Source organism: Monodon monoceros, unplaced genomic scaffold (assembly GCF_005190385.1).
Source record: "Monodon monoceros isolate NGI ecotype Baffin Bay Population unplaced genomic scaffold, NGI_Narwhal_1 Super_Scaffold_1, whole genome shotgun sequence".
NCBI classification, from domain to species: Eukaryota; Metazoa; Chordata; class Mammalia; order Artiodactyla; family Monodontidae; genus Monodon; species Monodon monoceros.
The window spans coordinates 79618730-79740625 of record NW_021703765.1 but is presented as its reverse complement, the minus strand read 5'-3'; the positions used below and the strand labels follow the sequence as shown (position 1 = coordinate 79740625).

The following is a 121896-nucleotide window of genomic DNA, read 5'->3' as shown; positions in this document are numbered from 1 at the left end:
TTTGTACAAGTACCCCTGGACTCTGTCCACCTGGGAAACGCCTGGAGCACCTGGCCCTGGTGAGTTCACGGGCAGAATCTGTCCTGTCGGGCCTTTCGGCGGAGGCCTCTCTTTAGGACTGCAGTCTTCTAGAGCCACCTCCGGAGCCCCACTGCCTCAGGCCCGTCTCCTCACTCCCAGCCCCTCGGCTCCAGGCTGCACCCACTTCCCCCAAGGCTAGCACGAGTGAGTCAGGTGTGAGCATCCCTCAGCTCTGATCTCAGTAACATCTCTTCCACTGCTCAACAGGGTAGCAAAGACCACACAGCACAGGCTTTTCAAAAAAATACGGCTTTTTATTGTCTTGGATGCAAATATAGTTTTTGAACTGCATTGTAGTGTTGAATACAGCTGGTGGAAACTCGCTTTTCAACAGTGGAGCATAAAGGGCCGTCTCTGGATGGCGCAGGCCTGAGGGAGCCTCCGATTCACAAAACTCTTCTTGGGTTTTGTTTTTCTGCCCACAAGGGGTGACTGTCTCCTACCGGAGGCCTGACACAGTCACCAGAGCTCACAACAGAAAAAATGAACCATTTATACAATGAACTGAAACCCAAAAAAGGAAAAGAACGTGCTGTTTCAGCTGTGGCGTTACAAAACAAGCAAAACAAGCCGTGTGAACAGATTCAGTTAAAGCAGCAGCAGGGCACCTCGGGCTGAGGCCGCGGTCCAGCTCCCTCGCAAGAAACACGGCCTGGGCTTCGTGTCTCCCTGGTTGAGCCCTTCCTACCTTTTAACTGCGGGATGTAAACTCTACGGAAATGCATCAGACTTCAGTTTCTCCCAACCCTCTCCACAACCTCAACTCTTGACAGTGGCGCATCTCCATTCAGAAACCCAGGAGAGAATTATTCAAATTAGTGACGCCCAGGGTTGACTCTGGAACCAAAAGTTGGACTGGGAGATGGAGCTGAATTTTGCTACATAATTATAAAAGAATTTCACAAAAATAAAATTCCATTAAGTAAACACCCACAAACACACACGCAGGGCAAGCGCACACGTGCGCGCACACACACATACACACACACGCATAGTGAAAGCCAACATTCAACAGGAAAAGTTCCCTTTTCTTTATCAAAGGCTTATTTTCACAAGCCTCGACAGGAAACAGCCCTGTGTGGTGAGCTGGGAAAGCCAAGGCGTCAGAAGGAAAAGAAAACAGGGCAGGTGATCTGTGTGGAGGCACCCGGGGGGTCCTGAGGCTTCTCTCTGCTCCTGGAGCCCCTCCGATCCCCACACCTGCCTGCTGAGCGGGTCAAGGATACGCGACCACTGAAATGTACGTGTTGAAGGTCCAAGCTCCTCCACCCTCCACCCTCGCTGTCCTGTCCTGTCATTGGGTTCAGACATGGTGACAATCCTCTTTCATGTACGAGGCACCAGGGGCATGGAGCCAAAGACCCCCGCCCACTGCTGCCCTTGAGCCCACATTGGGGCGCCCCAGCTCCCTTCCTTAGCAGGCCTGCCACCAAGGAAGCCAAGCTGCTCTGACACGCGGTGTTCCAAGCCTACCCCCCTGCAGCCCAGATGAGATAAAACAACCGTAGTGGGGCAGGTTAGCCAGCGCGGGGCTGGGTCCACACTGAGCAAGTGTGCAGGCCGCGGGCAGACAGGCCCCCTGGACAGCCCCAGCTCCACCCTGATGAGCCCTCGTTCAGCTGGACAGTGAGAATGTGTGATTTTGAAAACAACGACGAGCCTGCCGCTCGGACTCACTCATCCAGGTGGAGAGCCGGCTGTACAGGGAGGCGAGGCCCAGGCTGAGAGGAGGCCACCGCACCACTTCACCTGGGGAGGGACAAGGGGTTTGGCCCCCACCCTGGGATGCCATGTCCCCTAAGAATCGAAGTTTCTCTTTCTATCGGCCAGAGCAATAACAAGCTGGAGGGCTGAGCGCTATCTAGAAAGGGAGGCGGGACCAGGTCACAAGGACAGAGTAGAGGGAGCTGAGTGCACGAGGTCACCCGCAGCGCCCTGCCAGTCCCTCCCCAACGAGACCTGGTGCTCACATCGACACTGACTCCTGACGCCGGGGCTGCTTCTTCCCTTGTGCCCTGAAAACCCCAGCCAGGTTGGGGGCCTGGTGGGAGAGGGGTGACAGCAGGATGTCACCCACCTGAGACCGAGGGAGGGACGGGCCAGCCAACTGCGGAAAGCCCCACTCTCCCTGCATCTCCCACACGGTGTCAAACAGCAACCAGCAGTGGGAAGGGAGGTGACGGCACAGAAAGATTTCACAGAAACACTTTCAGAGATTACGTGCCAGACGGGCTTTTTTTTTTTTTTTCCTTTTCAGATTGATTTTCTTATTCTCCAAAGTGTCAGCATTTTTAAGTCTCTTTTACGGGAGGAGGGGCAGAAGGAGGGGTGAAAGTGAGTGTAAACAAACTACAGCATCCACTGGAGGCGGTCGGCAGGGTGGTCCCGGGGTCCCTGCATCCCGGCCTGGGACCCCAGGACAGAGGTCCGGGCTAGGCCCCCATCTGGCCAGACTCATCAGGCAAGAATCCAAGACAAGAAAACTGCCGGGGCAAGAAACAAATGTGTCTGTAGTAAGAGATACGGCTCTGCAGCCCTACAGCCATGATGGTGAGCACCAAGAGAAACAGATGTAAGGAAATAGCTCAAAACAAAACATGCATCTAGTTAAACGTCTGCTGGGACACACACACACACACACGCGCGCGCGCACACACACACACACACACCCTTCAATGCCTCATACAACCTAACAGCCTTAAATATTTAAAAAAACAGAATCATGAACATTACATCAGCCAAAGGGAGGGAGAGGTAGGCCAGAGAAGGAAGAGGCCAATTTTATATCCCATGGAGCTAAAAAAAAAAAAAAAAAAAGACTCCCAGCAAGGGGTGGGGAGAAAGCTAGTGATCTCAGAGAGGTCATGGCCGGGCCGAGCTCCGCGGCCACCACGCGGTTAACGAAGGCACAGGAACTGGGGCGAGGCCGAGGGCTGGACCCTCCACAAGCCCTCATGGCTGGACCCTCCACAAGCCCTCACGGCTGGAACGTCTCTGGCTTTCCTTTTTCCCTTTTGAGCCTCACGGAGTTCTTACCACGGTGCTCTTCCACTTTTGAGGGAGACCTCGTGTCCACTCGGGGGGGAAGGCTGAGCTCCTGTCCCTCCTCCCAGTGGAAATGAAGGGCTGGCCCAGCCTCGTTGCGTGCTCGCGCCTCAGGAGAGCGATCGGAAGGCCTGTAAACACGGGTTCTGGGGAGGTGGAGGGGTGCCGCCGAGGCACCCTTGACGGGGCTGGAGCACGGACGAGGAAGCAGGTGATCGGTCGTGACCCGTGGCAGGGGCAGTGGCACAGCCAGCGGCAAAGAGAGGACCCCGCCTCCATCCTCCAACAGCCGAGGCTGAGGTGGGGCTGCCTGCCCCCCCCGAGCACCTTCCACAGGCCTCCGGGATCCAGCAGGAGCCTCCGAAATGATCCAAGCTTCAGAGGGTGGCCCACAGCGGCCCCTCCTGGGGCCCCTGGGCTCCTGGTCTGCCCAGCGCTTGCCCAGTTTCCGTCTCGGGTCGGGAGGACAGAGGTTGAACGGGAAGGCTGCTGGCCTCCGAACTTCACAGCAGGACGTGAAAAGCACATTCTTTCAATGAGGAGGTACCCCTGGCTGGGCTTCCTGAGTGTTAGAGAGCATCCTTCCATCTGGAGCTGCTCTTGCAGACACATTGAGAGGAGGACGGGCCTGGGACCGCCCCTCCTGCCGTGCCCTCCTCTGAACCCTTCCAAGTGCAATTCCCACATCCGGAAACAGCCTACTGCCCCCTCCACCTGGACCAAATCTGAATCCAACTCTCTACAGTCTGGTCTGGAGGCGCCTAGGGACAGCTCCAAGGCAGCCACCTTGGAGCTTGGTGTCAACATTCAATTTCTGCCTCCAAACACAAGACAGACGCTGGGTGTGGTGGCGTCTTTGGTCCAGGAACTGTTATGACTTAGGGCTCCCAGCTGGACAATCCAGACAAGGTGACCAGGCCGATGGCAGCACTGTGGAGCCTGGTCTTTCAAACACTGCACCCGAAGGGCCAGCAGCATCCATCAAACACGGCCGCCCGCCCGGCTGTGGCTCGGAAGCAGGTGGAGAACGAGGAAGCAGGGCCCCAGCTGAGCCCCGCCACGCGATTCTCAGGCCGGTGTCACCACGGAGGCTGCAACGCCAAGTGGAACCAGATCAGGACAGATCGAAGTCCCGCCCGAGTGGCCCTCCAAGCCAGCAGCAGCTCCGCATCGCTTGTGCTTCCGTTCCTGTCTGCGGGCACGCGCACCCACCACTTTGCACACGGGTGTTGTGGGGTTTCCCCGGCAGCCGGCCCTGCGAGGCCTGAGCAGACGTCCAATCTATCTACAAGGTCAGAGTCGGGGCAGGAAGGAGGATGCCTTCCAACCGCCCCACGGGCGCCTGAGAGGTGACAGGAGGCAGCGTGTGTAAGTCTCCAGACAGGAGCCGGGAAGGACCCTCACGTTTCCTAACTTGGGGGAGCGGGTGATGCCCCCTCTTGCCCCATCTGCTCCCCGCACTGCCGCCGTGGCCCCGACATCCCACCAGCAGGACAGGACAGGACAGGGACGGGCAGCGTTCCCCTTTGTTCCCCTTCATCCGGGGTACCCCGAGGGAAGGGGAGGTCGGTGACAGAGGTCGCTGAGTCAGAGTTCACAGCAAGGGTTCCCTAAGCTGGGCTACTGCTGTGGGCAGGACCCGAACCTGCTTCAGACCTGAGCGCGGCGTTCTGAGCGGCCTGGGCCGCAGTCGGAGGGAGGCCTGGAAGCTCCGCGTCAGGAGAGGTGAGGGGCGCGGGCTCCTCTCCACAGGCAGGAAGGGTCTCCACGGCTTCTCACGCGGCCACGCGCCCGCTAAGCACTGCTAAGACTCCCCAGATCTCTGGCCCATTCTGGTGACGGCCTCCGCTGCCTGCTCTGGCAGCTGGGACGGGTCCGTCAGGATGGACGTGGTGGTGCTCAAGTGCCGGAGGGTGTTCAGCACAGCTGCAAGACAGAGGGGGTAGCCTGCAGACACGGCCGGGGCGCCAGCTCCAAGCCCTCAGAGGACACAACACGCGGTTACGTGTGTACATCCCGCGTGGGGATTCTCAGGCCCCCAAAGCAGGAGAGGCACGGACACCAGGAGAGCCTCTTGCCTGAGGTCTGGACACTCACACCTCTGCCTTTAAGACTACTCCCCCAGTCCCATCTCCTACGCTGCGGGTGGGCGGGGAACGCTGACCTCTTCCTGCTTGTTCCCCTGTCTTAGCATCACATCTCTACAGCCTTTATACACGGCCACAGCTCTTTTCGTTATTATGAGAATTAAACACGAAAATGTATCTGAAAATCCCTGATACGTGGCCTGGTAAGTAGTAGGTGCTCACTAAATGCGAGCTAGATCTGATCAAAGGGGCACACGGAGGTGGCAGGAAGTTGAGGAGAGGCTCTGGGAGCCCTTGCCCCCTGCCCTGCAGGAGCGCCTCTGGCTCGGCCTCGCCTCCCTGCCCCAGCTGTCTGCGGGTCACCTGCAGCAGAGCCTGGGTTTTCGGCAGCCCCGCCCGCGTCCAAGCCCACACAGCCCCACTCACTCGGCCTGAGAACCGGCAGGGAGCAGTGCTCGTCTAGCCAGCACAGCGCCGTCCGGTGCAGCTCCTCCAGGCTGCTGCTGGACACCACACCCTTGAAGGACTCAAACAGCGGCTTGATGATGACACTGAACTGCACAGCACGCAGGTTAAAGAAAAGGGAAGCGAGCGTGGAGAGAACGAAGTCCAGTCACAGGCTTGCCCGTGACCAACTCCCCTCAGGACTGGCAAGTAACTGTGCATAGTTGTGACGGGGCGTGGGGGGGGGGGGGGGGGGGGGAGGGGGGGAGAGAGAGAGAGAGAGAGAGGGAGGGAGACACAGAGAGAGAGAGGGAGGGAGAGACAGAGAGACAGAGGGAGACAGAAGCACAGAGAGAGGGAGAGAGACAGAGAGAGAGAGAGACAGAGAGAGAAGGAGAAACAGAGAGAGAGAGGGAGGGAGAGACAGAGAGAGAGGGAGGGAGAGACAGAGAGAGAGGGAGAGACAGAGAGAGAGAGGGAGGGAGAGACAGAGAGACAGAGGGAGACAGAAGGACAGAGAGAGACAAACAGAGAGAGAAAGAGAGAGAGAGAGAGAGGGAGAAACAGAGAGAGAGGGAGAGACAGAGGCAGAGAGAGAGAGACAGAGAGAGAGGGAGAAACAGAGAGAGGGAGAGACAGAGAGAGAGAGAGGAGAGAGAGCGAGGGAGAAACAGAGAGAGGTCCCTAACTGTTCCTGAGCCCAGGTGGCGACCACAGTCACCACACTCAGCCTGATGCCAAGGAACCTGCCACTGACCACAGAGGTTCTGACTCATGCCAGCTCCACTCAAGGACCAGGACCAGAGCAAAGTTGGGGGACTGGAGCTGGTGTCTGTCGTCTCTTCCTTTAAAACCCGCCCTTTAGTGCACACAGACACCACCCGCCCTGTCAGAGCTGAGGCTGGAGCATCCGTCCTCCCACGTGACCCCCTCCACAGCCCGTCAGACCCCAGGCCCAGGCACGGCGACCGACCCCACCCCTGTGCACACTGTCCACTCAGAGGCACAGCGGTGGCTGGGTGGGGAGTGACAAGGGCAGAGCCTTCCCCCATAAGGGCCCTGCTGACATCTGGAAGGCCAAGTGCAGGGAGGCCTTGGCCCCAGAGACAGAGCCCAGCACTCAGGTATCCGTGCCTCATTACAGCAGTCAAGGCCCTGCGGCACAAACGCAGAAAACAGCCTGGAGGGAACTGGCTTCAAATCCAAGCTCTGCCACTTAGTCGCTTTGTGAGCCCTGGTTTCGGGTGGCACCACACTCCCCGCTGCTGCCAGGACAGAGCTGGTGCCAGGACGTGTTAGACCAGATCCCACCTCCTTCCCACCTTATTGCTTCTGCCAGTGGCTCCAGCCTTGTCTTTACTTCTCAAGGACTCAGAGCGCAGAGCGGGCCTGTTCCAGGTCCCCAGGGAGCCCCAAGCCTGGGCGGGCACCAAGGACAGCCTGCTCCACACCGTGGGCCCGGCCAGGCCCCTCCCTCTCAAGACAGAAACTAGCATTACCTGTCTTGACAAACTCAATGACAACCATTTAGAGAGCATCTTTCTAAAGCAACTGAAGGGTCAGTGTCTGCGGTTTTAGTGCACTGCTTGGGGGGATGGGGGGTGAGCAAAGAAAACCCAAAGATACAATCCAGAACTTCCAATTCTGCAGAGTCCGGCTTTTCACATATTCGTCAAACATGTCTCGCATGTGATCAAACTGGCGCCGGGTGACGGGGACACCCGTGGCAGGGAGCAGCTGCTGGCAGGAGCTGAAACGACAGGAAGAGTCCAAGGAAGCTCAGCGTGGCTGGGGGCCAAGTGGGCAGGCCCAGGCGGGGAGCCTGGGGAGAAGGAGGAGGGCAAGGGCTGCAGCGCTGAGCAGAGGCCTCCACCAGCGATGAGTGCCCCCCCCCTGTGCCGTGCCAGCGAGGACAGGGTGCTACCTGAGCCCCCAGGCCCAGCCTCACATGATGGTGGTGTTGAGCTCCTCGATTTCCTCTCGCAGCCGCCGGGCCTCCTCCTGCATCTGGCTGCGCTCCTGCTGCAACTTGGTGATGTACTCCACGGTCTTCTGCAGCGTGATGGCGTGGCTGGTCTGCAAGGGGTGGCCGGGTCAGGGCGGCAGCGGGCGCGGCGAGCCCGCCATGTCCGCCCGTCCTGTCGGCCCTCCCCACCCTCCGGCCACTCACCAGCTTGGTGTTATTAGAGATCAAGCTGTTGAGGGTGTCAAAGCCCATCTTGATGTTGAAGCGCCTTTTCTGCTCGGCTGAAATGTGCTTCATCTGCCGGTTCTATTGGGAAATCGACCCGTCACTGCGACACAGGGACCCCTCCCCTCTCCATCCCACCCCCACCTGCTGCCCAGATTAGGGGCAGATTGGGACCCTGAGGCCTCTAGAGAGCTGTGCGGAAGGAGGGGCGACAGAAAGCTAAAAGGCTCCAGCGGGAGCCAGGAGGGGGACAGGACGGGACTAGAAAACCATCCCTGCAGGAGAGAGCACAGCAAGGGCCCGAGGCTGCTGCTTCGGCCCCTCCCAGCCACCCTCACACCTGGACCCAGTTCTGACAGCTGCCGCCTCCTCCCTCTGCTCCACAGGGCTCAACGCTGGCTCCTGGGCTGAGGGCCACTGTCACCAGGGGGCTGGGGGTAGGTGGGGGGTGGGAGGGGCCACCAGGCTCAAGGTTAAAGCAGCAAACCTCCCTCTTTCTGATGCCGCCCCAGCCTGGCGTGGGACACCCCTCAAGCCCACGGTTCTTTCCAGTGCGTCTCCAGTAAGGGCCGCAGCCATCCCCAAAGCCCTTGATGCGCTTCTCCTTGCCTCCCCATCCTTCCAAGGGAGTCAAGACCCAACAGGTACCTTTAAAGCAGCCACATTTTTGGGGTCTGCAGAAGATTTCCCTGAGCAGTTGTTCTGGGGAGACTGAGGACTGGGGCTCTGTTCTGAAGCACACGGAGAGGCCTGCCCTGAGTTCGGGCAGTCTCGACCTGAGAAGAGCAGAGACTCCCCTTAGGGACCAGGCTGCACCAGCTGCGCACGACACCCACCCTGAACCTCCATGGCAGCCCCAGAGCAGAAACAGGAGGAACCCCTGCCAACAGGCGGGGGCAGGGGGTGGGTTCCGTTAGGCCTGACGGATGCCAGCTGGACGCTGCAGTCACAGGTCTGGGGGCTGCGAGGGGGCCTGCCTCCTGGGCCACCAGGGGCCCCTCTGCAAGGCCCCTCGGGGTCTGCAAGGCTGTAGTTCTCACCCTGGGTGGCGAGCACATGGCTACCTGTTCTTTTTGTTTGTTTGTTCTTTAATTTCTACATATATGTTTTCTCACAGCTTTTTCAATTGTACCCACCCCTGACATTTTTTAATTAAAAAAACCAAAGGAAAAAAAAAAAAAAAACCAAAGCGCTATTTTACCCACAAAGAACATGGTGGAAGAAACCTGTGGCCCAGGCTCCAGAGACACCCGCAGGAAGCCCCTCCCTGACCCTCCCGGTCAGTCCCGTTTCACAGCACAGATGCCTCAGGCTCAGTCCCCTCTGCTCGGCTCTTCTCCCTACCCTGCTCTCAAGGCTCTAACCTCCGGGGACCCGCCTCAGTGGACAAGGTGCTGTTTCCCTGAGCCGGAGCCCCATACAGTATTCCAGGGCCTGACCCATAGCCAGTCTGCATCTGTATCTTCCCAGATGAGGGTCCTTATTCTTCAAAGCCTGTCCTGGGACAAGTCCCTGTCTGACCCCTGTAAGTAGAGAGCCTTCCCCCTCGTGTCCTGCACTCCACCTCGGGAAGATGCCTCTGCACAGGGTGCCGGGAGCAGCTGCCACGGTTTTACCTGAGACAGGAAGACACCTTGGTCTCCCTCCGACCTGGTACCTGGCTTCTCCCCAACCCGCAGCAGCACAGCCTCGGGAAGATCATCTACCCTGACCTCTCAGCTCTTCAGACGTCACTGGGTAATATCAGTCCTACCCTGGCCACCTCACCGACGGAAGACCAAGCTGGGGAGGAAGGAAGGGGGCTCCCAAGGCGTGGTGCCGGCACACCATGGGGGAGGGGAAGACCGGCCAGTGCCAGACAAGGCCGGGGGCTCCTGTGGCTACAGCAACACCAGGCTCATGCTTTCTGGAAACTGTCGACGCGGACCCCTCAATTCCTTTTTTATTTTTAATTTATTTAATTAATTAATTTATTTTTGGCTGTGTTGGGTCTTTGTTGCTGTGCATGGGCTTTCTCTAGTTGTGGTGAGCGGGGGCTACTCTTCGTTGCGGTGCGTGGGCTTCTCATTGTGGTGGCTTCTCTTGCTGCAGAGCACAGACTCTAGGCACATGGGCTTCAGTAGTTGTGGCTTGCAGCTCTAGAGCGCGGGCTCAGCAGTTGTGGAGCTCAGGCTCAGCTGCTCTGTGGCATGTGGGATCCTCCCGGACCAGGGCTCGAACCCGTGTTCCCTGCATTGGCAGGCGGATTCATAACCACTGCGCCACCAGGGAAGCCCCACTCAATCCCTTTTGTGGATCAGAACTGACAACTCAGAGCCAGGCCTTTCTTTTTTCTTTTTAAATTTTTAAACTCTGTTTTGGTCACTTCGCATGGCATGTGGGATCTTAGTTCCCTGACCGGGGACTGAACCTGCACCCCCTGCGTTGGCAGCACAGAGTCTCAACCACGGGACCCCCAGGGAAATCCCCATCAGAGCCAGGCCTTTCTGAAGGAGGCTGAGCGATGTCTCCGCGAGCACACGAACTGCCTGCACTGCAACGCGCCAGCCGCTTTCCCTGGTTTATTCTGCCCTTTGCCGAGCGTTTCCCTAGCCTGGGCCACTGGCAGCTTCTCACCACCCGGCCTGGAAACCCAGGCTCAATCCCGGGCACCATCGGCAGCCTCCCCAGTCCAGAGCGGGCCCGTCACTCCACTCACGCGGTCCCAACCGTTCCAACCAGACAGCAGACTCACTGGCACCTGTGGCAGGGACCTGGGCGATGCCCCCATGTGGTGGGACCTGCTCGCCCTTTACCAGGGAGTCCGGCACTGTGCTGGGAGAGAAGAGCCGGGAGATGGGAGCAGGCTGGCTGCCCGTGCCGTGGCCAAGGTCTGTCACCAGGATGCCGCTGTGGAACTCTGTGACCCCAGGAGCCTGAGGGGACACAGGGGAGAGAGGTCACCCCCAACCACAGTCATGCTGGGTGAGGGCCACCCAAGGTTATAGGATGCTAAGGGCCTGTCTGGGCCACTCACCCTGGCGATGGCAGCAGGCGTGATGACCATGTTGGACTGGGACACGGTGGAAGCCAACATCCCTTCTCTCTTCAGAGGGCCTGAGGTCATGATCACTGCTTGGGGCTGTCCTGAAAAGGCAGCTGCCAGAACAAGGGGGAGGTGAGGGTGGCGGCCCACCTGGGGGCCCCAGGGCTGACCAGGCTGCACAGGGCGGGGGGGTGGTGGTGCCTAGGAGCAGCACACGACCCCTCTGCTGCCACTGAGACGTCACCTCCTTGCTGCAGGGCATGGAAACAAAGCTACTTTTTTGCAGCTTCTCCTTGGAGTGGACAGATTACAGACCCGGGGAAGAGATGACCAGGACCATGTTTTTTTCAAACTGGGTTGAGACTAACTAAAAGAACAACATAGAATAGAAAAAATAGACTAGATCTACACATGTAGTCTTTCATAACCCTTCTGTCTCCTATCACAATGTGTGTGTCACAAGTTTGCAAGCCTGGGGACGGGAAACATCCCGGCGGGGGATGAGGGCAGGGGGAGATTCCCACTTGCTTCCCTCCACCTGACTCACCTGGGGCGAGGCAAGCATTCTTCAATACCAAGGACATGGGCTCTGGTTTGGGAGCAGGCACTATTTTGGGGGGCTGCTTGTGCCTTCCCCCAGGCAATGATACAGGCTTGGGGTGCACGAAAGTTAAACGGGGTTGAGGAGGCCCAACGGTTGGTGGCCGGCTGACCGGAGACAGCGCCAGGCCACAGGGGGACACGGAGGGGGTGGGATAGTGGGTCGTGATGATGAGGCCTTGGCTCTGGCTGAAGGTGGTGGCAGAGGCGTCGTGGGTGAGGGTGGCAGAGGCCGTGTGGGTGATGACAGGGGGCGACTTGCTGACTTCAGCAAACTTCTGTGGCTGCAGGAAGGCAGGGGGAGTCGGGGGGTTCAGGGCAGTGGCGGGAGGAGGGCCTAATGGCAAGACGGGGGAAGCAGGGGCTGGGCTGGGCGACAGCAAAGGCATGGTGAACACGGGCAAGAAGGGCTGCGGGACACTCAGTGGTGGTGCAGAGGGACCTAAGTCTGCGGGCTGGAGAAAGGGGTCCCCTGGCTGGGAGGTGTGTTCACAGCCCTGCCCACTCGTGGGGTCCAGGGCCGTGGCTGCAGGGGGTGCAATGAAGCCGTCAGGGAGGCTCGGGGTGGGCAGAGCGGTGGTTGGCAGGATGCTCTCCTAAGGAAGGAAGAGAAGAAGTGAGGAACGAACGCTAGAGTCACACTGCTCGCTGTCACTCTCCAGCGCTGCACACCACAAGGTCCTACACAGTACCCGGCGCCTGGGACGGTGCCCCGGGCAGAAGGGACAGAAGCGACGCCTCCCAGCCCTGGGACTGCTAATCCGCGGGGGTTGGATCTGGGTCTCCCCAGGCATCTGCAGGGGTCTTGTTTCCATTAGGAACTCAGTGATAACACGGCTCAGACACAGCGACTGTCTGCACACACTTGGCTCTCGGCCTGGGGATATCTTGTTTCTAGAGTCCAGCGGGGTCCCCCCAAAGTCCCTGCCATCTTCTGTTACAGAGCAGGGGCAGCCTGGATCACAGCTGCTCACGAGGTTCCCCCAGGACAGTTTCACATGTCAGCTTCTAGAGAGGTCACCTCTTCCTAAAAGGGAAACGCTACAAGGAATCAATTGTTCGGATCTCAGTCTCTATAGGAGAAACTCTTCACGGAGCCAGATGGAGGGAGAGAGGGTCAGGTCATGGGCGCCTAACTGGATATGGGCACCAGCCCGAGAGTCTCTTAATGGCAGAGAGCCATGCCTCACTCAGCGCAGCCGTCCCAGCAGCTGGTAACCAACTTGAGTGCTGAGTAAAAAGTAAAAGAAATACACGGAACTTCCTCTTCTTAGCGATCTGCGTTTTTCTTTGCTGTCTCGCTGGCCGAGTCTTAACTGGTCAAGACAGAGCCCGCTGCACACAAGGTTATCTGGGCCTTAGGCAGGAGCATACGTTTACTGATAGAGTCTCCCACCTCACGGACACCTAAGGATGCTTCCAAGGAGGGCTAGGATAACTTCTTTACACATTATATGTGAGTTCACCACTGGATCTAGTCACCCCTAGCACTTTGCTTATGGCTGCAAAGGTCTGAGGACCAGTCCGGTGCCCCTTCCCCCAAGTTCCCTCTACCTGAGCAGGTGGGCTGTTGTGATCTGGTGCAGGCCCTGAGGCGGGTGCAGGCAGCATGGAGCTGAAAATGGAGCGGCTGGAAGAGAAGAGGTCTGAAAGACAACATCAGGGGCTTGTGAGCTCTGTGCCCATCACTCCACTGCATTAAGACCCAAACAAATCAGGCACTGAACCCCACCTTACCCAGAGGAATGACATGGCTAGAGGGCATCTCCCCACCCCCCCACCACGAGGTAACTCTGCAGAAGGAGGCCCTCTGCTTGGAGCTGCACAGGCTGGCAACCAGTGTGGCCTCTGAAACACTCCCAGGCCTGGGTGGCACCCGCTTTTACAGTGGCAGGAGCTCAAGGACCAGTTCTAACTGCAGGAAACGGCGAGGAGGTGGCTGTGTCGTCAGCGCACTCTGCTGCCTAGTGGGAGAACTGCTTACAGTCAAAGCCAAACCAGAGGCTCTGAGACGTGGAGGAGGAGACGGAACGACATCCCAGAAACACTTTCCAGGCCTTGCAGCTACTAGCAAAAAAAAAAAAGTTCTGGAAAAATTCTAAGTCCTCTCCCTGGTCCATTCTAACAGTTGCCTCTATGACAGGGAAGCAACATCCACGTTGTCCTGGGTAAAGGGAGATGCAGGTAGCCGTGCTCTTTCTCTGCCCCGAGTCCTCACCCTGGAAAGGCTCAAAAGTGTCCATAAAGTCCAGGTTGGGCTGCAAAGGAATCAGCCCCGGTTGAATCATGTCTGCATTTCCCAGATGTGCTGTAAGAATCAGAAAGGAGACAGAGGGATCATTTTGCCTTCTCAGACCATGTGCTGTAGGAACATATTAAGGGCCTGGAATGCATCTTCCTGGCCCTGTTCGCATTCTAGATTCTTCCGAGGAGAAACGCAGGCCACTGGCTGGGATTTCTCATCAGTTCATGGGCATCGTCCGCCCTCAGAGGGCAGGAAAGAGAGTTTTCGTAGGAAAGGTAAACTGAGTATCTGGGAACAGACACCCCCCAGAAGCCATGAGCAGCTATGCAGAGACCCCAGGTTCTAATTTCAGCCTGTGGGCTCTTCCCTGAGGGGTTAACTGGACAGCTGCACACTGCCAGGTGAGAAGCCAGCCCAGGAGTGCGAATGATTTTCCTGAGAGTGAGTCACAGGCCCTGTCACGCGCCCCAGGCCCCTGTCCTCTGCTGAGGGACAGTATCAGAAATGTGAAACTGGTTCAGACCAAACCTCCACTGTTCCCTGGCGGTGGCACCACGGGCCTGACGGGGCCCTCACACAGCAAGGAGGCTGGTCAACCCTTCTCCTCACTGCTCACCCTAGACAAGCGACAGCAGCTCAGGGACGGCCCCAAGGCAGAGCCTGCCCTGGGGGCCCGGTGGAGAAGGCAACATTTCCAGTCTAGAGTCTAGGGGCGGGTTACCTATTTCGCGCGGGTTGGGCCAGGCCACGGGCGGGTGCGAGGAAAGTGTGGAGAAGAGGGTGTCGCTGAATTCCGACATGAGCATGTCTGTGTTCAGCAGCGTGTCCTCCTCCATGGGGACTGGGGTCTTCCAGCCATCCCCGTGCTTGTGCCAATAAAGCATGTCATCGTCCTGCCACCGACGGGGGGGGGGGGGAGGACAAACCAAAGGGGCAAGAGTGACTCGGGGGTTCCCAGCACATCACATCAGGGAAATACGCTGTACTGTTTCACAGAGCAGCCAGGGTTCCCGTATAAGAGATGAGGCAAGGGGGTGGGGAACTGCAGGGAGAAACCCCCTCCAGCCCCCCAGCAGAGAACTGGCTCATTTCCTTCACATCCTTCACGTGAGGAGGGGGGGGGGCCCTCCTCTAGCCCCAGGGTGCACAGGGGCTACCTGCTGCTGCAGTGCTGGGCCACCCAAGTCACTGCTGTTTCTTGTCAAAGGGGGAGGTCCCATGAGAGTCCTCATGGCCCCCAAGCTCACACACCTGGGCCAGGCTGGAGAGGTCCTCATCCTTGTGCTGCTGGAGCTGCGGAGAAAGGACAGGGAGGACCAAGGTGGTCACTCAGGGCCCAGGCAGGGGACGAGGCCCTCGGCCTCTCCTTCCTGGAAGGGGCTAACCTCCAGAAACATCTAGGCCTTCTCTCTCTGGGAGGCGGGCGGGGAGAGGGATCCTGCCCCTGCCATCCCCAGGCCAACGCTGGACACAGATGAGATTCCCAGCCAGCGTTTGTGGAATAAAGAGCCCTGGCTCCTAGCTGGAGAAACTGAGAGCAAAGGGGTCACACGACCAAAGCAGGCCACCACTTGGGCTGGGCTAGAATGCTGGGCCAAGGAGAGGGGTGGCCAGCTCCGGGCCACAGCCTTGGGGGCCAATGTTCTGAATCCGGGCTCACTTCTTCCCTCCCCTACGGGGCTTCCTGAACGTGCTCTCTTCGGAGCCCGAGCCAGATACCCTTTTCTTGAAGTAGGTTCTCCACTTGTGATACTCCCGGATCACGATCTCAATGCGGCTTTTCCAGTACTTCCCTTCCGTGGTGATGGCCTGTGGGGAGACGCAGGGCAGAGTGAGCAGTGGCGCTGGAAGAGCCGCCCTGCCAAGAAGCAAGCGTCTGTCTCTGGAAGTCGGGTCCGGGCAATCCAGCTCCGAGAAGCAGGCTGCCTGCCTGCGGCTTCGTCCACAGAGTGCATCCCGCCTCTGCTGGGCCACGCCCGGCCTCTGAGTGAAGGGGAGCTTTCATTTCATGGCCCACGATAACCCAGGGGCCTTCGGGGGCCCAGGTCCTGGAGGCTGGACCGGAGCAGGGGTCAGACAGAGTGCCTGGCAGGGGAGAAGCACAGAGTTCCCGGCGCTGGAAGATCCTCCAGAGACCCAGGCTAGCTCTCAAATGCCCTTAGCCTCCGCCACGTTTCCAAAGGGTGAAAACAAACAGCCCGTCACAGAAGGTTCAGGTGGAAAGTGACCTCTAAGATACAGTTCAGCCTCTCCACTGTGCAGGGCGGGGAGCCCCTTCCACAGCAGCCTTGAAGACCTCTGGTGACGAGGCGTTCACGACGGCCTCCGAGAGCCCACCTCACTTTCAGATTCCTTTATTTTTTTTAATGGCTGGAAAATATTAAAGCAAGTCCCAGATATCCTATCATAAATCCCACATAATTTCACCCAAGAATACTTCACTGTGTGTTTCTGACACTGAAGAATGTTCACCGTGAATAATGCAATATTATTACCAGACCGAAAAAAGTGATATTGCTTAATACTAACACCAGATCATGTCCTATGGCTCCCAACTGTCTTTCATTAGGTTACCTTCCAAGTTTTCCCCTTTTCATGGTAACAGTGAGACATGCTTGGACAAAGCTAAAAAGATGCAGAAGAGTAAAAAGTGAAAGAAGAGTCTTTCCTCCTCCTCACTCTAATCCCACGAGGAAACAATTTCTGTATATCCTTCAAGACATTTCCTATGCATGTACAATCACACAGACACACGCTTTAAAAAATTAACCTGAAGATACTCCAATACTGTTGTGCAACTTGCTTTTTTATTCATTTACTATTTCTTCAACATCTTTCCCTCTCAGTATATAAAGATCTCGAGTTCATTCTTTAATAGTTAAAGATGTCTGCCTTGTAAGGAGTCAAAATCCCTCCCCGTGGGACATCCCTGGTGGCACAGTGGTTAAGAATCTGCCTGCCAACTCAGGGTCCATGGGTTCGAGCCCTGGTCCGGGAAGATCCCACATGCCGCGGAGCAACTAAGCCTGTGTGCCACAACTACTGAGCCTGTGCTCTAGAGGCTACGAGCCACAGCTACTGAGCCCGCGAGCCACAGCCACTGAAGCCCGCACACCTAGAGCCCGTGCTCCACAACGAGAGAAGCCACCGCAATGAGAAGCCCGCGCACTACAACGAAAAGAAGCCCCCACTCGCCGCAACTAGAGAAAGCCTGCGCACAGCAACAAAGACCCAACGCAGCCAAAAATAAATAAAAATTTAAAAAAAGAAAAAAAGATTCCCTCCCCGTTGACTTCCAGAGAAATACTGACATTAAAAGAAAGTAGAGGGTAAGTCCCAGTTGGAGGACCCCCTCAGTCCCTGGGTCAGCCCGGTCTGAGAAGGCGGGAGCCTCTGTGGGGTGTCAGAGGCCACCTGCCCTCCGCATCGCCATCGCTTCTCAGGGTCAAAACAGCTGCTAGGACAGCACAGCCCCAGCACCCTGTCCTGCGTCCTCCCTCTGCGGGACCCAGAGCCCTCGGTCCCACCCTTGTGAGTCACCTCCTCCCGAGTGAGGGCCCATCACATGCCAAGTACCTCTGGCCGCCGGTGCTCGTCCACTTCCACAGAGCCGTCCAGCGGAGTGACAAAGTGGCACACGGGGTTCTTGCGCTTCTCCAAATCTGGGCGGGGAGAGGGTGAGACAGCGTCACTGCGGCAGAGACCCCCGCAGGAGCTCCGCCTCTTCTGTTCACACCCCGCCCCTCGGGGGGACCCTTAAGGGTTCTTTCCTTCTCCTTCCCTTGGAAAATGAGATTTCAGGGAAATAAAGGGGTCCAGGTCCAAGGAAAAGAGTCTGGCAGTGATGTGTGGGCGAGAAAGGGAGTCTGGCTGATCAAGAGAAACACCAGCCTGAGCCTAGGGGACCCCGAGCACGCCGATCTCCTGTAGAAGTCACCAGACCCACCTGTACCCAAGCCAGCTGGACACAGGACGCGGCCTGGGCCGGCATCGTCTCAGACCTGCTGAAAACAGGAACTGTTCCCCGACTCTCCAAATGTCACCTCTCGGCTGTACACCCGTCCCTCCTCCTCTGCCTTTACAACACTGAGCACACTAGGTTGGGAGCAATCGGCCTACACTTCCGCCTCCTGCAGACGCTTGGCTGGGCCCCCAGTGCCGATGGCAATAAGGGTCCAGTTCACTCGGATTTGGACGCACACGGCCCGAAAGAGACTTCTGTTTGACACACAATGTTACAAGAGCAGGCTCCGGGGCCCCGAGGTGCAAAGGCCTCCTGGTGGCAGAACCTGGAGGGTCTCCGGCCCAGCCACGCGGCACTTACACTGCATGTACCATGCCCGCCAGATGGCATTGTTGAGCCGGATCTTGTCTCTCCACTGGAGCTTCAGGCCCTTGAAATTCTTCCACTTCGGAGACACCAACTTCCCACTGAAAGGTACAATGAAGAGGGGAAACTCAGTGGTTTCTCTGAAAATGGAATGAAATCACAAAGTGCCTCCCAATCCTTCCAGGCCTCAAAACTCTGGATTAACCCATGCAAGCCACAGGCTAGGCTTGACAGGGTACACAAGGCACTTTAGGATTTCTTCAAAGTGATACGGATGGGGTACAGGGGGCAATGGTGTTGGTATGGAGGAATCAGGATCGGCCATGGGTTGGTAACTGCTGGAGTGAGGTGATGCTACACGGGGTTCACTAACCTATTCTGTCTACTTTCGAATATCTTTAAAATTTTCCATAATTAAAAGTTAAAAATCTGCTGATTTTGCCTCATACGTGTATCAAATCATGACGTTGTACACCTTAAACTTAAACAACGTTATATGTCAATTTTATCTCAGTAAAGTTGGGGGAAGGAAAAAATAAATCTGCTGACCACCGAACGAAAGCCAGCCCGCTTGAACCTGGTCTCGGCCACCTCCTTTGCCACCAGTCCCCCTGAGGCACTTACAGTCCAGGCACACAAACGTCCCACTGGCCTCAGAAACTGCGGGGCCCTCTCCTGCCTCCAGGCCCCTGTGCTTGCGTTCCTCACTCTGCACAGACCTCCCTCCGCCCCTGGCCACCCACTCATCCTTCTAAATGATGCTCAAACATCATCCCCTCCGAGCCGGCACCGGCCTCTCCCAGGCTGCCGCCAATCCCTTCAGGACCCCTGAGCACTGTTCACACCTCAAAGACAGCACTCATCCACTCCCCGTGTAGCAATGTGTCCCCACACCTCCTGCCACTAGACTGCAGCTTCTCGAGGGGAGGGCCCTTCCGGCACCCCCATCTGAAGCACCCAGCACAGAACGTGGCACAGGGCAGGGGCTCGTGTAATAATTCTTCACTGAATGACTTAAAGGGCCCTTGCAAACAAAGCTAACGGCAGGCAAGGAATGCTGCCTGGTGGCACAGGCTTCTCAGATAGTTTAGTTTTTCAAGGGCTGTGCCAGGAGCCACCTTTGAGCAGCTGGCATAGGGCTTCCCCTCTTCAGATGGCTTGAGATGGGCAAGGCACGGTCACTGGTCCATACAAAGGCGGTTCTGTGGGTTCTACATCACTGCAGGCCACAGCCCTGCCCCTTCTCCAAACCCACTCAGAAATTCCATGTGACAAGCAGTCACAACATCTGGGGTCTTCAAAGACGCACTGCCTGAGAGATAAACATTCCCTGAACCCAAACACCTGGTTTATAAAGCAGAAGCCCCTGGCGGCGCACCTGGCAAACCTCATGCCCCCGCCGCAACTCAACCCAGCACTGGCCTAGGCTTTGGAAGAAGGCTGTGACCCACCCCCAGAGAAAACGTCACAGCAAGTCCTCTGAGAATCTGAGGGACAGACAGACAGAAGCCATCTCAGCTCAGAGGGTCAGGGGTTTCGAGCCCGTCACACGCCTTCCTCCTCCCACCTCTCCCCGGTCCAAAGGCACTTCCACCCCAGCTGTCACCTATGTTTAATAGCCAGCAGTCCAGTGTTTCTGAGCCTCTGTGGCACGACTGCGTACTGGCTGTGAACTTTCACAGTCACTTAATTTCTCTGACACACCAGTTTCCTGGGTAAAATTACAATAACACCATTGCCTCCAGAGTGTTTTAATAAGGATTAAATGTACACACACACACACGCACACGCACACGTTCTTAGACACACAGGACAGGTAAACCCTAAGGTAAAATGTAAAGGTAAGCTATTAATAACCACCTCAGTGATCTGGATTTAAGTTATTTTCCGAAGGCCTGGCTTTTAACACCTCCTGACTTGAAAAGTCCTCTCTTTCGTGTTTGCCACCACTGTCGTGGGGTGCCTCCTCCCCACAGGAAGAAAAGGTGACACCCACGGGACCCCTCTCGACACCAGCGAGCAGAGACCAGGGCAAAGGTCAGCCTTGACCCCCGCACAGCTGCAGAGCCACTCGCTTCCTCAGGGCCCGGAAGGCAGGCCTGGGTCCATCTACTCACTCGACAAGCGTTGAGGACCTACTGTGTGTCGTGCACACGCTAGGAGGGGAGGAAAAGGATGGGTGAGGCGGACGAGGTCCCGGCCCTCATGGAGCACATGAGCTGCTGAGGCATGAGTCCTGCCTACGTGCTGCGTGCCTCGAACAAGAGCAAAGGGCTGTGGGAACACAGTCGGCATAACTAACCCTGTCTGAGCAGTCACAAGAGGCGTTCTGGAGAAGGTAACATCTCAGCTGAGGCCCAGAGGATGAGGAAACTTCAGCTAAACCAAGGAAGGGCGGAAAGGCCTGTGCTGGTCCTTCTGCCTGGCTTGACGGCCCTCAGGACAGCAACACAGGTCCGGTCAAGGCCGTAGAAAACACCCAGAATGGCAGGAGCTGGGGGGAGGGGGAGGTGGGGGGATGCTTCTAGGCCAGTCTGGAGGGCAGAGTATACACCAGAGTATATTGGTCCCGCCTCTGGGCAAACCAACCCTCTTTCCCCTCCTCTGAAAGATCTTCCAGCAACCCACTGTCTAGCCAGGCAGGGCGTTCCTGCCTGTTCCAGAAGAAAACAAAACAAAACAGAAAACCCTCCCTACTTTTTCATTTCCTTAAGGGAGAACAAAACTTCTCTATAACTGACAGCTTCCTTATGCTGAAGGCCAGGATTCAAACACCACTTTCTCTGTGTGTCTAGCAGGACCAGAATCCTGACCCGGCGTCTGCCACCTGCAGACAGCTGCCGAGGACAGAAGCAGGAGAAGAGATGGGATGGAAAACGAGGACTCCTGTGGGGAGAAACTCTGGAGTCCTGCAACGTTCTGTTACTGTTTTTCTTTTGGCCGCACCGCACGGCATGTGGGATCTTAGTTCCCTGACCAGGGATCGAACCCGTGCCCCCTGCAGTGGAAGCGCGGAGTCCTAACCTCTGGACCGCCAGGGAAGTCCCCTGCAACATTCTGTTAAGGACTGACCACCGGGCTTAATATAAACCCACCCTTACTCCTGCTTTGTTACTTAAGACAAAGTGGCTGATGTGAGCATAGAGCATCTTCTCAGAGAAGTCAGGCAACAGCAACAGCTTCAATTACTTACCACGAAGGGGGTGGGAAGATTCAGAGAGAGATCAAACCCTGGAGGCTAGAAACCAAATCTGATAGGGTATAGTTTGGGTTTCTCATCTTCTTCCTCCTCAACTGCTGGGATGTTTCCCTCTTCCTTGATGTTTATTTCCAACTGCTATCACCCATCAACTGAGGCTTCTGTAATATCTCAACAGCCAACAGGCGGCGCTCAACCAACGCAAAGAAGTAAGTCTGCAACCAAAACCAAAACCTAAACTGCCCGCAGAGGTGGAGAGACGTTTCCTTACTGATGGGCTCCCTGGAGCCTTTGATGTGCTGATGTCACTGTCAATCTTCAACGGGGTGAGGAGACATTCCCTATACAGACATCCGAAGACAAGGACTGGGACCCTTTCTATGGAGGTACCCCAAGTCTAGTTTCCCACGGAACATACAGGAAAGCCTGCTCCGAAGAGTTCTAAAAGGGACCGTGCGGCTCCTTGGTGGAGCTCCCTTGAGCCGGACGCCCACAAAGCAACCATGATCGGATTCCTGCTCCCCTCAGCCCCGTCCCAGCTTCACTCGGCTTCCAGACACGGCTGATCGGGATACTTCTTAGTCTAACTCAGGGTTCTGCCATATTCCTTCTTTAAAGTGTTACCATTGGGACTTCCCTGGTGGTCCAGTGTTAGGACTTTGCCTTCCAATGCAGGGGGTGAGGGTTCAACCCCTGGTTGGGGAGCTAAGATCCCACATGGCTTGGGGCCAAAAAAACCAAAACATAAAACAGAAGCAGTATTGTAACAAATTCAACAAAGACTTGAAAAATGGTCCACATCAAAAAAATCTTTAAAATAAAATAAAGTGTTACCAGAAACACATTATCAAAATTTCTAAGACCACTGGCAAGATCTCCTCCAGCCTTGCCTCCCAACCCCACCTCCTTAAACGCCTGGGAACCCACACACACACCAGCTTCCTGATCAGAACAATGACCCTGATTCACCCCCCACTCTCCCAGTCTTACTCTGGGAAGGCCAGGGTCTGGGTCTGACTCATCCCAGCACAGTGCCTGGCATGTGGGAGGTGCGATTAAATATGGAATTACTGAGTACTAAACTTTTCCATAAAGAAAAACCTTCATCCCCACCCTGCCACTGCAGCCCTTCCTAGAAGACAGGTTCATGACACGGGCAGGAAGTCTACAGCACAACAAAAGTCTGTCTCAAAACTGCCATTGGGTGGAACGAGCAAACTGAATTCTTCAGAGGTCTGGCAAGAGACTGCTTTGGAATGAAAATTAAAATGCAAGCCTTGCACAGAGAGGAGCTGGAATTAAGAAGAACGGGGGAGAGTGAGACTGGGGCGGGAACTTGGGGTTCTGTTGGTCCCAGGTAGGATTAGGTCCCAGGTCCTAATTCCTGGCCAGACCATCTGTCCAAAAGAAAGCAGGCAACGGTTCTGGGGTCTACCGGTGTGGGGCCCAGACAGTGGTGGAGTCCTTTCATTTGGTCATGCAACCACATTTGCTTGTGAGGCAATACTTCTTCACCATTCCTGATGCTTCCTGGAAACCCACGGGCAAAACGTTCCAAGGCCTATACTACCCAAAGCACTATACATATTTAATGCAATACCTATCAAAATATCCATGACATTTTTCACAGAACTAGAACAAACAATCCTAAAATTTATATGGAACCATAAAAGACCCAGAATTGCCAAAGCAATCCTGAGGAAAAAGAACAAAGGAGGCATAACCGTCCCTGACTTCAGACAATACTACAAAGCTACAGTAATCAAAACAGCGTGGTATTGGCATAAAAACAGACATGTGGATCAATGGAACAGAATAGAGTGCCCAGAAATAGCCCATACACCTATGGACAATTAATCTTTGACAAAAGGAGGCAAGAATATACAATGGGGAAAAGACAGTCTCTTCAGCAAGTGCTGTTGGGAAAGTTGTACAGCCCCATGTAAATCAATGAAGCTAGAACACACCTTCACACCATACACAAAAATAAACTCACAATGCCTTAAAGACTTAAATATAAGACAAGACACCATAAAACTGCTAGAAGAGAGCACAGGCAAAACATTCTCTGACATAAATCATACCAGTGTTTTCCTAGGCCAGTCTCCCAAGGCAATAGAAATAAAAACAAAAATAAACAAATGGGACCTAATCAAACTTATAAGCTTTTGCACCACAAAGAAAACCATAAACAAAACAAAAAGACATCCTACAGGGCTTCCCTGGTGGTGCAGTGGTTGAGAGCCCGCGTGCCAATGAAGAGATACAGGTTCGTGCCCCGGGAAGATCCCACATGCCACGGAGCACCTGGTCCCGTGAGCCACGGCCGCTGAGCCTGTGCGTCCGAAGCCTGTGCTCCACAACGGGAGAGGCCACAACAGTGAGAGGCCCGCGTACCGAAAAAAAAAAAAAAAGACATCCTACAGACTGAGAGAAAATATTTGCAAATGATGTGACTGACAAGGGCTTAATTTCTAAAATATATAAACAGCTCCTACAATTCAATAACAAAAAAACAAACAACCCAATCGAAAAATGGACAGAAGACCTAAACAGACATTTCTCCAAAGAAGACATACAGATGGCCAACAGGCACATGAAAAGATGCTCATCTTCGTTAATTATTAGAGAAATGCAAATCAAAACTGCAATGAGGTACGACCTCACACCAGTCAGAATGGTCATCATTAAAAAGTCTACAAATAATAAATGCTGGAGGGGGTGTGGAGAAAAGGGAACCCTCTTACACTGTTGGTGGGAATGTAAATTGGTGCAGCCACTATGTAAAACAGTATGGAGGTTCCTCAAAAAACTAAGAGTAGAACTACCATATGATCCTGCAATCCCACTCCTGGGCATACACTCAGACAAAACTATAATTCGAATAGATACTTACTGGACTTCCCTGGTGGCGCAGTGGTTAAGAATCCGCCTGCCAATGCAGGGGACACGGGTTCGAGCCGGTCCAGGAAGATCCCACATGCCGCAGAGCAACTAAGCCCATGCGCCACAACTGCTGAGCCTGCGCTCTAGAGCCCGCGAGCTACAACTGCTGAGCCCACGTGCCACAACTATTGAAGCCCGCGTGCCTAGAGCCCGTGCACCACAACAAGAGAAGCCACCGCAATGAGAAGCCCACGCACCGCAACGAAGAGTAGCCCCTGCTCGCCGCAACTAGAGAAAGCCCACGGGCAGCAATGAAGACCCAATGGAGCCAAAAATAAAATAAATAAATTTTTAAAATAATAATAAAATAAAACAAACAAACAAAAACATTCCTAGGCCTGTCTCCCCCTTACTCCCTCCCAGCTAGGTGGAGTGGGTGAGCTACGGAGTGTGGAAAGCAGCACTGACATGGGGGGCCAGGCCCTTCTCCTTTCCTCTTGTGGGAAAGCTGCTCACTGAGGGCCCAGGCCCCTCCTGTTCTGCTCCTACAGAGAGAGCCTGGGGTCAGGAACGCCTCTCTTAGTCCTGGGCTGCCTGGAAAGACAGTCTGGGGTTCCCTTATAAGCCACATCCTCAGCTTGATCAACAATACGGAGAATAATTTAGCCAGCATCTGCTGAATCTTTTTTGTTGTGTAAAATACATGTAACATAAAAGTTACTATTTTGACCATTTAAAAATGTACATCAGTGGCACTCAGTACGTTCACAATGCTGTGCAGCCAGAGCTGCTACCTGGCTTCAGTGCTGTTTTCATCACCCCCAAAGGAAGCCCTGCACCTACTAGCGGTCTTTCCCCCTGGCCTCTGGCAACTACCAATCTACTTTCTGTTTCTATGGATTTCTTTCTTCTGGACATTTCACATAAACAGAATGATAAAATATGTGGCCTTTTATGTCTGGCTTCTTTAACGTAGCACAATAGTTTCAAGGGTCATCCACATTGTAGCATGTATCAGTACTTCCTTTTTATGGCTGAATCATATTCCACTGGATGGCGAGACATTTTGTTTATTCTTTCATCTGCTGATGGACACTTGGGTTGTTGGACGTTTTGGCCACTGTGAAGAGTGCTGGTGTGAACTGACTCCAGTTTTATTTCCCAATCGGCCCAGAATTCTGGTTAAGGGAGAGAGGTCTGATCATTACACTGGCACTGGGGACATGATGATGGGCAAAAACAACTGTGACCTTTGTTGGACGGCAAGCGGGCAACTGTCTATCAACATTTCAAAGGCACATCCCTCTGACTCACGATTCCACTGTTAGGAGTTGAGTCTGTAGACGCATTTGCACGTGGGCACAAAGTCATAAATAGAAGACATTAAACTGCAGTACTGTTTGTGGGAGCAGAAAGCTGGGAACAACACCCATTTATATGTGCTGATGTACGGGCAAGATCTGCAAGATGTATTCAGTGAGAAAGAAAAACAAGGTGAAAGATATACAGGATGGCCACCATTTGTATTTGCAGCAGGGAGATATGCACACAGACACACACACACACACACACACACACACACACACACACACAGGAAGGGAGGGAGAAGGAGGGAGGAAGACAACCAGTCACTCTCAGGAAAGATACACAAGAAACAGGTAACAGTGAAGCAGTGATTTCCCGTTGGAGAGCTGAATCGCAGAATTAAGGGGGCTCAGTCAGAGAGTTAGTTTTCACTGTTTACCATTTTTTTAGTGTTTAAATATAACACAGGAATGTATTATTTTTTCAAAATAAACAAGGGAAAAAGACCAGGTATAGTCCAAGACCTTATAGGGCTTCTAGTTAATTGGGGAAGGAAATTAATCACATGAGCAGATATAAAACTTGTATACAAGTCAGTTTTGTGCACCAGATCCAAATATGAGGATAATAGCTAATAAGTGGTTTCTTTAATGAGTGACTGGATGAATAATGCTCAGACTGGTCTCTCTATTCCAGGACTCCGATTCTTTTTCTTCAAAAGAGCGGTCTCTATTGGCTTTCCCTGGGATCTGGGCCTGGTTCCACAGGCTGCTAGGAGCCAAAACTAACAGGCTCCAGACAGACAAAGGTTCATTGAGGAGCCATGGCGTGGGGAGCGGCCCTGCGAGCGGCATGGCAGGAGGAGGGCACCGTGTTCAATGGAACCGCCCTGGAGCCACGGGCCCTCCGCCCTGGGCCACCTGCCCAAGCAGAGTCTCCACCCGGAGAAAGCCTGTGAGGTTTTCAGGCCCTGCTCCCACGCCCAGGCGTGGGTCCTCTCACCTGCACCCCAAATTCATCCTCCTCCTGGGTCACTTGGCATCTTGTTTTCTTTTTTAACATTCAAAGAAAGTCGTATTGGAGAAGCAGGATCAGAGGGCGCTGGCAGCAAGGCAGGAATATGGGCTCCCAAGGTCCTCATTCCAGGTCTGTCCTGCTGACAAGGGGTGTGTGCATGTGGTTTGTGTGTGGGGCATGCATGTGTGTGTGTGTGGTATGTATGGTGTGTGCGTGAGACAGTGCGTGTGTGGGTGTGCTAGTGTGTCTAGGTGTGTGTCTGCTCACATGTGTGAGCATGTTTGTGAGGACTGTGATTGTCTGTTTTGTGTAAAAAGCAGGGAGTAATCACTTATATGACCATCAAAAATTAGAGCACCATGACGGAGTTGAAAGAGGCAAAATCGGGCTAGCTGCAGCGGTGACCCCCTTTGCCCTGACTGTGAAGGACAGTGACATGTGTCCCTGCTGGGAGTGCTCCCTCCCGTGTCCCAGCCTCCCACCTGGGGACAGACACCGCCATGCTTACACCATTCCCAAGCAAATGAGGAAAGAGAGTGGTGGTGGGAAAGAGAGTGGCGCTGGGCTGGTGACAACGGGAGCTGTCAGAGCCCCGCCTTTGGTAAAAAGGGTGCCGATGTCCCCTCCCCGACAGGAGAGCTGGGGACCACAGGAGGCGTGAAAGGACTGGGCCTGGTGCAGGATAAGTGCTGCCCAAATCTGGGGCATGTTGCTGAACACTGAAGTTGAGTCTTGGGCATGTTCCTGAGTGTTAAAGCCTAGAGTTTCCTGTCCGATTCGAGCCACCACTGGCCTTTCAGGCAGGAGCAGGGATGCTGGACAGGGCACCAGTTAAAGCCATAACCATATGTCTATTTGCCAGGAGAGTAAACTTGAATGCAGAACCCAGGGTGTTCCCGACTCCTCTAGACTGAGCATGGGGCCAGAACTACAACGGGAAAAAGTGGTGTCTCACTTCAACTGCATCACTTGTTAATAAAATACTTTTAAAAATCTGCATATTAGCTATGTGTCTCTTTCACTTTATGAGCTATCTGTGCCCTCTGTCTTCTAAAAAACTTTTTATTTTGAAATAATTATACACTCACAGGAAGTAAAAAAAAAATAGTACAAAGCGTCCCATGGACCCTTTGCCCAGCCTTCCCCGGTGGTGGCACCTTCTCTAGATGTAGCACAACCTCAAAACCAGGAAACCAGCTTTGGGAACGTTGTTACTTAGATGACAGATCTTATTCAGTTTTCATCATCCGTTGAAGTGTCAGTTGTTTTTTTCTTGCTATTTTATATTGGTAATACTATAATATTAATGATATTAACGCTTTGTGATATTTCTGCCAATGTTTCCCCTAGGTTTTGGTTTTTACTTCTTTTTATAGCATGTCTTTGAATAAGTAGGTTATATTTTTGTGTAGTCATATCTACTGGTCTTTAGAATTTCTTTTATTGCTTCCCTGCCTGCCCACCCACCCTATCCAGAGATTTACTTTTCATTTTAATCTCTTTTTTAGCCTTTTTAGTCTTATCTGATTTTTAAATAAATTATATACTCACATTGAAAGAAAATTCAAACAACACAGAACAGTACAAAGAACAAAAGCAAAGTCACCTGCAATTCCACCACCTAGAGATCACTATTGTTTAAATTTTGGTGATAACATTGTGTAGTGAAGAAATAACCTTATTCAAAGAGAAGCCTAGCCCTTGCCCTCATCTCCTGAGGGGTAACCTCTAGGCCGCTGGAATGTCCTGCCCAACAGGAGTATCTGCGTTTGCCTGGGGCTTTGGCCACAGGACAACCTCACTATGTAATTACAATGGGGGCTCTGGAGCAGGGGGTGTCAGTTCCAATCTCCAGAGGAACCCATGACTAAAGGTATCAGCCATCTCTGGAGGGTCTGGAGACTAGAGGCCAGCCACACAGACAGTGATCCGGCCCCCATAGAAACTCTGAAGACCAAAGACTCAGGTGAGCTTCCCTGGTTGACAGCATCACACATCGTGGCCGGAGGGAGGTAACGCCGTCCACTGGGAGAGGACAACCAGATGCACCACATTTGGACCCCTCTTGGACTCTGCCCTACGCATGGCTTCCCTTGGCTGATTTAATCTGAATCTGGTCCCTGAGATAAACTGTAAGCATGAACATAACAGTGTTCAGTGAGTTCTGTGAGTCCTTCTAGCAATTACAGAACCTGAGGATGGTTTTGGGAACTTGCAATTGGTGTTAGAAGTGAGGGAAGTCTTGGGAAATTCCCCGGCAGCCCAGTGGTTAGGACTCCACGCTTTCATGCCGTGGGCCCAGGTTCAATCCCAGGTCGGGGAACTAAGATCCCACGAGCTGCGACACATGGCCAAAAAAAAAAAAAGGGAGTTGTGGACTACTCTCTGCCACTTTGTAGTTGGCCCTAAATCCTTACAATATATATTTATTAGATTATGTATATATGTGTGTATTTGTTCAGATTAAAACATATGAAAAAAGTATTTAACTATATGGAATTATTTTGTTTTATAATTCACTTACAGGTCATGGACATATTATAGTTATATACAGCTTTTATTGGTTACAAAATATTCCATTCTATACATTTATCACAATCTACTTAACCACTTTTCAATAAATAGGATTCGTTTATATTAATGGACATACATTGTTTCTGTTTTTCACTATTATAAACATACTGCTTTGATGACCATACTGCTACTTACATTTTTGTGCAACTGCACGACTGTTTCTGTGAGATAAATTCCTAGAAATTGGAAAGCTGAATCAGAGGGTATTTGTACATTTATAATTTTGTAATAGTCAAAGAATCTTTCAAGGTTTATACTAATTTACACTCCTAATAGCAGTGAATAGTACCTACTTCCCCAAACAATTACTCAAATTAAAGATTTTTTTTTTTTGATGTGGACCATTTTTAAAGTCTTTATTGAATTTGTTACAATATTGCTTCTGTTTTATGTTTTGGTTTTTTGGTCCTGAGGCATGTGGGATCTCAGCTCCCTGACCAGAGATCCAACCCGCACCCCTTGCATTGGAAGGCGAAGTCTCAACCCCTGAACCACCAGGGAAGTCCCAGTGTCTGCTAATCTTACAAACAAAAATTTAGATCACTAATTTTTAGTTCCCACTTATTAGTATTTTTTATGTTTATTGGCCATTGGATTTTTTAATGTTAACTGTCTGCATGTCTTCTGCTCGATTTCTGTTGTTTGAAAGCTCTTAATTTGGTGGAAATGTCTGTCACACACATGGCAGAGTTAATGTGTCCGTCTTGACTATTTATCTTTGCCTCGACTATTTCTGATGTGCTTTGTTTTGCTTTTTTACTCTACTTAGCTTTTTAATGTATGGTGAGTTTTTGTTGTTATTGTTTTAGTTGACATTGTTCATTAATGCAATCAAAATTTTAAAGTCCTTTCTTTTATGTTTCTATCTTTTGTGTCATAATTAAAAGGGCTTTTCCATCCCAAGACTGTGAAAACACTTATCTATGTTTTCTTCTAGTTCTTTCATAGCTTCACCTTTTACATCCTTTGCTCCATCTGAAAGTTGTTTTGGTTTCATGAAGATACTGGGATCCTGCTTCAGTCAATGGTTCCTACCTATTTATTCACTCAGTAATTCATCCTTCCCCTGTTAGACTAAAAAATCATCGCCATCATACACCACATTCTCATATATAATACCTGGGACCACTTCTGAGCACCCCAGTTCTTTTGGTGTTTTGTGCCTATGTTTTAAATGGTTTTACTTTTTACATTTAACTCTGACTCATCTGGGGGAAAAATCAATTTAGTTCTTTATACAGCTCACCAAAATAAATTCCGAAAGGCTATCTGATTATCTCATCTTCCCTCACTAATTTATGACACTTCCATTAACATATATTAAATTATAATGTACACTAGGGTCTGTTCTGGGGCCTCATATCACTGATTCGTGTCGAATCCTGTCTCAGTATTACAGTGATTTAATAACTATAAATCTGTGATACACTTTACTACCTAGGTAGTGTTAGTCCCCAGCATTTAAAAAAAATTTTATTTATTTATTTTGGCTGCCCCGGCTCTTAGTTGCAGCATGCAGACTTCTTAGTTGAGGCATGAGGACTTCTTAGTTGTGGCACGTGGACTTCTTAGCTGTGGCATGTGAACTCTTAATTGTGGCATGCATGTGGGATCTAGTTCCCTGACCAGGGATCGAACCCAGGCCCCCTGCACTGGGAGCGTGGAGTCTTACCCACTGGGCCACCAGGGAAGTCCCTGGCCCCATCATTTTTTAAAACAAATTTTAGAATCTTTGCCTATTTATTCCTCCATGTTCCAACTTTACAATCATGTTGTCAAATCTCAAAAGAAAACTATTTTGGCATTTTGATTGGAGTTGCACTTAACAAATACGCTACACAGTGTGTGTCCACCACTGACCATTCCAGCTGGGTCATCTCCATCCTAGACTGGCCTATGTTTCTCTACTTATTCGAACAACTTAACCTATTTAAAAATAGGTTTTTTTAAAAATAGGTTTTTTAAAAAACCTGAAGCTGTCTTCTGTAATTTTCTTCATAAACATCCTTCGCATTTCTAATCATAATACGCAGAATAATGTCAAAAGAAAGTTTAAAAAGTGAAGCCAGCAAAACAAAACAAAATCACATAGTTACACACCCAAACACAAGCACTATTCACACTTTATTGTATTCAGCACAGCACCTGCAGCTGATATGGTAACTGCCACCCTCACCCGGATCAAAGTGGCCAACCCACAGATATAAGTGAGAGGTTTCTATTATATTCAGTACCAGGAATAACCAACTACCTGCAAAGAATACAGCCTTTCCCTAGCACTTTCATCCACGTACAGGAAAAGGTAATTAATAGGTTCAAGTATTCACCAAGGTTAAGATTTTTATGTAAAGAGTGGAAGAACTCCACCCCATCTCGGACACCTGGTGTAAAGAGGAAGTAAATTAACAGAGGTCTCCGGCCAGAGTACACACCTGGAGTCAAGAAACTGGCTGCCAGAGATATAACAGAAATAGATCACGCTTGCAAATGTTTCTGAGTTCCTAGGAAGACTGGCAAGAAACAACTTTGTTAGTATCACCATTATTAGCCATTTTTGAGGCACCGCCAGCTACATAACCTACTTAAAAGGCAGAGAAATCTGAAGCTGTCTGATGCATTTCAAAGGATAAGGTAACATCCTCCGGGTAGCCAAGACCTATAAATAGGCTTTAAAAAGCATTGGGTCCTTTTTTAAAAGTCAACGTTGGCTATTAGAAAAAACCCATGGAATCTGTTCTTTATTGAATTTGAAACTTCAAACCTTTGACAATAACTTTGACAACGTAACTAGGATCACAGTGACACTACGGATAAATTAACTGAAGTTGCTCTGGGTACACCTAACAAATTCTAACCTTTCTGGGGCCAGAAGCTGAAGCCAATCGTTATTTCTCTGTAGTACCTACCATAATGCCCTGTGTAAAACAGTGCTTAACACCAGAAACGGGTTGATGGTAAGAACTGGAACGTTTTCAGGCTGCACATGGGCTATACACAGCATGAATACTGTAGCCAGATTAATCTGGCTCAAACACCACTTTCTTCGTGACACTACCCTGATTCATCCACCCAAATCTGTTACCTAGGACTGTCCTAGGTGCAGAGCAGTGAACAAAGCCAAGTCCCTAGCCTCGTGGAGCTTATATGCTCCGGAGGATGACAGACAGGCAGGCGACCACAGGCCTGCGGTGTTCGGAGGTCCTCAGTGGTATGGGGCAAAAGCTAGGGGAGGGGGAGCCGGGAGGCAGGGTGTACACGGGTCCCCGCCAAACTCCGCCAGGCTTCCTCTTTGGGCTCCTCCCCTCCTGCCTGCCCCCCCCCGCCCCACCCACCCAGGAGGCCAGAATGACCTGGACAACCCGTATCTGTTCATCTCTCTCCCCCACTGAGACTCCTTCAGGGGTTGCCCTGCTTGTTAGAGAGAAGAGAATCCCTGCGTATTCATCCCGGTAGAGCCCCGCAGCTGCACGTGTCTGGGTTAAACAAGAACCTCATTCACCTTCCCTGTCTCCCTCCTGGATGGTTCTCAAGGTAAATGAGTTAGTTGGCTACGACCTCTCACAACACCCTGTACCTACCACAATCTGCGACTGCCTGTGTGTGTGTCTGCTGACGGTGTGTCTCCACAACCGACTGCATTTTCCATGAGGGGGGGTAACAACTCCGTCTGTTTTGCTCACCAGTACCTCCCCCCGGGCCCAGCAAAACGCCACCGCACAGTCGGTGCTGAGGGAACTCCACAGCGAAAACCCTCTTCCCTCGGGCCCCGCCCCCCCAGCCCCACTCCAGCCCCTGGCCCGGCCCACACCTCCCAACCCTTCCAGGACCCTTCCAGCGGCCCTCCCCCGTCAGCCCCTGCCCCTGCCAGCCCCGCCCCGTCAGCTCCTCCCCTGTGTGTCCCTGCCCCGGCACTCCCTCCCATTTGTCCCTGCCCCGTCAGTCCCTCCCCCTGTCAGTCCCTCCCCCCGTCAGCCCCTGCCCCTGCCAGCCCCTCCCCATCAGCCCCTCCCCTGTGTGTCCCTGCCCCGGCACTCCCTCCCATTTGTCCCTGCCCCGTCAGTCCTCCCCCCCCGTCAGTACCGCCCCCTGACAGTCCCTTCCCCTCTCAGCCCCGCCCCCCGTCATGCACACTAAAATTCCCCTTGGCCTGAACTCCAGACTCTCACATGGATGTGTTATTGTCCGTTTGTTCTCGGTTTATCTTCCCCCCACATTCCACCTCCCTTCTCTTCCCTCCAACATTCAAAATCAGACCACAGGGCTTTGTAAATTAACTGATTGTTACTTTTTCCAGGCTTGCTTCATTTTAGAGAAGACACCTAGATAAAAATGAAGGGTCTTAATAGAAACTGAACAAGACAAAACCAGGTGGCAGGCCCCAGCGCTGCAGGCCCAGTTCTGACGCTGAATAGCAATGTGACGCCATCTCTGCTCCACAAGTCATTTCTTCGCCCTGGCCTCAGTTTCCCTTTTTTAGATGAGAGAGAACTGAATTAGCTTACTCCAACTTCCTTTCCAGTTCACAGGGTCTAGAACTGTACCCCTCCCCAGAAAGGCAGAGGCTGGCCCTAAAGAATACACTTGAGAGGCACCCATAGTAGAGGGGTGTTAGGGTAACACCAGCTACCATTAAGCAGAAGAGGGACTAGAAAGGTCTGCAACACCCCACCACAACCACAGACTTCTGGCTTATCTCTGAGGAGGGGGACTTTAAAAAGCAATACAAACAAATAAAAAACTCTGCACAGCCCTCTTCCCCTAATAGACGTTCCAAAATAAAATCTGTTCTACCTCTGCCAGCTAAAGAGAATTTCCCTTCCGTCTGCTGCTGAGAATCAGCTGTCACCCTAAATCTCTCCCTCTTCTCATCCTTCTCCCATGCTGCTTTTTAATCAACCTGCTAACCTTCCAACCATGCCTGCTTTTTAATCAACCTGCTAACCTTCCAACCTTTGGGGATGAGCAGGAGAGCTGGAGACAAACCCACGAAATCGAAGGCAAGCTAGATGATCGCATCAGACTGGTCCCTGCTTCAGGAACGCTGTATATCTCCACACCGGCCCAGCTGAGATGAACATCCCCCTGCCGACACTGTCTCCTGAGACACACGTAAATATTATGTCTTTATCACATTCAAAATACCTACATTTCTCCTTTTTGATATACTTATTTTCACTATGCCCTTTCTGTCAGAAGCAACAAGTTGTTACTCATAAAACCAAACTTAAAAACAGCGGTGAAAGATAAAAAGAAGTTTTGACTTATTATCATATCCCAATTTTAACCTCAGACCTTTATATGTTATGAACCCAGCCGCATAGTTATTTCCCATCTTAACTGCTGTTGCAAATGCTTAAAAAGAAAAGAAAAGTGTGTTTTTTATGGCTCCATGAGAGGGTAGACACACCTTTAGTTACTACAGTGCTATAAAAATCAAGGTCAGGGTAACTTATCTCTCTCATTTCCCTGTTTCAAGGCCTCCTGGGAAAACAGACAAAAATAAAATGAGAATATTTAAGGCAAAATAATTCAACAAACTACAGAGCAGGGGAAAAAGTCAACTCAAAAAGTGATGAACATTTTATTTTCTCAAAATTGAAGTCCCTGATATGCTGAGTTATTCCCTCCACATTCACACACAAAATCAACAAATGGGCCAGGTGGGAGCTTGTGTGGTAACGACAGACTGAACCAAATGGCAAAGAGATTTTGTGCTTCTTATTCCACAGATCTTTGGGGACCAGTGTACATTTTGGTAGAGGAGGAGTAGGGGGAGAGGTACTTGTGAACGAAACCTAAAGCCAACCATTTACGAGGATTTTTAACTGTAAAGTTGCAGAGTCTTCATATTATTGCAAGGGGCAGCTACACTTTCTTGGCATAAGGAAGAAGGATAACATCTGATTCATCTGATGTCAAAATTCCAGATTTTACTGAGGAAATCTGATCCCGTCCACTGTGCTGTCCTGATGTCATAAAAATTCATCTATCAACAGAATCTCAGGCCAGGCCACCTTCACGGGTGGAAACACCACGTGCCTCCCGATTAGGGCTGACTCTGAAGTACAGTAGAAGCTTTTTACTCAGAAGGACGCTTTCCTAACCACCCTGTGACCTGCCCACCTGCCAGCCATGCCGCCTCGCACAGACATCTGGCCTTTCTGAACTTCACTTTCTTTGGGGAAAAGAAAAACAACCTATTTCACAGAGCTGTGGTAAGAATTAAACAAAGAAGGTATTTAGAATGGACTAACAGGGTCTGGAACACAGGAGGTTCTCAATAAAATGGACTAATGCATCCAGCTGACATTCCCCATGATGTTCGGAACTGTTCTGACCCTGGGCTGTGATAAAGCACAATTAAAGGCCTCTAGGCCACAGCAGCCAAGCCTCCCTCCCAGCAACTCGACTCAGGGGACAAAGAGAGAATGACTGTTAGGGGTGGGTGATGAGCAAAGGTCCTTGAGAGCCAGAGAGAACTACCATTTAGAGATTAGATACGCGGTTCTTCAATGAAAACGCAATCGAATCCCACCAGTATTGGCGGCACAGATACAACTGTCTCTCTTTTTTTATTAGCACTATTTCACTCTCCACCACAGACGAGTATCTACGTAGTAGAAAAGGCTAACAGCTCTTGAACAGGAACTGAAGCCTCCCATTCTCTGCACTCCCAGCCTCCTGAGCAAGAAAAAACACCACCGGGAACTGATCACTCACCCCTAACCGTGGCTCTCAGGCCCCCTTCACAGCAATGTCCCTTATCAAGCACCACTCAGGCAGACCAGCGAGGGGAAACCTGGGAGAGGGCTGGAGGGAGAGAGGAAAAACCCGAGAAGGAATGCTAAGGATGGAGTTCTAAACCCTGCAGGTGCTCCAGGAGAAAGTGGACAGGTCTGTGGGTTTATATTTTAGGTTGTGTCGCTGAAGGGTAAGCCTCTTTCAGTTCAAAGCCCATAATTCTATGACTCTAGAAGAATAAAGAATAATGAAAGGTACCAAGTGAGAAACGATTACCCTAGAATGATGAGAAGGCAGCTAGAAGGCAGCTGGAACATTTAAAAAGGGAAAGGCCAGAGTTTTCATTCCTCAGCTCTTTATAAGGTACAGAGAAATACATCTCTCAAAAAAAGCCTGCAGGGCTTCCCTGGTGGCGCAGTGGTTGAGAGTCCGCCTGCCGATGCAGGGGACGAGGGTTCGTGCCCCGGTCCAGGAGGATCCCACATGCCGGGGAGCGGCTGGGCCCGTGAGCCATGGCCGCTGAGCCTGCGTGTCCGGAGCCTGTGCTCTGCAACGGGAGAGGCCACAACAGTGAGGCCCGCATACGGGAAAAAAAAAAAAAAGCCTGCAACGCCACTTGCTTTCACACCCAGGAAGCAAACGCATCCATAACTGTACGGGAGAAATCATTTGCAGGCCAGGAAGTGAAACCTCCCAGCAACATTTGTCAAGAGCCTGCGATGTGTCAGGCTCTGTGTGGAGGACTCGGCAACAAAGCTAGTCCCGGGCTCTTAATCCTTGGACCTTACAAGCTAATGGGAAAGACAGAAATGTCATCCTTCGAGGGAGCGAAGGCATGTGTGCAGTGTATGGAAACACAGGGCAGGGTACTCGATGGCGGGTCCAGGACAGCTTCCTCAAGTAGGATGCCTGAGCCGAGTCTCCAGGATGGGCAGGAGTTAATCAGGGAAAGGGAATGGAGAGAAAAGGCGTTTCAAGCAGGAGGAATAAAGAGGGTCTTTTCTCAAAGTATCAGCAGTTTTGACTTCTGGTCCCCTCCCTCCTCCATCCTTAGCTTTGATGAGAGGAGCTAAGATAAGAGCATGGGTTGTTTGGAGCCTTAAGGACCAAAGTCTCAATCTCACTGTTGCCTCCCCTTTGCCAGAGGGCTGTGATCAGCTACAGCAGTTATGTTCTTGGAAAAATAAGAGACAGCTATGGAAAGTCAGTGCGTCCATACCTCACATTTGGGTTAAGTGCAATTTTCTGAATCTGTAGTCCAAAAAGATGATAGACAAGGAGGAAGAGCTAGCTTCTCATACCAGTTATTTAAATAAAGCAGAACGAGAAAGTGTGGGGGAGAGAGAGAGAGGAAGGAAAAACGGGGAGAGTAGGGTTTAGGAAAGGGACGTTTGATAAGAAATCTCTTGTACTATTGGGCGTTTAAATATATAAAAGTGAAAAATCTCTTCTAAATCAAAAAAATCAAGAAGCAAAGTTAGAATATCAGTGCCAAACTGAGACAAAGACTGTGAAAAAAAGTTACTGCGTAAGGAGTTCTACGCAATCAGTTAAGCTCCCCAAATTCCTAGTCATTGCATGGAGAAAAACATACCTTTACAATGAAGAGATCTGGCAGTTACCTGCAACCAAATGATCAGATTTGGTATCACTAATAGTAGGACACCCTGACACTGTGTACCTTCGACGTGACTATCTGTGAAGCACACTCATCAAAAATGTTAAACCTAAATGTAATCAAGCCTTCGGGGCCTACCATGTGCTTTACAGGAAATACAGGACCCAGAGGAACACGTCAAACAAAACAAAAAACAAATACGGAATGTAGGACGTTTTTCAAGACAACTGGACTGGTCACTTCCAAAAGTCGATGCCAACAGGGAAAAGGTAGAATGATTTTTCTATGTTAAAAGAGACTAAAGAGATGAAAACCAAATGCATAGTATAAGCCTTGACTGAATCCTGATTCAGAAAAACCAGTTACAAAAGACATTTTGACTGGAGAAATTTTAATACAGACTGCATGTTATATAAATTAATATTTTTTGTCATGAGATGACATAATGGTTATGAAATGAGGAATAAAATGTCATGATGTCTCCAACTTCTTCTCCTGAGCCATTTGAAAGTAAGAAGACGTATACATAGAGCAAGTACGGCAAAAGCTAGCAAATGTGGGCTGCGTAGGTGGTGGTTAGAAAGGTGACGGCTGCGCCTTTACTTCAACTTTTCTGTTACAAGCTTTTTCTAATAAAAAGTCGAAAAAAAATGGAAAAGGAAAGACCCACATCCCAACTAAAAAAAGAAAGAGCAAATTGGAAGAACTAAAAGGAAATTCACAAATATAAAATAAATGGTCAAATTCAGGGAACAAAAAACACACTAGAGATCAAAGAAACGCAAATTAAAACACCAGAGAAAGGGCTTCCCTGGTGGCGCAGTGGTTGAGAGTCCGCCTGCCGATGCAGGGGACACAGGTTCGTGCCCCGGTCCGCGAAGATCCCACATGCCGCGGAGCGGCTGGGCCCGTGAGCCGTGGCCGCTGAGCCTGCGCGTCCGGAGCCTGTGCTCCGCAACGGGAGAGGCCATAACAGTGAGAGGCCCGCGTACCACAATTTGGCCTATCAGATTAACAGAGTTTTGAACGCACAGTAATAATGGCACACAAAATTTTTGTAAAGGTACAGCTATTTTGAAAAAGGATTTTTTTAAATTTATTTATTTATTTATTTTTGGCTGCATTGGGTCTTTGTTGCTGCGCGTGGGCTTTCTCTAGTTGCAGTGAGCAGGGGCTTCTCTTGTTGCAGAGCACAGGCTCTAGGAGCCCGGGCTTCAGTAGTTGTGACTCGTGGGCTCTAGAGCGCAGGCTCAGTAGTTGTGGCGCACGGGCTTAGCTGCTCCGTGGCATGTGGGATCTTCCCAGACCGGGGATCAAACCCATGTCCCCCACATTGGCAGGCGGATTCTTAACCACTGCGCCACCAGGGAAGTCCCAAGGTACAGCCATTTTGGAAAACAGTTTGGCAGTTTCTTATGAAGTTAAACATACACTTACATATGACCCAGCATTTGCCCAAGAGAAATAAAAATATACGTCCACACCAAGGCTGGTACAGAAACACTCAAATCCATGCAATAATACTGATACAAGTAGCATCACAGATGAGTCTTAAAAATATGCTGAACAAAAGAAGTCAGACAAAAAGTGTATATACTGTATGATTCCATTTACACAAAACACAGGACGAATCAAATCTATAGTGAGAGACAGATGGGGAGGAATACCTGGAAAGGGTCTGGGGGAACCTTCTGGGGTGATGGAAATGTCCTGTATCTGGACTGCAGTGATTACACATGTGAATACATTTGTCAAAATTATATAACTGTGCATTTAAAAGGGTGAATTTTATTGTTTACATATTAAACCTCAATAGTGCTGATTTAAAATTTAAAATTACAGCAATGACAACCCAGAGCTGGGGAGAATGTGGGGGAATGGGCTCTTGTACACTGCTAGTGGGAATATTAGTTGGTAAACCTTTTCTTTCTAGGGAGTAACAGCTTTATTGGGACATAATTCACAAACAATTCACTCATTTAAAGCATACAATTCAATGGTTTTTAGTGTACTCACAGAAGTTGTGCAACTATCACCACAATCAAATTTAGAACACCTTCACCACCTCAAAAAAATATGCTGTACCCCTTAGTCATCAGCTCCCTAACCTAAGCAACTACTAATCCACTTGCTGTTTTTTTTTTTTAAGTATTTACTTATTTTGTTTAGCTTTTTGGCTGCATTGGGTCTTCGTTGCGGTGCACATGCTTCTCTCTAGTTGCGGCGTGTGGGTTTTCTCTCTCTAGTTGTGGCGTGAGGGCTCCAGGGCATATGGGGTCTGTAGTTTGCGGCACGCAGGCTCTAGTTGTGGCGCGTGAGCTGAGTAGTTGCTTAGCTGCCCCACGGCATGTGGGATCTTAGTTCCCCGACCAGGGATCGAACCCGCATCCCCTGCATTGGAAGGTGGATTCTTTACCACTGGACCGCCAGGGAAGTCCCCCACTTCCTGTTTCTCTATATGTGCCCATTCTGCACAGTTCATATAATTGGAATCACATAATGTGTGGTTTTTTGTGACTGGCTTCTTCCACTTAGCATGTTTTCAAGGTTCATCCATGTTAGAGCAAGTGCTTCATTCCATTTCATGGCTAATATTCCATTGTATGGATATATCACATTCTGTTGATTTATTCATTAGCTGGTGGGCATTTTAACTGTTTCCACCTTTCGGTTACGACAAATAATGCTACTAAGAACATTTGTGTACAAGTTTTTATATGGACATATGCTGTCATTTCTCTCAGGTACATACCTAGGAGTGAAACTGTTGGGGCAAATGGCACCTCTATGTTCAATTTTTTTTTAATTTTTGGCCACAGGGCATGTGGGATCTTAGTTCCCCAACCAGGGACTGAACCCACACCCCCTGCAGTGGAAGCGCGAAGTCCTAACCACTGGACCGCCAGGGAAGTCCCTATGTTCAATTCTTTAGGAACTACTAGGCTGTTTTCCACAGAGGCTGCACTGTTCTACATTCCCACCAGCAGTGTAGGAAGATTCCAATCTCTCCACACCCTTGCCAACATTTATCACAACCTAGTGGGTGTAAAGCAGTATCTCAGTGTGTGTGGGGGGAGGTTTTTTTGTAAAGATTTTTTTTGATGTGGACCATTTTTTAAAGTCTTTATTGAATTTGTTACAATACTGTTTCTGCTTTATGTTTTGGTGTTTTGGCCGCAAGGCATATGGGATCCTAGCTCCCTGACGAGGGATTGAACCTGCACTCCCTGCATTGGAAGGCGTAGTCTTAACCACTGGACCGCCAGGGTTCTCTGATGATTAACAGTGTTGAACATCTTTTCATGTGTTTATTGGTCCTCTGTATATCTTTGGAGAAATATCTATTCAGGTTCTTTGCCTGCTTTTAATTGGGCTGTTTTGTCTTTTTATTTTTGAGTTGTAGCGTCCTTTTTTTTTTTTTTTTTGCGGTACGCGCGCCTCTCACTGTGTGGCCTCTCCCGTTGCGGAGCACAGGCTCCAGACGCGCAGGCCCAGCGGCCATGGCGCACAGGCCCAGCCACTCCGCGGCATGTGGGATCTTCCCGGACCGGGGCACGAACCCGTGTCCCCTGCATCGGCAGGCAGACTCTCAACCACTGCGACACCAGGGAAGCCCTGTAGCGTTCTTTATATACTCTAGATACACATCCCTTATTAGATGTATGATTTGCAAATACTTTCTCCCATTCTGGAGGTTTTCTTTTCCAATTGGTACAACTTCTGAAAACCAGTCTGGCAACATATATCAAAGATTTCAGTGTGAATGCTCTTTGATCTTACAGTTTTACTTTTAAGAGTTTATCTTAAGAAAATAGTTAAGTAGAATGAGAAAAGCTATAAACAAGAACATTCATCAAAGTACTTCTTAAACTGAATCTCAACCCTTACCTCACACCATATGCAAAAATTAACTCAAAATGGAGCATAGTCCTAAATGTAAGAGCTAAAACTATAAAACTTCTTGAAGAAAACATAGGAAAAAATCTTAGAGGCCCTGCGTTTGGCAAGATTTATTAAATAGGACACAAAAAGCATGAACCATTTAAAAAAACATGCATTGGACTTCATCAAAATTAAAAACTTTTGCTCTTCAAAAAACAACTGAAAATGATGGTACAGGTCTATTTTTACGTATACAGGCACAGAAAAAAGTAAAAAGGGCACAGTGACAAAATAAATAAATCCAAGAAGAACGTTTCAGAGGATGCTCTTTTCTTTCTATCTTTCTGAAATGTCTGAATTCTCCATCTGACAATGAGCATGCATTTCTATATAATAAGGAGAAGAGCTGGAGAGGACCCTCCATGAAACTATTTCCATTTTGAAAAGGGGAAAAAGTGATTTTCCTTCTGATAAGTAATAGAAAGTAATATTTAATTAGCCAGGGGACATAGTTTACCATTGTGATTTGGAGTTAACATTTCAGAAATAAGAATAAACTGTAATTTTCTTAAGAGCTTAATATTCTTAAGATTTGCAGATAATTTCTTTCATACAAACAAGTTAGCCTGGTCAACAAATTTCAGTGACGTAACTGGATAATAATGGCTTAAAATTACACTGTAAAAGAAGTTTATATGTATAGCATTATCTCGCAACTATCTGGAGCTTAATTTAGTTATACCAAAGTAAGTAAAAATAATTCAAGATAGATAGTAAAGGTCTGTGCAATTGACTCAGAGAGTCTCTAAACTCTCACTAAGTTAATTACTCTCATTTTACACTCAATTTAACAAGTTATGCAAACCAACAGAAAATGAGAGGCACAAGACAAAAAGGGAGAGTAAATGGCAAACTCACTGCAGAACAAGTGGCAGCCAACAGCCTGGAGGAGACGATCATTAAAGATTTGAAAACTCAACTCACAAGAGAGGCTGAGATGGTTGAGTAGAGAAGTAAACATACCTGATAAGTGCAACTTCATCAAGAAGTCACTGTGGTACTAATACTACAATAAGTAACATTCAGAAATAGATTCCTAAATAATCAAATGTTATATTAGACTCAGTATGTTCAAGAAAGCAGTGAAGATTATTACGTATTTGAGAGGGATTTCCATTTCCCATTAAGAACGGTTAATTTTATAAAAGAGATGATTAATGAAATAAACAACAGTGATCTGGAAAACTGGCTTATATCAAAGGAAGCTCTAGTCCTTAAGAGAAGGGCAAATAAATGAGTCATTTTTGCAAATATATTTTAATAGCTATCCACCCAACTTTAATACCACAAAACTCAAAGGACTGAACTAAAGAAGTAATTTAGCTCCACTGATAGATTCTTCTGTGCTCCCCAAAGTACACCATGTAGGTGGTTTCCAATCTCTGAGGAAGAACTAACGCTGTGGACAAGGTCATTTTACATCACCCCCCTCCCGTCCGTCTGGCTCTGTCCTCCTCGTAGAATCTCCTTGCCTTTGCATCTCCGTCTCTGAGAAAAATCACTTTAACTTGCCAGTCTGGGGCCAGGGTCATTAAAAAAATGGTTTCTCATACTCTGCATTTCTCCTAAGTTCTTCAAATGTCATATTGCGACCACACTGCATTTGGAGAGCTATCAATTCAGATGCAGGAAAATGAAGTTCCTGACTCTGGAAGCAAATGGAGGAGGCTCAGTCTTTCCTATGTGAGCTCCTCCACTGCAATGCAAGTTCCTGTTGTCCTCACCCAAGAGGCTGGGATTTCCACAAACACAGCTGGATCTGACTAATCTGACCACACAAACACGAAACTGAACGAGGAGCAGAGGTAAGACAACGCAACCTAATCAGCATCAGAAAGAACCAAAACACTGAGTGTCTGTCCCAGGCTCAAGCGACTGTGTCTGGGAGTCCAGCCAGAGGAATGATTCGCTCTTTGGATTAACTCCGCAGCTTGAGCTATCATACATGACAGGGACAGACGGCAGGCTAACAGGTCGGCAGGGAGGTCAGCTGGGCAGCAGCGCAGCAGGCAGGGAGCCTGGCCGGGACAGGTGAGCGCCAAGGGAGGTTGAGGCCATGAGCAGGCAGCCTGATTCCTAAAAGCTCCACTCCTCCAAGAGGCCACGATGGCTGTGACCCAGCTGGGGTCCAGGAGTGGCCTGGGATGTCCGCTGACCAGGAGAAGACTGCTCTGGATGGTTAACTGATCTGCTGCTGAGCAGAGAGGGCAAAGGAGAGCAGTTTCTCCCCTCTGGATCGGGCAGTCCTCCTTCCACCTCCCCCCAGGAACGCTGCTGAGGTGGAAGAATAACAGCCGTTTCAGAGCACTGAAGCGACGGAGCCATTCAAACCGAACCAACTGGTACTTCATTCCAAACAATGATGGTTTTGTCAGAAGACTGCAACAGCCCACCAAATCCTGCACTCCTCTCCTCACTTCTACCCCTGACTTTGAGGCACCATGCTAAAAAGAGGGAAAAAAGTTACACACATAAACTTATCAACAGCGGCCAACGCACGTGACTCAACACGGGCAAGCCAGCTGCCATTCAGTGATGACACGTCACCGGAGCTGACTGCTGTGCAGCCGTGGAGCTCCTACTCCAGGGACATATTTGAGTCTCACATGCTGATGCATTTCCAGCAATCCCAGACAACAAAGAACACAGGACTGAAATGTCAAGTTTTTCTACAGTGCTGCTGGGTCACTGTTCCAGTCGATCAGGGACGGCAGCACACCCAAGACCTCAATTGGAGCTACTGAGCCGAGGTGGCTGCTCCCAGCTTCACAGGAGCCTGAAAGCTGTTACCCTCTAGGATAGGAAGCAGAAGAAATTTTCTCTGCAGGGAAGAACTGAGGGATGAGAGGGACCAGAGGATTACAATATTTCTCATACCACACCCTTCCCTGCTCACTTCATCCATACTTTACCAATCAGTGGCAATCACCTCACACCCTACCACAAACACACCCATCACTCCAAGGAGCCAGCAATCGGCATAAAAACAGAGATAAGCACACACAGTTATCGGGCAAAAAGCAGCTGGCTACGCACAGGCTGAGCCAGCTCAACTGTAATCAGGAGGCCCTCGGTACGCTGCTCTCCCAGAGAAGCCTCTGGAGGAGGCCGTGCCCACCGCGGTAAGTCTCCCCAGCACCACCTGCCTGCTGGCTCTCAGGTACTGTGCAAGGACATCACCAAGGACAAGCCAGGGGCTGAGCTCATAAGTGGGTTCCTTGCTTTTCTGAGAAGGCTTTTTTCCCATGGAACAAAGTCTTCTGCCAAGGTTTCTCGTGGGGGAAAAAAAATCATGAATTTCAAAGCCAGAAGGAAATAGACACTGGTCCAATAAATAGGGAACCAGCCTGGGAGAGCGCTAGGAGGCTGGGGCCAGGCTCTGCTGGGGTAGGAGGGGGAGGCCACAGCAAGGGGCTCTGGGCCAGGATGTAGCCGGCGGACCCGGACGCCACAGGGGCAGCCTAACCTTGCCACTGGGCCGAGGGAGGCATAATGACCTGATCCAGCGTTTAAAACGTCACCGAAGGCCTCTTGTCTTGGCTCGGCCCCTCTGCCACCACTCTGTCACCAGTGTGGGTGGTCGGATAGACGGAACCACAGAAGCCCCACCAGTGATCACGCTGACAAGTAAGGCTACCAAAAAGCCAGAAATCAGCATCTCTGGACTCGATGCGACAGACAGTATTTAAATTGTTTTCCAGAGAGTTGAGTCAGCTTTCCCTTCCATATACCAAGTCACACCAGCGTCTGGTTTGTGGCTCGCAGGAACACGCATCCACTCGACTCCCCATCTCAGGTGAGCTCGCCACAGCTGGGCAGACTCACAGCTGGAATCACTACCTTTCGTGAAGCTCAACGCTCTCCCTGCCTCTGGAAACACAAAAAGCCAAGCGATGGCATCCACCTGCTGGCGTGAGTGCGGGAGCCCTGGCCTCGGGGCGTGAACATGCAAGCTCAGCCCGGGTCCAGGCATGCTGCTGAGGGGTGCGTCAGACGCCTTCCGCCACGTCCCCTGCCCTTCTGCAGGCTGAGAATGCAGCCAGCCTTTCTCTCTGCAGCCTGAGGCACAGACAAAGGCTGCTGCTGAGCTGCATACCTGTCACCACCACCTCCACACACACCTTATCCATGCGGGCAGGAGGGTGGGACAGGCCGGGCCAGGTGCCTTTTTTCTAAAGGTTCTCAGGTAAATGGTTCTTTCTGTCAGGAAGGAGGAAGAGGCAGAGGGACATTTTCAGAGAAAGTAGGGATATGATAAGGTAAGTAGAACAGGGGCTCAGAAACACAAAAATATCATGAAATGTTCTCAATGACCACCCGAGAGGGTTCCAATAAATAACAGTACATTTCACTGTGTGGACAATGAAATACTATTCAGCCACTAAAAAATACTGTAGATGAGTATCTGGGGACTTGGAAAGGTGTTCGCAGTCTATTAAACAGAAAAACAAAATACACTTACCCTGCCAAAAAAACAAACCCCCACAAGGTCTGGAAGGATAAACACCAGGGAATTGACAATAGTTATCTGTGGGTGTTGGGATTTTTTTTTTCCTTCCCCTGGAAGGAGACCCAGAAATACAGTCAAATTCCAAAAAGTAAGGTGCTAAATAAGCTTTGAAGATTACTTCCCCAATTTCTCAGTGAGCGTGCTTAACTGCACCCCTGAGAAGTACAAATTCTATTTCAATCTGGCTTAGAAGCAAAGTCATGGCCTTTAAGAACCATAAAGCTATTTGCCAACACCTTTACAGATCAGATCAAATATAGACAGAAAATCCAAGAGCTGGAAAGGCTCAGAACGTTTGCAGGGTGGCTGCATGGGAACATGTGTGAGTGTGTGTTGGGGGGAGAGTTCAAAGCAAGCATGTCCATTCCTTTCTTAACCACCTGAAGTACACGTACACACACACGCACGCACACACACAAGTGCACACATACACACTTAACTGGGGAAGCACACACACAAGTGCACACGCGCACATACACACTTAACTGGGGAAGCAAAGCCAGAGGCACGCAACGCAACGTCAAAAGCATAGGTTAGAAACTTTAAACAAGAGCCAAGTGAGAGGCCTCCTCAGGCTAACTTCAAGTTATAATTTTGTTTCACCTACAACCAAATCAACTGTCTGGAGTTAAGTCAAGTGATTATCCCTTTCCTCCACCCCAGAATCACCCTATGAAAACAGCCCCACCCCAGGCAGGTACGGTGGTGAAGTTAAGGGGTAACAGTCAGAAATGGAATGTAAAGCTATGAGTAACCTACCGTCCAATAACTTCACAAAATGGAGAGTCAACCCTCCACCTCCAAGTCAGGATTATTTAAAATAATCGCCCTAGTTCCTCATAACTCAGAGTAACTGTCGACCAGGAGCACGTATACCTCTGGGGTTTACCAGGAGGAGAGTCTTAGGTTTTGTATTCAGAAGATGATGGTCCTGTGATCGCATCAACTTCAACACAGCATGAAGGGACACTAAGAGTAAGGACACCTAAGAGGACTCTCCTCGTGCCAGGGCTGACCTGTGGCAAACAGCACCACACACCCCTTCATCTCTTAGGCCAAGACTCACTTCTAAACTAGATGCAACCGAGATTAAACTCATTTCCCCAGAATTCCTAATACCTGAACTCAGACATTAGGTAGAAACTGAAATGTAGAGTTCACATACAAATTCAGATTTCTTCCAATTTTCAAATATGCCAGACCGCGTACACTGAGCTCACATTCCCAAATGGCAAACGTCGCCTGGAGCTGAGTGATGGCTGCCCCCTCTAGACCAGGCACGTACCCTCCAGCTCACGACAGACCCCTCCACTCCCTGCTGCCCTTCCATCAGGGAGGCCCAGTCAACTGCAGTTTATGCTTGCGTGATTTTCATAATAAAGAAATGTTTCTCTGTAACCACGACTACCTCAAAAGCCAGAAAATAAAAGACAGCAAATGTCCTCTCTGCCTTACCGATGACCACTTTATTTCCTGGTCGTTGTGGGCATTTGACTTTGTGACCCCTGACCCAGACAATGTTAAAAGAAAAAAAGGTCTTATCAGGATAACCTTAGGGTGATTTACCAAGCTATGAGGTAACTTGGAGAGCCGAATTCCTGAGTCGATTTTAATCTAGGGGAAATGCCCAGGACAGGTCACCTTCCCAAACAGTCTCTCATTTACTGTACACAGAAGAGATGGAAGATAGAGAGTCATGGAATTTCTAGACACTGACATATTTAGGATCTTCAAGATCATATCGTCCAGTGCTTCCCAAGTAAGCCTCCCTGAAGATAATGCTGAAAAACTAAACTGTTTGGATTTTTTTTAAGTAACAGCTTTACTGAGACATAATTTACACACCATGAAATTCACCTTTTAAAAGTGTTCACTGGTTTCTAGTATATTCACAATGTTGTGTAACCATCACCGTTCCCTAATTTTAGAGCATTTTCATCACTCCTTTAAAATACCCCATACTTGGGCTTCCCTGGTGACGCAGTGGTTAAGAATCCGCCTGCCAATGCAGGGGACATGGGTTCGAGCCCTGGTCCTGGAAGATCCCACATGCCGCGGAGCAACTAAGCCCGTGTGCACAACTACTGAAGCCCATGCGCCTAGAGCCCGTGCTCCGCAACAAGAGAAGCCAGTGCAATGAGAAGCCCGGGCACAGCAACGAAGAGTAGCCCTCGCTTGCCACAACTAGAGAAAGCCCGCGCACAGCAACGAAGGCCCAACAAACACAGCCAAAAATAAATTAATTAATTGAAAAAAAAACCCATACCCATTAGCAGTGACCATCCACCCTTCCCTCCCACAGCAACCACTCCTCCACTTTCTGCTTTATGGGTTTGCCTAATCTGGACATTTCATACAAATGGAATCACAGCACGTGGTCCATTGTGACTAGTTTCTTTCATTCAGCAAAATGTTTCCAAGGTTCATCCATGTTGTAGCATGTGTCAGTACTTCATTCCAAAAGTTGTTTTCAATATTTTCAAACATATTTATTTGTCCATGATAAAGCCAGATGGCCACTGTTTAAATAATGTGATTTTTCTCATTTTTCTAACATTATGAACATTTTCAAACATACAGAAAAATTGAAAGAATCAGATGGTGAACGCCCATGCACCCACCACCTGAATGCTACGATTACCTCTTTGATGTATTTACTTTATCAAAATTCATCTACCCACCGAACAACCCATCTTATTTTGCTTAAGCAGTGGTTCTCAAAGTGTGATTTGGAGACCCCTGAGGGCCCCTGAGACCCCTTCTGGGTCCAGGATATCAAAACTATTTTCAAAATAATACTAAGAGGTTATTTTCCTTTTTCACTCTCATTCTCTCAAGAATGGTGAGGTTTTCCAGACATTCGATATTGCAGCAGACGAATGCAAAAGCAGATATAAGTATCCAGCTGTCTTCGAACTAAGCATTAACTAAGAGATTTGCAAATGGGTAAAACAATGTCATTCTTCTCATTATTTTTTTTGAAAATAGTTGTTCTATATAAAGATATGTTATTTATGTAAACATGGTAAATGGGGTTTATTATTTTTTAAAGTACTTTAACAAATATTTTTACTTTTTCTCAATTTTCATTTCTAATATAGTAAACATCGATATAATCCACAAACAAAAGCTCTTTGGGGTTCTCAATATTTAAGAGCACAAAGAGGTCCTGAGACCAAAAAGTTTGAGAGCCACTATTTTAAAGCATTTCAAAGATAAGATGCTGACATCAGTACACTTCGTCCCTGAGTTCAACATTTGTCAATGGTTCTTTTTGTTTTGGGTGAGATTTACACATAATAAAATGCACAAATCTTGAGTGTACCATTCAGAGAGTTCTGACAAATGTATACACAACCCCTTCATGATATAAAACGTGCCCATCATTCTAAAAGGTTCTCCCCTGCTTCTCACCAGCCAGTCCCCTCTTCAACCTCCCTCACAGGCAGGGACTGGTCTGATTTCTTTTCACCGTAGATTAGCTTCGCCTATTCTAGAACGTCATATAAATGGAATCGGTATACAATCTTTTAGGTAAGGCTTGTGTCACTGGACGTAATGTTTCTGAGATTCATCTGTGTTGCTGCACATACCAGTAGTTTGTTCCTTTTAATTGCTGAGTACAATTTGTTTCTAAGGCTTTATCTCTCAAAAACATGAGGTCCATGGAAGAAAAATAAGATTGGTAAACATGATTCTAGTCTAACCCCTCCCTTCCCCTCTCACTTTTTTTCTTTCTTTACGGTTAAAGACACCCAGACTTGTGAGGCTAAGGGATATGCTGCCAACCAGTGGCACCACTATCCAGTGGAGTTGAATCCATCATCTTTCCACCATATTCACTGCCATTTCCTGTTCTCACCTTGTAAGGAACTTCCTAGCTGAATCTGCAAGAGACCTTTACTACAGGAAATGGAAAAGTCAACATCCAAATAATGAAGCTACTAGGCTTCCCTCAAAAACTTGCCTGTCAATGAATGGATAAACAAAATATAGTATATTGACACAATGGAATACTGTCCAGGAATAAAAAGGAACAAAATATGGGTATGTGTTATAAACATGGATGAACCTTGCACACATTACACCAAGTGAAAAAAGCCAGACACAAAAGACCACGTACAGTATGATTCCATTTATATGAAATGTCCAGAAAAGGCACAGACAAGCAGATTATAGACACAGAAAGCAGATTAATGGTTGTCTGGGGCTAAAGTGGGAACCGGGATTAAACGTAAAAGGGCAGGAGGGATCTTAGTGGGGTGATGGAATATTCTAAAACTGGATTGTGATAATGACCGCACAACAAAAAAATAAATCAATGAACTGCACACTTACAATGACTGCATCTTATGGTACATGAATATACCTTGATAAAGCTGTTAACAACAACAACAACAAAAACTTGTCTGGACAAGTGGAAGAAAGAGTCTTGCTCCAAGGCAGAGAATGATCCGTTTAATAATTTAAAGAACAAAGGAGGCAATGTAAAAGACCCCGCTACTCAACTGGAAAATAGTTGTTTAAAACAGCAAGCTAATATAATCATATACTGTTTTAAGAATTCGCTGAAAGTGTTTCATTTTATAAGTTTATTTATTTATTTTTGGCTGCGTTGGGACTTGGTTGCTGCGTGCGGGCTTTCCTCTAGTTGCGGCGAGCGGGGGCTACTCTTCGTTGTGGTGTGCAGGCTTCTCATTGCGGTGGCTTCTCTTGTTGCAGAGCACCGGCTCGGCACGTGGGCTTCAGTAGTTGTGGCACTTGGGCTCAGTAGTTGTGGCACTCGGGCTTAGCAGTTGTGGCACTCGGGCTTAGCGGCTCCGCGGCATGTGGGATCTTCATGGACCAGGGCTCGAACCCGTGTCCCCTGCACTGGCAGGCGGATTCTTAACTACTGCGCCACCAGGGAAGTCCGAAAGTGTTTCATTTTAATAAATAAGAGGAATTTATAAATTCACTTCCTCTAGAAAGCATAGTATCCAGCTATCTGGGCAGGTCCCATAAGATGAGGTAGTCCATTTGCAAATGGGTCAGTTACCACCTGAGCATATGAAGGGGTTCTTTAGGTTGTTTTTTGTTGTTGTTTTGTTTTTCAATAAATTTATTTATTTTATTTATTTATTTTTGGCTGCATTGGGTCTTCGTTGCTATGCGCGGGCTTCTCATTGTGGTGGCTTCTCTTGTTGCGGAGCACAGGCTCTAGGCGCACTGGCTTCAGTAGTTGTGGTGCGTGGACTCAGTAGTTGCGGCGCACAGGCTTAGTTGCTCTGCGGCATGTGGCACCTCCCCAGACCAGGGCTCGAGCCCATGTCCCCTGCATTGGTAGGTGGATTCCTAACCACTGAGCTACCAAGGAAGCCCTTGGTTGTCTTTTAAAAAGCCAGAATATTGGGTAAATATCTAGAAACTAGGTTAATTCTCCTACTTTCTACATAAGAAGCTGTTTTTTGTTTTGATGACTGTTTGTTCCATGGTGACAGAGCAAAAGAGGCTGCCTTCTTCCCTATGCCCACAAGCCACAGAGGGAAGAAGTGGTAACTAGCTTTCAAAATAGACCCTGCTATGCACAGAATATTCCTCAACAGTGTAACTGTGCTAACACAATCCCCACGGGGTCCCCTCTGCACTGCTGTTCCTACCAGCAGCCTGCTTCTCCCTGCTGTCCCTTTATGAGCTCTTTGCTCCCTGGCCTCACTCTTCACTGTTCCTCAATCGGATTCTTTATGTTCACTTCCGAGACTCAAAAGCTATTGACAAGGAATTCAGTTTCTGGAATTATTTTTCCAGATCTTGTACGTCCTTCTGGAGCTACCAAATAACCTCTTCTACACTGCCTCCTCCTAGAAGGTTTGTCTGCTGGTGCAGTTTGACCCCAAACACATTAGGAATGCTAGATCTGGAGAAGTTTCCTTGTAGGGCATTCAAGACCAGGCGGTACTCCTCTACCACAAGCAGACCCAAGTGAATAAAAAATATCATTCGGGATATGATAGTATATATTTCACAGGAAAAAACAACAACAACAAAAAACTGCCATCCCAAATACAAGCTCAAAACGCCAAAACCTCCCACAGCCAACTGGCCCCTCATGAGGCACAACAGGGGTTAGGGAGGCAAGACAGAGCAGCTGGGACAGAAGAAAGAAGCCCGGCGCCTGGACTGGTCTAGACTGGTCAGGGCTAAGTGGAGAACTGCTCTGGAGACAGTGAGGACCTCCCTGGACACCACGGTATCCCCCGATGCTGACAGCCCCTCGCAGCCCCTTCCCGGGGAGCTGCTCCGCCCACGGCCCACGTGGCCAAGTTTAGTGAACAGCGCAACACAGCAGGGTCCTCAGCACCACTCACACCAGCCACGTACGTGGCTGACAGGGCTCCCTCGGCTTCCTCTTTTCACCCACGGCTCAGGCCAAAACCCTCAGGGTCCCTGCTGATTCTTTCTTTCCTTACATCCCCTAGGTCCGATCCACCGGCAAGCCCAAAGCCGCCCTGCATCCACGCACTTCTCACCACCTCCGCTGCCCCCACCCTGGGACCCACGTGCGCTCCCCTTGCCCTCCATCCCCTAGTCCCCACTGAGCAGCCTCAACAAGCCAACTCCCCAGAGCGATGAGCAAATATCCTGACCTCTCACCACCCACCAACGCCCCTTCCCTCCTCTTCTCCTACCACTCACCCTGCCCTCAATGTTCTAGCCACGCTGGCCTTCTTCCTAGCCCCGGAATGTGCCAAATTCATTCCACCTTGGGCCTCTGCCTCGGGCTCTTCCACCGCCTGGAATGACTACCCACGTCTGGTTCCCACTTGCCACTCAGGTTTCAGTTCAACCTGAAATGTCACCTCATCAGAACACTTCTCCGACCCGCGGAGATACGGTGTCCCCCACCCTGCCCACCCCCATCACTTTCCACCTCCCAGCGTGTTTTATGTTCTTTATTGCAGTAACGATATAAACCTGATTTGCACACTGAATCCCCCAACTGACAACAAACTCCATGATTTCACAATACCTGCAAGTCAGGTCATTGTGCCGTACACCATAAATGTGTACAGGGCTGTATGTCACCTATATCTCAATAAAACTGAAAGGAAAAAAAGAATATAAATGCCATGAAGGCAGATGACTAATCGGTCCTGTTTACTACTGTACCCTGAAAGGCTAGAACAGTGCCTGGCACACAAGAGAGGCCTGATTAATACTTCTGGAAGGAAAGGGCATCCTGTCCAAAGGCCATGGCTCGACTCATGCTCTGGGGTCCCTGAGGTGCTGCTCAGAGAGGGAGGGCGCTGCTGGTCTCCTTCTCAAGTAGCTGAATTGGAGACGATGGACTAATTTAATTAGACAATTGGCAAAGAGCACTGACAGTAATGGGAAGCTTTAAGCAGGTCTGTGTGCGAAACACAGGCCACCGGCGAGCTCCAGTCAGGCAGACGCAGAAGCTCCCAGAAGCAAGAGCTTGGAAGCAGAGAAGAGCAGGACAGCAGGTGAGAGCGCCAGCTGGAAGCAGAAGATCCCAAAGAAAAGCAGAGCCTGAGAGAGGAGCTGAGTCACTTGATGGGGGTGAACCTTAAGGGAAGGGCAAGCTCCCCCTGCCGAGGGCCCACAGTGCTCTGGGACCCAACTCCAGTGTGCACTGAAGCCCGGCAGTCCTGGTAACCCTGGAGGCTCACGGGAGTACCAGCACCCTTCCTGACCCCTGCACTAAACCCCCATCACACGCGCTAGCACCAGAGGGTCCCTGATCCACACGGCCAAAAGGGCTCTGCCTAAAACTCAAGCCCTGTGGCCTGGAATTCTAACCACAGACAGAATTCCAACAAGATAGAAAATACCTAAGATATTTGCTGTCTGAACTGCACATTTTATACCCAAGAAGTAACTCAATTCTGGGGAACAGGAGCTCACACTCTGAATTTTTCATCAGCCATATAAGAATCCTGAAAGATAAGTACTATTAACTTTCTACAATACCCTACTCTAGAAACTGTGCTAGGGAACCATGATAAGACCACTTTACAGACTTTCTTTTATATCGAGGGCCCTCCTATCACTAGATCCCCTGAAGTGGTGCCTAATACACTCAGCACAGCTTGACATAACTGCAGGGTGGGCTGCTATGCTCTCCTGTGGGGGAAGAAGCCTTAAGAAAGACTTTTATACTTGTGTTATGTGCTTAAAAACATCATCTCAAAAAACTTTTGAGACCGGTCTGCATTAGTTTCCTATTGCTGCTGTAACAAATGACCACAAAACGAGTGGCTTAGAACAACACAAATTCACTGTCTTACAGTTCCGGAGGTCAGAAGTCTGAAACGGGTCTCTGGGGCTAAAATCAAGATGTCAGCAGCGCTGGGTCCCGTCTGAGGACTCCAGGGGAGAATCTGTTTCCTTGCCTTTTCAAGCTTCTAAAGGTTGCCCATATTCCTTAGCTCATGGCCCCTTCCTCCATCTTCCAAGTCAGCAACATCAGGCCAAGTCCTTCTCCCGCTGCTCCCTCTCTGGTTCTCTTCTGCTTTCCTCGTCTACCTTTAAGGACGCTTGTGATTGATTACACTGGGCCCACCCACATAATCCAAAATAATCTCCCCACTTTGAAGGCAGCCGATCAGCAACCCTAGTTCCTCTTTGCCATGTAACCTAACATACTCACAGGTCCCGGGGATTAGGACATGGACGTCTTGAGGGGCCACTCATCTGCCTACAGCCCCAGTCCGTGTGGGTCACAACACAAACACTACCCAGCAAAACAACACCTCGTTGTCCCACTCCACACCAACACCCCTAAAGCACTGTTCCACAGAGGGTGTATTTGTCTTTGCGGAGCTGAAGATAAACAAGGTTCACCAGAGGCAAGTTTCTGATGTTGGCCGCTTAGGCCCCTGAGCTTCCCTTTTCAATTCCATATATAGTTCTTAGGCACCCAGTACGTGCCAGACAACTGTTAGGCTCCGTGGGAAAGTCAAAGGTGAAGAGAGCAGGAATCTTGGGAAGTCAGGTCTGTGGAAGAAGACCACACAGAACCAATAAGGTCGTGGATTTGCAGAGGATTGTGGCATTCACTCCCTTCGAGAAAGACGGCAGGGCCACAGTCTCGAAGGAAGGGCAGGATTTTACCAGTGGGGAAGGGCAGCCGAGGAAGGGCATGGAGCTGCCTAAGGGCATTTGTTCTCCCCATCTTGGTTTCTCCCGCCTTACATTCCTAGAGGAACTGGCACTTTTACCTCCTCTCTTACAGAACTGCAGGCTTCTGTGAGCAGATGAGGGAGGTGACTTTTCAACTCCTTTTCAGCTCCCAGAGACACCGCCTTGGACAAGCTGCCTCACCTCCCAGCAACAGGGCAAATTAACTTCTGTGCTCAGGTTTTCTTTCCTTTTTTTTTTTTTTTTTTGTAAGTTTTAAAAATAGGAATTCCATCATCACCTGCCTGAGAGGGTTACTGTGACTTAGGACAACGCAGAGACTCCAGGAGGGCGGGAGTTGCTCAGCTGGTGCGAATTTTCTTCCCTCCTCCCACCCTAGCAGATGAACTCCCTCCACCCTCCCCTCCAACCCCTTTCCCCGGGCTCTTCCCAATTTGATCACCCTTCTTCGCCCTTCCATCAGGAAGGCAATCAGCCATTCAGCCTCTACAGAAAAAGGAAATTTGGTCCTGGACTACCAACAAGGAGAAGATAGGCAAAAGGAACTCTGGGGCTTCCTGCATGATTTTTGACAACACGGGGAAGGGGAGATAGGTATGAAAGCCCAATGTCAGGGGAAACTGTCCACACTGATCCCGATTATGCAAACACACACACACACACACACACACACACACACACACACACTCTGGCCTTCGGCACCCTGCTTGGTGCTGCCGTTGGACCTGGTTCACGTTGTTTATCATAGCCCTTGCTAACTGTTTTACAACTGTCTGTTTATCTGTCCCCCACCCCAGGTTTGTGAGTTCCTGGAGGACAGAGACGGTCTTTTCTCATCTCTGCAGCCCGCACTCCCATCTCAGTGCAGCCCTTTAATGGACACCATATTATGATTAAAGACCAAAGAAAGCGCAAGAGAAGAGAAACTGCTTCTCTTCAGCATGGTTGCAGAAGAATAAAACTAATTTAGTCATTTGTGTAAATGGTTCCCATTTACAGCTAGTTATCGCACCTAGGATTAGAAAGTTCCTCTATGGAAAACTTAAAACTTGAAGGAGGAGATGCTCTAAACCTTTAATCCTTGGGGATCAGGAACAGAGGGTTACTATACATACGTATACAGGGTTACATTCTAGAAACTCATATCCCAAGGCTATCTTACAGGTCCAAATTAAAAGGTCTCCTCAAATATCCACTGGAGCAGAAATCCACTGTCCAGAAAGCTACTGCTTATCTTTAAATACATAAAAGAACTATCTCTCCCCCCGCCCCCCAGACATTCACACCAAGGCTCCCTAATAAAGAGTTATGTAAAAAGAGAAGCGATGGGCTTCCCTCGTGGCACAGTGGTTGGGAGTCCACCTGACATTGCAAGGGACATGGGTTCGAGCCCTGGTCCGGGAGGATCCCACGTGCTGCGGAATAACTGGGCCCGTGAGCCACAACTACTGAGCCTGCTCTCTAGAGCCCGTGGGCCACAACTGCTGAGCCAACACTCTAGAGCCCGCGAGCCACAACTACTGAAGTCCGCGCGCCACAACTACTGAAGTCCGCGCGCCTAGAGCCCGTGCTCCGCATCAGGAGAGGCCACCGCAATGAGAGGCCCGCGCACCACAACGAAGAGTGGGCCCCTCTGGCCGCAACTAGAGAAAGCCCGTGCGCAGCAACGAAGACCCAACGCAGCCAAAAATAACATAAATTTTAAAAAAGAGAGAGAGAGAGAAGCGAAACCAAAACCAACCACAAAAAGCTATCTACTAGATGTGTTCAGAATCCACGTGGGTGATTTACACGTGTGACATTCCTCACAGTGTTAAGAGGGCAAGGACCATGAACTATGTTCTAGAGTGCATAGCTCCTTTGTGGGGCCTTAGAAAGTATGGACAAACCAAGAATGCATCCATTTAGCATTTGTCAGGCAGGCATTTGAAAGCCACACTAAAGACCCCAGTCAGATTCGTTATTTCCCTCAGTTTACAGATAAGAAACTTGGGCTCCTAATAAATGTCAGCTGAATGAGGACGCAGAATGGATTCAGCCCATTAAACCTCCTCTTGCCTCTTATTTGTCAGGTACTAGACACATCCACAGACATTATCTCAGTTAATCCTCACTTCCACCCTGCAGCGGAGCTTTATCCTCCCCATTTTACAGTGGCAGACAGGAAGCCTTAGAGAAGGGAAGCCATGAACTTCTAAGCTCTGCCTTGGGGAGAGGCGACTTCTTCCCCTCCCAAACGTCCCAGTAATTGAACACACACTGTGGGACCAAGGCAAGATGTTTCACTACAGGGCTTCTTAGCATCACAGTGTGGGAAGGACAGGGATGCCAGCTGCATGAAGCTGGAATCCATCCGCACTGTCACTTGCCCAGGTGGACCACGGGGCACATTCACACCTAGTCCCAACTCCTCAAAGACCCTATTCCCCCACCCGAAGTCAGTCTTGCCAAAGATCCTTCAGGAGTGCACGTTCAGGAACAGATCATATTCAGAGTCCCTAGGCCACTTCACACGACTGGGGAAAAAACAACCACAACTTCCCCTGCACTTAGTTCCTCCCCCAAAGAGCTGTTGAGCCTCATCTGGAAACAGCTGGGAGGCAGCAGTTAACAGGAAACCAAACCAAAAAAAAAGCACAGAGTGTACCAGGGAGAGTTAGGCGGCTAGAACGAAGAGGCCAGGGGACAGACAGGAAGTTGAAGTTAGAAAGAGCCTAGGCCACAAACAGTCAGACAGAAGAGGAGGCCCAGCTGGCCTTCCTCTCAGCCCCAGGAGCAGAAAACCTGGAAACCAGTGGTGAAGGCTCACACCGCACTGAAAGGGAAGTCGGGCCACCTCTGGGGTTGACTCTTCTCTCTTCCCTGCCCCCCATATCTCAACCCCCCCTTCTCTGAAAGCCAGCTAGTGGTCGTGCAGGACAGCTGAGGTCAGAAACTCACATCTGTTCTCACGCTGCTTTCTGGGCCAGAGGCTACAGCCCAGACAACTGGTTTCGAGTCACTCCTCTGTCAATCTGTACCCGGGTTCCACACTGCCAACTAAACTCTGGGGCCATCCAAACGAGCCCCACGCGGAGACACAAAGAGCATCTTCATGAGAAATTACTAGGTGGACACATATCAGGGACCTGCAGTGGCAGGACTCTACATGGGGAATGACAGCAAAGCAGGAGAGCCAAAGGGGCTGGCGGTCTTGAAGAACCAGGTAAGCCTCAAACCAAACTAAGGGTGCATTTTGCAACCAAGAAAGTTAAATGAGCAATGGACAGTTGCCAAAATATTTTTGAAAGAAGTGAAAAAAAAATACCATTACTAAAATTCTTTGGTGTTATTTAATAATAAGCCTTTAGGTTATCCAAACGGAGGGCAAAGTGGGGAGACTGGTTTATTTTTCCTTTAGCAGAGCTTAGGTGAGTGCTTTCGAGCCCATGCCTCCTGCTACGCAATCAACCATTCTCTCTTTGTACGCGGAGAAGTTTATATTAAAATAAAGAAGAGGATTAAGTTCGCTTAATAAAGCACATTCCTGTCTTTCACCTCCAATTTTGTTTGAAAGGGCTCTCTCACACTGTAGCATATGCTACAATCTAGTTGTGTTTGATTCCAATGAAGTGCTCAAAATTTGAGACTGGGTAAGCAGGGCTAAACGAGGGCAGAGGGCTGCAATCTCAATGCCGTTTGGTTTTTTTTTTTTAAAAAAAAAAAACAGAACATCTTCACAGGTTCAGTGCCAGCTCAAACTGGCAAGACCAGAGAATCAGAGCAGAGCCTAACCAATGTGCCACGCAAGGGGGGTTGGAGGAGAGCTCTGGGTAATGTAATGCAGCCATGTGGCAAACAAACCATCAGGGAAGCCATCAAGAGAGGAAATGGGGGCGGGAAGAGTGGGGTGCGTTTCAGGAACATAACAAAGGAACAAGTTGACTAATCATTTATTCCAGAGGGGAAAATGCCACCCAGAGCCATGTATATCTAGTGTTTCAACTTCAGGTAAATGTGTACCTTGGATATATTTGGGGTTCCCTACTCTCCAAAAATAGGGGGGAGGGGGAGGGTAACGTTCCTACTCTTCTTTACACTGCTTCTGGAGTCTCCAAGGAAACTTTCCCTGCGCTGCCTGCAGACTAGACCTGAGACAACCCCAGCCAGTCCAGTTACTACTGCAGTAACCTCCACTCTGCGGAGATCCTATCATGAGCTTTGGGCAGGGCTGGGCTGCTCTGTACTGCAGCTAGTCCACAGGAGTTCTGTTGCTGAGGCAGAAATTATCGGAAGCAAATACCTAACAAACACACCGAGAAAGGGAGAGTGGAAGGCCACGTTAACCCATGAGGACCACGCATTTCTGTGACTTAGAAAAAAGGGATCTCCGCCTAGACCCGGAGCCACAGGTCAGGATGGTGCCTGGGATGCCTGCCCTAAACACTGACATCTCCATATAACGTTTCAGAGCCAGCCAAAGAACCCTCCAGCTTGCCAGGAGGACAGCCTGCACCTCCAAGAGCTGTGGCTCCAAGTCTTCCTAGGAGGCAGCCAGGGCCCATCCGAAGTTGGGGGAGGGCCTCCCAATAAAGGGGATGTGAGAGGACCCAGCCTCCCTCTGCTGGGGCAATAAGAAAAGGAGCTCACACTCTTCTGGAGCAATTAATTATGTGCCAGGTACTGGAATAAGCACTTTACCTGCTGTTCCATCCCCACAGCAGCCAATGGTGGCAGACACTACTGTCATCCCCTCTTTATAACGGAGGAAACAGGCTCAGAAATTTGACTCAACCATTAAATACTGGAACCAGCGACTTTAAGCCACCCTGGACAGGTGGTCCTAACCACTACTGGCAATTGCTGGAAACACACAAAGCTTTTGGGGGAAGGGTGGATAAAGTCGCGTAACACAAGGTACAGCCTGTATTTACACCTTTTTCTTACCCGAAATCGGTGGCCTCGGAATTGGAGGTGAGGGCCTGCATGGGGAACGTGAGGCCGGAAGAACCCAAGCCCTGCTGACAGGGAAGAGGCCAGGACCCCCGCCCCTCTCGCTTCCACTAGGGACCCCAGACCCATAAACCCTCCTGAAGAGGGAAGACCCAAAGCGAATGCCTGAAGCTAAGAGATCCCCAGGCGGCCCAGCCCTCCACGCTTGTTTTGTCAAAGGGAGCTCCGCTCGAGAGGTGGGGCCGGCCGGGTCCTACCTGTAGGCCAGGGTCATGCACTCGAAGAGCTTGGTGAGCGAGGCGTCGATGGACAGGTGGCAGGAGCTGGTCTTGCCGAAGCTGTAGGTCTGGCACGTCTGCTTGTTGACCGTGTCGAAATCGTAGCCCTTCTTGGGCGGGTGCTCGCGGTGCGGCGACGACACCATGAAGTGGCCGCTGTGGATGATCTGCTGGCGGCGCGGAGGCTCTTCGCTGCCCGACCCGGCCTTGGGCGGCAGTGGCGCGGCGCTCGCGTGGCCCCGGGCCGGGGTGGCCGCGCCGGAGGCAGGCGGCGGAGACGGCTCATCCGTGTCCGAGTCGTCGTCGTCCTCGGGCACCTGGGGCTTGAGCAGCACCGCGCGGCCCCGGCTGCGGGGCCGACGCGGGGAGCACATGAAGACGTCGGCGGCCATGGGGGGGCCCGGCCGGGGGCATCCCCCGGAGCCCGGGGCGACGCGGGCGAAGAAACGTGACGGGGCGCCGGCCCGGCCCGGCCCGCGCGCCGACTGTCCGCGAGCGCGCGGCGGGGCGGGAGGGGGAGGGCACGGGCCGTCAGGGCCGCCTCGGCGCCGGCCCCGGCGTGACGTCACCGGCGCGTCTCGGCCAATCGGGCGCCCGCTTCGGCCTCTTAAAGGCGCAGGGGAACCTTTCCGTGTCTGGGCGGACAAAAACGGGGGGCAGGGGTAGGCGGAGGCCACGCCTCCAGGCCCCGCCCCTCGCCACCCCCTTCCCTCCGGGGTGCTGCGGGACTTGGTAACCGGGCGGTGCCACTCTCCAGTGTCTTGGCCTAGGAGAGGCGTTGGCCGAGCGGGCCGTGCCGATCCCGCCCCACGCTCCGGGGAATCGTTCTGCTGCCTCGCCGCAGGCCGGGCGGGCGCTCCACGTGGTGGGTGGGGGTGGCGCTCCTTCCGTCTCCCAGGCCCTGCAGGGTCCGGAACTGCGGCTTTTCACAGATGTTGCTGGGCGCTGTGGGTTTTGTCCCCATTTTATTGATAAAGCTGAGTCGCTGAATACCAAAGGGGTTTTTCTAACGCGAAATCAAGCTTCACTGGACTTCCCTGGTGGCGCAGTGGTTAGAACCCGCCTGCCAATGCAGGGGCACAGGTTCGAGCCCTGGTCTGGGAAGATATCGTATGACGCGGAGCAACCAAGCCCGCGAGCCACAACTACTGAGCCCACGTGCCACAACTACTGAAGCCTGGGCGCCTAGAGCCTGTGCTCTGCAGCAAGAAAAGCCGCTGCTTGCCGCAACTAGAGAAAGCCCGCGCTCAGCAACGAAGACCCAACGAGCAGCCAAAAATTAATTAATTAAAAAAGGAAGAAAGATCACTAACGCTTCTCACCTCCACAAAGGTGGAACCTGCCTTTTTAGTCAACCTTACTTAAGGCACTTTCCCAGGGCATCGCAACTAGTACGTGACAGAGCCACTAAAACTCAAAATACTGTCATTATTGCTAAGATCTTAAATTTGGAGGGCGAACCAGCCCCTAAACAATTGCAATTCTGAGCCACAGTTGTCTTCTCTGTCAAGTGGGGAATGACTCCTATGTTTCAGAAAGTTGTGACAATTAAAAAATGACTATAAAGTACTTAGCACAGTGCCTAGCAAAGAATGAGCACTGAGTATTAAATGGACTACAGACTGAAGAGACTGAAGCAGCCAGACCAGAGGCACCTAGAAATTGCCAATACTCAACCACTTTTGACTACAGAAACAGCAATTTCATATGGTCCAACCTAAGAGTTGACATTTATAGAAAGCTGTCAAGGGGCTCAATGCCAGCCTGGGGTGGGGGCCACGTAGGGACAGTAGGGGATGACAGGGCAGCAAGAGGGCCAGTGATGTCCCTGGGGCAGGAGCTCCCACTCTAGTCTCAGCAGGGCCTCCGGTGCCCTCTGCTGCTGCTCCTGTGCTCTGCTTTGAAGCCAGTTTCACTTCCAGATTCCGGTGGAGGCTGAGCTCCCTCCCCCGCCTTCCTCCTGACAAGGGCCTCCTAAAGGGGAGCGTGTTGGGACAAATGTCTCTTACCAAAGTGGCTGCACTAACTCCTTCCCTGGATGTCTCCAAGGAGGGATAGGCCAGATGGACTGGCAGCTGGTGTGAGTTTGAGGGTCTCCCCACTTGCCCAAACCACTGCTCCCAACTCTGGCTGCAAACGTCTGAAAGTCCACCCTTTGAGTTGCCTTCCTTTATTCGAAGACTTTTCTCCTTGGTAAACGCTTAAATGCCCAGCCACATTTGATACAGCGATTCCACCTCTATGATTTTATCCTAAGGCTGTGGGTACAAGGATGGTGAATACAGCATCATTTGTAAAGAGTGGGCATTAGAAACAACATAATGTCTAACAAGAGGGAATTCATTGAATATATTATAGTCCCCAATATAACAAAACACTGCATTTTAAATTATGCGAATGTATACTTATTGACATGGACAGATGTCCATAATATGTTGTTGGGTGGAAAAAGAACTTTTAAAAAGTTAGCCATGGGGATTCTCTGGCAGTCCAGTGGTTAGGACTCCGCACTTCCACCGCAGGGGGCACGGGTTGGATCCCTGGTTGGGAAACTAGGATCCTGCAAGCCACAGAGCACAGCCAAAAAAAAAAAAAAAGTTATCAGTAGCTTGATATAAATTTTTAAAAAATATTTATTTATTTATTTGGCTGAGCCAGGTCTTAGTTGCGGCACGTGGGATATTCGTTGTGGCACAGGGAATCTTTAGTTGTGCATGCGGGATCTAGTTCCCTGACCGGGGATCGAACCTGGGCCCCCTGCATTGGGAGTGTGGAGCCTTAGCCACTGCACCACCAGGGAAGTCCCCAGTTTTTTAAAATTCATATATTTATGTGTGTATGTCAGAAGTGCACCATAATGTTAACACTGGTTATCTCTGGGGGTGGGGGGGTGACTATTTTCTAATTCCCAAAAGAGACAATTATTACTTGTATACCCTTTTTCTTTGCAGGGCACTCTTTATTTCTCTTTGGTTTCTTAACACAAAAGGCATCTATGTGGAAGGATACATACTTTTATTTTTAAAAAAATTTTTTTAAGGCCACACTGATCGGCATGTGGGATCTTAATTCCCTGACCAGGGATCGAACCTGCGCCCCCTGCGGTGGAAGCGTGGAGTCTTAACCACTGGATCACCAGGGAAGTCGCAAGGATATATATTAATACTTTAAAAATATATATAAATAAATATCAATTTCCTGGGAGGAGATAAACTCTTAAGGCTGAAGTTGCAAACTGGCAACATATAGGCCATATTCCGTGCACACACATGCTTTGTTTAATCCTCACCATAAATTCCTAAAGATTGTATTAGAAAAGAAGCAAGACTTGAGGAAAAGCAGTTAAAAATTCAGTTAAAAGCAGAGGACCACCAAGAGTGAGACCTGGAGGTTGCTCCAGGCTCACAAATCAATGGCTAGAAAGAGGTCTCAAGGGCAGTTTTCTGGAAAATATAGAAGAGTTTGCAGATGACTGCCCGCCCCCACTGAGTAGTGGGCAGCAACAGCAAGTGCCCAGGGGGACACGCAGGGCAGTGCCCCAGGGAAGCCAACAACTCCCATGAAGGACAAAGAGCTTCCACACCCGACAAACCATAAGAACAAAGAATCTCATAGGATAACCATCTTCTCCCCCAAAATCAGAAGCAGCACTCCATGGTAATCAAACCAGCAAACAGGCAAATAAGAATTCCCAAATACAGGGAATTCCCTGATGGTCCAGCGGTTAGGACTCTGCACTTTCACTGTCAAGGAGGCGGGTTCATTCCCTGGTCGGGGAACCAAGATCTCGCGAGCTGCACGGTGCAGGAAAAAAAAGTCCCCACTACAAAGTATTACAGACCAGCAAAAGTCAGCAAACAATTAAGGAAAGCCAACACTCTGGAAGAAAGCTACCTGAGAACTAACAAGTGAAAGGATAAACTTAACAGAACAAACAGAAGACTTTATAATAATTAACAGCCCTAGAAAGAATGCAGAAGATTCTGCACACATTAAGCAACAACCCATTATGAAAAAGCAGCAAATGGAGGTCCTGGAAAACGATGAATACAAAGTTATGATTTTTAAAAAATGCCAGGTTGACTAGCAAGATGAGTAAGTCTGGAAGACACAGTCATAAACTGAAAGATTAATCTGAGAATTTCTCCCAGAAAACTGCCAAAAGGACAAAGGGAAGTTAAGTGACGTGGAGGATTCTTCCAACGAAAGTTCCAGCAGCTGCCTGATAGTTCCAGAAAGGAAGAAGTAAAAATGAGAGGAGAAATTGGAGAAAGGAAATAATTAAAGCAGCAATAAAAGAAGATTTCCCAGTGCTAAAAAAGCAAACCTTCTGTATGGGTCAGCATAGGCTGATTGTGCTCCAATAAAAAACCACACCCAAATCTCAAAGGCTTAAAACCACTAAGGCGTGCTTCTGATTTAAGCTACCTGTCTATTGGCTACATGTCCATCACAGGGTGGCAGTGCGCTCTGCTGGTCAGAGTCACTCCCAGACTCTGTTGCCCATCACTGTGGCACCGCGAGAGAGAGCTCAACGGGGTCAATTAAATGGTCTGAGCCAGAAGTGATGAGTACTCGCAACTCGCCAGCCAGAACTAATCACATGGCCCCACCCAAGCATAAGGGAGGCAGGAAGTACAACCCCATCATAAGGCCAGAAAACAGACAGTCAGAAATATCTGGTGAACAGCACTGATGACCGATGATGACCATACTTTTGGATTTCAAACGTTTCCATAAATACAGTACTCTAGATGACTCTCAAAAGCAGACCTAAAAAGCCACATAGTGTTTGACTTGATTTATATGACATCTCGAAAAGGCAAAATGATAGGAACAGAAACCAGATTATTGCCTGCCAGGAGCTGGAGGGGTGGGAACTAACTACAAAGAAGAACAAGGGAACTATTTGGGGTGATGAAAATAGCTCTTGATTATGGTGGTGGTTACATGACTGTGTAAGTTTCTCAAAATCCATGGAAGTTTATGCCTGAAAAGGGTGAAGTTTACTTATGTAAATTATACCTCAATAAATCTTGGAGGATACAGGTTCAATCGCCTTTTCATGTGTAGTCCATGTTTGAAAGAATTACTGGAGGTTGTTCTCCAGCAAAACAAAAATTCAAGTAAGAGAAAGATAGGGGACACAAGAAACAGCTCAGAGCAAAAAAATAAAGTAAAACTTAAAACTGAATTCTTAAAATTATGATTTTTAAAGATTTTTTTAAATAAAATAACGTTTAAAAATTTAAATCATGTTAGATGGCTTATTAAAAAACTCCCTGCAGGGTTTCCCTGGTTGAGAGTCCGCCTGCCGATGCACGGGACACGGGTTCGTGCCCCGGTCCGGGAAGATCCCACATGCCGCGGAGCGGCTAAGCCCGTGAGCCGTGGCCGCTGAGCCTGCGCGTCCGGAGCCTGTGCTCCGCAATGGGAGAGGCCACAACAGTGAGAGGCCGGAGTACCGCACAAAAAAAAAAAACACAACTCCCTGCACGCCTCTGTGCCTACTGCCTCTGATTCTGGAGCTTCTCTGATTTAATTTCTCCAGATGCTAAACCTCCTGTCTGCAGCAGAAGGGAGAGAGGGACAGTCAGCAGAGACTGTGCAAGATGGAGGTGTGTGCAGGATGCAGAGGGTTCGGGGGTGGAGGTCTGACTATCTCATATACAGACTTTCAGCCAAACCCCATTTTCAGTCCCTTGCTTTCTGCAGTCCTGGGGCTTTCTGGGATTCTCGGCGAGGACTGGCCTGCTTCTCTTTGAGATCTACTTCTGCAGCACTTGGGTCTGGTCTTCCTCCATCTCGCAAAGTTCATTTCCATTCCTCCACTCTCCTGTCCACTTTTGTATATGGTGGTTTGGGGCTCCAGATGTTGCCTTGTTTCACTAACTATGGATTTTCTGCTTCTGTATCTGGGTTTCTTGTACTTTGTGGGTGATTCTGGAGGAAAAGAAAGGGATGAACATGCCTTTACAAGAGTAAAAACTAATATCCAAACAAGTTTTTTATTTGCTAACATTTAAAAAATCATGGGACTTCCCTGGTGGTCCAGTGGATAAGACTCTGTGCTCCCAATGCAGGGGACGCAGGTTTGATCCCTGATCAGGGAACTAAGATGCCACATGCCGCATGCCACACGACGCGGACAAAAAAAAAAAAAAAAATCATGACACTTCATATAAATGTGAGCGTGTTAGGATTTTCTTGAACTATGAGAAGATCTGACAACACTGGGCTCTTACTATTTCCACATGGTAGAAGCTGGAGCTAAGGAGGGACAATTCCCTTTAGATACAGCATAGCTCTCCAGTTTTCCACAGTCCCCACCACTCCCTGTCATCCCAGTGAGTTTTGCTATTTACATTACCTGCCTGGTTCCAGTAGGCATTTGAGTTTGAAATCTCTGCTAAACCTTATGATTAGCTCTGTGCCCCTCAGTGGAAAAAAGTTAAGTGGAAACCCTTCCTGCTGTGTCTGTGGGAGAGAGAAGACAGCCACAGGAGAAGGTGAAGGTTACAGAAGGGAGAGGGCACTAGGGATCAGACCGAAGGCGAGGAAATTAAGAAGGTGAGACAGCTCTGGGGACAAAACTTTCACAATCTGGGAATAATTAATACCTACTTCTCTGGGTTATCGTGAGGATTGAGTGAGTTAATATATGTATATGTAAAGAGCTTCAAGAGTGCCTGGCACATAGTAGGTGGTGCTATGTTGGCTATTATTATTTTTGTCTTGTTTTGTTGGGGTATAATTTACACAAATTTCTCTCTTTTTGTACAGTTCCACAAATTTTGACAAACATATACCATCATGTAATCAGCACGACAATCAAGATGTGGAATAAAATAATAATAATAATAATAATAATGATGGGACTTCCCTGGCCCAAGTTCGATCCCTGGTCAGGGAACTAAGATCCTGAATGCCATGTGGTGTGACCAAAAAATATATATATATATGTGGAATAGTTCCCAACACTGTCTCACACACAAATTCCGTCTCACCCCTTTGCGGTCAACCCCTCTCCCCACCCCAGCCCCTGGCAACCACTGCTCTGCTTCTTGTCCCTATTGTTTTGCCCTTTCCAGAATGTCATATAAATGGAATCATTCAGTAAGCAGCCTTGAGTCTGGTTTCCTTCACTTAGCATAACGCATCTGAGATGCTTTACTGTTGCCAAGGGTGTCTGTAGTTTATTCCTTTCTGTTGCTGAGTCTACCTTATGACTGTATCACAATTTATTTATCCACTCACCAGTGGAAGGCCAATTTAGTTGTTTCCAGTTTTTGGTGATTACGAAAACAGGCTTTTGTACATTTTAATTTCTCTTAGGTAAGTACCTAGGAGTTGGATGGCCAGGTTGTAGGGTAAGTTTAGGCTTAACTTTATAAGGATCTGCCAAACGATTTTCCAGATGGCTGCACCATTTTACCATCCCACCAGCAGTGGAGGAGAGTTCTCATTGCTCTGCATCGTCCCCAGCACTTGGTATTCTGGTCTTTTCAGCTATCTAGTGGGAGTATAATGGTATCTTGCTGTGGTTTTAATTTGCATTTCCCCAATAATTAATGATGTTCAGCATCTTTCATGTGCTCATTTGCCTTCCGTATATATATTTTCTTAAATTTAATTTTATTTATGTTTGGTTGCATTGGGTCTTCGTTGCAGCACGCGGGCTTTCTCTAGTTGCGGCAAGCGGGGGCCGCTCTTCCTTGCAGTGCACATGCTTCTCATCACAGTGGCTTCTCTTGTTGCGGAGCACAGGCTCTAGGCGCACGGGCTTCAGTAGTTGTGGCGTGTGGGCTCAGTAGTTGTGGCTTGCCGGCTTTAGAACTCAGGCTCAGTAGTCGTGGTGCACGGGCTTAGTTGCTCTGTGGCTCTGTGGCATGTGGGATCTTCCTGGACCAGGGATTGAACCCACGTCCCCTGCACTGGCAGGCAGATTCTTAACCACTGCGCCATCAGGGAAGTCCCCGTATATTTTCTGTGATGAAATGTCTATGCAAATATTTTGCTAGTTTTTGGGGGGCAGGGGTGGGAGCAGGGGGTTTGCTATTTTATTACTGAGTTTTGAGAGTTCTTTATATATTCTAGATACAAGTCCTTTATCAGATAAGCGTTTTGCAAAGATTATCTGCCAGTCTGTGTTTTTTCTTTTTCATTCTCTTAACAGTGTCTTTAGCAGAGCATAAGTTTTATATTTTGATGAAATCCTATTTATCAATTCTTTCTTTTATAGTTAGTCCTTTGATATCATGTCTAAAAAAGCTTTGCCTAACCCAAGGTCACAAAGATCCTCTCATGTGTTTTCCTCTAGAATTTTTAGACTGACATTTTGGTCTATGAGCCGTTTGGAGTGAATTTTGCAATAAGATGTAAGGAATGGGCTGAGAGTCATTCCTTTTGCACATGCATGTCCAACTATTCCAGTGTCCACTGTTGAATATTTGCAGTGATTTCTTTTCTTTTCTTTCTTTCTTTTTTTCTTTTTCTTTTTATGGCTGTGCAGCATGTGGGATCTTAGTTACCCGACCAAGGATGGAACCCGTGCCCCTGCAGTGGAAGTGTGGAGCCCTAACCACTGGACCACCAGGGAATTCCTTGCAATGATTATTAACACTATCAGGATTCCTGTTCTGGGGGCAACAAGGGAGCATTCTGACCCCACACAACCTTCAAACCTATCAGCTGGGGCCTGCTGCCGTTCTCTGCCGGCAGAATAATTGGTCTCAGGTCACTTTACCTCCTCTCTTTCTTCCTGAAATCTCTTGCATAAAACAAACCATGAAAGGGCAGGGGGGGCCTAGCGGTCTGGCAACGTCCCTTTGAAAATAAACAAGTGCAGAAACTGAAAGGCAGCGGCCATCTCTGGGGACTACTTGGAGAAACAGTTTGGGGCCGGTGCATCCGCTGCGCGTGGCTCTCTGACCCCCGCCGGGCGCAGATCGGATATAGCAAAGCCAAACAGGATCCCCACTGCTTCAGATGAAACCTCAGCGAGGGAGACCCCCGTGCCTTTGCAGGGAGAGGTCAGACTGGTGGGGAGTGACAAGAGTTCCACGGCTCAACAGCTCTGGACAGTTTGCACAGCCATCCTCACACCTCTAGGGAAAATTCAGGCACGGGGGTGAGTGGGGGGGTGAGGAAATAGATGCCTGTGGGTTTGGGATTTTTTCTTTTTTGAGCTTTATTGAGGTGTAATTTACATCCCATAAACGTCACCAATTTTAAGTGTACAATTCAACGAGCTTTAATAAGTTGATACAGTTGTGTAATTATTCTCACAATTCAGTTGCCCCAAATCATTCCCTCCTGCCTCTTTGTGGTCAGTCTTTTGCTCCCAGCCCCAAACAACTCAGCCTCTACCTTCTGTTTCCATAGTTTTGCTTTTTCTAGAAATTTCTTATAAATGGGATCTAACAGTTTGTAGTCACAGCGGGATTCCAAGCCAGAATCTAACGAGGAAGGCAGAGAGCCAGGACGGCAGGGACTCCTGCGCCGAGGGCTTTTCCTACCTGCTGTGTCACCTCACGGGCACCATGGTCTCTAACGTCAGTCTTCACATCTGCACCATGAGGCTAATTGGTCCCCCTCTCATGTTGAAGCCGGGGTGAAATGAGGTCCAATATCTTGCATATTCATAATACTCCATGGAGACTGGAAACAGGCCAAATGCCCATCAGCAGGAGTGTCATGACTCCAATGACATGCAACAATATGGATGAATCTCACAAACACCTTGTTGAGTGAAAGAAGCCAGACACAAAAGAGCACATTCTGGGGCTTCCCTGGTGGCGCAGTGGTTGAGAGTCCGCCTGCCGATGCGGCTTCGTGCCCCGGTCCCGGAGGATCCCACACGCCGCGGAGCGGCTGAACCCGTGACCCATGGCCGCTGAGCCTGCGCGTCCGGAGCCTGTGCTGTGCTCTGCAATGGGAGAGGCCGCAGGGGTGAGAGGCCCGCGTACCGCAAAAAAAAAAAAAAAAAAAAAAGAGTACATTCTGTACGATTCCATGAATAGAAAGTTCAGAAAATGTTAAAGTTTAGAAAACATCTGTGAAGAGAGACGTCGGGGTAGTGATTACCCTTCAAGGGGTAGTGACTAGAAGCGGTAGGAGGGGCCATCCAGGGTGTTAGTAATATTGTTTCTTGATCCAGGTGCTGGTTTTGCAGGTGTACTCAGTGAAAATTCATTGAGCTATGCCCTTTCATATCAATAAAAAATTCAGGAAAGTCTTGCATGGTGCCTGGCACATAGTAGGTAATTATTATTGTTATCATTAATATCATTATCATATTCTTTCAGCCACACAGTGTTTCAACAGGAAACTGGTCAAGTGCAGGGGTTGGCAGACTTTTTCTGCAAAGGGCCAGGTGGTAAATAGTTTCGACTCTGCAAGCCAGTCTCTGTAGCAACTACTCAATTCTGCTTGTTGTATCATGAAAGCAGTCGGGGACAATATGTAAGTGAATGAGCATGGCTGTGTGCCAATAAAACTTTATTTACAAAAACAGCTGGCAGGCCGGATCTGCTGACCCCTGGTCTAGTGGAAGACAGGCTGGGTTCCAAAGCCTTCTTCACTGAGTCCCTGCAGGACCTTTGTTCAGTCACTTCCCTGGCCTCAGTTTTCTTATCTGTATAATGGGGAGGCTGATCCCTGCTCTAAACTACTATCCAGGGTGACAAGGAGGTCAAATGAGCTCATGACTGAGAGAGCCCCGAGGGAGAAAAGCAGGATTTAAGAGTCTCTTGAGATTCTTTGATGCAAAGCAGATTGTTATCTCTGGCCAAGTCTAAAGGGATCAAGCCACTGACTCCAAGTCATCCAGTGCATCCACGGGCACCAGTGTACCCAGGGGTACCCCAGAGGGAGACAGGATCCACAGGCCTGGCACCACATTCTGGTCCTTGCCTCCCAGAGGCCTTTCCCCCCCAGAGCCTGTGGAGGGAGAGCAATGGTAAAGGAGAGAGGCTGCAAAAATGAGTCCCCAGTGAGCTGTTCCTCTGAGACCCAGGCCTGAAGCTCCCTGCTTGGGCGTGTCTTATAGAGCAGCCAGTGCCTGCAGCGGGGATGTGTTGTCAAATCTCCAGCCCTTTACTCAAGCCCTTCCCTCGACCAGGAATGTCTTCCCTTCTGCCTGTTTCCTGCTGGGCTTCTAGTCATCCCACAAGGCATCACTCAGGCTCTGGATCACATGGGGCGAGCTTGGTGGATAACTCCAGTGTCAATCATTTGGGGGAGAGGTGAGTCTTCAGGGAGCAAAGTGTAACTCAGAGCGCAAGCCCAAAGCAGCTGGGAGTGGGCGATTATGCCTGTCCCTGTGCTTCATTTTCTAGCAGCTGGGTTTCTGGAGTCTAGATGTGCCTGAGGATAATAACTACAATGGTAATAACAACAGCAGCTAACACTGAGATTTACTATGTGCCAGGGCTTGTCCCGAGCACTTTACATGTACTTATTAATTTACATGTATTAATCCTCACAGCAACCTGAGTAGGCACAATTATTCTTTCCATTTTACAGATGAGGAAGCTGGGGCCCAGACAGGTTAAGATACTTACCTGAGGTCACACAGCTCTGAAGTGCTGGAGTTCTGAGGATTCTAGAAGGGGCTGCTTCAGAAGTCCAAAACAAGTCCATGTTAGTCTCTGCTTATTTCCTTGTTTGTCATCAGCTGTGAAACTTCCGAGTTCTTCTCATATGGGAGCATTGAAAGGGCAAAGTTTGGAGGAAAGAGACACTCCCTCCAAGAAAATGACACCCAGTCAGGAGTCAGAGCTACCATCTTAGCAACCATCCCTCTTTCTGGATTTGTCCAGGAGACTCTCCAAGCCCTTGGGTGGAGGGGTGGGGGCTCAGGTGGGGAAAGGCCCAGTGAAAACTGACCTAAACTATCATGGGCATTTATTGGCTCACAAAATAGAAAAGTTCAGGAGGAGGGCTGGCTTCAGGGCTGGCTGGGTCCCAGTGCTCAAATGCTGCTCTCAGGAGGCTCACACTCACCATCTTTCAACACTCTCCTGTGTTGGCTTCATACTCAGGCAGGCTTCTCCCCACCTTGGAGCGAAGGTGGCCCCAGCGGCTCCATTTAACAACTCCAGCCAACACTCTAGCAGAACTCTTTCCCAACAGTTCCCACAAAAATCCCAGGGCTGACTCTCATTGGGCCACTTTAGGTCATGTGATCATCCTTGACCCAATTGCTGTTGCCAGGGGGAGGGGCCTGGGTCACTTGGCCAGACTTGGGACTGAGAGTGGGTGAGGGAGACCCCTACTGGAAGAAGGGAATGCAACTGGCAAAGACAACCAGTGTCTACTATGAGCCTCTGGAGGAAAATATGCATTCCTCACCAGACAGGTGGGGGGGGTAGACTTGGTCTTTAGGGATTACAATCCCTCCTCAGCCCAACCATGGACTTCTATGACACTTATCTTGGTCCAGTCTTGGACCTGGACTAGAGCTTTCTCTGCCTGCCTCCTCCCCAACCTGTCCCCACCCTACCTGGCTGCAGTGCTGACTGCCTTCACATCACCTGCGGGCACACGGGCCCTCTTGCCAACTCCTGACCTCCTGCTTGACCTACTGTCCAGTTCCATAGCTGCCCTGCCCCCACCTCCAGCCTGGCTTTTTCCAATCCATGCCATTCACTAGCAACACTGCCCCCAGTCCAGCATAGATAGCCCTGGCTCAGAAACCTCCAACCACTCCTTAGCGTCCACAAGGAAAAATGAGCTTCTTAGCTCCATGCCTGGATTTCCTCACCGTCCTAGGAGCCTCCCTGATCCCTGCCATCAAAATGCACCTCCCCCCCAATTCCAAACTCTGCTGGGCATCCTAACGCGCCAGCTTAACTGCCTAGAGAGAAAGGGTCAAGTTTGAGTCACTGCTGCCCAGGGCCCAGTACACAGATGGCGCTCAACGAAGGCCTGTAAAGCCTAAATTTCCCGCCATTGGGCACAACTGCTCCTTGAGGGAGATGAGAAGTCAGACACCTCCACAGAGACAGACAGGGAGCTGAGACAGAGAAGGTAAAGCAGAATGCCTGAGACAGAGACCCAGGGGGGTAGAGACAAGAGTGGCAGAGAGAAGGGGGGAGATCCAGAGAGACAAGTCTGGAAGGAAGGGACCTTCATCCAGAGACTGAGACCCAGGGAACAGAGCACAGGAGCACCGGAGAGAGTGAAAGTGTGCCCGCTAAGGTACTTTTTTTTGTTGTTAAGCAAACAAGGCCCCTATAATTTGTGTTTTGTCAGGCTGAACTTTCTGTATCAGTTTATTTTGCTGAGCAACCAATCCCGGTAAAAACACTGGAACTTGTTAAAAAGGAATGGGGTGGGGAAGAGAGTCAGACAAAACAAAAAGGAGAGAACATTTGCCTGCAGGTCGGTCAACGGTCAACATGGGTGACTTAGCACAGGCCTCCACTAGAACAATCGTCCCACCCCCAGGGCCTCGTTTCAGGTGCGAGAGTTGGAAGAGGAGAGACTGCACAGAGAAGAAAGGAAAAAGTCCACTGGGGGAGGGAGTCTGAGCTGAGTGGGAGAAAGGGCCTGAGTTGCTGGGGGTGGGCGGTGGGGTGTGGGAGAAGGGCCCTGGGGCAGCTCTGCCTCCAGCCTGACCACGAGTTAAGACAAGTCAAGACAAAGCTGCTTGTGAACTGACACCTCAGAGTCCCTGCCATGGGCCAGAGCCTCCCAAAGTCAGGGACGCAGCAAACTTGTGTCCTGGGCCAGGATCCAGGCTGGGGGGCCAAGCGTGGCTGTAATTTACACCGGGGCTCTGACTCGGCAAGAGGCTGTCTGCATAAGATGGCAAACAACACCCGCCCACAGCATCCAGCTGGTGCTTAATCATGGCAGCTATCACGACCGACCATGGGAGGCGGAGGCCACAGTGCCTGTGTGCAAGTTGTGTACAAAGTCAGGGCCACGTGGCCGTGCAGGAGACGCCAGCCGGTGGGGGACCTTCTCACCATCCACTGGATTTTACTCTGTATCATGATGCTACAAAAATCGCATCGTGTTCATGATTTGAGTTTTTATTTTCTGAAATGGAACCATTGTACATTGTACAAACCATATCTACTGATGGAATAAATAAGTGAAAAATTATACTGCTGTACAACACACCAAAAAAAAAAATCTTAAGAAAAAAAAAATTAGGTAACAGCGAAAAAAGGTCTTTATACCTCTAAGCAGGTCCTTGGCTGATAATGAACATTCCAAACCATGACATCGTTGGTAATGGGAGGTCACCACCCTTTGAGTCGGTCTACCGCCTTCGGGTTATGGGGGTAAGTGCCAGCACTCTGTGGAATGTGTAGCTGCAGCATCCCCAACTTCAAGTTTTTCGGGGAGTAAGTTTGCCCCGGGAGCCCTTTAGGCCGCGGGGCCTGGTGTCCGCGGAAGGCATTCGCTTAGGACCCCCGCCTCTGGCTCGCCGGCTGAAAGGTCTTAGATTCTGTGGTGGGACTGGGGGCGAGGGGTGGGGAACGGCGGCTGAGGAGCGAGCCGCGTCGGGGAAGGAAGCACGTCTGGATTTTTGCAGTCTCATCATCCCGCATGGAAGGCCTTCCCGGCCGGCGTGGATGGAGTGCAGGGCCACTGGCGCTCTGCCTGGCATGGCCGTGGAGGGGCCCCGTCGGTCCCGACCCCCGGCCCATTCCTACCTTCAGGCACTTCAGAGAAAAACTAATGACAGCCTCGTATCCTGGGTGTCCTCTTCGTTCATCCTTAACCGTGTCCACTCCCCTTGCCTGTCGAGAGGACCCTGCTGTTTCCACGGATGCGTGTGTGATTCTCCTTCAGCTGTCTTGCTTGTAACCTCTCGTTTCCCAAAAAAGAAGAGGAAATAAATATCCAAATTCATCTTTCATCCAAATGGAGTTTTGCTGCAAAGGAAAAAGTTAACTCTAACTCTATAGGGTCTGGAGGTAAAGCCGCCTTGAGATACGCTGAGAGGTAACGCAGGACACAGTTCTCCGCAGAACTGCCTGCCTGAGGGGCGAAATTGATAAGGGTTTTTTTTTTTTAAGACAGAAACCTTTCGGCATCGCTAACTTCAACATTAAGATTTTCAAAGTTCGTTTTTTTTTTTTTCTTCCCTTGTTTCAGGAGACATTTTTGCATGAGGTATTTGAAATTCAGGAACATTTTGATTCTTCTTGAAGTGCAGGAAATAGATTGGCTCCCTTAAAAAACAAATAAGAGCCTCACCCTCAGACACTCTTAGAAAATGGAACCTGGCAGACACTCCCCATGGTGGTCAGGAGAGAGATCCACATGGGAACAAGGTGGTACCTGAATATGCACCAATTAGCCAAAACAAAAACAAACAAACAGAAAAAAAGAATAAAACCACCAACAAACCCCCTGAACCCTCCCTCCCCGCCACACAACTCAAAGGGAGTTGGAACTCCAGTGCAGTAAAGAAAGCTCAGGAAAAGGGTTAAGGTCTGAGGAGTCCGTGTAGGAATTAAGAGCAAACCAGGCCTCAGAACCAAACAATTAGGCAGTTTGTCCAAGGGCGGGGGGGCATCTCCATTTTAGTGAGATGAAGCTGTCCCAGTGCAGGCAGGGGATGGAGGCAGGGGAGGGACCCGGTTGCCCCTTTCTGGAGGAGTGCAAAGCTCTCCAGGTCCTCGGTGCCTCGTTTCTGGCCTTCGAGGTCCAACCCTCAAGGCCCGCTCCCCCGTGGCAGCGTCTGGGAGCGTCGGCGCATCCGGGAATGAAACACGATCCAACTATTGGCTCTGGGAGTCGGAACCGTATGTAGAAGCAAGCGGATTTTGGATTTTGGCCGACTGCAACCTCGCCTCCTCTGCAGGTGGGGACGGGTGGAGCTGGGGGGGAGGGCGGCGAGCAGAGGGCAGCAGGTAACTGTGGATTTGAAATCCAAGCAACGTCCTATGAGAGAAAGTTCAGCACCAGCTATTCCTCCCTTCTGCTCCCAGCCTCCTCCGCCCCTTTATCGTCTTAAGGAGACAACCCTGCAGTCAGCGGCAGAAGCCAGTCCGTCCTCGGAGGTGCGGGAGGACGCGGTGTGGTGGCGGCAGAGGGGGAAGTGCCAGGACAATCGAAGGGCTCTGTGGAAGCCCTTGGGGATGGTGCCCAGACATCGGAGACTCCTCGGACCCTGGAGGCCGGTGCTGTCCCCAACTGGGGCTCAGGGTGTGTCCCTCAGCCCCCTGGACTGGGAAGTCAGGCTGCCGGGGAGGTCCTGCTCTTCTGCAGCCTCGGGCTCTCCTTGTCCCTGCCTGGTCCGCTCCAGCTGAAGTCCTGGGGCAGGGAGGAGAGAGATGTGAGGACCGGGGCAATGGCTGCCTGAACTGAACCAAGAGGGCACTTGCAAGGGGAGATGCAAAACAACCAGGAAAACATGCCAGAGGTCACCTCAAGGGCACAAGGCACAAAAAAAGAAAGTGGAAGGAATCAGTTGAACAGTGAAAAGCCCCGATGAAAAAGCGGAATTCCTGATCGGTACCACCCTCAGATAGCTTACATCCTTAAATAGAGAAGTGGAAAAAAAAAAAAAATACAGCAGCAACACAAATGTAATCTTGGCTTCAGAGACAGTGTGCAGACGCTCCTGAGCTGTCGACCCTGCCTTCCCCAGGACAGTCACTTCAAGATTCGAGTGTTTTGCTTCACAGCAAGAAGTTCTTCAGTGTCTGAGAAGTTACGCCATTCTAGGTTTTCTTGGATTTGCACTTGGTAAACTTGAAAAGTTAGTAGTTCCCTTCGCACCCAACAGGGATCCGCTTGGGCGAGGTTGTTCTAGGATTAGGCCTGCTGATGCATCTCCCGTGAGAAGTGGATCAGAGGACTGAACCCGGTATCTACATCTCCTCGGAGTTTTGTTGCGACGCCTCCAGTTTCATCTTTTTGGAGGGTGGCACTCCTTCCAGATCCTTGGGGGAAGAAGAAGAAAAGAGAAACACAGGTTGAGGCCCCAGGAAAGCGACTCAGGTCAGCCGGGAGGTTGCAGATCAGCCCAGGAAGGACCCAAGGGCGGGTGTCCGCGGTTCTGACCCTGTGACCCTTTCGTGGACTTAAAAAGGTTCGTGGACCCACGGGGAGCCTCACACCCAAGCTGCTCCTGTGTCCACCAAGCCCATGTCACTCATGTCTTCCAATCTCTCATTAGCTGCAGGGTAATTATATCCACAGTTTCAGGTTTACCTCTGCAAGCTCGAAGGCTAGACCAACCTGGCCGTGTTAACAACTGCTCATCCAGGGCTCAGTTAACAACTGCTCATCCAGGGCTCAGCACAGGTGCCCGGCCCGGGGCAGACACTCAGCACTGTGGAATGTACACAAGTCTGTTATTCTGGCGGAAGGGTCCATAGTTGCCACCAAATTCCCAAGAAGTCCCGGGACTCAAAAAAAAGAAAGTTCAGGGCTTCCCTGGTGGCGCAGTGGTTGAGAGTCCGCCTGCCGATGCAGGGGACGTGGGTTCATGCCCCAGTCCAGGAGGATCCCACAGGCCACGGAGCGGCTGGGCTCGTGAGCCATGGCCACTGAGCCTGCGCGTCAGGAGCCTGTGCTCCGCAACGGGAGAGGCCACAACAGTGAGAGGCCCGTGTACCGCAAAAAAAAAAAAAAAAAAGTTCAACGCTCACTCGTCTGCCTCTCCCTCGACCTTCTCACGCCACCATCCCAGGCAGCTCCAACCTGACCCACCACCCGAATCCAGCTCCTGACTTCGCCCATCCTAACCGGTGCTCCCACAGCTGGCGACAGTACCACTGTCTGCCTGGGATACAGTGGACCCTGGAGCCCTCCCTCCTCTCCATGCCCGCACGCCCAACTCCAACTCCAGAGACCCTCGGCCCACCCCCTCTGCCCTCTGCCTGCCACCCTGTCCACACCTGAGCCTCCAACCCTCATCTGGCTGGTGCAGCAGCCGCTCCACGGCCGCCCTACCCGGCCTCGAGCAGAGCCCAAGAGAGCTTCTCAAAGTAGCGATCCTACATAGACTGCTGTCCCACTGGCCTCAGAACAGAAGCCCAGCTCCTCGCCAGGCAGAGGCGGCCTCCCGCTCTCCCCTCCGTCCCGCCCTCCTCGTCCAGCCTCCCCTTCCGCTCCTCAGGACGGCTCCTGTCTCCGGGCCTGTGCACCCTTGGTCCCCTCTGCCTAGAAAGCCTGCCCTCGCCTCCCTAACTTCTCAGCCCTCCACTGCCCCCCGCTTACGCCGTCCAGGAGGGCACTCTGCCCCTCTTAAACATCTCCTCACCGCCCCGCTCCCGTCCTCCTGCGGCATGAACCGTGGCCCACCTGTGTCTGCTGTCTCCCGGCTGTGTCTCGCCCCCCCTCCACACCCGCCGACCCCATCGTGAGCCCCGCGAGGGCTGGGGGACCATGTCTGCTGGCTCACCCGGGCTACCTCGTACCCAGCTTACTGCCCGACACACAGTGGGTACCCACTAAATGTGAAACAGAGAGCCCTGGGCCTTGATGTAGGATGTGTATGAGTTTCTTGAGGAAAACCCTGAGAGCAGGTACGGCAGGGAGGCACCCCTCCCTTTTCCTTATGAAAGTGCTAAAAGCTCGTGCCTTCCGGGGAAGGTGGATCCCGTTCAGGTGAAGTGTCTGCAGAGCACTTGCATGGGGGGCGCGGTGGGGGACAGTATGTGAGTTTGGGAGTGGACTCTGGAGACAGGACAACTGTCCTGCGTAAGGGAGAGGGCAGGAGGGAGGGGCTGAGAAAGGGGGAAAGGGGACGGGGAGGCTTTTTTCTTTTTTAAACAGGAATGGCTGAACACCAATGCCAAGCTGTTTGCTTTAGTGCAGCGCACCCTTTGCCTTGCTCACAAACCTCGCAGCTCTGGAGACAGGTGGCATGTCTATGTGAGCATGAAAACGGCAGAAGAGATCCCATTTCAGGTCTGGGTCCCCAGAAATGGGAGTGGGGGAGGCACGTTAGAATGGAAGACCCCTGGACTTTTCAGATGTCAGTGGAAAGCATTACATGCCCCCAGGGTGTGGATCAAGGTTTCAAGCTATCTTTCCTCCACTGAGTTCAAGAGGCCAGGAGACCCCAGCTGCTTCTTGGTTTTACCAGCTCTATCTACATGAGGCTTTGACTTGTATCGTAGTTTTAATCAAATGGGCTCATGCTATGCTCGAGGCTCTGCCTTGTGTTTTTCATTTCACATTGTGAGAATATTTCTTTGTTCTCTATCTGTACCTGGGTCAACACACTCTTTTTAACAGCTGCATAGCAGGCTGTTTTATCCATGACCCCAGATTTATTTAATCCTTCCAATACACTTAGGTTGTGGCCGATTGCTTCTGCCACTGCAAAGACATCTTTCATCAACACCACCTCTGGGTCTTTGGGCCTTTGGAAGGGTATTCTATAGGCTGAAAAGGGGCTGCAGATCCAAGGGTATGGAGATGTGAAAATCTGAGAGGCACTTTCCTTTGCGGAAGCCCTGGTTGAAGGCTCCCCAGAGTACAGACAGACAGATGTATAGACTTCTTTCTGCTACTTGTCAATTTCTCCCCAGGTATGAAAATACTCAGCAAAGTGGAAACAGTTTTATTAGTTGAAGTTTTGATACCTGAGTCCTCAGACCTCTTAGATAAGCACAGAGGGCTGATGGTAAAAAATCACCATGGAGGCCGAGGCAACACTGGTGCATCTCGTGCGCGCAGCTCTGTGTTAAGTGTGTTAGCCACATTCTCTCCTCTCGCCCGCACCCTGGCCCCAAGACAGTTCCGTGATCCCATTTTAGCAGCTGGAGATACTGAGGCTCATGTGTGCCAAGTGAAGGATCTGGGATTCGAACCCGGGACATTTCCTCCTGTCCACAAAGCCACCTGAGTCTGCACTGTCTGATTCAGACCAGATTGTGGCAAACGGTGATGACCCAGAAAGGGGTCCGAGCAGGGGGAGTGTTGTCAGCCGCGAAATTCCAAAGGATGATTCATTGGGCATTTAGGATTTTGAAGTCTTATCTTCCCAGCTCTAAGGGAAGTTGACTTTGGGTCACTGAGACTGGGCAGTGCTTTTGTGGACCCGAATAAACAAAGTGGTGAGGCTGGGGCTGGGATAAAGAACCCACCCCAAGGGCCAGACCCGTGTGTCTCCTCCTTCTCCATGGGCCCCAGTGACCAGCTCAGACACAGAAGGATGCTCACACATCCTGCTCAATGAATACCAGACAGTTCCAATTGTCCAAAGAGCAAACAACGAAACAGAACAGCAAAACACCTTTTGACGTACCCCCGACACCCCAGCGGGCTCCTGGCCGATCTGGCTGCCCCTCTGAGACCTCGACCGAGGTACCTGAGAGACTGTGGATGTCTCTGCGGCCAGACCCACATCTCCAGATGGCTGCCGTTCTACTTGCTCTGAACTGTTCATCGAGTTTTCCATTGAAGACTGTGAATTCTGCTCGTCAGAAGCATCTGAGGGAAAAAGCAAGACGACAGAAGCTGTTTTCAGACACGGGAGATGCGGAGCCAGATGGACCAACTACTAAAAATACCTGGAATTGGGTAGTTTTGTGGCCAGGCGGTCTGTCAGGACGGCAAGGAGGCTGGGGGGCTTGGGAAGTGTCTTGCTTATTCTTAGGGATCTCATTTTAAGCAGCCAGGCCCCACTCTAGCCCTGCGGCCTCTGACCCTTCCCCTTGCACACCTATTACCTACCAAGTGCCCTGAGAGGCCACCTAAAGGATGCTACAGGATGCTTTGTGCTGCGTGCACCTGGCGCCCTCTGGTGGACACAGCACGCTCCAACCATCATGGCTGCTGACTCCTCCCTCTTCCTTTAGGGAGCCTGCCTTCTCCAGCTGGGGAATCCACAGAAGTAACTTGACCCTTTGTAAACATTTCTCTTAATAATATGGATATTTTTCTGATTGTCATTGCAAGAAACAGAAAATACAGAAAAAAATTAAATCACCAACTATCTTGCCATCCACAGCTACCACGCCACTAACATTTTAGAGGATTTAGAGGATCCATCTTTCCAGATGTTTTCTCCCTACATGCATACAGTTCTACACTCTCCCCAACTAGGGATCTCATAGTATTTTGGAAGACTTTCTCCAAAATACATGTCCTCAAAAACTCTGTAAATACGAGAGCCTCCAAGATGGCCACACAGCATTCCATCAAGCAATCACTTATTTAATGAGTCCCGTTTTGCCAGTCATTTGAGCTGTTTCTCATGCATTGGTCTCCCTGCTCCCCCCCACCATGTTCCTTCAGCAGAAGGAAGGTGCAGGCCTTAGCGGGTTGTGTGAGGTGATGCGGCTTTGGAAGAAGGGGGAACGGCCGTCATACCTGAAGCTTATTTTGGGCACAGAGCGCAGGGAGGGAGCAGCCACATCACGCCCAGGGCTCAGCTCTGCTTGCATTCAAGACACCAACAACATATGTCACCCTAATGTGTAAAAAGTGCACTAAAATACTCAAGAACGCCTTACTTTCTGGGGTTTCTGAGGCAGAGGCATAACAAAGGGGAAAAAAAATTCCAGGCTTAAGTTCTAAAGCAGGCAAGCAATATGGGGAAATGGGGGAAAGCAGGCAGCACTCCAGGGCTTGAGGACAGCAGGGCACAAAGGGCTGGGGACAGGCGGGAAGGAGCTGCAGCCCTCCTCCCAAGGAGGCTGACCCTCAGCCCGTCCATCCCAGGGGAGCCCAGGGGAGCTTCGGTTAACACACGCTCTCACTTCCCCTAAACCAGCAGTCCTGATCCGCTCAGAGCAGTGCCAGGAAACCCGACACCCCGCCAGGGTCTGAGCTGGGTTCTCCTGCCACCACAGGGAGGGTCAGGGGTCCACCTCACTGAGGCTCCTGGGCTACACCTACAAGCTGGTGTCTGGGGAGGGGGACACAGGGTCTAGAAACCGGCCTGGGTTCTAATACTGCCTCTGCCACTTGTTCCTGGGTCTCAGATCCCTCACCCTCCGTAAAGTCAAGGTTGGCAGTAGCCGCCCCGTTGAGCCGCTGTGAGGATTAAATGGAAAGACAGAAGTATCCAAGCAGCAAAATAATCCCAGGTGGGAGTAAATGAGGGATTATCTAGGGCAGAGAAATAAACTCCCCAAAAACCTGACATATCTTTGATATTTTTAGTTTTACCTTTAAAATCCATGTAACAGCAGTTCCTCAAAAATTTAAAAATAGAATGCCTGTACGACTCAGCAATTCCACTTGTAGGATAGACCCACAAGAACTGAAAACAGGTCCTCAAACTGACACCTGTACACAAATACTCACAGCGACACTATTCACGACGGCCAAAAGGTAGAAACGGCCCAAATGTCAATTAACGGATGAACAGATAAACAAAATGTGGTCCATCCACACAATGGAATATTATTCAGCCATAAAAAGGAATGAAGCACTGACACAGGCTACAGTGTGGATGAACCTTGAAAACATGATGCTGAATGAAAGAAGTCCGCCAAAAGTCACATATTCCATGACTCCCTTTATATATATGAAATGTCCAGATAATGTTTCTGTCTCTGTCCACAGAGACGGAAACCAGGTTGGTGGTTGCTAGGGACTGGGGGGAATGGGGAGTGACAGCCAAAAGATACAGGGTTTCCTTTTAGAGTGATGAGCACAGTTTGGAACCAGACAGAGGTGATGACTGCACAGCATTAAAATGTGCTAAATGGTACTGAACTGTTCACTTTAAAATGCTTCCTTTTATGCTACGGGAATTTCATCTCAATTTAAAAAAAAGAAAATATCCATGTTAACCTTATATTCTAGTTCATAATATATGTTTGCTTTAACAAACCTTTGCAGTTGTTATCGTCCTCCTTCTCTGTGACTACAGATCCTTTTCTGCCCTACCCGGTGGGCTTTGCAGAGTGGAGAGGAAGGTAAGGGCCCCGTTGCAGGCTTAGAAATCATGAAGGTGGCCGGTCACCCAGAAAGGCACACTAATCCCTTGACCGGCCCAAGAGCGCAGTGGGAACTGGCCTTAGAGCTGGCGGAGCGTTCCAGGCCTCGCTGCAGCGGCCTGATTCTCTTAACCCAACAGCACTGGAACCAGCTCAGGGGAAATTATTTTCCAAGGGCCTAAATTTAGTCCAGGGAGTTTGGACATTATGTCATTCCCTGAACTCACTCAGCAGTAAACAAGTTCAAAGCAAGGTCAACAGCTGGCGACCAACCCGCCCTGTCCCGCAGGCAGTAGGCCCCAACCTGGGAAGGCCCGAGGGTCCGCCTCTTGTCCTTCCCGCAGGAGCTCGGCAGCCCCGGGCTGTGGGCAGGCAGGCCTGGCCGCCAGCGCGGTCCCGCTTGGTCAAAGCTGGGCAACTGTGCCGGCCCAGAGGCCTGGCCCGGCCAGGAGGGACCCCGGTGTGGCTCCCACCTGGACCTGTGATGGGGCGTGGGGCTGTGGATGGTAGGGAGAGGTTATGGAAGCACCGACCCCAGACGTAATCCCGCTGCCGAGCTCTACTGGACCCTTTAGGGCAAAGCAGCCGCACACCCCAAACATGGGAGAAACGAGGCTATGGCCAGAAAGTAAGAAGCCACTGGGGCTTCCTGGCGGTCCAGTGGTTAAGACTCCCAATGCAAAAACAAACAAGCAAACAAACCCAGCAAGCAAGAAGCCAGGAGTGGTCCACACCTGGCCCCGCAGGCCCCGCCCCCAGCTCCCCCAGGATCGCTCCGCCCTCCCGCTGCCCCACCCCCGCAAGCCCCGCCTCCTTTCCAGCCTCCTGAGGAGAGGCAACTTTTATTGGTCTCATCTTATGAACAAGGAAGCAGGAAGGCACGCAGGAGGTGATGCCGCTGGCCTGAGGCCACTCGGCCAGCAAGGGTCGGCTCAGATGTGACGAGCTGTCCTGTGTCCATGGCCCCGTCCCAGCACCTCCCCCCGCCAGGCCTGGGCGGGGGGCCCCATGGGAACGAGAGGGGATGCCCACGTGCTGTACACGGGAGAAGGCGGCGCCAAAGTCCCTGGGACAGAGTTCTCAACTGGGGACGATTCTGTCCCCTGCTCCCCCAGGGGACATTTGGCCCCATCTAGAAACATTTTTGGTGTCACGACTGGGGGTGGGGCATGCTACTGGCATCTAGCGACAGGGGTGCTTCTTAATACCCCGCCACGCACAGGACTCCCCACAGCAAAGACTCATCCGGCCTCACATGCCCACAGTGCCCAGGCTGAAAGGCCCTGCTCTGCCGTTCCGCCCACCGGCTCGCTGGAGGAAGACCCCGCAGGTCCTACAGAGGGCGTGCCCTTCGTCTCCACAGCCCCCTTCCAGGGCCGCGTCCTGCACCCCCACTCACACCTGAGCAAAGAAGCAAAGAGGCGTGCACACAAGACTCCCTCTAGCACTGTCGGTGTAGGAAAAAGACAGAAACAACCCAAATGACCACCAACGCGGGGACTATTTAAATAAATCATGGCACATTCATGTCATTCAATGATAGGCTGGTAAAGAAAATAAGACAAATCCGTGTGTCCTAACGTGGAATTATCTCCATGGTGATGGCTAAGTGAAAGCGTTCTAAAGAGAAAGGTTATCATCTTATACAGATGCTTCTAGGGGCAGACTATCTCTGGAAGGCTACAAAACAGACTCAGCAGTGGTCCGCCCTGAGGAGGGGGACGACCCTGGAGAGCTGGGGGCGCACTTCAGTCTGCATCCTAATTCATGGTTGTTTCCCCTGTGTAGGGTTACCTGCACCCCCTTCACAGAGGTGCTCCTGGCACATGGGCATCTTCCCCCGCAGGTCCCCAGGCACTGCCCTGCAGTCCCTTCTGCCTGGGTTGCTCAGTTCCCTCCTATCTCTGCTCATCCTTTAAGACTAAGTCAGACAGCACCTCCTCTGGGAAGCCTTCCAGGCTCCCTTTCCTTACTGCATCTCACTGTGAGCTCAAAAGCCCCCTTAGGGGCCAGGCAGTGCCATGAATAAGGCAAATATTTAATTCCGACACAAATAAGCTTTGTAAAGAAAATCTAAAGGAATATTCTCTTCTTCCTCAAAGAAATGTGCATTCCCCCAACCTCTCAGCCTTTTACTTTTCCACTCTTACTAGAGAAAAAGGTTCAAGAAACATATTAACTTTCCTTTTAAATCAACAATGAGAAAAACAGGGAATTCCCCAGCAGTCCAGTGGTTAGGACTCTGCGCTTTCTCTGCCAATTGCCCGGGTTCAATCCCTGGCCGGGGAACTAAGATCCCACAAGCCACATAGCCAAAAAAACAAACAAACAAAAACAGAAAACAACAGTGATCTCACGGTGTAATACATGGCAACTGCCTTTGGCCTCAGCGTCAGGGAGACAATAGGGCGTGGTGGGGAGTGTGGTAACTGGTGAATGTAGGTCCTCTTGGCCCTCTCTGGAGAGGCAGCCACATCTCTGCTCTAGCTGGTTGCTGCTCAATGGAAATGCAGGTCCAGTATTGCCAGATCTTCCCACTTTTCAAGAGAGGCTGGAAATCGATCTTATTTTAAGCGAAATCGCTCAACTTTTCGATTTCGGCATTGACAACCTGCTGTAAAGCACAGGGAGCTCAGCTCAGTGCTCTGTGATGACCTAGATGGGGGGGAAGGAGATCCAAGGAAGGGATATAGGTATACATATAGCTGACTCACTTCACTGTACAGCAGAAACTAACACAACATTGTAAAGCAATTTTACTCCAATAAAAAAAAAAATTTCGGCATCGAGTTCCAATTAAAAATAAAAACACCACTGGGCTCCACGGTCACACCCGCACACCACATGCTCGATCTCGTCTGTCTGCGACCTCTGTAGACTGTAATTCTCAGCTTCAGTGCTTGTCTTGCCCATGAGTTCTTGGGAGTCAGGAGTGGGACTCAGCTGACTGTCACCCAGGACTGGCATGGAGTTTTGCATGGGGCTGACGTGGGTGAAATGTGTGGAACAGAACGGAAGGGGATGTGAATGAACTCCGCAACACAGGACGGCCTTCTCCCAAGGAGATGCACGCCCTCCCCAAGCATCCGGAAGCCCAGACTCCAGGCCAGCTGCCTTGCCCCACCAGGTAAGAGCATATCAGCCCGGACCTCTCCCTGGAACCCCCAACTCTGCACTCGGGCATCTGCAGGCACTCAAGATGGCCCTGGCCCTGCCCCTCCACACTCCACACCCCACTGGCCCAGCCCTTCCACCTCTCCCATCACAGGTGGGGGCAAGGCCGTCCCTCCAGGTGCCGAGAGTCACTCTCCAGTCCCCTCTCTCACAGCCCCCACACCGCCCATCGAACACACTCTCACCTCTGCCCCCGAAACACACCTCGATATTAGACAATCAGGGACTACTGTTCAATTTCTTAGGTGCAATAATGGTCATCGTGACTACGTAAGAGAATGTCCTTATTTTTAAAAGATGCATGCTGAAGTGTTTAGAGACAAAACGTCATAAGGTCTACAACTCAATGTCAAATGGCCTCAGAAAAAAATACTTTTAAGCAAAGCAAAAATACACAAATAAACACAAAAAACCAAACCAAACCACAACCCCCCTCCAACAAAAACCAAAAACCCCAAAACATTAAACATTAACAACTGACGAGTTTGGCTGGTGGGTATACAGGAGAGTATTATACTATTCGTTCAATTTTTCTGTATACTGGAAAATTTTTCATTTAAAGAGAATCCAGAGGGACTTCCCTGGTGGTCCAGTGGCTAAGACTCTGCGCTCCCAACGTACGGGGCCCGGGTTCGATCCCTGGTTGAGGAACTAGATCCCACGTGACACGAATAAGAGTTTGCACGCCGCAACCAAAACCCAGTGCAGCCAAATAAATAAACATTAAAATAAATAAATAAATAGAAGACTCAAGATTAAACAAATAAATAAAGAGAAGCCAGAAGCCTCAAAATAAACCAACCTATAAATACACATATACACGTATACACACGTCCTCCACAATCAGACCCCTTCTTACCACCTCATCAGCCACCATCCTCTCTCATCTGGACAACTACAGTAGCCCCCTCGCTGGTCTCCCTGCCTCCACCCTGGCCTCCCCATCGTCTGATCTCAATCACAGCAACCAAGGTGATCCTTCATATCACGGCATTCAAACTCCCAAGGGCTCCTGTCTCACTCAGCATAAAGACCCGGGTCTGTGAAGTGGCCTATGAGCCCCGAAACTCGAGGTCCCGCCTCCTCTCTGACCTCATCTCGCTTGTTGAGACCCTCATGCCTTCTTCTCCAGCCACGCTGAGCACGCTCCTGCCACAGGGCCTTTGCACCGCCCCCAATGTTCTTCTCCCACCTGGCTTGCTCCCTCCCCTAACCTGAGCCTCGTTTGCTCTCATGTCAACTTCTCAGTGAGGCCTTCCCTGACCATCCTATTTAAAATGCAACCCTAACCCACTCCCCTTTCTTACTTTATAGTTCTCCAAAGCACTTATTTTCCAAATATTACATTGTATGATTCTTTTTAATTGCCCCTCAAGAATATGAGCTCCAGGCATTACCTTTCTTCTACCGTCACCTTCTGGGGGCCGGCACTTGGCAGGACCTCCTTAAAGACCCTTCCAACTGCCTGGCTGAAGGCTGGCGGGAGAGAGGCCCCCTCTGAGCCCAGCCCCTGAGGGCACATACCTTCGGCCCCAGGGAGCTCCTTCCCGTCGGCCTGGGCCTCATCCGCCTTGGCGTCGGTGCCGTCACCGGGCGCGCCCGAGGTGGGCTCGGGGGCGGGGCTGGAGTTGCTGCTGTTCTCCTGTTTGATGGGGGAGGCGTCTGCAATGGAGCTCTGGTTGCTGTTATCATCTGGGGGGGGGGGGGGGGGGGGGGGGCAGAGCACCACGGGGAAAGCCGCCGCGGCTGGCGCCAGGCGGGGGGGGGGGGGGGGGGGGGGCTCAGTCCCCCCGGCCTTGCTGCCCGCAGCCCTACAGGACGCTCTCCCGGGGGAGGAGACACCTCTTCCTCCTGAGGCCGCTGAGCTGCCCACCCAGGGCCGCCCCACACGTCCTGCGCGGGGTGGAAGCTCATCTGAGCTCCCCCTCCCCGACTCACTGAGGGGACTCCTGTGTTAGCGGCGGCAGCCGACCGCAGACGGGTGGCCCGGCACGTTGAAAATCTTTGGGCCAAAAAAAAAAAAAAAAGGGGGACTTCCCTGGCAGTCCAGTGGTTAAGAATGCGAGCTCCCACTGCAGGCAACACAGGTTCGGGTTTGATTCCTGGTCAGGGAACTAAGATCCTACATGCCACGCAGTGTGGCCAAAAATAAATAAATAAAACAAAATCTTTGGGGGTCACGTGAGGTCTCGTTCTGGGTGAAGAAACCGGACATCTTGTGGGCCTGGCTCTGAAGCACTGCAAAGGCCAAAGTGGTCCCACAGGCAGCACTGTCAAACCGTTTCATCGGATCTGATCCAGCTGTGGACCAATTCCATTTGATACAAAATAAAAGGCAGAGAAAGGGCAACAAGTTCACAGCAGAAAGTGGATATTCTACAGGACAACCGGCCCAGGCTTTCCAACAAGTCAACGCAACTAAAGAAAAAAAAATAAAAGGAGAAGCAGAGAAGATTACGGTCGTATTACAGATTAAAGAAATTTAAGAGACCTAACAACTAGGCATGACGTATGGAATTTATCTGTACCCTGTTTTGAATGTGCCAGCTCTGAGAGACATTTTGGGACAAATGGGGAATCTGAATACAGTCTGGAGTTTAAAAGTAAGGAATTAATTTTTTTAGGAGTGATAATGGTACAGTGGGTAGATAGAAATGTCATTTATCAGTGATGCGTGCTGAAGTGTTTAGGTACAGACTTAAGTATCATGATGTGGGGAAATGTACTTTAAAATCTTCTAGCATGGGTTGCATACAATTGTCAGAATTCCCTGAATTTTACACTCGAGAGCTGTGCATTTTTTTACTTGTAAATCGTAGTTCAATTAAAAAACTTAACACATTCAAAAAAACAGACGAGGCAAATGTAGCATAATGTTATGAAAACCTAGGTGGGTAGGCATATGGGTTTCATCATACTATTCTCTCTACTATTCTCTATTATGACATTTTTTCATAATAAAAAGGAAAAGGGGAAGAAAGTTAGCTGGGCGAGGGCATTAGGGGTTGAGCTGGGGGGCCAAGCTGGGGATCCTGGGGCACATCCCCCCCTTGCCCTGGACACCCTTTCTTGGGCACAAAGAGTCATTTTATTTTATTATTTTTTTGGCCACACCGTGAGGCTTGTGGGATCTTAGTTCTCTGACCAGGGATCAAACCCGGGCCTTCAGCAGTGAAAGTGCTGAGTCCTAACCACCGGACCGCCAGGGAAGGCCCCACAGTTTGCTTTTTGATACTGAGTTATTCCCCAAGGGGGTGCACCATTCCTGGGGGTACTGCAATACCAGGTCGATGTGTGGAGGGGACACACATCCACACATAGCAAGCTCCTATTCCAACCGCCTGCTCCAAAAATCCATTCAATATATTGTCCTTGGATAGAGGACGTATCAGATATTAAACTGATAAGAACAGATACTACACTTGACCTTAGCCGAAAGGCCGAGAAGCGAGCAAAGAGTCATTTTAAACTACAGATACCCATGTGGTGTTACCCTGCTTTCCTGGGCCATGCTGTGCACCTGGGACCAAGGCCATTTTTGTAAAAATGAGAGAGAGGGAAAGAAAGAAACAGACAGGGAAGGAAGGAGAGGAGAGAAAACGAGAAGCACATCGACACATCCAGGGCACCTACTACATGCCGGGCACCAGGCCAGGGCATTTACAGTCACCTCGTTTAATCTCAACAACCTCCCAGATGGGGAAACTGAGTCCCAGCAGCAGAGCCCCTGGGTCGGGCTGGTCTGCCCAGCCCCAAACCCCGAGTCTTTCCTCTACCTCAACCTGGTGAGGAAGCGCCAGGCAGCCCTGCAGCCCTGACTTGGTAAATTGCATCTTATTTTAAGTGTACTCTGGGGCGCTCAATACACAAAAGCATCCTCTCGTGAATTCTGGGACTTAAAAAAAAAAAAGATATAAACGCCCTCGATTTACCTTTCGAGAAAATCTCAGCCTCCTTCTTATGCCAAGATACATGGCCGTGTGTGTTGGAAGCACAGAAGGCGGAGGCTCAACCTCTGGGTCCCAGCGTTAGGTCGTGCTAATTAAGGACAGTAAGCGCTAATGTTTAACAAGTCAGCTGCCCTGAGCCTTGCCTGGTAACCTGGTAATGGCGTGACCCTGATGCTTGGGCTGACCTCAGGTGGATCCTGGAAACAGATGCCCTGTCCCTTCATGTCCTCCTGTGGCCATCGTCCCGCCTGTAGCCTTCCAGATAACTCTAACCAGGCCCATAGCTTTCCCTGAGCTTTCACTCCCTGCAGGTGGACTTGGTCTTTCTTGGCTGCACATGTACTAAAATGGAAGGTGAGCATGGTTCCTGAGTCGGGGACCTGGGTTGCTCAGTATTCTAGATTTTTCAGCACTGGCATTTATGAACTTCCTAACTCTGCACAAGTTACTTTGCCTCCTCGAGCCTTAGCTTCACCATCTGTACAAAGGTGGCTCATCACCAGGATTAAATGAGGTAATGCCCAAAATGGGCTGAGCAAGATGCTTGGCACACTGTGACAGCTTCTTAGATGTTAGCTACTGATACGCCAAGGCCTTTAAGGGATTATCTTATTCAATATTCATAACGACCTTGTGAAGTAGGCATTACCACCCCAAGGCTACGTGTTCAATACCTAGCCCAGGATCACGCCATGATGGGTAGATCCTAGGAGAGTCACATTAGAATCCAGGTGGGATCCTGCCCTCTGCTCGAAAAGGTTCTCACCTGTAATTCTATGAATTAACTGAAACTGAGCCAGGCCAGGGGCCTCCTCGGTCCCCAGAGAGTGGGGATGCTAACCAGCGACAGAGGGACAGGGTGCGTCCCAACTCAAATACCTATTTCTGAAAATGAAATGCATCCCGACTAAAATTATACGGCCAGTTGTTGGTGTGTGTGTGTGTGTGTGTGTGTGTGTGTGTGTGTGTGTAAGACACTTTCTTGACACGTTAACTGTCAGCGAACACCCCCCCTGTGCTTCTCTGAAGCCAATTCAGCAACAAGCAAGACTCCTTGCCCTTGGAGCTTGTGACTGTTTTCCAGACTAGTCAGTTTGGGCAAATGGGGAAGTTTGCTGGCCTCCCTTCCCCCAGAGTAAGACAGCCCGGATCTGGAGGGTTACAAACTAGATCCAACCAATATTCCCTCTTGACTTACTTGTTTATTTATCTAACATCACCTTGTTGCGCAAAAAGGCTTGGGTGGTCAGAAGTACAAAGACACTGAAGCTGGGATCAAGACAGAGAAAGGCAAGTGCTGGGAGCTCCTAGACCGGCAGGGCCAGGCTGGGGACAGAACAGGAGGTGAGCCTGATGGGCCTGGAGAGGCCAGGCTCTCCCCGCAGGGGCAGCTGCTCCTGTTGCAGTGGGCTGCGGCCTCGAGGAAGAACATGCCCAAGGGCTGGCAGATCTGATTTCTCAAAGGATGGGAGAAATGCAAATTTTCTGATTTATAAATATCAGAAACTCAATTTTTTAGAAACTTCTGGTTCAACTCTCTGAGGTTAGAAGTCAGGTAGTGGTTTTCCATGGTGGGTTGGGGAATGACCGGGAGGGGACAACACGGGGATTGCCGGGAACATTCTGTCCTGATTTGGGCTGGTGACAAAGGTGTGTGCAGTTTGTGAACATCTCATGGAGCCACACACTTACGATTTGTGCCTTTCCTCTCAGATAAAAAGGTAAAAAAAAAACCCACCAGCGGCATCAAAACTGCAGACTGGCTAAAGCATGTCAACAGCCTGGATCTGATCAGTGGGACACTGGTTACAACTTTTGAAACAAGACAGCAAAGGAAGTTAGGCAGTCTATGTAGAAGGGAAGGTCCTAGGGTCCCAGACTGATTCACATGAAGTCAGAAATCCAGTTAGAGCTTCCCAGTAGCCCAAGTGAAATAGGAAATAAGAATCATTCATATGATACGTCAGGCCCAGGAGGGAAAAAGATAAGATTCCCCCAAAAAACTTCCTGGGCACATGGGGCTAACAGAACACGTCCTGTGACATTTGTGTCACTGGGTGAGAAGGAGGTCTTATTTAATGTCTCTGGCTCATTTTATGACTCTTGGCTTTGCTGCTCTGGGAAAAGCAGCTTCTTCTCCTCTGCTGAGCCTCCTCCTTGGCACAGAAGCCTCCCGGTCCTGCCCAGCCCTCCTACCCCTCGACTGGAATGTGAACAAACCTGCTGGTAAAACAAAAACACAACCAAGTGCTGCGGGCAGGAGAGGGGCCCGGCTGGCTGGCTGGCTGCGGGGAGCTCACCGTGCATGTCCATCATTCCCGGGGAGGAGCTGTTCTCCGGGGTGGTCACCTCTGAGCCACACTTCTCATCTTTGCCCTTTTTCTTGTTCTTGTTTTTCTGGAGGAGAAAAATGATGCAGAAACCGAGTCATCAAATTGTGTGTGTGTGTGCATGCGCGAGTGAGACCCTGAGGAGCGAGATGAATATTTTATTCCGCTGACTCATCCTGGAGCCCCCAGGGCTCTGGAGGGCTCCACTGGCCCGCATTTGAACATGTCCCAGGAGGAGCCTCACCTGCTTTGGAATCAAGGAGCCCTGTGGAGGGGAGGCTTCCGGGGCTGCGATGGGGGGCTGGGGGTAAGGCTGCCTTGCTTCTGGGGCCAGCCCCACAGGTATGCAAACACCCTGGCTGGCGGGAATTTCCTCTGGGGAAAAGGCCATGGTCACCCTGCCCGAAGCAGGTACAGTACAGGATGCCAGGTAAGGGATGGAAAAGACAGCTCACACATTTCCACCATCTTCAGGCCCCTGGGACTGCCTTCCTCAAAGACAGTCAGCTGACTTCCGGCCCGACACTGGGGACTAGGTGAGGAGGGAAAGCCCAGGGGAGAAGGGAAAGGTCAAGGGAATGCTTTTGTACATGGTTCCATTTTTTACGGATGGAATGGAATTTTGTGGAAACAACCTAACTGTGTCCATTGGTAAAAGACTTGTTAAACACATTACAGTACATTCACTCAACGCACTGGGATGTGACAATCACAGAGTCCAAGTACAAGCTCTTCCTGTACTAATATGGAAGGATCCGCAGAAATATTCACATATTAAAATATTTCAGTATCTCCAAGATGTATTAAAGAAAGGTGCAGAACATGTGAACAGGATGCTGCCACTGGTGGTAAAGGAAGAGCATAAATGAGCGTGTGTTTGTAGTTTTGCGTGCACAAGCTCTCTGGAAGGATAAACAAATACTGGTTGTCTCCAAGGAAAAGAGCTGGATGGGGTTGGAGGGGTTCAGCCGGGATGGGAAGCAGATGTATAAAAAGATAAGACTGTAAAAAAAAAAGTAACATTTGAAGAATATGCAAACCTATAGAAACAGAAAGTAGACTGGTGGTTTCCAGGATCTTGGGGAGGGTATGCGTTTTGTTTTCGGGGTAATGAAAACGTTCTGGAATTACAGCGGTGATGGTTGCACAGCTGTAAATATACCAACACTGACTGGCACACTTTAAAAGAGTGAATTTTATGGCATGTGAATCGTTTTAGTTTTAAAAAAGAGTTTTAAAGTAACAATTGAATTTTGTAACATGTTTTACCTATTTAAGAGAAGACAATTTTCAAGAGTTCTGAAGAAAAAAAAAAATGATGTAACCACGTCGTTACTGGGTGTTTGAAAACAAGAAAAGAGGGACTTCTGTTGGCGGTCAGGTAGTTAAGGCTCCGCGCTTCCAATGCAGGGGACGTGGGTTTGATCCCTGGTCAGGGAACTAAGATCCCACATGCCATGCGGTCAAAAAAAACCAACCAAAAACAAAAACATGGAAAGCTACCCCTTCCCGCTGAAGATTACCGGCCACAACCATCAGAGATTCGGATCCAGCTATCCAGGGTGAGGCCCAGGAACCTGCATTTTGTTGAGACTCCCAGGGGATCTAATGCTCAGCCAGGCGTGGGACCCACCACCCTAGAGAAAGGGGGGAGGAGTATTGTACATCTTGGCTCAGAGATGACAGCGAATTAGCATCCGAGCACTGTCTGCACAGCTGTGCTGAGCTAAATTCTTCCCATATGATATACTGCCTTTGCTCTGTTGCAGAAACCCCAGGAGCTGGATGTTACTGTTCTACAGCACAAAAGAGGGAACTAACCCAGCAAGGTGGGGTCACCCGTCTGGTATCACAGGCTAATTGGGGGTAGTCTGTCCAAATCCAAACCTTGAGGTCTTTGCCCAGCCCCAGGCTGCCCTGTCCTTCCTGATAGCCCATATATTACATTCTCTCCTTCGTCACAATCCATTTGGCACTTCCCTGATGTCTGTTTCATGCTATTCTATAATTATCTTCCCCCAACAAGATTATAAATTCCTTGAGAGCAGGGACCACATCTTCTCAAATGCAACCGGCGTTTATACAACACCTAATGATGTGCAAGGCGCAGACGTGGGCAAGAGCCAGGAGCTGCCTTCGAGGAGGCTGGCTACACTCTGCTCTCCCTCCGGAACGGCCGGCACCAAAGGCCAGGACAGTCTATGTCGGTGCCTCTGGGGGAAGCAGCCCTGGTGGCTCCACGAACCAGCCCAGGCGAGGACCAGAGGGGATGACAAGCCCCCACGTTCTCAGCCCAGCACCGACCCACCCAGGGGCTGCATGTGATCAAAGGGTCAAGAATGGAGCCTCAGCCCTGCCAGGAGACCCAAGACTCGTGGGGCAGGTCACTGGAGACTGTGGAGAGAGGCTTTATCCCGTGGTTCTTTTTTTATTCTTGGCCACGCCACACGGCAGGCAGGATCTTAGTTCCCTGACCAGGGATTGAACCCGTGCCCTCTGCAGTGGTATTGTGGAATCTTAACCACTGGACCGCCAGGGAAGTCTCTGCCCCGCTTTATGGCCCCTAGAAACCTACCAATCGTGCCCACTGTCACGACTGGAGGCATGTGGTCAGTGTGAGCTGAGCCATCCTTGCATAGTAGGGAAGGCACTCAGGCAGGACGAACAGCCCATGCAAAGGCCTGTCAGTGGGACCATTCTGGATTTTGACTGGAAATGAGAGCAGCTGACCTGTGGGTCTTTGAGGGTAACTGGCCTGGGACCCACCATGCTGAAAAACTATCCATGATGCGGGGCAGGTCTGTCATCAATGCCTCCCTGAGAGCAAGCGCAGCCACGAGGCCTTCCTCTAGCGGTCATAGTCGCCGCCCCTCCTGGAACCCTCCCCTGTCAATGGCCCCTGCTTCTCCGCACCAAACTTTCATGCTGGGGTCACCCTTCACCAGCAGCTCCAACCACCAGAAGGCTCTCCAAGAGTGGAGAGTATGTGCTTTGGAGTCAAAAGACCTGACATTTGCTGTGTGACTCTGGGGAAACGGCTTTGCCTCTCTGAGCCTGCGTCTTCCCTTGTCCAGAGTGGATAAAGAGCTCACTCCACAAAGTAGTGCCTGGCAGATGGTCAGGTGCCAAGAATGACACCACAACGATGGGGGAGGTACCTGTCTGCAGGTACCGCCACGCCCACCGCAAAGCCATGGTGCCCAGGGCCTCAGGGAGAGGATAACTCTGCACTAAGCAGTGTGCCCACTGGCAAACCATGGGGCTGTCAGCCCCGAAGAGGTGACTTACAGGGGACATTCCCCACCTCTCTGAGGGCCAAACTCTGGGGCTGGATGATGGGGGGAGGGGTAGACACAGGTTCAGCAGCCTCTCCAGCCCTAAGCTGGGTCCTTCTGCTGCCCAAGTGGCCTTGGCCCCAGGGTCCCCGCATGGTGGGTGGCAGTGGACAGCCCCCTCTCCCTGTGATGGGAGGGAGTGTGGATGGACAGCCCCACCCCAGGGGACCGGCCCCACATACTCACATCGTCAACCTTTGGCTCCGTCACAGGGACCCACTTGTAGATTCGCAGGGATGTGTCACCCACAGTCACCCACTTCTTCTCCCTGCAGAGGACGAGGAAGAACCCATTACCGGGGGGCTTCGGGGGCAGGCCCTTGCTCACGCCGGCGGGGGGCACAGGCCGCACTCCCTTGGAGCAGCTGTGACGCGGTGACAGCTCCAGGCAGGGCTGAGAGAACATCTCCGGATCACACAGACGAGGGCTTGAATCCTAGCTCTGCCGCTCGCTGGCTGGGGGCCCCTGGGCAAGTCACTTCGCCAGCCTGAGCCTCAGTTTCCCCATCTGCTAGACCACATGGGGTTGTCAATCTCTCCAGGCTGCTGCGAGGGAGACAAAGCATGTCGCATGTCGACTGCTTCCTGTGCCTGGAAGAGTGCCCCGTGAGACCGGAGGGGAGGGCAGGGCTGCCACTGGGATGATTCCTCTGGATGGAGGGAATCAGCCCCGGTTCCTCCAGCCTTCACCCCCCCAGAGCCGGCGAACTGGGCCACCCGAGCCCCTCTGAGCAGCAGAGAGGGCTTCAGAACAGGGCATTTCCTCTGTGGGGGTGGGAGGGTCTTCCCCAAGGGTACCCAGGGGCTCACCCTGCCCCCCTCACCCTGCACCCTGCCTCCGAGGTCGTGGGAAGGGAAGCAGGCGCTGACAGCATGAGTAACCACCCCAGGCTCTTCCGGGCAAAAGCCAGTTAGATCAGCCCTGGGGAATGGAGAGCAGGGGGGAACCTGGATGCCCAGTGGCCTCGGCCCCAAGGGCAGTCCCCAGATGCTGAAACCGAGGGGCTGCGACAGGGAAGCACAGCCCCGTCTGCGGGCAGCCACGGCTGGGAGGTTGCCTGCCCCAAGACCCTATACGTCGGTTCGGAGACAGGCTTCAGTTCCAGGGTCTCAGCTCCTAACGTCTGCACAGCTGCCCCCGATCCACCCCCAGCCACATCCTAAACTCCTGGGGCACAGTGCCCAGGGGCCCCCAGCTGCCAAAGGCAGGTTGATGGTGAGAAGCAAATCACAAGCCACGAGAAGGAAAGGGGGTGACTGCTTTCCACTAAGGGTAATGATGGTAATTACCACTCTCTCCTCCTACCTCTCTGCTTCGAGCATCGTCCTTCTCTAGCTATATCACCCCAGCCTCCCAACTTCGGTCCTCGACCTCTGGCAGCCTACGAGTCAGGTCCTGTCACCTCCTGCCCCTAACACTAGGAGTGACAGCCAGAGGCCACGTGCCTGAGGACACCAGGGCTAAGGGAGAGCCCCCCTCAGAAGGAAAGCTGGGGTTTCAACCAGGGAGCTGGGCTCTGGAGTCCACGATTTGATGGCACAGCCAGACGTACACCTGCTGTAGGTGGCATAGCGGCCGGGAGCCCTCAGCAACGTTAGCGACACGGGGTCCACCAGAGCCGAGAATTACGTGTGGCTGTGGGTGCCTCGTCCAGCCTCCCCACCAAGACCTTGGCCTTGGGTCCTCTCCTCCATGGGCAAGTAGCCCTCCCAAGCTGGTGGGACACGTTACCGCCACCTGGCACCCCTTCACCACTGGGGGTTCCGGGTGCCCAAGCACACTCAAAACCAGCTGAGCCAAACCACGGACACTTCCATACCCCAAACTGTGCCTGCGCGGGTCCCAAAGTCCCCGGCTGGCGGAAGCTAGGGCCTGGCTTTTCCTTATTCTACTGTGACCATTTCTAGTGCCTTCTGTGTGCTGAGCACTGCACATACTCTAATCATCCCATAAGCTCTCATGGCAGCAACTGTCGCCTTTCCTGTTTGACAGATAAAGAAACTGAGGCAGGGGGAGGTGGAGTCCTTCTCCCCAGAGCCAGTGTTCAAACCTCCATGCCACACTGCTTTTTGGACCAGCCTCCCCTGCCCCATCCCTGCCCCGTTTAGCCCTGAGAGAATTAAACAAAGTCAGGCACCTAAGTCACCACCCACCTGTCCCCAGCCTCTCAGAGGCAGGATGGACGATCCACAACCCCAGTCTTTCCCCACCTTCGTGCTGAATAATCAACAGGTGCCTGGAAGGGACAGAGACGTTCCAAGAAACAACCTTGGTGACAAAGCAACAATCATAATGGCCATTGTGCGCTGAGGGCTTCCGTGCCAAGCACTTTACTTACATGCCCTCTCTCCCGACAATTGCCAACAGACCTGTGAGAGGGAGACTACTGTCACCCCACTTTATAGATGGGGAAATGGGAGGCCCAGAGAAGTTATACCAGTAGCTCACGGTCACACAGCTAGTCAACGGCAGAACCAGGACTGGACACGGGCTCTGACCCCTGCTATTCTGTCTCCCGTGAAACACTACTAAGAAATGACTCCACAGAGCACATCGGTGACAGAAGCTGGACAAATCGCCCAAATCCCATGCAAATGGCCAAAGGCACTCACTACTCACCAGCCCCTCAACTGGCTTCTTTGGTCCGGGCCCCAGTAGGTCAGCAAATCCAAGGCTTGATTGTGTTATAAAAAAAAAAAAAAGTAATTGACTTGCAATAGACAGGACACCTCTCAGGGCAGAAAGTGTGCCAGATCTGGGCTTCGCAGGCCACACCTGAGCCAAGATGAATGTATCAAGTGGCAGGTAGCTTCCCAGAGAGGTTACAGGCCCTGCAGGTTCGGACCTGAACTCAGGTAGGTTCTGGTGCCTCCCTTGGTCCGAGTTCCCAACTCACCCCAGGGATTAGAAACCGTTCTCCAGTTGCATTTCTAGGTGTGGGCATTGAGGGGCCATGGGACAGAGGGAAGAGCATTGAGAGCCCGACCTCAGCCTGGTATCTGGCCAGCAGCCACCCAGGGAGACACAGGCCCCAGAGCTCAGGGGCAAGTCACTGAGTGAGTAGCCGGTACTTCGGAGACACATCCAGGGAGCGCCGGGTGTGTCATCAAGCCAGCGGCCTGGCAGCGCCTCGGGAAATGACACAGGGACTCCGGAAAGCAGCTGAGAGTTCCCACTACCACCTCCAAACCCATCACCCTAGAACACACAGCCCCCCAAGCCCAAAGAAAGGTATTAAGCTGTACTTAATTACATCCGCAGTAGCAAACAAGTAGCCAACGGGCGTGTTTTGTCTGGCCTGCACGGTACTTTTAAAAATTTGAATCAATTACCAGACTTAAAGAAAAAAAAAAAAGAAGCCAGACCCCACATTAAAATGCAGATTCCTGGCCACTCTCAAAAACACGTTCTGGCCACGAGGGGCCCACATGCCCCGAGGAGCACTGACTCTCTCCAGATGGGGCCCTGGGGCTCCCTCGGATCCCCCAGGTCTCGCCACCTGCAGGCACTGGGCTCAGATTCACCACAACCACCAGGCCGCAGCCCAACCTTGCCACGAAGCTGCCCTGGACACGGCCTGAGCCCTCCTGCCTTGCTGGCCCCCGGTAACCAGCCAGGCTTAAGTGCCTCTCTCTTCCCCACCAGGCTTGGGCTCCTGGACAAAAGAAGCAAATGAGGTCCCAGCTGTAGGAATAGAGCCTCAAACGCCCCTCCCCAGCACGGGCTCCTGTGTAAACTATGCGCACCCTTCTCCCCAGATTCTCTAGGCCGAGGGCAATGTCTAATGTTCCCCCAAGGTCAGGTCCAAGGAAGGGCTAGCCAGCCAGGGTGACCTGACTCCCTCAAAGAGGGCTCCGAACCCCTCACTTCCGATCCACTTCTCAGGGCTAGTCCTTGATGCCGTAGGAGGCCTGGCTACAGCTGGCCTCATCCTAACTAGGCCCAGGCCCGCTTGACCTGCCCTGTGCCTGGTAGAAGGGTGCCCCTGGAAGTACCAAGGTAAGGGTTTAGGCACAGTCAAACCTCCCCTCGCCCCCAGAGACGTGCGGGAAGTCTCGGGGAACAGGCCTCTCTCTGTCTTCACAAGCCACCGAGGGACCCTTCAGACCACGGATCCAGGGGTCCAAGGCCTAAGCCTACTTCGAGGCTCAAGGCTTTGCCTCCCGCCCAGGGACTCCCCCTGCCCTGCTTTTCTCCGCCCACACGGGGCCTCCTAACCCTGCCCCAGCTTCCCCAAAAGGAGCCCACCATTTCGTTCTTCCTTCTTGTTCTAGCTGCCTCTCACTCCACCAACCTGCCTTGCTGGGACACAGAAAGGAGAGGAGAAACGGCCGGCAGCTACCGACAGGGTGGCCACGGCTGGCTGTTGGCTTTTTCCACAGCAGGGGAAGGGTAGGGCTGGCAGAAGGGGGAATTTTTAGGGGACCCTGGGACTGAGGAGAAATACCACCCTAGGCTTACAGGCTAAGTGGTATGCCAGGCACCTCCATTCTGGATTTAAAAAAACAAAACAAAACAAAACAGGATGCAGAAGTTAAATTGGAATTTCAGATAAATGACGAATAATTTTTTTAGTATAAGTATGTCTCAATTAGTGCATGGGACATACTTACACTAAATAAAAAAAGGAAGTATTTAAAAATATTATTTCTTTGTTTATCTGAAATTCAAATTTAACTGGGTGCCCCATAATTTTATTTGCTAAATCTGGCAACCCAGTGTTCCAGCCAGTGGTGAAATGCACGGTTGGTGGCCACACAGTTAATAAACAACCCCAAACCACAAGGGCTGACTGGAAGACGCATTCTGAAGGCACAGCGAGGGTGAGATTTGGCTTCTCGGGGCTGGGGAAACCCAGGAAACAAGGCAAAGGCTTTTTTTTTACTTAGAATGGGCAGGAGAAAAAGAAAAAGAAAGAAAAAAAAATCAGCAAAATGCAAGTTTCTACCCCACAGTAAGGACCGCATTTAATGACTGCTCCTGTGTGCAGGATAAGTGCTTTTTGAGACATGATGCTATTCCAGAAGGGGAGAAGGTAGCACAGGAACCTCTTGTCTTGGTTAGAGAAGTTATGTGGTTAGCCCAAGGTCACACTGGAAGCCCAGCCATGAGATCCCAAAGGCTGAGGTCTTCTAGAGGACTTGACTCGTAGTTTCCCAAGACACAAAAAAGGAAGGGAGACACGTTCTCCTCTTGTCCCCCCAAACACAGGCCTCGCCAGCAGCGGGCTAAGCAACACTGAGGGCCACCAGGCCGGCTGCTCTGGGGCCGGCAGGGTGGAAAACCCCACACAGCTCCATCTGCCCTCCCAGCAGAGCAGCTGTCAGGGTGCAGGAGCCTCCGCCAGGCTGGGAACCTGGAGCGCAAGGCCCCGCCAAGCCTCCCGCAGCACGGAAAGGCAGCAGGCCCCCACCCCTTTCTCACCTCCAGGCTGCTGACAGAAGGGACTCAGGCCCAGACAACAGCTCTTTCTTTGCACAGGCGTTCAGGCAGGGGACCACTCCAGCCTTCCCTCTGGGAATCCCGCAGGAGAGGGGGTGGTGGGCTTGTTTTCCCGTGTGCGTTTTGGCCTGCAGCTGTTTCTGCCATTTTTAAATGGCTCCAGTCCGGGCACTGGGCGCCCTGCGCACCAGGGGAGCTCCCACGGCAGGGAAGACTTGGATCTCAACTTTGGAAGGCCTTCCCTTCTCACGGTTCTGAAAATTCTTTGTCCCACTAGAGCCAAACCCAGCCCTCGGCCGGGCATCCGGCCATCTGCAGACAGCCCTTTCCATAGGAGGCCCGGGAGCACGTGGACTTTATTGATTTTCCTCTTGCCTTTTTTGTTGGGTTTGACTCAGAAAGGACAGCTAACTTGTGACACGGCTAGACTGGAGGCTAGCCCCCAGTGGTTTTGAGGGACCGAGGCGAGGCGTTACTCAAGAAATGACACCCCTAAACATAAACAGAGCCCGCCACGGGGCCTGCGGGGGTTTGCAGGCTTTAAATAAAGGGTCAGGACGAGCCCGCGGGCGCTGACACTCGAACGGCGCTGCGGCTCCTCTCCCTCCCTGACCCTGGTGAGGCCGTGGGAAAAAAATAATAAAGTTGAAATCCGGGAGCTGGGAGTTTTCAACAAGTCCGCCCCAACCTGGCGATCGGCTCGCGCCTCGGGCCTGGCCCTCGGGCCGATTCCGAGACAGACCCGGACGAGGCCGGGGAAACGTTCAGTCGTATTAATTACAACCAGGCCACGCCGGACGGAATCTCACGTGAGCTGGAGAAACCGCACGGCCGACACCGAGTCCCCCTCGCCCCCCGCGCAGAGAACAAAAACAACGGCTCTCTCCGCAAAACAAACGCGAGCTGCCGGGTTCGGACAGGCAGACGCGGCCCAGGACCGGGGTCTGGCCCCCAACATTCGCTTGCCCAGACCCCCGCGCCCGGGTCCGGGCACAGCGGGGCGGGAGGGGGGAGCCCGGAGCCCCGGGCCCCGCGGCCGCCGCCGGCGTTTCCTCCTCGCGCTCGCCCCCATCTTTCTTCCTCGCCAAGAGCCCTCGCTCCAGGCAGCCCAAAGCGCTAAATTTAAACGGCTCGCGCTCTGCAAACTCCGCAGACTCGAGGGCGCCGGGCCTGGGAGGCGGGGAGCGAGCGAGCCAGCCAGCCAGCCAGCCGGCCGGGGAGGGAGGGAGGGGGGGAGGGAGGCCCGGCGCGGGCAAGGGCGCGGGGGCCGGCGCTGCGCCGCCCGGGGCGCGCGGGTAGGAGACGGAGACAGCGGCGGCGGCCCGCTCGGTGCCTGCACAATGGAGCTCGCGCTCTCCCCTCTGCCGCCGGCATCGCGGCCCCGGCGCGCGGGAAGCCGCTTTCATGTGACTTGCACAAAACGAAATGGCTTCTGGGGCCGGCCCCGAGCCCCCCTCCCGGGAGCCGAGCGCCGCGCCGGGGACTGCCCGCCGCTCCACCGCCCGGCCCGGGGCGCCCGCCGCCTCCAGGCTGCCGCCGCCGCGCCAGGTGGGCGACAGGCGCGAGCGCACCTGGGCAGCGGCCGCGGCCCCTGCCGCGCGCAGGTGACCCGGCTCGCGCGCCGCCCGCCCTCTCCAACTCCTGGGCCCGCGGGCGGCCCGGGGCGCTGCGCCCCGCCGGCTTTTTGTATCTGGTCTCGGGGTTCGGGGCGGCCGCGGCGCGAGCCTGCAACCGAACGAGAGAACAAGCCGGCGCCTCCGCTTACCATTTGCGCACTTTCTCGATAGCCGCCATGACCCTCTTGATATCATCTTTGGCCCGGCTCCTGGTCTCGGCTCGAACCGACCTGCCCGACATGGTTCTGGCGGGGAGAGAGAGGCTGGGGGAGCGCGCCCGCCGGGTCCTGCTCGCGCTCCGCGGCGGCCACACTCGCGCCCGCCCGCCCGCTCACTCACACAGAGAGACACACACAGACACACACACACACACACAGACACACACACACTCGCACACATACACACACACACACAAAGCCTAGTGCCGCCGCGCGCCCAGGGCCCAGTGCGCAAGCGCCGGGCGGCAGCTGCACCGAGCAGGGGGAGCAGCGCCGCCGCGGCCGCCGGTAGTGCGGCCTCCGGGCGCCGCTGCCGCCGCGGGGCAGCGCCGCGAGCCTCTCCGCCCACCCGGGGGAGGTGCCCGCGACCCCCCGCTCCCCGGGGAGGCGACGAGGGGTACCCGGCGACCCCCGGCTCCGGGCACGCGGAGGGGAGGCGGGCCGGCGGACGTGCGCGCGGACACTTACTCGGAGGCCGCAGGTGCCGGGGGGTCCCCAGGAGAGGGCGGGCCGGCGGGGCGGCCGGCCGTGGAGGGAGCGCATTCCTGGGGAGCCAGCGCGGCAGCCCATCCGCTGCCCCGGGTGTGTGGCAGCGTCTGCAGTAATGGAAGTTTCCTGTGGGGCTCCCGACTTCTCCGAGTTGAAGGCGCCGATTCGGGACGCGAGGTGCTCTTGGAAAGAGTTGAGAAACGCGGACCTCTGCTGACCCTCTGCCCGGTTTAAATACGCGAGCTAGGACGTCGCTTCCCTATCCTTAGTCCTTTTGGAAAACGAGGGTGGGAGGAAAGGTGCCTGGGGTGACCACTAGAGACATCCGACCTTGCTTATGAAAGAGCTTTCGGCGCAGGAAAAGCTCGATGATTATTTATCAGCGTTTCAACAGGGGCTCTTAGACCTTTCCTCCTAGTGATAAGTTGCCCTGGCCATAAATAAGGTCAGGGAGCCCACGCTGGGGTTTCTGTTCGAGAACCACGAGTTGAGTTTAAGTCACTCCTGATGTAAGTCCCAGGCTCAGCCCAGGTGCTGCCACCTCACAAATGACCCTGGCAGGTAAAATGGACTGGCCAGCGACAAGGAGGACTTCTGGGCTGGTTTCTTCCCCGTGGTGCCTTACGACAGCTCCGCACGAATCTGCAATTACCAGGATAAGCCAGGGGCCTCAACCTTATGTTCAGCTGCAGCTAAATTATCTTGACCAGAGCCAATTCGTGCCCAGGTGGATGCTGGGGAAAAAGAATGACCCCGTTAGCAAGCCCAGTGCCTTGGAGATCAACTAACCCAACATCAGTCATTTTACATGGAGGGAAACTGAGTCCCAGGGAAGTTCAAGGACACAGCCATGAGCTAGAGGTTTGTCTTCCGCTCATTCTAAAATCAAGCCCTTTCCCCTGAGGTTTTGGTTTGGGGGAGAAAAGCTTCTGGTGATACGGAGTGGAAGCTGCACTGCAGGCCTTTTCCTATGCATGTCCTTTTACCATCCCAAACCCCGAGTTCCTGATGTGAGGATTATATGGGAAAACATGTAACAGTGGGTCATAAGGCAGCCGTCTCATACCATTGGCCCTCTGACTTACCTGGCCAGCAGATACATGCTTAAGGTTACACAGAACTTTTTAAAGCATATATTTGAATGAAAAATGGGAACATATATTTAAAAATCCAAGTACTGAATGATGAATGGACAAATGGGCATATCTATACAATAGAATATTATTCAGCCATTAAAAAGGAATAAAGTACTGATACATGCCACGGCATGGATGAACTTTGAAAACATCCTAAGTAAAGGAAGCCAGTCACAAAAAGACACATATTGTATGATTCCACTTATATGAGTTATCTAGACTAGGCAAATCCCTAGAGACAGAAACCAGAGGGACCGTGGGGAGGGGGGGAACGGGGAGTGACTTCAAATGGGTACAGGTGTTCCTTTTGGGGTGATAAAAAAGTTCTGAACGTAGGTAGTGGTGATGATCGTGCAACATTGTGAATGTGCTTTCTGTCGCTGAATCGCACACTTTAACATTGTTACAGTGGTCAGTTTTACATGATGTGTATTTTGCCACAGTAAAAAGATCTAGAGATAGCAGAAGACCTGCAAACTGGGCCCCACGTGCCACATGGCAACAATCAGCTGGAGCCGAGAAGCCCTGTGCCCCTCAGACAGAGCTCACTAGGTCGCCAATGTGTCACCCAGTCGCTGTACTCACTTGTGTTACCACATGGCCCCTGAAGGTGTTTGTGTGTTTGATCTCCGGCTAAGCTATAAGGCGCTCTACAAATGTTCTTTATAAACGTAGTTTGGCACTTTTTATAGTTTCCTGTCCCCTGCAGACAGTTTTACACTTCTTTCTTTCAACAAAGCACACTTGTTTTATAGTCTGTGTCTGATCATTCTGATATTTGAAGTATCTGAGAGTCTGTTTCTGCTGGTTCTTACTCATGGTGTCCTATTTCTTTGTGATCTGTCTGGTTCTCCTTGACCTTGCCGGACATTGTATTTTAACATTTATTTATAGGGATAATCTGAGGCCTAGAGTGAAGTTACCTTCCTCTCGAGTTGCTTTACATTTGCTCTGCCAGACTCCTGAGGGCACTGCTAGTGCAGGATGACCAACATCCAAGTTCAGGGCTCGTGGGTCCCTGGACCCCCAGGTGATGCCAATATAGGTTGCCTAAGTGAGTGAGACTGATTTGCTTATTGTACCCAGGGTGGGGTCAGTGATGTGCTGCAGCTGACCGGCAAGGCTGTGCTTCCCAACTCTGTTCAGTGACCTCCTATCAGTAGTTCTAAATCAGCCATGGCGGAGCATTTACACTGTGGAAATTGGCAAATGCTATAATACATCAGGACCCTTTCCCAACCTCACCAAGGGCTGGCGATAAGCATTTACCAGCACACCACTGGGCGAGGTCTCATCTCCCACCCAGCGTGGACCCTGGACTTTGATTTCCGACCTCTTGCCTCAAGAAAACCATTCACACTGAAGTTCAAATATGCCAGACCTGGCAAATATCTACAGGGTTCGAGTGGCTTCCTTGCTGGATTAGCTGGCAGGGTTCTCTTTTTCCTTCAGTTTCACCTATTCCTTACTATCTTGTCAGCATGTGGTGGCTTTTAGGATTTTTTAAAATATGTTTTCTAGCATATGTTCTAGCATTTTTAGTTGCTTTCAGCTTGAGCGTTGGTCTGAATAACTAGTTACCAGAGACTGGAAGTCAAGCTCTCTCTGAATGTTTGTGATAATCTTAGACATGTTAAAGGAGTGATCGTGGGGTTCCAGAGGTGAGTTACTTAGTCATGGCTTGTGTCTTGACCTAACTGTGCCTCACCTGTAAAATGGGGATGAAAATAAGACCTGCCTCACAGAGTTATGTGAATTAAAAACAGTATTTGTCAGGGAAAGTGGGGGGAGGGATACATTAGGAGTTTGGGATTAACATATACACACTACTATATATAAAATAGATAACCAACAAGTACCTACTGTATAGCACAGGGAACTATACTCAATATTTTGTAATAACCTATAAGGGAAAAGAATCTGAAAAAGAATACATATATATGTATAACTGAATCACTTTGCTGTACACCTGAAACTAACGCGACATTGTCAATCGACTATACTTCAATTAAAAACAACAACAACAGGGCTTCCCTGGTGGCGCAGTGGTTGAGAGTCCGCCTGCCGATGCAGAGGACACGGGTTCGTGCCCCGGTCCGGGAAGATCCCACCTGCCGCGGAGGGGCTGGGCCCGTGAGCCATGGCCGCTGAGCCTGCGTGTCCGGAGCCTGTGCTCCGCAGCAGGAGAAGCCACGACAGTGAGGGGCCCGCGTACCGAAAAAAAAACCCACCACCAACAACAACAATAACAAAAAACAAAACAGTATTTGTCAAGAATTTAGAACAGCACTTGGCACACAGTAACTGCTAGATACCAGAAAGCATTTGTTAAATAACAGACCTGGACGATCTTTGCATCAGTATGCCCCACACTGGGGTTTGAAGTCAAACTACTCTTCCTAGGCTGGTAAATTCAACCCTTACGTCACTCCTCCTCCGGGATGAAGGCTCATTCACCATGGGGTGGGAGGTGTGGGGAGGGGAAGGATAACTCTGGAACAGAGATGGAGATGGGTGATTGTGAGGAAAATGCAGGCCCGGCCCTGGCGCTTCTGGGCACCTTGGTCCTTGCCTAGCAACTTGTGACCGAGCGCTGTTTTCATAAACAGAGGTGCTTTGGTGTTTGGGGAGCAGGTCGTTAGCAAGGCCCAGCCAAGAGGGAAAACTATGAAGGGAACACTCCAACCACAGAATGAAATACAGTCCCTTACTCGGAGACAGGAACAGAAAGGATGAGCTGCGGAGGCTGAAGCCTCCCTCCTTTCACAGAAAAGGATGCTACTGGGACTTCCCTGGTGGCCCAGTGGGTAAGACTCTGCGCTCCCAATGCAGGGGGCCCAGGTTCGATCCTTGTTCAGGGAACTAGATCCCGCATGCGTGCCACAACTAAGAAGTCTGCATGCCGCAACAAAGATGCCACATGCCGCAACGAAGAACCACGTGCTGCAACTAAGACCCAGTGCAGCCTACATAAATAAATAAAAAAATAAATAAAATATTAAAAAAAAAAAAAAGGGACGCTACCATCCGGTCACACAGCCAGTTAGCAGAGTTCTGGCCAGAGCCGTGCTCTCCTGACTGTGTCTCTGGACCGGTGCTCCCCACTCCACAGTCATCAGGATGTGGAGAGTTGTAAATCAGCCCTGTGGGAGTGCTCTCAGGACCCTCCTGTCCCTCCCCCACCCAGAGAGGACAGGTAAATCTATACCAGCACGCCACTGGTGGAGCCCAACGGGATCCCGAATTATCGTAGGGAACGTCTCCCCCACAATGTGGGCCTGATGATGAATTTCAGATAGACTGGGGAGCCATTAAAAAAATTTTCCTTGATAAATCAAATACTCCAATTTGCTTCTCTGCCTACTTTTTCTTGCCTATAATTACAGCTCTAAAAATGGTCACCAGCTCAAATACTAATAGACTAGCAAGTTGTATATCCATGCATGCAGCCACTGGCTTGCCTAAAAGTTGGGCCACTTGAGGCCATATAGAAACAAAGAGATAGTAGATATAAAGTGCTTCAAGAGACAGATGTGTTCAGAGGTGAGACGGTGTAACGCAGGCTCTTCCAACAATGAATGATTAAACACAGAAGTCCGGTCATGACCCAGTGACCTGGAGCAGAGTTGGAATGCATCTACCAATGTGCTTGGTGAGCTCTTAGGTCAGAAATCCAGGAGGCTGCCCGAATGTCTTCTCTCGCTCCCCCGTGTGCAGTCATTTTGGCCGCCCAGCATCTGAATACCCTTCCTAGTTCTGGGTGAGCCTTTGTGGATGGAGGCTGCCCCCCACTACAGAAGCTAGAGGCGGCTTGTCCCTCTTTTTCCCAGGGGGTTAGGTCCTGGGCATGGGTCCCAACCTTACCCAGGTGGATGGTCTAGTAGGTTGATTTTCTTTTTTATTGAGGTATAGTTGATTTACAATATAATATGTTTGAGGAATATAATATAGTGACTGGTTCCTTTTTCTCCGCATCTTCGCCAACATTTGTTATTTGTGGTCTTTTTGACGACAGCCATTCTGACAGATGTGAGGTGATGTCTCTTTGTGGTTTGGATTTGCATTTCCCTGATGATTAGCGATGTTGAGCATCTTTTCATGTGCCTGTTGGCCACCTGTACATCTTCTTTAGAAAACGTCTATTCAGGTCTTCTGCCCATTTCTTTAATTGGGTTGCCAGTCGATTATTTTTAAATAATAGCTTTATTGAGATATAATTAACATACCATAAAATTCACCCTTTTTTTGGTTGTTTTTTTTTTTTTTTTTGATGTGGACCATTTCTGATGTCTCCACTGAACCCGCCAGAATATTGCTTCTGTTTTATGTCTTGGCCTTTTTTTTTTGGCCCCAAGGTATGTGGGATCCCAACTCCCCAACCAGGGACTGAACCCGCACTTCCTGCGTTGGAAGGCGAAGTCCCAACCACTGGACAGCCAGGTAAGTCCCAAAATTCACCCTTTTAAGGTGTTTTTGTGTGTGTGTGTGTGTTTTTTTTTTTGTGGTACGCGGGCCTCTCGCTGTTGTGGCCTCTCCCGTTGCGGAGCACAGGCTCCGGACGCGCAGGCTCAGTGGCCATGGCTCACGGGCCCAGCCGCTCCGCGGCATGTGAGATCCTCCTGGACCGGGCCACGAACCCGTGTCCCCTGCATCGGCAGGCGGACTCTCAACCACTGCGCCACCAGGGAAGCCCCCTAGCTTCTTTTATTTAGCATATTTTCAAGGTTCATCCCATGTATTAATACTTCATTCTTTTTATGGCTGAATGATATTCCATTACATGGATTTACCACATTTTGTTCATCCATTCATTCACTGGTGGACATTGGGTTGTCTCCACTTTTTGGCTGTTACGGGTAACGTTGCTATGGGGATAAGTACACAGGTTTTTGTGCAGATGTACATTTTCAGTTCTCTTGGCTACATACCCAGCAGGGGCATTGCTGGGTCATATGGTAACTCTGTATTTAACGTGTTGAAAAACTGCCAGACTGTTTTCCAAAGCAGCTGCACCATCTTACATTCCCACCAGCAATGTACGAGGGTTCCAATTTCTCCACATCCTCACCCACACTTGTTATCGTCTGTCTTTTTCATATTAGTCTTGTGGCGGTGAAGGGGTATCTCATTGTGGTTTTGATTTTGACTTTGATGTTTGAGGGTGTGTAGGGGCAGCGGAGAAATGACTTCCAGCAGAAGTGGCCCTTGGAAAGCCTAAGTATCGGAGGCACTGAGCTCCCAGTGGTGGCAGCGCCATTGGCAGCCTGGCTGCCGTTGGTTCCTGGTCATTTTCAGAGCTTGCTTCTTCAGTCGCTCCATTGAGCCTATGAGTTACCTGATGGTCTTCACATGAAGTCCCTTTCCCCGAAGCTAACCAGAGCCAATTTCTATTGCTCCAAACCAAAGATCATGGCTGATACCCTATTTAAGCTGCCTCTCAGTCTGTATACTTATCCTTCCTGAATGTCTTTTCTCTTGTTGCAATCTTTCACTTCTCCCCAAACTACTATAACAATCCCCTTGCTGTGGGCCCTTTCCCCAGCCAATCCCTCTTGCCCATCACCCAGCCCTACGCCTCTGAGATCCAAGTTTGATCCACTTCTCCCCCTTCCCTTTCATATCAAGCCTAACCTCCCTGATTCAGCACACAAGGCCAGCCATAATGTGATCACTGACTTCTCTGGGCTGCTCTCCTGCCACCTCCCCCCGGCACTGCTCAGATGGGCTTAGAGCGCCTCATTCATGTAATGTCTCCTCCACCTGCCCTGATCGCCTCCTCCTTCCCGCCCCATCTGCTCTGGACGCCCCTATGTCATATCACAAAATACTGTATTATTATTGACAGGTCTGTTTCCCTCGCTACAATATAACCTTCTAAAGGGAAAGAAACATGCTTCCCGCCACACTTTATCTTAGGCCTTAGCACCAGGGCACACAGCTCAACTGAGGTCACTGTTAGAGGATCTGGCACAAGTTACTGCTGTTCTCGCATATATCCTAGTGAAAGGCAGAGGTGACGGACAGCACACTGAGGGAGGGGTAAGTGGCGAGCTCTGGTGAAGCTTCACTGTACACCTGGCTGCCTTTGGGATACCACCAGCGACTCAGGGGACTGTGTAGTTAAACATGGTTGTGCACAAAGGGACAAGATCACGGAGAAAATTGTGGTTACATCTTTTTAAAATGTCGAAATCCCTGTAAAACTAAGAAGGATGTATTGATGCCGACTCAGGGTTTAAGGTTCATGGGGCTGAAACCCACTGGGAGCTTTCCCACCTTTGTCCAGTGTCACATGAGAGAACACACCAGCTTCAGGGCTGGTTCCTCACAAGACTTATTTATAGTCTTTCCTGGGATCCTCTGAGCGGCAGCATACCCCATATCAAGACTCTTTGTTTTGTTTTGTTTTTAAAAGCTTCTCTAAGGTTTTGTAATTAAATTTTTAAAAAATTTTATTTATGTATTTATTTTTGGCTGCATTGGGTCTTTGTTGCTGCTTACGGGCTTTCTCTACTTGAGGCGAGCAGGGGCTACTCTTTGCTGTGGTGCGGGGCTTCTCACTGCGGTGGCTTCTCTTGTTGCGGAGCACGGGCTCTAGGCGCGCGAGCTTCAGGAGTTGTGGTGCACGGGCTTAGTTGCTCTGTGGCATGTGGGGTCTTCCCGGACCGGGGCTCGAACCCGTGTCCCCTGCATTGGCAGGTGGATTCTTAACCACTGCACCACCAGGGAAGTCCCATATCAAGACTCTTTGAAAGTGAAGGAATAAGAAAGGCCAGATCATCTTCTTGAAGACTTGGCCTCCCTCCATTCCTCCTGCCCATCGCCCACGTGAAAACATTCCTGTTCGGACTCGAGAGGAAGCACCATGCAATGGCAGTGCTGAAGGAATGCCAGAGGTCGTTCTAGACTCCTGAGGACCCCACCTTGAGCCTACGTCCCTCTCTAGGGTCTGACCACACAAACCTCTGGTTCACTGAATGCTTCTGGCCTTGGTGGCACTGTCCCCTCGGTCTGGAAGGTTCTCCCCACTCTTTCCATGACTGTCTCTTAACTTACAAGCCTCGTCTTTGGAGAGACTGGCCCTGATCACTTAACTAAAGTACATTTCCCTCATGATATTCTATCTCATAGGCCCCTGGCTCTTCCTCTATGACCGCAGTTTGCAACGACATAGTTATGTGTTTGTTTAATCAGAGATCCCCGAAGACAAGGGCCATGCCCGTCTTGTCCACCCCTGTACCCCCAGCCCTACCGCAGTGCGGGCGCACACTCACCCTTTGCTGAATTCGTGAATGAATGGATGGATGAAGTCCATCTCCGAAGCAATCAGATGCACACGGAGGAGAAGCTGGGTGGTGGCCAGCACTTTAGACAGCGCCTACACCTGATGTGCTCTCTCTGCATCAGAACCAGGGTCCACAATACCGCCCACTGCTCCCTCCACCAGGACAGACACGCTGTGGGAACTACCCTTCACAGCACACGCTGTGTGTTGTCTGAAGTGCTGGCAAAGAGCTTGTAGTGGTTGTTGGAACTAAACTCGCCCCCGCCCAAAGGAAAAAACCCACTTGCTTTAACGACTAAGATCTAAAAAAATAAATACCATGTTTACATTGAAGTGTTTTGTGACTTCCCATCAACAAATAAGGAGAGAACAAGAGGGGGTGCAGGGCCGAACACAATGGCTCGTTCCCTTCCATGGGGGCGACCTTGGTATTGAACTTCCCCACTCACAGCTGGTGATTTCAAACTATGGAGAAAAAGGCAGGGTTGCCAACAGTGGAGAGTGATCTTCGGGGCCCGATGCCTCTCACCTGGGCACTGATAAATACCCATGGTTATCGGCGGAGGCGAGAGGCCTGCCTCGGGCATCAGCAGCTCAGGAAACACGGTAAAGAACCCCGCGACAGGTTTACTGTCCCATGAGCTTGGGCCCTACACTCAGCATCACACTGCCCTGGAAGAATGTTGCATCAACTCGGGTTGTGTGCCTGTGTGTGTGTGTGTGTGTGTGTGTGTGTGTGTGTGTGTGTGATATTCCTCTAAGCTAAGCTAGCAGAGGATGTTATGTGACATATGAATAGGGTGGCAACTTACTGTTGAGTCCCAGTGTCCTGTGTCTATTTATTATAGTCAGTTTTGAGCCACTGCCTGCAGGGGAACCTCTGTCATTCAGATCTCTCAAGAACATGGTCAGGCCAAAAACCCCAGGGTCTAGGGCAGCCGTGGCTTTAGGACACAGATCTTTCTGAAAAAAAAAAAAAAAAAAAAAGCCCCTTTTTGTCTGCACTGTCGCGAAGCACATCGGGTTCACAGAGGACAGCTGGCACATGAGGCAACCCACGAGCAGGGGCCCGGACTGGCTTCAAGAGCATTGGCTTGAGAGCTGCGGGGCACAGGGCAGCTCGTGGAAACAACTCAGGGGTGGCTGAGGCAGAAAGGCGGTACAGGATTTTTTTTTTTTTTTGGCCGCGCTGCGAGGCATGTGGGATCCTAGTTTCCGGACCAGGGATCGAATCTGGGCCCCGGCAGTGAAAGCACAGAGTCTTAACCACTGGACTGCCAGGGAATTCCCTCATTTTTAAATATAGTTTTGATTTTGAAATATTTTAGATTTGCAAAGGTAGTATGGAGAGTTAACACAGACCCTTCGCCCAGCTTCCCTCGTGTGCACTTTTAGGCAACCAAGATACATTGATCGAAACTAAGAAATTAAGTTTGGCCCAATGCTATCAATTGAACCACAGACTTCCTCTGGGTTTCACCGGGTTCTTCCTAATGTCCTTTTTCCGTTCCAGAAACCCAGGATCCTGCTTCACATTTAGTCATCGTGTCGCCTTAGTCTCCTCCGACCTGGGACAGTTTCTCAGCCTTTTCTTGTTTGTCATGACCTGGGCTATTTTGAAGAGTACTAGTCAGGTGTTTTACACATTCGTCGTACTTGTAAAACTCCGTTGGAAAGAGTCATCCTGGCCTAGAAGGTGGAGCAAACTCCAACCTGCAGGACAGATCCGGGCTGCTGTGTCCGTGTGGTCCGCAAGCTAAGAATGGCTTTCACATTTTTGAGTGGTTGAAAAAAATCTCAGAAGAAGAAGATTTCACGGTATGTGGAAATTCTCACAAAATCCAAATTAGTTTCAGTGTCCACAAATTAAGTTTGATTGGAAGGGGGCCACGTTCGTTCTTTCCTGGACCAGAGTCTGTGTGGCTGCGTTTGTGCTCCAGCGGCCGAGGTGAGGCATCCACCAGCCCACTCGGCCCACAGATCCCCACTGTTTACCCTCTGGCCCTTTCCAGAGAGTCTGCTGACCCTGATGCAGACGGCCTGTGGGGGCCGGATTCACTTTGATTCAAAAGCTAAGTCAGCTATTAAAAGAGCACTGAAGCTTCACGTTCATTCATTCAGTCGTTCCACAAATATTTATCAAGGGTCCTTTGTCAAAGCTTGCAGAGACCCCTATTTGAGCAAGTGTTAACAGATGCTAAAACCCTGGAGTCGGGAGAGATTAATTCTCATCAAACGTCTTCCCCAGTCTCAGGCACAGTTTCTGCCTGCAGTGATAATAGTTGCTGTCCTACTTTGAGCACTACGTTACACCAGGAACGCTTACCTGCAATATCTCTTTTAATCCTCACCACCACCCCAGGAGTTGTTCCAGGGGGAAACTGAGGTTTAAGAGATTAGCCACACCCAAGGGCACACAGGGTGCTACTAAATGGCAGAGGCAGGATGCAAGCCCAGGCCGGCCCGGCCCTTGGGCTGGTGCTGTGCAAACAAGACACTCGTCCTGCCCAGGAGGGGCCTGGGGGTCTGGAGGAGAGAGTGGGGGGCGGGGGAAGCTTTGGGTGGTTCCTGGACGATCGTGGCTTTTCCACGGGCTCCTGAACTCTGGAAGCAACAGGCCAGGATGCAGAGGTCAGTAGCCAGAGGCCCCATCTGAAACAGTATTATTTTTTCAAAAGAACATCACATGGTGCTTTTTGGGGTCCAGCATCTCGCCCCTACGTCCGATGTACAAGCCCAGCGAGACCGTCCGTCTTGGGTCTCTGCTCCCTCCATTTCTGGTGTCGCTGCTCTGCTACCCACATGGCTGGGAGAGTCTGAGCTCTCTGCTCTCTGGGCAGGAAGGCAGCCCTCCTCTTCCTGCCCTGGACCCGGGTGCTGGGGCCCGGCCTCGCCACCGCTTGCGTGGCCAGCAGGTGAAGACGCCCCGCCGGGGATGGAAGGTGCACATAAGCTGCTCTTCACCCTGGTCGGACAAGCTGAGAGATACCCCAGGAAAAGCACCAGCAGAAAGGGTGAGAAGGGGCGCCCGTGGCCTGGCTGGGCTGGGAGCAGGGTGGGAACGCCGCTGACACGGATGCTGCTGTCCCCTGCTATTTGGGCCTTCCCGGATGGACGGCCGCACTGACCCTCACCCTTCCCGTATCGACTCAGCGCAGAGCGAGCGGCTCAGCCTGGGCCTGATGGCAGTTCCCGCTCACCAGCCCCGCCGCCGCGGGTCCAACTGCTCACGGGCCGGTCCTGCTCCGGACGATGACTCCAATATATGTCGTCAACAAGAACCAGAAAGAGGGAGCCGGACCTGATGAAAGAAGCCCCTGGTGGGTGTCCAGAGTGCATCCAATTCTGAGTTATTTTCTGAAGAGAACAAGTCACTTGAGAGTTTTCTGTTCCCTAAAATGTCCCCGGGAACTTTTTAACTGGCTTGGTGGTCTGTCTCTCCTAAGCCCTTAGCAGCTGCAAAGCTGATTCACAAAGCTTGTTTTTCTTTTTGTGTTTTTCAAAAAGAACCAAATGTAAACCAGGTTGCAAAGCCCTGGAGGTATACAGTGTGACGAGCGGGGCGCCGGCTGTCCCGAGGCGGTGGTGACACAGCCGGGGTGGGGGATACGGCTCTGTTCTGTGTTCCAGGCTGTCCCAAGGACCCACAGAGCTAGGTTTCCAAACGGCCGCCACGCAGGGGGCTCTGCGCCTGGAGGAGGGAGCTGCAGCCGTTCTGTTTCTCTCACACACAGACCCCTGCTCCGGGGGTCAGAAACATCATCTCAAAGGCTGGTTTCTCCGGGGTAGGAGCTGGTACTGGCCGGCGGGTGTGTCGGACTAAGCACGTGTGGAGAATAACCTTTGGCCCATTTGCCTGAGTAAGACCTCATGACTGAGGACAAAACTCTTAAAATCAGACCATAACTTCCACCTGTTTATACGGCGAGGGTAGCCTATATTCAAGGTCAGAATGCTGCTGAAGCCTGAGTCACGTTCCCTCAACATCCCGAGCCGCGCCGGGTAACTGCTTTCGCCTGCTACGAGTTCTGCAGCCCAGCGGAGTTCAAGGCTGCGAATCAACCACACTGGCCTATGCGGCGCGTGCGCTGTGTGAGGGGGGGGGCGGCTCCCGTCTGCTGAGCTCTGCTCCGGGAAGGCCGGCCGGCCGTTTCTGGTCCAGCTGCGGTACACACAGGGCTCCGGGGCTGCTGTTCTGCATTCTCTTTGGCAGGTGCCACCGGCGTTAAGCATGGCCAGGGATGCTCTTCATAACGGTTGCACACAACTGCTCACGGGTTTTGCTCATAAGAAGCCACAAGCCGGGGCTCTCGGGAGCCCAGAGCACCCAACGCCCCCGCCCCAGCCTAATAGCAGGCTGGGATGACCCATATCAGGCCACATTAGGCTAAGGGTCCAGGTGCCACTTGAGGGGATAGAAATAAGGCCACACTTGCCACGAGGAAGGCCTGCTGCTGGCTGAGGCGCCCCCTGCCCCCGGGGACCACGCCACCTTCTCGTCCTGTCCAAACCCCCTCCAGGCAGCACTGCCGTGGATTAGGCACGAGAATGGCGGCCGGGGTCTCCAGACACCCTTTCCATCCAGCTGCCATCGTTTTTCTTGCCTCCACCCACTTTTCTATTTCAGAAACAGTGGAATGTCCAACTTTGTGAATTCCATTGCTTAACAGAAATTTGCTTTTAATGTCTAAACGTTCTGAAGATTAGAGTAGGGGTAGGGAAATGCGGGAAAAGCAGTGCCTTGTGGAAAACACACACACACACAAAGTCCTTTGTGCTTCAGGCACTCCTTTCAACTTCACTGACCGTAGGATCTTGTCCAGAATCTTGGGAAATGGTTAGGCCAAGAATTTGAGTCGTGAATATTTCTGCAGTGATTTCGTCTGGAAGTTCTTCTTCAAAGCAAATTTCTGAACCTAACCAGACAAGAAAAGAAAGCAAATGCCTTCATAACAATTAGGTTTCTAACTCAGAAGCATTTTCCAAAAATATGAGGAAATGATACTAAACAAAAGTGAGAGGAGCTTTGTGCTGGGATTTGGCCCTGATTCCGTGAAAACCTTTGGGTGGAAACTGGTTAAAATCCCTCCTTTGTGGTTTGGGTTTGGAGCACTGTTACCCAAAACTCTGCACACTTCACTGGAAAGCCTCAACTACAAGGCATCATTGATTTTACTGTTTTGAGACACTTAGGAACACTGTATACATGTGTGTGTATATAAAACAATTGGGAAAGTTACATTCTGAGATCCCAGGTACACAAGGAATGGCGTAGAGGAGCTTGCAGGTTGGAAATGACCAATCAGATCCTGGAGTCTAGAACCATCTGTGTTAGGAACTCTGTTCAATTTGAAATTGGGAACAGACAACAGAAGGAGAGGGAGAAGGAAGCCTGGTGAGGAGTCTTTGTTCCCGACCCCATGGGGGCAGCAGGGCAGCACTCGGGGTTGTCCATGGACACGTTCCAGCACAAGGGCGTCAGTGAGCTAAAAGAAGGAGGTGGGAAATCCTCAGACAGGAAAGGAGAGGAGGATTTTTTTTTTTTGGCCACACTGCACAGCATGCGGGATCTTAGTTCCCCGACCAGGGATCGAACCCACGCCCCCTGCAGTGGAAGCGTGGAGTCCTAACCACTGGACTGCTAGGGGAGTCCCAGGATGATCTTTAAAGATGTTCAAGCTCTGGCAGCGTGAAGTCAGGCTCGTGCCTGCCTGCCGAGTCCCTGCCCTCTCCTCATCCAAGGCTCTCCTGACGATACCTCTTCTGAAAGAGTTTCTGAACTGTATCCTCTACTAGTGGCCAAGATTCGCCTACCCAAGCTGGAAAGATGAGGACTGAATCGGGGGAATAATGGGAAGAAACAAGGCTGGGAGACACGAAGGAAGGACGGAGCACAAGAACAAAAGCTTTCATCTCTTAGACATGACCACTACTCCCTGGTCTTTTTATAACTTATTCATGTTGTGTTCCCAACAGACTTGCTTTGTTGTGTGCATGGTATGAAGGAGAGTGGCTTGCACCAGTTAGAAGACTTAAATGCACTTAAGTCGCCAACAAATTAGTGCAGCTCAGCTACGTGTCCAGACAGAGCCCACTGTAGTACCTTTGACAGAAGAGGCTGCGGGCTCGGATTTCCAGCCCTCAGGATTCAGTCCGAACAGTGTAGCAAAGCAGTCAGACATCTCCTCTTCCGTCATGTGCTCACCTGGGCATCACAAAGGGAAAAGGAGGCTGTTCAGCTCATGGGACTGAGCCTCACGTCAGAGTTTAACATCATCATTCTGGGGTCTTCAAGAGAATGATTCCACTGTTTCCTTGAGACACAAAAACATTCTAGGGAGTCCCATGTTACTGTCACATAGACTTCCTTATATGGTGCTAAAAATGGGACTCCAACCCAGGGGACTGTGTTGGGGCTTGTGCAGAGAAAGAAGACAGCACTCTGATAAAGACTGTGCTTAGCTTCATTTCAAATTCCCTCACACTAGAAGCAGCAGTTTGGCTAAGATGAAATGATCACCCAGAGAAAAGGGCTACTTGACTTCCTCACATAAAACGATGAGGAAGGACTTCCCTGGTGGCGCAGTGGCTAAGAATCCGCCTGCCAATGCAGGGGACATGGGTTTGAGCCCTGATCCGGGAAGATCCCACATGCTGCGGAGCAACTAAGCCTGTGCGCCACAACTACTGAGCCTGCGCTCTAGAGGCCATAAGCCACAACTACTGAGCCCGCGTGCCACAACTACAGAAGACCACACGCCTAGAGCCCGTGCTCCGCAACGAGAAGCCACTGCGATGAGAAGCCCACACACTGCAACGAAGAGAGAAGCCCGCGCACCACAACAAAGAGTAGCCCCCGATTGCTGCAACTAGAGAAAGCCCAAGCGCAGCAACAAAGACCCAACGCAGCCAAAAATAAATAAATAAATGTATTTTAAAAAAAAGTACGATGAGGAAAAGAATAGGTAAAAATGAAAAGTTTTACTTTGGTGTGGTTTTATTTCACAAATGCAACGCAGTCTCGTAGTAGCTCTGTGAGGTTGATGGCTGACACTTGTATTCCTGCTTTATGAGTGAAGGCCCTGAGTCTTGCAGCTCCAGGAAGCTGGAACATAAACTGCATCCTTCTGGTTCCCAGCATCCTTCCCTTTACCCCGTGTTTGCCAGCCACGTGGGTCAGTAAGCGGCATCCTCGCGGCTGAAGTCCAGTCAAATCAGAGATGCCGGGGGGTGGTCTGTCTCCCAGCTCAGTTCTCTCCAGTGGGAATGGCTCAAGGGTGTTACGAGATATACCTATTTAGGTATTTACCTTTGGTTTGAAGCAGTTTCAGAAAATCCTCTCTTCGAATAGCTTTCTTTCCCTTTGAATTGGTAAAACCAAGAATGTCAAAGCTCCGCTGGATGCCACTCATGGTGTTACCGAAGGGTGGCCTGTGATTAAGGTAAACTTTGAAGAAATCTGGTAGGTTGATTTTGTCAATTAGTTTTCCAGTGTCCACATACTCACTAAATCTGATTTCGTTAAACATATCTTCAATCTAGGAAAGAGGTTTAGGGGGAAAAAAAAAAAGACCATGGTAAGCAGAAAAGACGCTTTGATAGACTTCTAAGAATTGGAGAGTAACAGACAAATGTTCACCATTAGCTTAGAACATGTATGTTATTAGTTGACTGTATCCCCCCTCCAAAGAAAGATAGGTTGAAGTCCTAACCCCCAGTCCCTCAGTCCCTCAGGGCAGATGTCATTAGTTAAGATGAGGTTGTACTGGAGGAGGGTGGGCCTTCCATACAATATGACTGGTGTCCTCATAAAAAGAGGAAAGAGACACTCAGGGCCAAGATGGACATGTGATGGCCGAGGCAGTGGTTGGAGGGATACATCTTAAGCCAAGGAACATCAAGGATTGATGGTAACTGCAGAAGCTAGAAGAGGCGAGGACACACATTATCCCCTACATGTTTCATAGAGAGCATGACCCTGCTGACACCTTGATTTCAGAATTCCATGAGAGAATAAATTCCTGTTGTGTGAAGCCACCCACTTTGTGGTACTAAATTTTACAGCAGCTTTGATCCACTGTCCAACTGGTCAATACTATTAGCATTGGCATGAACAGTGTTTCATTTCTTCACTTTTCACCTAAGTATCTCACAGTGTATCTACTACATCCTTGCTTTGTGAAGAAGATATTAGTTTCATTTAAAAGATGGAATCCTGAAGAATTTAGAAATTAGTTTAGATGAACAAGCAAATAATTCAGTGTGAAACTCAAATACAGGACCTAAGGCTGTGGTAAGTTTCTTAAGGCAACTAACTGCACCATGATTCTTTTTTCCTTTCTTTCTTTTCCATCTTTATCCTGCAATGTTTTATATACTCAAAAGATTCTATGTAACATACATACAACTTATGTGATATAATTTTTAAAATGAAGACCTAAGAAGCCATCATTCATTGAAAATATCAACACAGTTGGCAAGTCTTAAGCGAGACTAACCAAGAAAAAGAAGAGAAAAGACTCAAATTATTAAAATCAGGAATGAAAGAGGGAATACCAGTACCAATCTTACAGAGATTAAAAAGAGTATGAGCAATAATATGCCAACAAATCAGATAACTTAGGTGAAATGGACAAATTCCTAGAAAGATACAAATGACCAAAACTGACTCAAGAAGAAAGAGAAAATCTAAACAGACCTATAACAAGTAAATAGATTGAATTAGTAACTTTACAGCTTCCGCAAAGAAAAACCAAGGACCAAATGGCTTCATTGGTGAATTCTACCAAATATTTAAAGAATACCAATCCCCCACAAACTCTCCCAAAAACATAAGAAAAGGGAACAATTCCCAACTCATTCTGTGAGGGCTGCTTTCTGATTTGGAAAGTCATTCTTTGCGTATTTTCCAAATTTCCTAGAATGAGCAGAGTGCTGACATGTCTGCGGATTCAAATGGAAATGTGGTGCCAGTTAATGCAGGTCTCCACACAGGGCTCCTTGCGTAACTGGCAAAATGCAAGGAGGAGAGAAATAGAACACAGAAACAAACGAAACCACTCCCCACTCCCATCAGCCTTCTCTGTGCACTATTTTTGTACCACGCACACTGCAGCCAGCTAAAATTCAGAAACCTGAACTGTGCCTGACAAAGGGCTAGAAATGAGTAATTTATTTTAGTGTCTACATTTGAAACTAATATGTGTCCCTCCAAATTGCAGGGTTTTGAATTTTACAGAGAGAGAGAGAGAGAGAGAGAATAAGAGCCACAGAAAAGTGGGAAATAATTTTTTTCCCCCAGAACCTGAACTTTTTTGGTCTGTAGGAATGAATCAGGAAGAGAATCTATATTTGTACACAATATTTATCAATAGATAGCCAATTTCTCCCTGTCCACTAAATAAATGTAGAACAAAAATGGAAAGAGCACCAGTTTGAAGCAACGCCAAATATCAGCCTGTCTGGAACATCATAGTGTCTTGGTCTTGCCCCAAGTATCAAGAAGAAAATACAAACCTCTTGCAGTCCAGCCATCATTTCTGTGAAAGATCTGGGGTACCTTCCTTCCACTTTTTCCCATGCATATAAAACACATGTGTCTATTTTTTTTTGCAAAACTGGTACGTGTATATATCCTTTTTTGTATCCTGCTTTTCCCCTTTTTACACTGTATCTTAGTAATCGCCTAATATTTTCAAAGAAGCCATATATCTTCAATGCAACATTCCAGGAATGGTCTTTAGATATAACATCATTGGTTATGGATACAAACGAACCATAATTGGTACTATGCAAGTAGTTCTAATTGGTAACATTTTCATATACAGCATTTGTTGAGTTTATATTATGTACA

General features: G+C 50.6%; 3 protein-coding genes and 1 pseudogene across 15 annotated transcripts in view; all 4 read right to left on the bottom strand.

Annotated features, from left to right (window-relative positions):
- Nucleotides 1–2288: 2288 nt before the first annotated feature.
- MLXIP (MLX interacting protein) lies at nucleotides 2289–60679 on the bottom strand. 5 transcript variants are annotated; one of them, XR_003793071.1, is made up of 18 exons: nucleotides 60171–60583; nucleotides 18043–18149; nucleotides 17295–17380; nucleotides 15438–15527; nucleotides 14970–15011; nucleotides 14440–14611; nucleotides 13692–13781; nucleotides 13028–13119; nucleotides 11421–12069; nucleotides 10865–10986; nucleotides 10547–10763; nucleotides 8497–8624; nucleotides 7828–7929; nucleotides 7606–7733; nucleotides 7284–7407; nucleotides 5640–5769; nucleotides 4783–5052; nucleotides 2289–4468 (listed from the first exon to the last, which is right to left on the bottom strand). XR_003793071.1 is itself a non-coding variant. In XM_029219920.1 (17 exons), the coding sequence occupies exons 1-17, from the start codon at nucleotides 60581–60583 to the stop codon at nucleotides 4931–4933; spliced, it is 2814 nt and encodes a 937-aa protein (XP_029075753.1). In that variant the 5' UTR covers nucleotides 60584–60679; the 3' UTR covers nucleotides 2289–4930. The 5 variants fall into 5 exon arrangements, 3 of the variants coding, with proteins under 3 accessions (XP_029075753.1, XP_029075779.1, XP_029075770.1); XR_003793072.1 differs by having other exon boundaries at nucleotides 2289–4217; XM_029219920.1 differs by having other exon boundaries at nucleotides 2289–5052; nucleotides 60171–60679.
- A 9416-nt stretch (nucleotides 60680–70095) lies between these two features.
- Nucleotides 70096–106085, bottom strand: BCL7A (BAF chromatin remodeling complex subunit BCL7A). 9 transcript variants are annotated; one of them, XR_003794274.1, is made up of 7 exons: nucleotides 103065–103369; nucleotides 96044–96125; nucleotides 92493–92589; nucleotides 87767–87934; nucleotides 80425–80609; nucleotides 71756–77104; nucleotides 70096–70119 (listed from the first exon to the last, which is right to left on the bottom strand). XR_003794274.1 is itself a non-coding variant. In XM_029227028.1 (6 exons), the coding sequence occupies exons 1-6, from the start codon at nucleotides 103154–103156 to the stop codon at nucleotides 77033–77035; spliced, it is 696 nt and encodes a 231-aa protein (XP_029082861.1). In that variant the 5' UTR covers nucleotides 103157–103369; the 3' UTR covers nucleotides 71638–77032. The 9 variants fall into 9 exon arrangements, 6 of the variants coding, with proteins under 6 accessions (XP_029082861.1, XP_029082892.1, XP_029082870.1 ...); XR_003794273.1 differs by lacking the exon at nucleotides 70096–70119 and adding an exon at nucleotides 70195–71132; XR_003794277.1 differs by lacking the exon at nucleotides 70096–70119 and adding an exon at nucleotides 77403–77496 and having other exon boundaries at nucleotides 71638–77104; nucleotides 80488–80609.
- On the bottom strand, nucleotides 89492–89694 carry LOC114902303 (annotated as a pseudogene).
- A 5356-nt stretch (nucleotides 106086–111441) lies between the features above and the next one.
- Nucleotides 111442–121896, bottom strand: part of WDR66 (WD repeat domain 66) — a 73084-nt gene continuing 62629 nt past the window's right edge. The window contains exons 18-20 of the mRNA XM_029218414.1: nucleotides 119353–119581; nucleotides 118147–118248; nucleotides 111442–116959 (exon numbers count right to left, since the gene is read on the bottom strand). Coding sequence (XP_029074247.1) covers nucleotides 116823–116959; nucleotides 118147–118248; nucleotides 119353–119581 — 468 coding nt within the window. The 3' untranslated portion in view covers nucleotides 111442–116822. The remainder of the gene's footprint in view (nucleotides 116960–118146; nucleotides 118249–119352; nucleotides 119582–121896) is intronic.

What these genes read in the sequence shown, in the direction of transcription:
- BCL7A (XM_029227026.1), bottom strand. Translation starts at nt 103,156, where the DNA reads ATGTCGGGCAGGTCGGTTCGAGCCGAGACCAGGAGCCGGGCCAAAGAT. An exon ending in GGGAATGATGGACATGCACG is followed by an intron (nt 87,935 to 92,492) that starts GTGAGCTCCCCG and finishes CCCCCCCCCCAG; the next exon opens with ATGATAACAGCAACCAGAGC. An exon ending in GGAGCTCCCTGGGGCCGAAG is followed by an intron (nt 80,610 to 87,766) that starts GTATGTGCCCTC and finishes TTTTTCCCTCAG; the next exon opens with ATGCTTCTGACGAGCAGAAT.
- MLXIP (XM_029219920.1), bottom strand. Translation starts at nt 60,583, where the DNA reads ATGGCCGCCGACGTCTTCATGTGCTCCCCGCGTCGGCCCCGCAGCCGG. An exon ending in GAATGCTTGCCTCGCCCCAG is followed by an intron (nt 10,987 to 11,420) that starts GTGAGTCAGGTG and finishes TTGTTCTGGCAG; the next exon opens with CTGCCTTTTCAGGACAGCCC. An exon ending in GTTGGAACGGTTGGGACCGC is followed by an intron (nt 8,625 to 10,546) that starts GTGAGTGGAGTG and finishes TGCTCTTCTCAG; the next exon opens with GTCGAGACTGCCCGAACTCA.